This window comes from Anopheles nili, chromosome X, assembly GCF_943737925.1.
Source record: "Anopheles nili chromosome X, idAnoNiliSN_F5_01, whole genome shotgun sequence".
Taxonomy (NCBI): domain Eukaryota; kingdom Metazoa; phylum Arthropoda; class Insecta; order Diptera; family Culicidae; genus Anopheles; species Anopheles nili.
Genome location: NC_071293.1, coordinates 11,963,853 through 12,104,819, shown reverse-complemented (window position 1 = coordinate 12,104,819; position 140,967 = coordinate 11,963,853). Strand labels below are relative to the sequence as shown.

Here is a 140,967-nt window from a genome sequence, read left to right as displayed (position 1 = left end):
GAGTTCCGGCGCGTTTGCCGACAGGTACGGTCCTCTCACCTACACCGACACCTTGTAGCGGGGCTGATTGCAAGTTTTCCGCGCGGTTCGTCAGTTGTTCTGCAAACTCTGGATGCGCTTCTCTTTTGCATGCGACATGCCCTCTGTAGGCAAACGAGTACAAGATTCTCCCTCGTGGAAGCGATCGCGTGTGGCGCATTTCCAACACGCATTCCCAGCTCGTATCTTTACGGGAACGCCAAGGGTCCAAAATTACCTACCAACGTCCATACAAAACGTCAAGTCAGTAGGAACTGATCCTTTCTGTGTATATACATTTAACAACTCCATACTAGTTACGGTTACTACACACACGGGAATCACAGGGTCCTTGGCGGGTGGGGGCGGCACCTCCCTCCCATGCCCGCACCATCCATGTAGAAACGGAAAACCAAAAAATCGAACATAATGCACATGCCCGATCGAGCAAGCTAATGTCCTTGGCTCGGGCGGTCTACAGAAAACGAAAATACTGCCAGCTGTAATGGAGCAGCTTGTTTTGTGGTGTGGTACAATAATTCCTGTCCTGTTCTGTTCCTCATTCACCGGAAACGGTAGTTAATAACCTAAGTAACTCTGCTCACTAGACGACAGACCCGGCTGTCGGTGTCGCATAAACAAAACAACAATCACATGACAGCTGTCAACTGATAACGAACGGTACAGATAACAATTGGTGACCGCGGTCACAATGCAGCGTAGTAGCTGCTTTCTTCTTTCGGCCTTTCGGTTCGGCTGTTCCAGCCTCTACTGTCACTCTACCCCGGGTGTACTCGCTTGCCGCTAGTGTGGAGGCGTTGCCCTGGCGACTTATGGTTCCGTTGCCGTCAGCTGGGGATGTAGCTTACGACTGCCGGTGCGTATCCCAGATCCAGCGGCGAAAGTACACCGGCGTCCTCCAGATCCACTAGCTCTCCGACCGGTCGTGGTCGGGATCTCGATAGATCCACCGGAAGTTACTGGAGCAACCGGTGTCGCTGGTGCCGAAGGTCCTGCGGGAAGAGCTGGTGGGTTGGTGACGCGTTGGTGCAACGTACCACCCTCGGGACCACCTTGAACCAACCCTCCAAGCCGCCCAACAGGCCGCGAACGGTGGTGATAGTGGTGACTACTGCTGCAGTAGTGCCGATGGTGGCGATAGTGATGATGCTGGTGATGATGCCCGGCCCGGCCATGTTGGCCCGATACAGGGCGATTGTTACGACGCTGATAACCGTTATCGAACACGCTACAGTTCTGCAACGATAGAGCCCCCTCCCCCCCGGCAAAGGGAAGAAGATGGGAAGCGGTTGGTCAGTGGCCTTTTTTGTTGGTGGGTGGGAAACGCAAAAGAAAACGCTTGGCGGGGAAAAAAAACCCGCAAAATAAACATCAAACAGCGCTACTTACGGACGACGACGAGGCCACGATCGCAGCCATGTGGCACTGTGCGAGAGGGACGGTGTGGAATGGAAAGAAAATGAAAGAAAGAGAAAGAGACAAGATGTGAGCTGGGTGAGTGAAGTAAGCGAAGGCGAGAAAGAAAGAGAAGGTGAGAGAATAAAAAAAAGACGAGAACGCAAAGAGAAGAACAAAAAATAACAAATCGGTGGCAAAACAACAACACGAAAACAAGTCAATATTTGACAGATCAAGCGTCAGCCGTACGTCTCGTGATTGTGATTCGCCCGTTCAAAACGGTGCCAGCTTTTTCTTGCCAAGCTCCTTCGCTTTCCCTCTTTTTCCTACCGGAAAAACCAACCTACCTTTTCCCAGCCACCCCTCAGCGGTGGAAAACTCGCTTTCCCACCAAGCAGATCAGCGCAGCCGGGAGCCGGCTATTTCCTCATTTATGCTGGTTTTGCTTTGAAATCTTTTTGTTGACTGGGAAAGCATCGAGGCAAGGGAGAGCGTGGGCACCGCCTAACGGAAGCGGTGAGTTTTTCTCCCCGCCGAAGCTCACCCCGGTTCCATTTGCATATCCCTCGTGCGGAAAAGCGTTCCAATCAGCCGGGATGTTTTCACTTTCCACCAAGCGGATGGGCATTTTCCAATAACGGCCCGTCAAGGGTGGGTTTGAGTGTATCGCTTGCTAGCAATTACCTGCTTCTACACGTAGAAAAACGCAGATCATTATACAAAACGCAAGGGTTTTGCGGAATTTTCACGAGCAGGCAGGACTTTAACCAAACAGTCCGCGGCCTTTCACTATAGGTCTATGGGAACGCGAGTGGAAAAGCGCCTTGGTGATCGATTCGATGCCATTCCATCCTTACCCAACTTGGGGGGGAAAAGGAAAAACGCGGGTTGGGAAAACAAACCCTCTCACACGTGGGGATGTATGACACAGTGCCGAATGCGAGCGCGTCGTCATCCAAACTTTGCACTCTCAATATTTATTGCGCGCCCGTTGGCGGATCAGAAGGAGGAGGAGGAGGAAGAGGAGAAAGGAGGAAGGGGTGGGGGAAAGCGGTTGCCACGCGGGAAAAACTCCGATGCGGAAAATCGGCATCGGTCAAACGGGAAATCCTAGCACGAGGGCGCCCTTCGTTAACAAGTATCTTAATGAAACTTTTTTTGTGTGCTCCTTGCCGTTCCTCTGCTCCAACGGCGTTCCGGAAGTAGCTGCATCTCCTCCCAGTCTCCCTTCTTTCCCTTCTCCTACTCCTTCCGCCACACACACACACCCTTCCCTGCCTCACCCACCGGTATTTATGCTCTCCATTTCGTTATCTAATCTTCCAGGAAAGTTGTTTATTGCGATCGTTGAGTCGAGTCGAGACGAAAATGGGCCGTAGCCTGGCGGGATCGAAGCACAGCCACGAACAATAGTGTGGCACTCACCCTCTCTCACCAAACTCTCATTCCTTCTCACTCGCACGGCTCGGGGGTGGCTCTTGGAGCGCGCGTTTCAATTTAGACGTGAAGTTGAAATTTGTTGTCGTCGTTAAGGCCATTAGGCGCTGGAGCAGAAAGTACGCCCATGGCTGTGATGAGTGGGAAGGGGGGCGGGGGGGGGATTGGTTAGCTGGGGTTGAGGAGGAGGGAGTTGAGTGAAGGAACGCACGGCTAGGGTGGAAGGTGACAAGCTACACGCCGAGAGAGCCACGAAAGGTCCTCCGAAGGGCTGCTTAGGCACCTCAACCAATGAATGGTGATGGTGGCAAGTGAAGGAAGGGTGGTAGGGGTAAGTGAAATTCTCTCTCTCTCTCTCTCGTACACACACACACACGCTCACGCATCGAAACTCCATCCGAAGTGCGTAACTCTCGTCGTTGCCACTTGTCGATGGTGGCCAAGACGTCTGACATGCTTTTAGGGCACGTCCTTCATCCCAGGTTAGCCGGCGTAAGGTAAACCAGCAGACGGGGCTGTCGTGGGAAGGACGAGTGAGAGAGACAGAGAGAGAAAGAAAAAATTGGCCCGAAAAAGTACACCAAAAAGCATGGTAACTAATAATGGAAAGAAGCACAGAAATCAATTTGTACAATGCACAAGCCATTCCTTCTGCCTTGCATGGGCCTTTCTCGTGGGGAATGGGAGGAAACACTGGGAGGAGGAGAGAGCGCCATTTTGTTGCGTCTAGCGGTTGTGCTTTCAACCTTGTGCCAGTGCGCCACCGTATTCATAAGCGTCATGACTCGTCAAAATGGGCACTCGCAAAATCCGTCAACCGCCCGTTCGGTGGATCGCGGCAGTGAGGGTGGTACAGTGCGAGGGGGAGAGGGAGTGAATAAATACGAAGCCCCCAAAAAGGGGGCGCGCATACACCAGCTCGAATGGGGGGGGGGGAATTGAAAAAGGAAGAGAAAAAAAAACATTTGGGAACAAAAAAAGTTCGTACGCACGCGACAGCCCAAACCACGGAAAGGCGGCATCGTTCTTGGCGTGATTCTTGCTCCACTACAAGGAGGGGAAGTGGTGAGAAGGAAGGAGAGAGGGTTGAGGAGGCTGTGAAGGGGGAGGAGGAGGGAGGGGGCAGTGGCGAAGGTTCAATAGCCGCCACGAAAGGGCCAGCACCGACCGGGTGTTCGATGGAGGAAATGAAAGGAAAATATTTTCCCAAAAACAGAACGCGACGCAAGCGAAGTGACGCGTGCGGCCCGAGTTTGGTGGAAAGCAGGCCAGAAAAGGGCACCAGTAGTGGGGTAAGAGGGGCAGCTATGTCCCCACCAACAGGGCAAGGGCTTAAGTGTCTTCCAATGAGACCAATTTCGGCGCACCGAAAGAAGGATTCCACGTAAAGATAAGATTAGTTATGCGAGCGATCCTGCTCGCAAAAGGAGCCCTCAGTTTGGCAGAAGTTCGGCCCTAATGGGTCGGTGGAGAAGGGTGGGTGCCAAATTAGCCCTACCCCCCCCCCCCCCCCCACCAATCAAATCGTCCGGCAAATGAGTCCTGCCCCCAGAGCCCGGTTTCGGTCGCATACGAATGGCATTCATATCATCTGCATGACTCACCAAGGACGCTGTGAAGGAGTGAAAGACACGTTCACGCACTCGATGGTGGCTCTTTTCAAGGGCAGCAAGGAGGGGAGGGGGGGGGTGTGTATTATTTCGCCAGCCTCTCACCCTTCACGCAAGTATAACTCCCGGGGACAATGGCCAATCGGACGCGACTCGAAAAAGGAGCTACGATCGTCCTTCGGGGGTGCATGCTGGGCGGGGTGAGGGTGAGGAAACAAAAGAATAAGTCCCCCCCCCCGCGGGTCCTGGGGAAGGGCTGCGCGGGTGACAACATCAACATCCGCAACAAAAGGGGGAACGAAATAAAAATAGGCAAAAATAGTTTAGTTCGGGCGAGCATTAAGTCGCCGTCACGGATGCTGCTTGGGGAACGTCGACGTTTATGATGGTGGGAGGGAGGGGGGGGGTTAAGTTCATCCGATTTCAACCCCCATTTTTTCCCCTCCCATTCGCAACCTTCCACACTGACAACATTATCGTATCGGTTGCTGCAGGATGGCGGCGACATTCGCCAGCCCGACGGACGCGTTGCTTAATCTTTAACCCGCTTTAATGCCAGGCCCACTCGAGGTAATGTGATTTTGCAGTAACAAGATTGCAGCCCTTATTGATTGGGTTTTCTCCTGTGCCTCCCCATTCGGTTCGGTTTTCCGGTAGCCGGTGGTCGAACTGCGACCGCACGGATTGCGTTAAAACTTGCTTAATATTTCATCCTCCTTCGAGGGAAGCCATCCAGGGTGGTGGGATTTACGGGGCGCAAAAAAAAGCAGCATGGGGGGAAAATGGATTTTTTTATTTACCAGCTGCTCGTCGAAGGCGCTCGTGGGAGGAGAGAGAGAGAAAAAAAAACACCAGTTTCCCTATAAGTACGTGCGAACCATTAACGCAGCCTGGCGCAAGCTTTGCCGGCCTTGATGGATGATAAAGACCGTTCGTGGCACATAAATTAAAATGGATGCCACCGGCGGCCATTGGGTTGGGGTGAGTAGGATCGGAAACAAGGCCGGTTGCGATTAAAAGCGGTACCATCGTTCGGTGCAGCTTAGGCTGGTGTCGGAAGGTGTGTTTGAAGTGGCTCGGTTGTCGGTTTAATTTCGCATACCCTTACATGCGAACAGGAAGCCTAATGATGGGCCATTTACAACCGTGCATGCGGCAAATGTCATCTTCCGCACAGGCGAGTTGTTGGTGTTTTGCGTGAGGGGGATGATTTTTCTTTTCAACCAAGCGTCAACCAGCTCTTAAATAGCAGCTCACTGGACGAAAGGAGAACCGCTTAGATGAAGGTGATCGATGTTTTAATATTTTAATGCAAAACAAAACGGCACAGGGCTGCTGGATAGATCACCTGTAGCCACCCGGTGCATACATTTTTAAATAGTAACACCGATGGAGGCGCCCAGTACTTCTCGGTTAAATGGATGGAGGCGCCTGGTGTTTCATTGGCATGAGATGGAGCCGGCTGGTGTTTTATAGCAATGCGGTGAAAGCGCCCAGTGCTTCATCGAAATGTGCTTTATACCAATGCGATGGAGACGCCTGGTGTTTCCATCACCACGCGATGGAGGCGCCCGGTGCTTCATCGCAATCGGATGGAGGCGCCCGGTGTTTCATTCCACGTGCCACCGTACATTAAAACTAGATACAAAAAAATGGCTGGAACGAAATCAAAGCTGTACGTGGAGGACAGAGACAGACACACCATGTATTATGTATGCAGATTCATTGCGGCCCGAGAGGCAACAGATGGGGAATGGTAGAGGCGTGAGAAGAGGAAGAGAAGGGGCCGTTTACGTACCTTCTAGGTTCAGTACTAGATACACTTGTAGCGCGCTCGGTGCTGCTCGAAGCCGCGCTCTACTAATTACACCGTCGGCGAACAGATATACAACAAACAAGCCCCTGATTTGCCTTCTCTCTCTCTCTCTCTCTCTCTCTCTCTCCCTCTCGTTCTCTCTTTCTCTCTCTCTCTCTCTTTCGTTTTCCTTATAGCCATGTGGTCTAGCATTCCGTTGATCGTCGGCTTCGAGTGATTCCGGTTTTCATCTGGGCGGTCCACTTACCGGGCCGTGCTGTTTTTCCTCGTCCACCTTCCTCTCTCTTTTCCTCTCTTGGTCGCTCTTTCGCTCAAACAAATACAAACTCACTGAAGAGGGTAGTTCGACGTTCGGAAGGCAGGGTGGCAATGGGCAGAATAAGTGGCTTCGCGCTTGTTCTTGCTTCAAGCGCCCTTCGAAGATGTTCTCCCTCTCCCCGTCACCTGCCCAGAAACCCCTGCGACCTTTACCATCCCCCCCCCCTCCCCACTCTCGCCCCTCTTCCTCTACAGCACTCACCCTTCCCACACACTTGGGGGTAGCGAGTTTGAGATCGGTGATTTTCGAAAGTTGAGCGATATGGCGTTATTATGAATATGATTTCCGGGCCCTCCCTCACCCGTTCCCCATTCCTTTACCACCTCCCATCTGTCTCTCTCTCTCTCTCTCTCTCTCTCTTGCGCGCGCGCTCTCTCGTTCTCTCTGTTTCGTGTGCTCAGTCTCTCTCAGTCTGTGGCTCTGCATGTCTCGGGCAGAGCGGCGCCGAAGAAGCGGAAAGCGCATGCTGCTTGTTGACGGTTTCCGGTTGAGGCGGAACTAAATGTACGTCTGCTCGCACGAGTTCTGCCGCACCTGCTGGATCCCGTGCAGCGAACAGGTCGAGTAGCATCGTCTCGAGGCGAATCTCTGAAAGTAAAAGTAGCGGATCGATAGCGTTTGACAAAAGCGTGAAAGCGCGCAGAGCGACTCCTGGCGTTGTGTGTTTTTTTTTATTCTCGTGTCTTCTTCTTCTTCTTTTTCATCCGGAACAGCACACGTGGAGCGGGTGGTGAGTGAGCTTTTCTTTTACGGAGCACACCTTTTTCTTTCCGCCACTCGTTGGGTTTCGGGGCGGGTTTTGCAGGCAGGACACAACGGTTAGCTTAAAACTTGCACGGTTTGTTTTTTTTTTGTTTACGATACAAAACAACGAAGGAGTAACAATGACAGAGACAGAGAGAAAGAGTGAGTTTGTGGGTGAGAGAGAAAGAGCGACATACACATGTAAAGTGGTAGGAATCAGCCAAAGAGAGACAGAGTAAAGGGAGAAAAAAAACACAGGCGCATATTTAGACACAACACGTAAATATCAAAATTCAAATGCAAGAGAAACATTAGACAACTGTTTTGCTTGGTGGGATTAACAACACGGCAACACGGAAAGGTGGTAGAGCATAATGCGGGTGGATGTAGACATTATTCAGGACGAGTTCTTGTGGTTAGAAGAAACAACCGGAACATGTGTTTGATGAGCGGTAACATTTAAAATGATCACTTGCTATTTAGCGCTTCACGTGAAGTAAGAGAATACACAACGAGACGTCACAAAAAAAGAAAAGAGCGAACACATTCAGGACAGGCTGGATACGTGTAATTGCAAAATCAAATTAAAGAAAAACATGGCGCTCCTTGCGAAAAGTAATGGCCGATGGGTTATTTATAAACCTTGCGCGACCGAGCGTGCTTGCGTTTGATAATTGATAATTTAATTTAAAAAACCCATTAAAAAGCTATTAAACGTATCGCAATGAGCAGAAATGGCGATAGGGAAACCCGTCGGTGGCGTGGGTCGAGCGCTTCAGGCAGGATAAGCAGGAAGTGAAACTATTTAAGTGCGCACTTAACGGGCACACATCAAACAATTCCACGTACTGCGTGAAAATGATGCAATAAATATTATTATGCACGTAAACGACATTGGCACTTGTTTTTACTAGGAATTGAAGCTTGTTTTTTTTCTGTTGGTTTGACGTGACGAAACGTGCGTTTTGATTTCACACATCCTGAACCGGAACGCACGTGGCAAGGACAATTAGCGGTGCGAGATCAAATTTGCTGCCCCGACAGGGCCGCAGTAAAGTGAATTTTATGGATTTTCCCCGTCCAGCTGGCAAGTGTTGGGAAGTTTTGGTGGGGTAATAAAATTCCCCCCCCCCCAAAAGTTGCCGAGGCGGGAAATAATAAAACTCAGGCCAACAACAACCACAGGAAAAAAAAAAGATGCATATTTATTATGCCTTTTCCTTCGCTTGGCGCGACCGCATGACCGCACGGGTGCGATTATTTCCAGCTATTAATAATTGAAAATTTCCACTCCAGCTGGCTCCGCACCGGTGAGGATTCGGTCTAATCCCGGTGTGCACCGGGAAAACTTTTCCCCATGCGTGAGCGCGCGCGTGTGTGTGTGTGGCACACATTTTCGCATGCACCGGAGCGCTCGAGCGGTAATTCAATTCGATGCCACTCAGTGGGCTGTGGTTTTACGATTCGAGCTTAGCTCGAGACGGCCTCCGACACCTCTCATCCCCTGTTATCCTGCAGCCCATGCCCACCTCCTCGCGCCCTCCCTGCGCTCTAAACAACCGAGTTTTGTCAGCCCGAGCCGCAGATAGTGCGCCGTAACGGATTGCATCGCCGGAAAACTCGTCCTGTGAATCATGAGGAATCGTGGGGAAAGCGAGCGAAGCTGATGGGCAACCAGAAGTGGGTGGTGGGTGGAAAAGCTCTGTGCACTGTGTGTGCTTTGTGTAGCTTTTTTTTTGCTCTATCTCGCGCGCTATTTTCAACCAACCATGTGCGTGCGGTTGAGTCGACAAAAACAGGAAATATATAAAAAAAAAACATTCCTCAAGCTGCGCTTTCGGCCATAACCCTTTCAAACTTTCCACTTCTCTTCCCCAGTATCCCACAGAACATCGGTTTTATTGCCGCGTGTGCATTGTGATTTTTTTACGACACTATAAAACCACTGCGCAGTTAAATTACTTCTCGGATAACACAATTTACGAGCGCTGGTGTAAACTTATGTGCGACTGTTCAATAAGCGTGCTATTGCAGACGTTCACGCATCGCTTGACATTTGCACGCGTCATGCGATCGAGGGTCGTTCCGCTCGCTTTTCTCGCGACGAATGGTATTATAGTTGGCCAAAGTTGCGTCATGTAAATTTTACTCCTTTTCTTTTTTTTTTTGGTTTTTTGCTTTTGATTTGTTTCCCACTTCCCGAGCAACGCACTCTTTCATTTGCTGCATATGCTAACGATTCGATTCGTTCGATAGTGATTTGGTGAGCGAACTAAGTTTGCATTCCCGAAAAATCGCGTGTTCTTGAAGGGCCGATATATGTCGCCTGCCGGATCGGCGTGCGTCAACGTGCACACCAATTTTGGGTTTTCAAATAATCGAGCATTTTCACCCCCCCTTCAAAACCGTACCCATCAAAAACACGAAACAAAGAAAGCCAAAACAGCCGGTGCTCCACTTGACGATGGAGGTAATTTATTTTCCCAGAACGCAGAAACCGTAACCCACCGTCTCGTCTCGGGCAAAGCCCGTAAGTGTATAATGGAGTATTAATTTATCGTGGGTTTCGTAACGGCGGAAAGCGTCGCGTACGTGTGGCGCGTGTCGATGCACTCGCACGAATTGCATACCTTGCGGCACATCGGGGGAAAATGGGGCGAATCGCTTCCTAATTGGAATCGCTACGGTTTTGGTGTTTGCAGCGTGTGCCCGGTTGGGAGGTGCGAGCGTTGCAGTGCGGAATTAATTTCCGATATCAAACCTGAATCGAACGCAACCCCGGAGGGCGAGTGCTTTCGCGAAAAGCGGATCGGTGAAATTTTGCGAAATTGCCGCTCGAGCGCGGTTCATCGTTTGGTTCCCCTTTCACGCCGCTTTTGTCTGTTAAACACCTAGGGCAGGAAATTTGACCTCGCTGGTTGATGCAACACAAGCAATGTGGGGCAGTATGTAGCTGATTGGTGGGCAAAAGCCGCTTTTTTGTTAAGCAATCTGATACGATTGAGGAGTTGTTAGTTAGCGATGGGTAACAAACGCAGCGAATTTCCCAAAAAACGATTACACCTGTTAGTAGGGATTTTACACCAATGTTTAAAGGAGTGTTGGTGGTGTTTAAATGGAAGGATGTTTTGAGCTCCTTTTGCACAAAAAGATCGTGTTGAAAGCTGCACACACCGGAAGCATGCTGGTATTTTTAGAACCAGCTCGCGTATGCCTGTCAAACGACGAGATACTGTGGCCCACAAGTAGGTGGATTATCGTGTGCCAATTCACAGCAAAAAATAGGGAAGGTTTGAGCCAGAGGTAAAATAAAAACCCCACCCTTCGCAAGGCAAACTTATACCGCAACCGGAGAGTGGCTGGGAAAGCAAACACCGCCGCAGGGTGAAAATGCGACGCTCCAATCGATCGACAGCCCAACAAAATAACCGACAGTGTTTTTGACTGATCTAATTTAAATCCGGCACATTTCGATTTACTTTCCGACGCACGAGGTGGCAAAAATTCACCATCCATCCACGGTGCGCCGAGAACGCCAGGTACGGTTAGCCGGATGCAGGAGAAAGATGAGCTGGAGGGGAAAGGGGTGGGAGAAAGAGTGGTGGACGTGGGAGGCAATGAATAAATAGATAGCAAATAGAGGAAGCCAAATGCAAAAAATAAACAACCGCCTGTCAGATGCGTCAAATGCGTGTCAGATTTCGTGCGAAATCCTCGATCGTTTCTGACAGTTGACAATTGGATTGCACGTGGTAGCAGATAAAAAGGGGTAGTAAGGACTACTACCCCATCCACGTGGCTTAGCCCTTCGTGGTAACCCCACCGGAACCACTATGCCTGCATCGCCTTACCGCTTTTTTCCCGCATTCTTTTCCACCCGATTTTCCTCGCATCGCGGGAATTTATTAAACGCTCAGCCCGACGTCGGTTCGATTGGGGAGTTTTCTTTGCATTCGATTTCGACCCCACCATGGGCGGGAGAGACGTGCGAAAATGAAGACAAGTTTTTTGCGGGAGGCTTGCGAGAGGTTTTGCTGATTTTTCCTCCATCACGTGCGCGACGCTCGGAATCTGCGAGGCAGCCATTCAGGGGACGCATTTCTCGCATTTTGTGCCCGCGTTTCGAACGCTCGACATCCTACAGCATACCACTATGCGTATTAGCATAATATTAAATTCCCACCCAAGTGAGGATTTTCCCAGCCCTCCCTCAGCCACCCCGGAACCACGGAAGGTCACATGTGTCACGCGGTTCGGACGCTAACGGGTAAAAGGGAAAACCCTTTTTTGTCTTTTTGTTTTCTTCAGCAACCAAACCGGAAGCGTGCGGAGAATTGTCAAGCTGCTGCCCAGCCGAATGGGCGCGACTCATAAGCAACCGTTTAGCGACCAGCAAAGCAACCGGAAGTGGAATGCAATTCGCGCACTCACCCGCGTGGGGAATGCGAAAATTCAAACCAGGTTGCTTCCGGACTGCCACCGGCCCGGGCCCTATTGCTCCGATCGTCGGTACGGTTGGTACGGTTCGTGTGCTCATTGATCCCGCTCAACGCCCGGCTTTTTCCCGTGGGGTGGCCGGGCCAGGGAAAATACCACCGGAAGTCTTGCGTTGGCGCGCATTCAGACGCGCTCGAAAGGCACGATCGTGTGTGGATTGCGGGGAGAAGGAAGTGGGGGGGGGGATGGGTCACCCTCCGACCGGCTTCTCCTTCCTTCCTTCCCAACAACCACAATCCACGGAGTGCCGCAGTGCATTTGCATGTGCGGCCATTTTTTTTTTGTTTCACTGGGTGGCTTCCTCTCGTGGTGGCTTTTTTTTGCATTATGTGTTTCTTTTTTGCCTTCTTCTACTTGTTTTTAACCCCCACCCGGGTAGAAGCAGCTCGGAGAATTTGCTCTCTCTCTCTCCCTCCCTCTCCCTCCCACCCCCTCATCCCATTCCACCCCGCTATGCAATCTGTCAACCACCGACAGTAGATTATTCATTAGGACATAAATAAATAGTGGCTTCGAGAGGCGGCAGCGCATCCACCACCTAATCGGGGATGCAGAAAGAGACACTCTTTCAAGGTTTCGCACATGCTTTGGCACACGTACAAATTCAAACACACACACACACACACACGCACACACACACATACGCAGTGTGCGGTGGTGTGGCAGAGTCTCGTAGCGTGGTTGCTTGGCTGCGGATGCCAGCCGGCTTTGCGTTCCATCCCTGCTTCATCCCCTCTTTGACAGCCTCCCCCCCCCCCCTAACCACCCCACTCCCCCTCCCTTTGACAGGAAGAGACTTTTCACAGCGCAACATTCTGCAGCAAACCAACGCTCGTTCGGCCTTATTACTCGGTTGTGCCAAAGCGAGGAAACGACGAGTGCAAGTGCATTCAGAATTTGCACACGCAAATGAGCCCCAGTCTCCCTCCCCTCCCTCCCCCCCTCCCGCCTTAGGTTGGTGGGATGGGCGTGGGTTGTCGGTCGCGGAAAAAATAATCTCACCCATTAAATCTCTCACGGCTCATTCTGGGCCGGGTGGTGCTGGTGCTGGAGCTTCTCTCCTTCCACCTGCCGATGAGAACACATCACGAGATCATGATACGGGCTCGGTTCGCAAGCAGAAGGATAATACACTCGAGCCCTTGAAGGAGGCGCGCGGTTTGAGAGGGGAACATTAATTCCACAACAAACTGATACCTTTGCGGCATTTACGTCGATGGCGGTTTCAGCACCCATCTTGGGTTGGCACTTTTTTTTATCCACTACTGTTCTCTCTCTCTCTCTTTCTCTCTTTCTCTCGTTTTCCCCCTGCACCACCCCGTTTTCGAGTTTCTTCGCTCCTCATCCACGGGCTCGAGTGTGGCCCTTTTAGCTTCCGCCGAGGCGCAATGACAGAGGCCTGGAGTGGTCCTTGAGGGTGCAAGGAGGAAGGGTGGTATGCAACCGGCGGACGGATGCATATTTTTAGATAAGAGCCACTCACACACACACACACAGAGGCAGCCACCTGCACCGGCAGCTGCAATGGACGGTTTGGTTGTTTTCCCAACTGCTGAAGGGCCCAGAAATGGGTGCTTTGGAAGAAAGCGAGAAGGGGGTGGGGCTTTAGCGGAAGGGGTTGTGGGGGGGGAAGAAAAGGAAGGGGGAAGCCGGAGTGTCGCGCACATTATTTACGCCTCGCATTAGGCTCGCAATTGGACCGGGAGTGCAGCAGGAAGCAAATCAACAAAGCACCCGAGCTCAAGGCGATAGAGTGAGGGGACTGGAAAAGGGGAGATGGGCTGAGGTAGGGATGGGCCGGGGTAGGGAGGTCACTGAGAAGCTCCATTTTCTCGGGCAACCCGGAATCGAGCCAAGGATGCTGGGGCAGATTTAAATCCTTTTCCTTTCTTCGTCAACCTTTTTAAATCCCAGCCCAGGTTTATTTATTTACTCGCGCAAATTCGCGACGCATTGGTTTTATTTTTGCTTTTGCAACACAATGGAATCGTTTTGTTTGCCGCCGTTACTGTGGTTTTGTGGTAGGTTAGTGCAGCAGCTCAAACAGGATGTTCGAGAGCGATGGGTGAGTTTGGCTCGCGACCGATCAGACGCGAGCTTTTAGAATGATGCAATTTTTCGCGCGATATCATGTATCAATAACATGTACCAGCGCACGTCACATAATCAAGGTTAACAATGCGCAGTTGACACAAGCGTCGACGTATCAACCGTTCGGTTTTCGACGCGAGACGGCACGCTGTTCTGCCCCATCCAACCGTGGCGGATGCTGGAAAGGGAAAAAAGTTAATTTATGACATTCGTGACGAAAAGCGACACCCAAACCAAAAGACAAGCTGCCATCGCGCGCGACTTCGATGGTTATCGGTTTTTTGGTTGCATGACAGTTGCTCAGTGACTTCCGCAGTATCCGCACCGAAGCGCGCTGGTTACGGTGCCCTTTCCGAGCTTCTTTGCGTTGCGATTTTTGTGCCGCTAAGCAGGAACATTGTGCGAACAAAATGGAGGCAAAACAAAACGTGTCTAACGGAACAAGTGCAACGAGTGGTGATTTGAAGACGCTTAATGAAGATGACAGCAACACCTCACAGCTAACCCGCCCGGCAGCGGTGGTAGCGAATTATCAAACGGAAACATCACCAGAAGCCACCGCATGTTGAAGCACGTGCACGAAAGTTTAAATGTTGGAGCACGCTTGAGCAAGCCCGTTTACAGTGTACGAGCGGGAGCTTCACCGGCGTAAACATTGTTTTCTAAGTTTTGAATACAGCACACATCACGGCTAAGTAGCTTGCCACTCGAGGGCAGGTGCTTACGGCAAGCTGTTTGCAGATTGTTTTCCCTTTCTCCCTTTGTTCCCTCTTTTTTCTCTCTCTCTTTCTCTTTTGTCCCCACAAGCCAGGTCCATCATCAATCAACTCATCCATAGACGGCGGGAAAGTTTCCAACCGGTTTCCAGTTTCCCAACAGCATCAGTGGTAAATTCATAGCAACATGATAGCAAGACGCCCTCGGCAATGATGGAGGTGGATACGCAAAGAAGAAGAAGAAAAACAAACCATGAAAGAAAGCAAAACAAATCCTGTTGTTTATCGCTACTTTGCTTTGTTTTTTTGTTTGCGTGTTGCGAGTGTTTGTTTTTACGTCGTTGTCTCCTTTCGTGATGAGCCGAAGTCCTCCACCTGCGACCTAGGGGTATTGGAAAATCATACGCCAGCTCGTTAACGAACCACCCATCATTAGCCGCGATTGCGAATCGTTTGCCTTTTAAATAATGCCCCCTTTGCACGGGCAAGCTTCAACGAGGATCCCTTTTTTTTCATGCTACTCCAGCAGGAAATCAAGCTGTCCCTTCTGTTTGCAATCGGCATAGGACTCCGCGAGTGGCCCCATTCCGTAATCTGTTTTCTTTTCGTGCCCAACCCCCTTACGTGAAATGGCTAATCAATCGTCGTGCGCCATCCTTGAGCGGGTTGGGGCTTCTGATGGCGGGTTTAATCAACCGTGCCACGATGCCTCTAAGTACACCAATGGTAATGTCCTTTTTTGAGTAAAGCACACACCAATGATTGTTTTGGGTGTCCTTAGCTCACCGTACTCCCCCGGAAGGGATTGTTCTCGGGTCGTACGAATCAAAGTCAGGTAGAGCAGCAACCGGAAGGCATTTAATCAAAACTAGACACCCCACCTAGGCACCTTTCAGCGGGATATATTCTAATCGAGTCAAAACTAACTGCGAAATTTCATCCCCGAAAAGCTTCGCTGTAGCGTGTCGTTCATCATTGCCATTCGCCGTGATTGATCGCGGTTTTGCCGCGCCATTTTCCTTTCTCTCTCTCTCTCTCTCTCTCTCTCTCTCTCTCTTTCAGCTCTTGTGCCCGTTTTACCAAAGTTGACTTGGCCCCGGGGTCAGACCCTAACGTTCGCTCGGCATGCTTTCAGTCGCCACCGAAATGGGGGGTGGAAAAACTTTTTCCATTTCGAAAGCATCACCCCGCTCACCTCTTGCACCGTCTGGTTGCCCTGAATCCGGTTCGCTCAACCCTCTCGCTTCCGGCCTGCTTCCTGTTTACACACATACACGCACACACACACGTGAGAACATGCGGTAATTCTTGGCCTGGTTCGAGTGGAGGCGAAATCTTGAAGCCTTCATTCGCTTATTTTTTGGCGCTGGTTGCCCGCCACGGCTCATCCACATTTTTATCTGCTTCCTGTTGGGCCTCCTCCAGCCCTCCCCCTCTCCCCCCCCTCCTTGGCCACCCTTCCGACGGACGGTATCCGCCGGTGGGTATGCTTAATTTGATAGATAGTTTAGCAACAGTGTGGTAAAAGATATTCGCTAATATATTCCGGCTGCCATGGCGAGCTGGAAAGTTTCGCCACTCGGAGTGGTGTGAGCGAGAGTGGGTGAAAGCGAACCACAAATGAGCATGTGTGTGTACGAATGGGAGCGCGTTAGTGGGCTAATTTCCATTCGGAACTGTCAACCTGAACCTAGGGAAGGCGGACACTTTTAACCGGCGCAAACGTCAAGCGACAAAGCCTTGACAAAACCATGACAAGCCGTCTTCGGATGCCTGAAACGACACACAGACGCACACACTCACACGATAAAGGACGGGCGAGCTGTGCGGGAACAGGTGATAGTTTTTAGTTTTTCCGACTACTCGCCACCACTCCGAAAAGATCCACCCGGTTTCCGGTGGCCGGGTTGAGGTGAATAAAGGCCTTTCTCAAAACGAAACGGAAACGAAGAATAGTGAAATAAATTGCACATTTATCGTCACCCAGCCAACTTGTTCGAGTGTAACTTTGAAAAATCGTCTCTTCGTTAGCCTTACCGTCGTTTTCTCGTTGGCCATTGTTTTTTTTATTTTTCAATTTTTTTTTATTTCCGGCACAACTTCTTTATCCTCCATCGGCGTTCGCCCATTCTCGGAGTTTCTACCAACGGAGATCCTGGCGCTTCCTGATTCTCTACCAGCCAGAAAGAAGCAAAGCGGGGCTGCCAGCTAGGAAAATAAAAGCCATTTCCTGCACGTTTATACAAGATTTCATCGCCCGGACCTGAGCACCCGATAGCGGATGCCTTTTAATTGCTTTTCGCTTATTTATTCATTTCCCCTACCTCGTTGGTCCGGCGGAAAACCTTTCTTTTTCTTTCTCTTTCTCTTTCTCTCTCTCTCTCCCTCTGTTTTCCTTCGCTCTGCTAGTCTTTTAGTGCGATGGACAAACGGGGCGCTAAAAAGGGCAGAAACTAATTGCCGTTCAATTGCATCGCTGAAGCGCCCCACCGGACGGTAGGGCAAACACCGCTAACGAAAATACTCGTGCCCTTCCATGGCTCTGTATTATGTGGCCTCGCGTGCTTCTTTCTGTCACTGCTAGTACTAATGCGTCGGTCACACGGTCAACGAGTGCGAGGGCGCGACAGCACCGGAAGTGTTGGGCAAACAAACGAGCGCGTGTTTAGCGACATCTGGCGGGCGACTGGATTCGCAGCATTCTCGCAGAGTATTAGCGGACATCACACCAGCGGGCTTTCTGGGAAGCTATGTGCAAGGTTGGAAACAATGGCTGGAATGCTAGATTTGAGATGCAAACCCTAGCCACGATGGAAATTAACTCAGCAATGCGTCGGGTTGCAACAAAACACGGCGTTACTAGCAGATTGGTTAGCATTAATTAATTTAGCGAGCATAACGCAACCTCACGCAGAAAGTGGATTAATCGTAGGCAAATAGCTCTGGCGATGTTTGCAGGAATTTACTTCAATTATTGGTAATTTAATTTGCTTCTCATGGTTCTTGGCCGTTAGCTTATTACGCCATCACTTCTTCGTAACTCGCCTCAAAAACATGAATCTCAATTGGTCACTTAATTTAGTCCGTGTTTGTTTGATCCTTAATCAGTTGCATTTGCTGTTGCACGACATGCTGCAGTTATCGCAGCTTGAATAAATTTCAAAACGCACTGTTTTCTTAATCGCACCAACTATATCTTCCATGGAACGGATCCATCTCAGGATGGGAAGAAAAATACTTTACTTAGGTGTAAACGCACCATATTTTTCTAGTGAATCTTGCATTGAATTATTTATTGCGATTATTTAGAGCTTGCAGAACGATGAACGTTTATTTTTTTTTCAGAACGACAAACAGTAAAATTGTTTAAGAGTGTATTATATCTTGCTTCCCATTTTCTGAGCTTTCAGAATAATTTTATCTCTAGATAAAGTTCATAGCAACATTCAACATTATTAGATATTGTTATAGGTTTGATTGATACTGTAATTGGGACACATGTTTAAGGAATGAACATTGTTTAAATTGTGAAACTGTTAAAGTACATGAGTAATAAATATGGATATGAATGTTTAGAGATGATCTAGATTATTTAGAGGGCAAATTTACTACAATGCTAATGTGGCTACTACTGCAGTTGTGAAATATGTTTTTATACAGCTTGAATATTGAATTTCGAATTCCAAGAATACATCATCAAATGGGATATGGCGAGTATATAAACTGCCAATGATAACTATATGACTACTTCTAAAAGTGCCTCAATTCTAGCAAATTGATGGGACATATTTCGTGGAACGCAGGCTACGGACCAGGTACTTCGAGAGGAAGCCATCGTATTGCAGGAAGCAGCCTCCTCCGCTAAAATAGTCAGCGAACCATAGTTGAGCAAGGCCTCCATTGCAAATCACGTCCGATTCCTGTCAGAAGAACCTGTCACATTTGAAGAACGCAGCTAGCGATCACTGTGGAATCCGGTAGGTTTATAAACGAGTTGGAACCCATTCCAACGGTTGTTGCCGGTATTTGGTGAACTAATTGTACCTTCGTTGAGCTGGGAAAGGTGGTGGAAAGAGAATAAACATCGTTTTGCTCCACGAAACGCATTCGCACCCAGTTGGGTAGCATATCAGGAGTAATGGAACTGACCCTTTTGTGAGGCGTTCGCCGCAGGCGAGATACAACGTCTAACTAGAGCTGGATGGCCGGAATCATTGGACCTAAAATTCGTGTACTGGTAGAGACGCGACTTGTTGGTACGCAAATTTTCGGTTGTAGTACACCGCGAGCCCGATGCTTCATCGCTTAGATGTTCGTACTGTTGGAAGCGAGGATGAAACGCAGCAAGTCCGCAGGCGTACTACCGGATGATACGCTGTTGACGACCAATCCAATCCAGTAAGACATTTTACGGTGAATCACCAAACACACTGGCTGCGTTTAATGCCGAACGGTATCAATAGTATGCCGAATATCCGGTGGCGGTATTTTAATCTTTTTCGAAATGAAATAGCACATCACACTCGTCGAATCGCCTGTAGCGTCCTGCAATATGGCTAGGTCACGATTTATTCGTCGAACAACCTTCTGGTCATGGCAATGGATCTATTCAGTCATTGGTCGGTTATGTTTATACGAGGAACATACTTATACATACAATATGCTATACCATTCATGTAATTCAATGTATCCCTCATCATACCATCTTTTTACTAAACAATCCATAATATGTTCAATAATTTCGGTTACACTAGAGCTATACATTTTTAAATCGAAACTTTCAGTCTCAAGAAACAGCGCAACATACACTCTGTGGGTGTGATTTTGGTTTTGTGTAGATGTATGTTTTATGTTATGGTTAATGTCGGTTAAGAGCAGGGGTTTTATATATTTTGTTATTTCATAGTTTTTATAGTATAATCAGGTCCATTTGCTCTCTCAATTATTTTGTTGTAAATATTCATCTTAGTTTAGTACCATGTTTGTGAATAAAGATTCTAAGAAATGACATTTATATATATATATATATATATATATATATATATATATATATATATATATATATATATATATATATACATATATATATACATATATATATACATATATATATATATATATATATATATATATATATATATATATATATATATATATATATATATATATGTATATATATATATACATATATATATATATATATATATATATATATATATATATATATATATATATATATATATATATATATAAAAATATATATATATATATATATATATATATATATATATATATATATATATATATATATATATATATATGTATATATATATATATATATATATATATACATATAACTTTATATATATATATATATATATATATATATATATATATATATATATATATATATATATATATATATATATATATATATATATATATATATATATATATATATATAAATGTCATTTCTTAGAATATTTTGATCAGAATAATTCGTGATGGTAACGTCTATGTATTGATCAATTTTGATACCACTTTTGATGTACAAAAATTCTATCACTTGGCCATGAAAATTTTTGTCAATCTTCAGCTAGACTTTTCGCATGTGAAAAGAGGTTTCTAAAATTTATCACCCTTTTCAGAAGTGTTGAAAATTTTCAATCTAATTTGCTGTTCTTGAAATTTTAAAATTCGAATCACCATTTTAAAGTGATCAAATGTTTATTGAAATTTTCATTTATTGAATTTATCACAATATTATATCAATTTGATCGCTGGATTTTTATTTAATGATGTAGTAAATAATTGTAATAATAATGTTTTATATTTCAATAAATTTTATTTTTTTTCATTTTATTATCATTTTTAGGTTTAATGATAGAGCTTTCCAAAATTTGTCAGACTTATTGAAATGTTTGTAAATTGTAAACATTTGAATATATTTATAAAAAATTATATCTGAGTTTGAATCATCCATGTAAAGTAAAAAAGTGTTTATTGAATGTTTTTATTAAAAATTATCACGAGGTTATATCAATTCGACCGTTTTATTGTATAATTTTAATCTAATAGCATAGTTAATGTATGGTTTAATACTGTTTTATAGCAAAAGCATTATTATTATCAATAATTACATCATTTATTATCATTTTGACATCATCGTTGGTTTTTTTATATCATAGAGAATTTTATTATCATGTTGTTAATGTATGTATTGTTCAGTGTTTTGACTTCATAAGCCTACATTTTGTCACAGATTCTATGCTTACTAGCTCCATTCACTTCATTGGTTTATGAATTGGTTATTTTGTATATGTGTTTTCAAATTATTTCATTAGCTAACGTACTTAACAGCTCAGGCATTTGTGTCTAAAAATATCGTAAGATTTCAAATCATTTGTTTCGTAAGATCCGTATGAACTTGTTCAGTTTGGATTAGTATTTGCATGTTGGCTGAAGCATAAAATATAATTTGAAGTATATATTGTATCATGTATTTTAACTGTTTTATCTGTTATATGTATATATCATGTGCTATGTTTCTGTATTATGTTGCAATGGTTGCATATGGATCACATAGTCGAACAGGCTTTAGCGGCAGGTTATATCAGGTTTTATCACATTAAATAGCTCAGGACCGGTATTAATGTATATATAAGTGAAATTGATTTGGCTTATTGTATTAATTTATATTTCACCTACAGACGGGATAGAACTGGACGACCCATTCCGTCTGCATTTATGAGATTGTAATATGCATGAGATTGCAAAATCTCGAATCACAATAGACCATCAACAACGTTTTTGGTCTTTTGAAAGGGGTTAAAATAATTTAAAATTTCTCACCATCTAAAGCATGCCAGAATGCACATAGATGCTTTCATTTGCTTATTGGTACTTAGCAGACTTTTATGTTGTTGCTTGCATTCGCTGACCCACTTTTGCACAGCAAGAATATCACCTATCGGAGGGCACATCGTATTTGTCGCGTGATGCGATGTATGTACACAATTGTTACTACATTTGGTAGCTATTTTGTATCACAACGATTTCAGATGAAGAAGACACCAATTAAACCAGATAAATAGCCACGGTTATACCCACCAAACTACTGCATGCTACTATCTACTAACTACGCCTACCCAAAATTCTTTAAAACTGCAAAATAGTTAAGTATGCACACTAGTGCACAAATGGGCACAACACCAAAACACAACAAAGGTGTTCTTCATGAGACTCTTCTTCTTCTTCTTCTTCTTTTTCTTCTTCTATATCAATACACGAAATAGCAGGCGTGTTTGGTTCGCCTTTTGAAGTTGGAACCTAGAACGAGGAAAGAGAATGAGAGGTAGAGCATGGGTAGAGGCCGCCATGGTTAGGGATACGGCTTCTAAGAGTGGGTTGCAATTGTAGCATTGCGTACGTCATTCGCTTTAGTTAATTAATTGTAGCCATGATTTCGGCGCTTAGACGCACATCAAACGGTGATAATTAGCTCAGCTCGCGTTCCCGACCGCGGGCCATCGTCCGTCGCTGATTAATGCGAGCGAAACGCGCGATACAACAGGAATTTGCCGACACATGAGAATAATTGTGAGGCTTAGCCCCGTTCGAGGGTTTCGAGTGTTCAAACGCGCAACCAAACGCACGTGAGGCCGACAAATTAAACCCCCATGCGACGGTCGGCTCGAATGTACGGCCATTAGTAGGCCCTGGACGCTCTAGCAAATGTCACATAAACGTCATGTCTGTCGACACTCGACAAAACGTGGAACGCGAATGTCGACGTACACGCTGAGATGGGCACGTGGCAGAACGGGTTTGGGGGGCTCTTTCGAGTGCCCACCTGTTGGTGTGGGTGGTTTAAAACAAAATAGAGATAGATCCCATCCACCCTCCCTTTCTCTCCCACTCCCCCCCCCCCTCCCTTGCGTATCATCCACCCCATTGGTCACTTCCCTTGCAGCGCTATTCCACCGATGTTGCGGTCCCCAAAAGCACGTCAGCACGCGTTGGACGAGCTCGCCCGAGCGGTACCGTTGGTGCAGGCCTTTTGGGAAAGGCCTTTCTCGGATTCTGGAAGCTCACAGCACCAGTTCATGTTTTCTCATCCTGCTAACGAGTTGTGACCACGACGCCTCCGCCCGGAGGCCTGGCGACGTACACTTGAAGTTTGATGGAATTCGGAGTAGCACACGCACACCCGGGGTCGCTTTGTTTATGTGCCCCTCCCACACCCACCCACTCGCCCTCTCGCGGGGGTATGCGAGTGTGTGTGTGTGTGTGTGTGGGTGTGTGTGTTTCCCGCACGAACCGAACGAACCGCCCGTAAATCGACACAGTGTGAATGGATGAAAGGTCATTGTGATAACAAATGAGTGCAATCATCAATCATAGCGCTTCAGGCCGTTTTTTTCCCATTTGCAACCCAACAGAGGTTGCGAGGAAGGTGGGGAGCTGGTGGAAGGTGGGGGAGGGGTGGGGGAAGGGAAGGGTGGTGGCTCTTGCGTACCTCCAGGGTTCGCGTTTTCGGTTTCCAGGACGAACGGCCGTCCCTATCGTGGCCGGATGGTCTCCCAGTTCAGCCGTCCTTTTGGCTATCCTTTTGTGTGTATGGCTTTATGTGTGGGTAGGTGTGGGTGTGTGTGGATGGTTGCTTTTTTCTCCCTCAACCTCCCCTCCCCCTTCTCACCCCCGCTAGATCCTTCTCACTCCGGCAACCCGTCCTCGCAGCACCTTCTTCTAGCGGTTATTGTTGATTGGTCTGACGGGTTTTTTGTTGCGTTTTTTTTTTAACCAAACCTCGACCCCGACTCCACGACGAAGAATGAAAAGGATATGAGGTCGGAGGGAGAGCAAGGAAGCAAAGCACTAAATAAAACGCACGTACGAATACGCTCGCCGTCAGACGAAAGATGGCGTATGCTTGGGAAGCTCCCCTTTTCTCTTCCCTCCATGGTACATAGTCTGAGCCATAGTCAGGGTTCGTGGGGAGCAGAGGGTTGGAAACGGCTTATGATGGTTAACTGGACCCAAAGGATAGGGCGAGGATGCGGGGCGAGGGCTGGCAAGATGGAACTTTTTATAATGATCCACTTCGGGAGCTATTGTTGAGTCGATTGTCCTGCAGCCTCCCCAGCTGGGTGGGTGTTGATGCGTTTTTCTTTCCGTGGTTTCAGTACGTGGAAAGGAAGGTTGCGGTGGTTGGGTGAGGACGACAAACAGTCTGGGAGCGATACGGCAGGGATCACCGTCGAACATTAAAGGCCACAATCGGGAGGATGGGAATGGTCCTAGAATGGCACGTCTAAGTAAGGGAAAGTGAGACAGCAAGCAAACGTGAAAGAGTAGGACACAACGAGACAGCAAAAGAGAGAGAGAAAAAAAGAGAACGGCGAAAAACAGGAATGGAAAGATAAGGATAAAGAGTAGAAAAATAAAACAAACGACAGCAAAAATGGTAATAGAAGAAAAAATGCAAAACAGCTTTCACATCCAATCGGGAGGGCATCATAACTGTTTCTATTTGGTAGGTTTTAACCCCATTTCACCCTCCCCCCCCTCTCCCACTCCTTTCCACACCCCATATGACAGATGTCACATCTAACGTCACCCACCGAAAAAGGAAGCGCACGGAAAGGATGCAGATTGAAACGGGAAATTGATGATCGGCCTCCGAGATTGATCGGTGCGCGTAATTGTTCCGGGATGGAGCATGAAATTGGTGCCAATGGAGGTATAGAGAGAGAAGCGAATGGTAGAAGGTGATTGGCCGACATTATCGGTTCACACCCGGAATCGAACCGATTACACGCACCGTCGGCCGAATCTTGACGATGTAAAGCCCCGCGTGGGCTCGCGAGTGGCTTTCCGGGGATTTTCCTCCCAATGGAAGGGAAAGGATGCTGTGAGCAGGGTTGATGGTTGAGGGAGGTGGAATTTATATTTTCACTTTCTCCCTAAATCCCTTTCCCCACAGCCGGGATTTGGAAGGTGTTGAAGGAGGTGTTCACTCAAAAACACTCGCTAGGAACGCACATGTAGAAGCAGACTGTAGAAGCTATACGTATAGATAGAAAAATGTACTAAATATGGGAACGTTTGCGAACGGGTGGCAGGGAAAAGGACACACACACACATACACAATCACAGGCGGGCACAAGCTCCCCAAAATCACATACACACATGAGCACGCACATACACACAGTGATAGGTGAGGTGCGAATTGACTGCCGGATGCTGCTCCAGGTGCGCTAGGCTCAAATGGTGAAGGATGGCCGTCATTATTTACCTGCGATGCTTTCGAGCGCATTGTCGGCTGATACTTGCGTCTTATCTTTCTCGGACAGCAGACACACAGGATCCGCACGAACGCCCTGTAAGAAACAAAAAAAAGGGAACGGTAACGGGGAAAAAAAAAGGATTTACAGAAGAGAGAAGGGAGAGAGAAAGAGAAACCAATATCAGTAGGGTAGAGAATGTTCTGTACATATATATGTAGTTATTTATTTATCCATCGACGTGTCGATGGAGTGATGGAGTACGAAGGTCCAATTGAGCGCCGGTTCATCTACTCCTCTTTTAGAGCCGCCTGTTTGAGGCGTTTATCGAGCCAGGATTTTTTTTTGTTCCTTCCAACCATCCTCCATATATGTACGTGTATATAGCCTGCAAAATATGTACGCCTCCATGCGGACCGTCACCTTCTGCCCTATCCCTAGCAAAAGCCCACCGGAAGGGGCTGGAGAAGTTTGCATCGGTCGCCATTATTGCCGGCGGCACTAGTTTTTATTACATCCGGCTGGCTCGGTGGCCGTCGACTGTGGGCACTTATCGCGCTTTATCTCGCGCACTCGTAAACAATTTTACGGGTGCTGCCCTACCGTCGCCCTTCACGGGAAAAGGGAGCGCACAATAAAAAAAAAAGGGAAACGCGAAACAGCGCCATCAAAACGGTTAATTACGCGCGATCGTTGCGACGTATTTTTGTTTTTGTTCATTCTGAACGAAATACAAACAAGCAAAATATGGCCTCTATTCCGGTTTTTGGAGGTTTAGGGCTTGTTTACAATGTTGCGGCCCTTTTTCGAGCGCAACCGCGCACGATTGTGGTGCTTTTTATTGTTACAAGAAACCATAAACGCATGCAGAACATTGTCTAGCGCAATTTGGCGCTTGATCCAAATAACTACTTGACGTTTGCTTGACAGCTGGAAGGGTACAATTAAACCACGCGTTGCTGGTGTATTTATAGTTTTCCCACAACTGCATTCGCATGCCAGGAGGGGTCAGACTGCACGTCTACGAGCTGAACTCAACGCAGCGTAAATAATGTATCGGCTGCCATTCGCTAACCGATCGATGAAAGACGCACTACTGTACGACCATCAAAATGATGCGCTTATGGATCTCTCATCGCTCAAGATGCCAAAACGGGGGTTGTTCTTGCCCCTTTGTGCACCGATGAAGACCTCAGCAACACACAGAAGAAAACTCGACCCATCTGAGGACAATTAGGGACGCAAAAAAAAGGCATCAAGCTTTCGTTAGCGATGAACTGTCTAATCCCCTCCACGTGGTCCAGACCCTGCTTGACATGTGTAGGACATGAATAAATTACGATTGCGCCATCAAGCGGGCCAAGAAAACCCGGTAAACGGTTCTCGTGGAATCGACTCCCGTGCTACGATTGATTAATTTTTCCATCACCACCGAGGGAGGTCCAACCCCGGACGTAGTCCCATTCCGGGGCATGATTGATGGCACCGTTCTGCGCTGCGTGCGAATGGCGTCTTGTCGAATGCTCTATATTTCATAACCCACCTCCACCAGGGTGGTCCACACTCGTCGCCCTTCGGTGTGGGGTAAAAATATCTTCATCGATGCGAGCATAGTTTGCCACTTCCGCAACGAATTAAACTTGATTTCCTTCTTCCGGCGGGCTCCCAACACCCGGCACGGCACGCTCGGTGGCGGCAGCTGCTCCCGTACTGCTGCGGGTGCTCAACGTTGTATTTTATTGCGGTTCCGAGCGCGTGTGTGCATGAGCGCTTAATGCTTGAAGGATGAGTACGTGACATATCCTTTAATTGCTCCCGGGAACCGCACGCCCGCAAATTGCGATAGTATGGCCGGTCCTGGCCGGCTCTCGCTCAACTCCGCCGCACGGTGGAAAGTTTGCCAACAGGGATTTTATTTTAGCCGGAGCTTTTATGGTATTTTAGCGCTTATTTATTTCCTTCCACAACCGTTCCTTCGTAGCCGCCAGCTGCGGGCCATTGCAGCACTCTCCATTTGCGCTAACCATCATCCTAGCGGTGGGATCTGTCACGTCAGGTCGACATTGGTCGACAAAATCGATGCCTCGATCGATGTCGCCGCCGTCTGTCGCATGTAAAATTCAAACCACTCGCTCGATCGCTTCGCGCTTTTCTCGACAAGCACATCAGCACGCTTGTCTGAGTTGCACCGAGTGGAGGAAAAAGGCTTTCCACGCCAAACCACCACACACGGAGATGATCGATTGTTCGCTTGCACCGATGTTCGGGCTGTTGGTGCACTTATTGGAGTGCACGCACCGTGACCCGTGAGCCGCTCTGAAACGGTGTGCGGTCCTCGGATGACCCGGTTGTTGGTGAGAGTGTTGGGATTTGTTTGCGTTGCCACCATCGGCACTCCTACAGACGAACCCCGCTGTCAGGATATGCGATGCCACGGCGGTGGGATGCTTGTCGCCGGTGAAAATTTAATTCCAACCTAGTACGGGGGAGGAGCGATAACATTCCCTCGTAGTGGCGATCCGCGCCCGAGAATAATTAATTTTTAAACCTGCGTCAAGTAGCACCTTCGTGGTGGCCACTCCCGGGAAAGAGCGCCACTCTGCGTTGGTAAACATTGTCCAATCGACACCCGTGCATCGTTTATGCGCGCTTTGCAGCGCTGTTTTTGTTGTGTGCGAGCATCGAACAAGACAATAACCCCATCGCGCGATGGGATCTCTACTAGGAATAACTATAAGGCAATCAGTGTCGGGTTCCAGCGGCACCGATAAAGTTCCTTTGAAAAGGGCTTGGGTAATTTGAGTCATTAGTGTCTCTTTGAAATGTCAACTCGAGTACATTGTCAAGTGCTTTAGTGCACATGTCAAACCGAGTACACTAGCTGTCATTCAAAGCTCGTTTACTGGGTCGATAAATATGTTTAATACATCTTAATATTTCGAATTTTGTGTGACTTCATTAGCAGACTTACAATGTAAGCAGTTAAGGCCTGCAGATCAAATGCAACTTAGACGAAAGTCATATTCTATTTGCTCATTTTATGCAAAACGGAAAAAATAAACGTCAGTAGGGAAAAGCGGCTCAATACCAACCTGCGAAAGTCTCTGCTCCAGCAGGCATAAATCACCGGATTCATGCTGGAGTTGATCCACCCGAGCCAGGTGACGACGGCCGACACGATCTCCTCATGGGCGATGCAGTGTATGCAGAAGCCAGACAGCAGGTTGACGACGAAGAAAGGCAACCAGCACACGATGAACACCCCCATCACGATGCCAAGAGTCTTAGCCGCCTTCTTCTCCTTGGCGAATTTGGCCAGCTTGCGTGACAGTGAGAAGTTCTTCCCCATGTGTGTCCGGTGGCGTCCACCGAGCCCGTTGTTCTGCAACGCCGAGAGTGGCTCGTCGTCTGGATCCTCGGGCGTGGAGTTGGCCGTATGCTGCTGTGGTTGCGTTTGCTGCTGCAGCGGTTGCTGCTGACTGTTGAGCGATGTCGGTTGCTGGGAAGACAGCAGTTGTTGCGTGGGTGTTTGCTGTTGGTCTTGCAGTTGCTGCTGCTGTTGCTGCTGTTGCTGCTGTTGCTGTTGTTGTTGGTCGGTGGCCACCAGCCGAGGGTGGTTTGGTCGCTCTCGTGTCGTTCCACCTCGGTGTATCCGGAGTGTGAGCTGAAGTTCACCAGACGCCATCAAGACCTGCTTGGTGCCGAGTTTGAGCGATCGCGTCTGTATAGCTGCCGCTCGGTAGATGCGGCAGTACGTGAAAACCATCACCAACAGGGGCAGGTAGAACGAGATGGTCGACGAGAACACCAGATAGCCAAGGTGTTCGGTGAATGTGCACTTGAACGGTGGCATATCGGCTTCACGGACCGCTCGCCACCACACGATGGCCGGGAAGCTGATCGCGCTGGAGCAGATCCAAACCGCCGCAATTAGAGCCGCGGCCTTCCGACGTGTCATCTTCATTGGATACGAGAACGGGTCCGTGATGGCCCAGTACCTGTCTAGCGAGATCACGCACAGGTTCAGGATCGAGGCGGTGCTGAACAGTACGTCGAGTGACCGCCAGATGTCACACCAGTCGGTGCCAAAGAACCAGGTGTTCTGCAAGACCTCGTACAAAGCGGAGAACGGCATCACAACCAACCCAACCAAACAGTCCGCCACCGCCAAACTGGTGACGAAGTAGTTGGTCGCCGTGTGCAGATACCGCTCACGAATGACAGCCAGTATGACGAGTGAGTTGCCAAATACAGTCGCGAACGAGAACAGGAACAGAAACGCCAGCAGACCGGCCCGGTCGTTCGGCAGCGATTCCAGGTAGTTGGAGAAGTTCGGCTCGGTCACGCAGCAGTTCGCTGGTAGCGTCACCGTCCCGGTACCATCCGAGACATTGTAGTACGTCAGGTTCGACAGGCCAATCAGTTGCGACAACTCCCAGACCAGCTCGCTGGCATTACTCATCATGCAAGGCTGCTGTACGTCCGGTGCGGTGGGTGACTCTGCGGGTGAAGAAAAAGGATGTTGAGAACGGCCTCATCACCCACACCTGAGCTACCAAACGGACACGTACCGTGCGAGTCAGTCGTTGGTATCGTGTTTCCTCACTTGCACGGATTCGATCCAGCCGGCCCCTTTTGCGCTCACTGTCGAGGCTGCGGAGATGCTATCGTCCGTTGTGATCTCCCGCGAGCCTTGCACAACAGCGAAGAAAAAACGTGCCAAGTCATGCTGAACATTCACTAACACTGCGCATATGTACCACTGGTGTTCACTCAGTCACTCTCGCGACGCAACGCGGCTTCACTTTGACGTCCAGAGGGACTCTGGAAAGTTCCCAACAGACGTGCATCCTTCGTGGGTATGCAAACTTCGGTTCCGCAAACTAAACATTAAAAAAAGAGGCAAAACAAATGAATACACACGGTTGCACACACACTACTCTCTACGTGCACTATCGCACGTCTTCATCGCACTAACGACACCTCAACCATCGCGTGGATGCATTTCCCATGCGTCTCCACTCGGAATGATTTTCACGTACAATCCTTGCTCAGCGGGATGATCCACCCGTGCAGGTTTGACAGCTGACAACCGAAGCGACAGCAGCAGCAGGGGTTTGGATTGTTTCTCGCAGCAGCTGGCGCTTGGATTCTGAGGAAGCTCAGCTTCTCGCGAACGCCGCCAGGAAGTCGGTAAGCGCAACAGTACTGCTCCAGTCGGGCACCAATCCATCCATCCACGTACCAGGTGAGTGGGACTCGACCTCTGCAAAGCGAGAAAGCAAACGACAAAGTGAAAATGTGACGCGAACAAGAGAAAGAGAGGGATAGCAAACAAAAAAAAAGCTACCCTCGAACGCTGGCCCGTGAGTTGAGCTTTTAAATCGAATTTGTTGCCTGAATGAATTTAATAAATATGATGGTTTTATTTCGGTGAACAAACAACATAAATAAATGCCGAGCTATCGCGCGCGCGGCGGGAAGCAACAATGGACGTTTATTCGACAGCGGATAATCCCTGCATTAAATTGTGCGGTTAAGTGTGCACTCGCAGGGGTTTTAACAACAGCGTCACCGGAAAGTGTGCGTTTTTCACCTCGCCATTCGCTCGGTTGTCTCGCATCCGGAACAGGCAGCTTGACGCACTTTTAACGTATCGAACAAATCTCGATCGATGGGGGTAATTCGATAAATGCGATTGGAAACAAAAAAATAGATTAAAAGTATAAACACAGTAGAGCCATGCTTGTCCGTATTAGTGCCTGGCTGTCACTTTGGGTTTGCTCTAATGCCGTCAGCTGGACTTTGAGTTTTGAAAGGATTTTGGAGTAGGGCAAACCTTGAACTGCAGCGTCGTACCTTCGGGATGTGATTCTGAGATGGAAACAAGTTATGAAACAGCCTTCAGGTTCGAATGTATACGGAGCGTGGTGTTGTGTTTTTTGGGGGAAAATGTTTGCCGTATCTTGTTGTGGTCGTAACAGATGTACTAACATGGACTCTTTTCCCTTCGGAAATTGAAGTCTGTCCCTAACTGAACGAAGTCCAATAGCATAAGACAAATCGAAAGTGACAGCAGATATACTCCTGCTCCAGTTCCAAGTAAGCCATGGCTGGTGATGTATCTTTTAAAGCTATATTTTTTGTATGTACAACAGTACATGTAGGCTATTTAAAGTGATGAGATATATGACAAATTTAGCTTTCCAGTACGTTGTGATTTAATTCAAAATAGTTGTAATCCATTAGAAAGCCACGACTCTGGGTAAATAATTCCATAAGCTAATAAGTTGCTTGGAATAATGTTTCCCGAACACCCAATAATCGAATGCTCACGGAATAAGCAAAGTAAATAGAACTGTTGTCAAATAATGTGTCCAATTACCGCATCACCCGTCAATTTATCACCTGCGATAATTTATGATAAACTAGTTGACGTTTGCAGGACACATGTCCTCAAGGGATGCAATCAATGCGAAGCCAAACAGTGCACATAATTAAATCACGTCCGAAGAGAGAATTTGTTACATTTGCCAGCCGCCTCAAATGCGATTTCAAATATTCACACCCTCCCGGAGGAATTCGAGCCGACCCAACCTAATCATCGGCTAAATGTATGCAATGTGTTGCTTGTCCAAAAATTGGATAAATAAATTACGAGCGAAACAATAGCACGGCTCCTGGGACTCGTTCGATCGGTTGTGGCGCGTCAATCGGTGGTCTTCCTACCCCCCCCCACCCCACCCACCTCCTTCCACACTCTCCACCCTCCCCGAACCCATAACCTTAACCACAGGTTTGTGGGTTTTTTGCGCATTTTAACCGTACCGCAGTTACAAACCCACTGCCTCGATGGGAGCTGGTAGATTAAATTAAAAAATTCTTCTGATCACCGCATGGTTGGACGCTTACCCGCAGCGTTGGGTTTTCCAGCCCCAAACTACCCTCTTCCTCTGACCCGCCGCTTCCCTCTTCTCCCCCCCCGCCAGCGAAGGTGAGGGAGCCCCCGTTAGCGACGAAATCATGTTACAACTTCCCCCTGGAGCAATTTTTATGAAAACTAGTTAAAATAATCCAATAAGTAGCGGCCACCGCTCCAGTACCCTACACCGGTTGACCCAGGCAGGACTCCCGGACCGGGGAAAACCCGCCGGGTCGGCGACAAATCTGCGGTAATCTTTTTATCCGTTCGATCCGCACGCTACCGAGCGCGCCACGGGGTCACGATGAGCGGCGGTCAGCGAGAGGAAGGCAGGCAAGGACTTCCGAATCAGAAAGGGAAAAAGAAGGAGTGGTCCCTCGTCAAGGATTGCGTGTTTCGCCGGCTCACTTGGGTCAACCGATAATGATTCGCCTTCGATCGGGAACCTGTGCCAGTTCAGCTCTCGCTGGATGTGGAGGAGTTGTCGGGAAGGGCGGGAAGAGGGCTACAGGAGTGGGTGACGAGGGATTCGAGATGAGAAGGCTACTTACCATCGCAAGCCCCTGCGAGACGAAGCTGTTGCATGGTTTTTTGTCTTCACCATGAACCGTCGGCAAACATTCATCGAAAATATATTCCCACACCTGATGGGGATGCCCGTAGAGATAGAGAGAGAGAGAGAGCCCGTAGAACGCTTGCAGACGTTGCAGGCAGACTGTTTCCTTATCCCTGTCTCTATCCCTTATCCAGCCTGCTACCCAGCGGGGGCTAATTAATTTATTCTCAATAAATTCCGCGACCTACGATCAATGCGGGTGGTGAGAAAAAAAACCCCATCCTGCTACGGCAACATAATTGCATTGCATACACACGCACGCACAACCACACTAACGAATGCGAGGGTAGCCAGGGGTTGGCTGGGTTTCTGGCCACTGATATAATCTCTCCCGGGTGCCGTCGGCAAGAATAATCTATTATCTCGCCTGCAAATTGGTAATGGCCTGCACCTGCACTCTACAGGCGTACTGCTAGATGGACGCGGAAGGGGGTAGGGGGGGGGGGTAGGAGGGGGGGTGGGTGGGTAAAGGGGAAAGGGAAGACGGATGTTGTTTGGTTGGTTGCCAGCGGCGAGGGGATGATGGTCGGAAAACTCTTCGCACAACTTCGCCGTGGGTTAGGAAAATTTGCTTCGAGTGGAAACTTTCACAATCACAATCTCTCTCTCTCTCTCGCTCGCTCTCTTCGTGCCACCCCCCCCCCTCCCCCTCAGTGCAGCAAAACCGGCCCCGATTGGGTCGGTTTCCGTGGGCCGATGGCGGTTTACTCAATTGTTCCGGATGCGAGATACGAGAATTCAAATGTGGCAAAACAGTAGTTTTATCTCGCCTTGAGGTGGCCGCTCTTCCTCGCGCAGCAGTCTCAAGGGTGTGGGCGTGGGAAACCCCCCCCCCCCCCACCCTCCCACATGCCCGGTGAAAGAGAGGGAGAAGGAGCGGTGGGGGTAATTTAATTCCATTCTCTCCGCCCGAACGGTTGGCAAAGGCTCCAGGATAACGGTTTTTCCGGGCACAATCGGAACCAAGCGTGGGGAAGAGAACGAACCGAAAGAGTTTTTGGCGGTTTTTGGAGCAGCCCACCCCTCCTCAACCCTCCCGCACGGGTGAGGGTAAGGGATTGTGGTGGGGGGGAGGGGGAGGGGGGGAGGAGCCACCAACTCGCCTGTCTTAAGACAGATGTAACACGTCCCGGGGCAATATGTGACCGAGATTGGCAAAACTTTGGCCGGCAATCCGTTCCGGACTTTTTCCCATCTTCTTCCTCTTTCCACCACCCATCTCTCCCATCCCCCCCCCCCTCCCCGATGGCCCAAAATTTGATGGATCTCTTACGGCTTGGGCCCACGTAATGAGACGGTAAGGAAAGGACACCCACCAAAAAAAAGAAAGGGCAGCCGAGCTCTCATCGTTTGTCCCATGTGTGCGTCGTGATTGAGGGATTTGTGAGGGATGCACGATTCCGTGATCCCTCCCCCCCCCCCCCCCACCTCATGTCCTTTTTTCGGAAGTTCGGCTTTGGCTTTTGTTTCCCGAGCGAACCTTCTGTGGTCGGTTTCTTTTTATTCGTGCGTTCGCTGCTCGCCGAAAGACGGAAAGGACGCATTTTTATTTGATTTCGGAAAATGGAGCTCCGGAAAATGGGAAGGCAAAACTTCCGGCCACCCTCGCCCACCCTTCCGGCGTACCCGGACGGTATTGGTATTGGGAGAAACAAACAAAACATCACCCACATACGCACACTTACACACTCTTGAGGGCCTCGGAAAAGCGGAAAAGCGGGATGCTTTGGGCGCATCTCGTACCGCTAATGCCCGTGCGGCAAGGGTTCGCCCTTTTCACCGGCCGGAAAAGGGGCTTTTCGCGGTAATCGGTTTACCCGCAGCGTTTTGGATGCAGTTTTCGCTTTGATCCTCCCGAGGAAGAGTGGCTCGCGTGACAGTGCCAGTGATCTACCTGAGAAGCCAAAGCCAAAGCAAAAGAAAGAGCAACAACAAAAAAACGGGGCACACGAAAGGGCCACCCAAATGAACGCCCTTTTTTTCTTTGGTTCCAACAGGAGCAGCTCCGGGCCGAGACAAAACACCCGTTTGCTTAAGTCGCGTCCATCCGCATCGCTCTTGTTTACTCAACAAAAGCATCAAGACCGCGTCAAACGCAGCCCCAGCTCGGGGTGGAAAACTTTCCGGGAAATTTCACCCCGGCGCGGCATCGAAACTCGGAACTATCGGCCACTCAGGCTAGCGGAAATGTGTTAACCGTGGCGGAATGCATCAGGTTGAAACGGCGACCGGCAGGTTGGAAAGAGGGAACGCTCGGGAAACGCTGTTTGAAGTTTGTTAATTAAACCCTTACAGCGGTCGAAGGCAAGGTGTATTCTTTGCCTAGCTGCCGGCTGCCGACTGCCGACTGCCGGTGTGAGGCGAAAGGCGAAGAAAACAATAACTGCTCGGTTTTGCGAGAATCGCCCCATTTTCGTGAGTAATCCCTGACGGTCGGTGGTTGGGACAATGTCATTCTACGTGCTACGTTGCGGCGTTCGCTGGGCAACAGGCAACAGGCATGACAGACACATTCGCTGCAAAGTTTATCAATTAAAACTTCCATACGAAGCGCCAATGGAGGGTGAAAAATAAAGAATCCCTGCAAATATTAGCTCGCTTTAGCGCCCGACCCTGGGCCGTGGCGTGGTTTTGGCGTGGCATTTCGAGCACTGTTGCACTGCTGCAACCAATGCTTTTCTCACTGCAGTAATTTTTGCTCGCCCACAATTAACATCTTCAAAGAGGCCGCCTTCACCGGAAGCGGAAGCGGAAGCGGAAGCGAAACCAGGCTTCAGCTTCCGGACACACACGTGTACGCCGGTTCGACGCTTCGCCGGCAAGCAACTCGACTGTTCGGCTTGATATCACCCTCCTACCTTATTGCCCTCGCTCTCCCTTCCCCCCCTCCCCTCGTTCCCATCCACCACTCTCCAAACCCACCGATCCATAATCGCTCCGGCAGGTACGGGGGAAACAGCTGATAGCCGCGAGCGTCCAGGCAGCAGGCTAGGTTAATTGCCACTCGATCCATCGTCTGGCTCAAGTCCTGGGTTGCTCCCGTGCTCAGGCTCGATAATTAGTTGCAGCTTGCGGGTACCATCGCACCAGGACCCTTCGGGCCAGGAAACCTCGGGCCAGGACCAACGACCAAGGCCTCGGCGGCTCGATTGGCTCGTTCCGATTGAATGCGTCCCAGATTGAAATCGATACCGAGGAGAACCGCTCGAGGCGTGTTGGTTCTTTGGAGGAAGGAGGGGGAGGGGTGGTTTAGTGAGGATGGGGATGATGCCCCCCCCCTCCCCTGCCTCCGCAACAAAATCGATACCCCGGAAAGGATCCATCGGGGAAACCGGGAATCTCGGCGTAAAGTGAAGCGAATGGTTTCCATCGAGCCCCGGCTCAGGATCGGCTCACTCGAGCGATTACAACCCCTGCTTTTCGTCCTGCAACCACACAAACCGCTTGCACCACTGCACCGTGCCACTGAGCTGCCACCAACACCAACTCTGCTGTGAAATTGCCGTCCTCTACACGTGGCCGCAGCAACCTTCGTGAGGCCAGTCCGTGAGGTTTGGCTCGCGAAGGCTATTAATAAATGCCTAAGGGTGAATCGCGACAGAGAGCACATCCAAGAGAGAGAGAGAGAGTGTGTGTGTGTGGGTGTGGGTGTGGGTGTGTGTAGATAGTCATGCCGAACAAGGGGTAGGACCACACGTTCTAGGTAGGCAACATCAAAGCTTCTTCCGGCCGTTTGCTTCCACGTCGCTGCGTCTGACCCTCTTCCCCCTCCCCCCCCCTCCTTCACCACCCCCCCCCCCCCCCTGAAAGACCCATCGCCCATTAACGACCAGTCACCCGCGATGTGTGGGTGGAAAATTACGGCACAAATGGAGAGGAAAAAGAAAACAAGCAGTAATTTGTCATACGTAGCCGACGAAATGGGCCCCCTGGATGTGTGGTGTCAGGACCCTTTGGTAGAGGGGTGGAACTGAGGATGTGTGGAGCTGACAAGAAGACGCACTATTTGTGTCTCACCTGTGGAGAGAAAAAAAACAACACCAACACCAACAAAATGTCAACCCCCTTTCGACTGAAGCACGCCGAAGTTGAGCTTCAACCAACGCTTCTAATGTGGCAAAATAAATCACCGAAGGTGTGTGTGTGCGCGCGTGTGTGTGTTGTCCTGTCAAATTAAGACCCCCCACCCCCCTCGCCACTTTCATTGCCCCGTCCACTGACTCCTTTTGGGAGGGGGTGGAGTTCTCAAGAAGGACAATGGCCGCAGCTTTCACGCGAGCAAATGTCGCCTCGATTGCGAACTCAGCCATTTCGAATCAAGGCGGTCCCATGTCCCTTCACCACTTACACCAAAGCCAGCTCTCCCATACCCCAAAACCACCGCTGTCACCGGAAGCAGCAACGTTATCCGCGTGAGTGCAAATATGCACCATCCAGCGCCTTTCGACGGTTCGCTTGGTACGGAAAAATTATTTACCGTTGATGCCACGGGGTCTCGCTCGGTGGTCGCTTCCGAAATAATCTTCTCCTTTCGTTTCCCGTGCACGTATCTCTAACCCTAGCGCGAGCCCCTAACACCGAACGATCGTACCGTTGCTTGCTCGTGGGGTCCGGAATTAGGTCATAATCGCTTCAAAGTGCACACGGAAGGAAAAGGGATAAGGAGTATCCGGGTGGGCGCCTGTGTGGAGGAAAACGGAGCTCTCTTTGTGCCACGTGTCGGGTGTACATCAAGAGAAACGCACGTGTGTGTGTGTGTGTGTGATTTTGCATCCAGAAGAAAGGAAAGCGAGTCGGTGAAAAAAAAAATGAAGCTTGAAAAGCAGGGAATTTCTCATCAAAATGAAAGACTGCAGCAGACCTACTTGAAGTAAACAGAAAAAGAAACCCATCGGGTGCCCCTTTTCCTCCACCCCCTACCCCCTCCCACTCCCTCTCCATCACCCTGTGCGCGATGAAAAGATGCTGACGGGGGTGGAAAGTAGAAAATAAAACAACGCCACACCGCGTCAACGAACGGCACGAGGGGTGAAAAGTCGTCCCGATGCGCTTTAAAGTCGAGTGCAGGCACGGGCGAAATAGCAACAACACCAACAAAAAACAAGAAGAAGAAGAAGAAGCCACATGCCCACTCACACAAAGCTTGAAGATGAGTGTCCCTGCGTAAACTCGCGGTGCAGCGGTTTGCATGAATTTTCTCGGTTTTCCCTCTCTTTCAGCGGTTTCTTTCACCACTCGCGCATTCCAGCCCCCTTCTGGGAGCAAAACAAAACAACCACCCCCCCCCCCTTCCCCTCTGCCCTCTGCTCAGTGGGTGGTCCAATTCGAGCCGCTTCCGGTGTCACGGCAATGGCGCAAAAGACATTTCGCGGTTCGGCGCGAGCAGATCGCTTCCCGCTGGCACGAAGCTTCCAATACATGTATACATTTTCTACCTCATCAGTGTCTTCGTTTTCTTCTTGCTCTTCGGCGCATTTTCTACCCACCGCCGACGGGGTTGGCTCGGTTGGCTCTTCACCATTTTGTGGTGCGTCCTTTTGTTTCGTTTGTGGCTTCCCCACAACGGCGTTGGAGGAGGGGAAAAAAAAGGACGAAACGCCCACTAGGAGAGAGGGGGGGGGGTGAATCCCTCGTGGATGCTTTAATGATGAAAGCCAACCACCCCTGCCCAGCGTCTGCCGCTGAACCTTCCTCATACAACGCTGGTGATCGGCAACCGTCGCTGCCAGCAGCCTTGACGGGGTTCCAGCCCGATCCAGCTCATTAGACGTCACCACGAAAAACAAAAACTTTCCCTCGCGTGTGACGTCACCAAGCGCTTGGGCCGTCGTGCGGAGCAAATGACACCGAGCTATCGAACTTGGGTGGGGCGATTTTTCTTTAGCTTTTCTCGAACGATCGGTTCCGCATCCGTTTTCTCGAGAAGGGGGCCCATTAGCTGCAGATTCAGCAAAAGTCTGTTAGAGGCCTTTTCCAACGTGCGTGTGGTTACGTTCTGCATCAGCAAGAAGAAAAAAAAGCCGGCTAGAGTTTGGGGGGAGGGGGGATTTTCCCACCTGCCGTACCAGCTGCGGGGTGTTACCGAAAGAAAAAAAAAACACATCGAAACGAGAACCAGCATGCGTGATGATTGAACCGTTCATGGGTCTTAAAACACGCCATTTCAACCGACCGGACGTACGCTGTTACCAGCACCAGTGAAAGCGTGACATCCGGGTTCGATCCCGCCGGGACTAACACCAATCGCGCCAGGAACACAACGTGACGCGTGGACCGGCACTTTATCTGATTAGATGTGTGATTATCAGTTATTTTTTTTTTGTTGGTTTTTTTGTCGTCGTTGCTTCCAGTTCGAGATTTTACGCAGCGTGTTTTTTCTTCTCCTTCTTCGTCTTGTTGTTACTGCGAAAACTCACGCACGATTCCCTACCCCTCCGCCTAAGGACAAAGGAGACAATGTGGCCTGAACCGGAATAACGCCACCGCCGGAAGCGTTTAATGACAAATAACGCCGCGGACGGCACAAACGAGGTGGCGCCTAACGGTATGCAAAACGCACGGCAGCGTGCAAGCGTCGCTAGCATCCGTCATGCCCGTCCGGAAAGGTCGCTTGCCTCGGGGCCTGCTAGCCTCCGGTCACATTCTAATCCATTCCATTTATATGCTCCCCTCTCCCTTACTTTCCTCCCCCCCCCCCTCCCTCGCCCTCCTTAACCCCGTGGGCTCGGCACGCATTCGCTCCCTTTTTCGAGGTCGCCTTCGAATGGGGATTTTCTTTGGTTCGCTTTCCGGCTCACTGCACCGTCCTGTTCATTCATGCGCGTCGGTGTGCGGGGTCAGGATGGCCACTCCACCCCCCCCCCCCCTTCCATGGGCAAAACCAGCCCGGGGAGTAACGAGTTCCTCGGGGAAAATTTAATAAATGAGGTTATAAATAAACAGACGCAGAGCGCGCGCGCGCGCGCACGCTGTGAGTTGCGGTGGCAGAGACTGGCCGTGCTCAATCGGTGGATGAGCCCGGTACCCGAGAGGATTACATTCGTCAGAGGATAATGTTGATTTCGTGGCTAGCCGTAGGTTATTCGTTACTCCCGTCACAGCCGCCCTGTGGGCCCCCTTTTTTTTGTAAGTTAACTCTCACCCAGCCACCGCCGATGGCGTGGTGCGCCATTTTCACTGGGATTCTGGGTCTTATTTCGCTCAATAAAAACCGTTCGCCACCGATTTCCTCCACTTGCGGTGGAATTCGGCTTCCCAGCGCGAGTTCGCCACTCTTCTGGATGGGTGAGAACAGATTACGTGCAGTGTGCCTACATTTAGGCGCCGGATGAGGGGATGAAAAATTCCTCCCATGGCTGTGGGCAAGATTAAGAAGCCACCAAACAGGCCACACACACACACACACACACACACGCATAAACATCACAGTCAAGAGTCCATTACGGAAAAGCGCGCTCGTGAGGGAAAAGTTGGCCGATTCGAACCGATCCGGCCTGTAAATGACGCAACCTGAAAAGGCTACTCGGGCCCGAACGGGGCGAAGCTAATTAAGAGTTAGCATTATTTGACCATTTTTCCAGCCCCGTTACAGCTGCACTGGCAGGTGCTGCAAGCCGGTGCAGTGCAGCGTTACAAACCGAACGGCAGGAGAAATTAAATTTCCAAAACAAAATCCAAACAACAAAAAAACGTAGAAAAAAAAACACGCTGTGCAAAACGTGCTTGCAAGCGAACGCTGGCCCGATGTTTGATTGTTCTTGCCGGTATTGCTGGCCACCGGCGCGGGGGGGGGGGGGGGTTTTCCAGTGCGCTTTTCCACCAACCGTCCGGTTGGGACGTCGAAAAGGAGCAAGAACGCAAAAAAAAATAGCTCCACGTCAAGATAAACGGAAAGCTTGCTCGATCCTCGCAACAGCTTGGGCTTGGCTCTTGGCTGGTGCTCGGGCTCTTGGACCCGTTTGTTTGCACGAAATTCGAAAACCAACATGTTTTCCCGTCCCCGTTCTTTCTCCTCCCACTCCCTCCACCCGGCATTGGTCGCGTCCCCTGAAAAAGGGACTCGTTTGCATGAATCTGCATTTCCATATCGTCCCTTCGGGTGGCAAAACGAAGAGCAAACGGGTGCTCTGGGGCTACGGCGTGTATGCACAAATGATTTGGTATACATCACTTCCACCCTTTACACTCGCTTCCTCTTCAATCGAAGGGCACCTCCCTAGGCAACCCCTTCGGCGGGGGAATTTTCCAACGTGCGAACCGTGGAACGGCTCCGGGCCCGATTGTGTATTCTAAGTTTGGATTTGCTTCGGTTTGTTTCACATTCCTTCCCTTCGCTGGGCCGCAGGATGAAACCTGACGTCTTGCCGTCTGCGCACACACACACACACACGTGGTTTCCCAAACCGTAGTCAGGCCCCTTGGCAAATTCGTTTTTAAATCATCCCAATCAGAGAGACGAAATTAAATCGAATTTCTCATTGCGGGCTCTCCCGGGAGCGTGAGCATGAAAGAACGCAAAACAAGAAGCAAAAAGGGGCTAGAGAGAGAGAGAGAGAGAGAGAGAGAGAGAGGAGGGGGGAGGGTTGAAAAGCTAGTAGACATGAAGAGGAAGAAGCACCACCTAAAACAAATCTCCTCGAAACTCCTCTATCCTGAAGGGCCGCGAGACGGCGTGCTTTTCCGGCCGAACCGGTTTCCCTACCAACTACCATGGCTTCGCAATTCGTCTGCACCTCTACCCCGCTGCTTCTCCCTCCCCCTCCCCCTCTTCTCCTCTCTTCATCCTACGCAAGCTCCGGAAAAGCGGGCGACCGTTCACGTCATAAAACAAATTTTCGAAGCTCTCTTATTCAGTGGTTTACACTCGACCGGTTTTACATTCCATTTAGTTTTGCTTACAAATTTTATTGCCCGGCTTACGCCACCCGAGTTCACCGGGTAGAGAGGTGTGGAAAGCGGGCGTGGGGGGGGGGGGAGGGGGTGGCTGGGAAACCACACGAAAGAACGAAACCGTGGGACCGGCCACCCAGGCTGGGGTGTGGAAAATCTCGGCCCCGAATATATTGAATAATTTGTCACTTTTGCCCGGTGACCGAGAGCCCTGCGTTGGGGTTTGGTGGTGGTAGAGTGACCAGAGTGAGGGAGAGGGAGGGAGGGAAGAGAGAGAAGTTAAACCCAAACTCACACACACACACACACAAACACACACGCGCATCGGCTTTGGCAGGCTAGCGTGACGGGCGAAGAAAGGAAAAAGCGCGTCGCGCTTCAAAAGCGACAAATTTCCCTTTCCTTTTTGTTTCAGGGCGTGCGAAGGGTGAATGCCCTACCCATTCACCCCTCCCCGCCTTGGTCGTATCGGCTAGATTGGCTGCAGCGTGAGCATATCACCGTGGTATGCGTGCAACCCTCCTTCGGGCCATCATAACGCGATTGCCAAACTCCCCGCTCGATAGTAAATTATGTGTAATGCCCAATAGCTCATTTTAACTTCTGCCAGTGACTCATGAGGAAAGAAGAGAGGGGGGATGGGGGGAAATCGAAGAAGGAGAGAAGGAAGAGGAGCAGTAGTCGGACGTTGGCGTTTGACAGCTTTATCGCCCAACTCGAATCGCGACAAACTATGCGCGCTCCTACGGTTTTCCCTGGATGTGGGGGGGAGCGATGGGGAGGGGGGGGGGGAGAGAGAGAGGTAATTGTTACAGGAAGGGCACTGAGGGAAAGAAAGAACGCAGGAATCAAGCACTAAACCAAAAAATAGGCGGCACATCCGATAGCGAAACGCGTCAAACGAACCCGAACCCAAACAAGGTTTTGGGCGAATTTGTTTTTCCCGCTCACAGGCGTTTTTCCGCTCCTGCTTTAAACGCTTGCCTTTGGGCGAGATTTTCATCTTTTTTTTATGGGATCGCTTCCGGCCCGGATTCGATTGCTTTGTTTTTTTTTGTTTTTGCGGATTGGCAGCCGATTAAACGGCTCTACGCATGGAGCTGTAGCGAAATCGTAATGGATTGGCGAAAAGCGAACCGGTAGGGGGCTGAACGCTTATCGGGAAAGTTTGGGAAATCAAAAGTAAACCCGTGTGGGACCGTGATAAAGTTTGCAAACGACAGACCCAATGGGAATGCTTCAAGCATAAAAGAAGTTAAGCAAGAAGCATGTAACATAAAAGCAATATATCAAAGAAAATAAAACAGAAGAGAATATAAGTGCAAAATGATACCATCAAAATTAAAAATCCAATCGTAACAAAATAGAGCATAAACCTTTGCACAAAATATAAATGGAACTGAAAAATATGATAAAAACTGAATATAATGCGACTAACAACAAAACAAAGCGAGCAAATGAATGAAAAAGAAAAACAGATAACATCGCATTAAATCAGACAGTTTCAGACGCAAAAAGAAAATCAAAAAATAAAGAAGCACCAGAAATTGATAGAAAACTTTCGACAAAGTTCTCCACTCATAGCGAAGAAAAAAAAAAGAAAGAAGAAAAGCGAGCAAAAAATCCCACACGGGAAAACTTTCACCCTGAAAAAGCAGGACACTCTGCCGAAGTGCCAAACATCGGCACGTTCCAAATGGCAAACTATCGCGCGACAACGGACGGCAAAGAAACATCTCGCCCTTAAACATCGCGCGAACATTCCGCAACAACCAGCAGCCAGCCGTGCGGGCGCCCTCCACCGCGAGCTAGTAATGGGAAAACTGTCGGAAAATCGAGCCGAAAGCGATGCGCCACCGCCACGGAAACCCTTCGGGTTTTCCCAACCGATCAAAGGCTTAAGCTCGTGCCGCTTTAAGGCGCTCGATGGGGTGAGGCGGGGGTAGGCGACATAAATCATGGTGGTTTTGTGGGTGAAGCGGGGAAGAGAGGGGGTAGTGGGGGCCGCAAGGAGGCTAGAAAAGTTTCCACCCTTTAAGCGAACCAAAGGGAACGTGGAAAAAGAAAAACGTGAGGCAGCGCATCCTTGGCTGGCGCTTTGTGGGCTGGTTAAAGAAAATGCAGAGAGCTTCCACCCCCCACTCCCTCTCTTTCTCACCCTTCTTCCAGTTCCATTGGTTTTCCCACTCCACCCCCAGCTTCGTTTCCCCGGTAGGGCCGCTGGGAAACGCAGCGACTCAAACGGGCGATTATTTAATTATCATTATATTTTTAGCTAAATCTGCTCCCCCGAAAGGCCCTGCTACCCTCCCTCCCCCGCTCATTCCTTCTCCCACCGACTTCCATCCTCCCCTTTCCAACATGGAAGCCCGTCGGGGTCGATGCTTCGTTCACCTGGGCGTGCGATTCCGCCCCAAACCCTACGCGTAAGGGAGGAAAAACACCCCGCGAAGGGGCAGGGCTAAAGGCCAGAAGGAGGGGAAGCGAGGAGGTGGTTCGCCCCGTTTCATGTCGATAATCAATTGAGTGTGAACCTGTTCATCAGCCACCAAGCGGCGGCGGCAGCTGCCGGCAGTTACATACAAAATTATGCTGCCTTTCATCTTTAAATATAGTCGCTTTTCCCGTCCGACCTGCGAGCCCTTCCGTGCCTGTTTCTATGTAAGTTTGTGTGTGCTTGGCGTTTCGTTCTTTTGCCGCACGGGGTTTGGTGTTTAAAATAGCCCCCCCCCCCCCTCCCGCAGACTCCTTATGTAAGCCGTTCACGGTCCAGCGGCCGGAAGGACCTAGAAGCGGTGCGTCCGCGTTACCGCTCCACACAAATTACCATCGTTATTTATTCATTGAGCAATTTTGCCAAATAACAATAGAGCACGGAGCGTGCGGTTGGCGGCAAGGGTGCAAGGATCCGGAACAAGCGAGCCAAAAAAAAAAACAGAAAAGAATAAGAGAATAGATACAGAGGGCCCATCGGTTGGGATGTTAGCGCTGATGTACTTCGTTTTACTTCTGTTTTTTTTTCCCCTTCTTCTGCCTTCGTCTACTTCTGCTAAGCCGCCATCTTGTTGGTGTGTGTGTGTGTGTGTGTGGGTTTTATTTGTTCGTAAAACCTGACCTCGATTACCGAAACCCTTCCCATGGTTGTCCTTTCGCCGCCCGCCGAGATCCGGTGGTGGGATTAGATCGAACTAGCGGCGCCGTGATTGAGCAGAAATAAAAACGCTAACAGTACGCTGGTTTCGAAGAAAGAGCCGCATTATACGAGACACATAAAAAATAGGAAGAAGTCGCGATGGGGAGATGGATTCACCCCCTTCAATTGATTTCGGTGCCACGAGGGAGTTGAGTTCTCTTTTTATCATCATTAGGAAGAATTCGTAAGTGGCCTTCTCATACCCTCTCGGTTTTTTCCGTCTACTAATACACTCCCACGGGAAGAAGTCGTACTTCAGTAAGGGATCTCCTCTGCGTGGGATTCGGGGATTGCGAAAGAAACCGTAACAAATACACAAACACAACACAAAAAAGCTTACGCAGATTTGTGGGAAGGGCACACGCATTTGCCATCAACTGGGATTCGAACTCGAGTAACGCTTCAACACTCTCTTTCCTCCTTTCAGTCGTCGTCGTATTAAAACGCCGTCACACTTTACCCGCTCGGCCACGGAGCCACCAGATGCGGTGATGGTGTTAAGTGTGTATAAAAAGCATGCTCTCGACCCTCGATCGCGCACATCGTATCAATCGTTGGGCAAATCAAACATACTGACAACAAGACGGATCATCCCGCCGGTTCGGTGTTTGGTCAGACCGGCGTAGGTGCGCATTAGCCGGTGTTTGATCAATGCCGCGTTCGGGCACGGGATCGATACCCCGAACGCGGGAACCTAAACCTAATCGCGCCGATTGCGTACCCGGACGCCAACGCAACATCAATCACAATCAAGAAGCCGGCGGGTAAACGACGAGGGCATGGTTTGGCAAAAAAAAAGAAGGGCCCCCACGGAAGGGCAGGCTTTTCCCGGCGTGCAGAACCACCAGCGAGGGTCAATTTCATTTTCGCAGGCCACTCACCGCCGTGGTCCTCGCTGACAGGCATTACACGCGCGATCAATTAGAAAGGAAACTCACACCGGGAGGGGTTTTAATGGGCGAAGCCTCGGCTTCGTTACTGTCCGATCCAATTGATTGAATTTCGGCCTGCTCCGTGGTATGGGATCGAAGTGATGAAATGGCCACCGGGGGAGCGCGGAAAAATCTCACATAATAGCGAATAATAATTAATGGGATGAAAACCGGCCGCTGGATGCATCCGCGATGATGCATTCGCGGAAGCCATTAAAGCGTTCCCCGGGACGCTAAATTAGTCATACATTAAATTATTGGCCAGGTGCGGTGATTGGGTTTACGTTTTAATTTCCAGGCTCAGCGCACCATCAATATTCATTTCACCGGAGGCACCCATCCCGGATGCACTTTTGCCAGGGAATACAGCGCTAAAAAAAAAGCGACCAACACCCAACAAACTTCCAGCCAAACCAGCCAACAATCGGGGCCATTATTTATGTGACATTTCGCTCGATTCGTGCTGGAAAATTCGCTTTCCTTCTGCCGGGTGATGGGGAAAGATGCCACCGTGGCACCGGTCAGTAGGTGGGGAATAAGTGAACTCATTATGGGTGCGCCACGATTCGCGCGTACCCGTTGGCTTTCGAGCACTTGGGCCCGGAAATGTGACTGACCCGCTGACGGCCGAAAAAGCGCTCCCCGGAATAGTTTTCCTCGAGGCGTGCACACAAATATAAAGCCCTCTTGCTTCTCAGCCTACCCATGCCGGAGGGTTTTAACCTCGCTAAACCACTCACGTCACGTTCTGCTATCGTCCCAGGCCACTCGAGCAACCGGCATTGGTCTAAATGTATGCAATGACCTAGCACTGCTCGAACGCAAAGTACTCTGCTCGGCCACGTTCGCTTAAAGTTTTCACTCTGTGCCTGTTTTTCCTTTCCCATCTATTTTTTTTTTGTTTTTTCTACTTTCTTCTGCAACGTCACAGAAATTCGCTGACGGTGCACGATGGGAAATTGCGCGATGGATGATTGTCAAAAACAGAAAATATTAATTTTACATCAGTACCAGCAAGATTACGGCGGATAAATTTGACGTAGCATTTCCCCGCCAGGTTCGTGTCTAAGAGCACTTGCACAACAAAAAAACAAGAAGCTGCAAATATATAAAACAACTGAATTGTTTCTTTGCGTCCTCGAAGAAGTGTGAACATTGACACAAACCCCGCACTAACGTGGGGCCATCTTTGCGTGGGTGTTCCTTTTCTTTTTACCATTTCAAAGTTCGTAAACAAAGCGATGATTGAAATAGAATTTTCTGAAGCTCAATAGAATGTTCTTTTTTTTTCTTTCTTGAGTATCCTCCCCTCAATCACGTGCCAGTCGTGTCCTAGTCGCATTCGCTAATAGATGCGTGCTGGAGTGAATGCCAATATTCGCTACTTCAAGCAACGTCCAGGCTGCATCATGACCGTTCGAACGGAGAATTTGAACAGAAGCAAACTGGCGACGACTTACTGAGCGCTTCACTTCACCAAACGCCAAACGGATGGGACGATTGGGCGATTTGTTAGCGACGCACACTGCTAGCTGGAGCCGGCTACTTCAGCTCAAGCACAGATTGTTCAGCAAACATGCCCCCAGTGCTCCAGCGGATGGCGCAAAAACTTCCGCTTCGAAAGATTGGCGGGCCGGTCAATTATGATTGAATTCGCCCCGTAATCGGAAGCAAAAGTTTTCTCCATTCATCCGCATTGATTCGCTGGCGTTAGTATTGAACGCGGCGAAGTAGACCGAGGCGGCACGCTTAATGAGAGGAATAATTTATGTCTCTCAATTGCGAGCCGCGCTTCAGCGAGGCAACGCAGTAGGGTTCGGGAGTTTGGGATGAACGCGCCCTCTTTCTGTATTAAATATTCCACGCGTGTCCTGATCCGGGTACTTTTTACAAAAGATAGCCCGAGAAGAAGCACGCCTTCACAAGCGATACGAATCGAGGGGTTGAGATTTGTTACCCCTAAAAGTCATAAGTGCTTAGCTGGCTGTGTGTGTGTTTGTTCTTCTCCCACGCTCTCTCTCTCTCTCTCTCTCGCTTCAGCTAAGGATCAACTGGTCGGAGCCAATTAGCGCAAAAACCAATTCAATTACAATGCACAAGCAACTTATTCAATCATTGGATAAAATTGGCTCCAAACGGCGAATAAAACACGCGTCCGATCCCTCCCAAGTCGCTTCTTCCGTTTTGCTGCCTGTTCGAGGCTTGTTCGAGGCTTGTTTGAGGCTTGTTCGAAGCCACCACCGCAAGATGCAAGCAGGATCCGCGCTCTCGGGTGCGCTTTAGGGAGCGTTAATTAAAGACAGATTGTACGCCGACTGTGCCGTGTGTACTGCTCGGTTTTGGTTCGTTACGTGCAAAATGGAAATGTTTAGATGGAGATAAATTTACCGCCCTGCCCCCGGAGCGGTAGGCGAATAGTTTTTCGTGTCGTCAACGCCATCACAATCACAGAGCGAACGGGGCGAGCTAACCGAAAAGGAAGCGAAAGTTAATTGGATCTAAACGAAACGGGTGAATGTGCGAACTTCCTGAGATACGGATCGAGAAGGCGTGGACACCCAAGCCGGGATAAGTGAAAAGGAGTCTCATCCACACACACACACACATACACAAGGATGTAGGCACCAAAAAGGATATACCCGGTGTGACCCGTTTTGCCGCAGTATCGTGTGATCGAATAGCCTCTCCACTTAATACTCTGGAGAACGACGGTGAAAGCTGATGCAAGAAAAAAAAAAAGAAATGAACACCCCACTCGAACCGGCGATAGGTGGAACTACTTACTTTCCAGTTGGAGTCGCTCGGAAAAAGGCGCTACGTGGCGAGGGAGTTCTTTTTCGAGTTCTTTTTTTATTTTGCCTCCACAAAAACTTTCATTTCTTTGCTAAAACGAATAGCCAAACCCTCTCCGGGCTGGTTGCAGAGTGGCGTCGGATTGAATCTGGAGACTGCCACCGAAAGTTGAATAGACTTCTCGCAGTGTGTCTCGAAAGTGCTTCAAACGTGCCCATAAAGAAAGCGCCCGTGCGATGGAACCAGAGATCTTGATTATATACGGGCAACGCTGATCAGAACACTTCCGGACATTGTGCACAATTTTTGGAATTCGTAAAAGACACCAAGCGAGTTGAGCTTGCATGAGCTAAACGATGAAGATCACCAAGGGTTTTTTGGACTTCCGCTTAGTTCTGCCAAACAAACGTGAATAGATGGCCGGGACCAAAAGGGATTTCACTCGAACGTTTGTGTTCGTGACCAATTCCAAATCCCACTGTGTCTAGGTGGTCCAGATCAACCTCCATACGGCAAGAAGGAGACAAACTGGCGCTGGGAACCAAAGCCCAGAGGGAATTTGCGAGCGTGTCCTTGAGCGGATTGTGCCTCTTCAACTCCACTCAAAAGCAAAACGCGTTCCAGTGCCGCCGGTCGCCGAATCGACGGCTGGTGTCAAAACGAAAGTTTTTCCGCACATTTCGGGATGTTTCGTCCGCTTTTTCCCGCGCACTTTTTCCGCGCTTTTCCCCAAAATTTATGCTTCCGGTGCGGCCTCGGCGTGCCCGGATTTCAGGGTCACTTGCATTAGTTACGATGTCGCGCAGTTTTGTCGGGCTCTCGCGCTCCACACCGGAAGCCCCTTCGTACTGTCTGGTAGTGCAGCGGGCGCAGTGCAGCGATTTTTCGCCCGGAAAGCCCGCTCAAGGCAAGCGCAGGCCCGTAATTTATGCTGGCCTAAAAAAAAATCCTCCACCAGTTCCGCTGACAGGCATGCAAATGTGAAACATAAACTTCCGCTTACGCCACGTCCGGTCAGGGAAAGGGCGAAAGGTGCCCTTTAGCGTGGCTTCCGGCTTCCGGAATCCGGCGATGCTGGGGATTGTGTTGTGGTTTAGGACGTGCCTTACAGGCCCCATCAGGGTGGCGAAATTGGAAAGTATCAGTCGCGGGCAGGTTAGTGGGTTATGTTACATATTTCCTTCCATCCGCTACAAAATGGCGTCCAAAGTGAGCAAAAACACCCTTGGGCCAGTTCAGGCAGCCATTTCTGGACGATGGTGACGCTTTCCAAATTCCAAAACTCGTGAGCATGCAGTTTCACGCCCCAACAACTGGCCGCTGGCTACTAATCGTCCTTAAATGAGCTCATCCCACCCGCTTTCGTTCATTTGATATTCATTCGCACCGCGACACCGGCGAACCGTTGCGAGTCTAATTAATTGCGAGTAAGTTTTCGGTTACGAGCCGCCGAACATTTCCCACCGCGCGGGAAAATACCTCCCCGTGCAGGACGCGACGGCGTAATGAAAACATTTCACACTCGCACGCCCTCCCGACGGTGACACTGGTAATTTATTGCCAATTTTCCGCCACTCAGCGTGCGCCATCGCGAACCACGGGCTGGAAGATTTTCCCGGAAAACCTAACTACTGCGAAGCGCACGACTGACGCTCGGGTTGCCGAGCCATTGCGGGTGAAATTCGGAACATTCGGGCAGCTGCAAGTCTGGACGGGTGAAAGAAAAAACGGCGTGGATATTTTTTTTTTGCGTTACTTTTCGTGTTACATTTTATTTCAATCCCACCGCTGAAGTAGAGCGATTGGAATGGATTGCTTTTTTCCCTCTTTTTCTCGTGATTCGGTTCCCGCACACTATTGCCCGAGCGCGCCATCCCTTCTAATCATAGAACATGGCTTACATTAACCGCAAATCGGCACGCGTGACCGATTTGGACCCGCTCGTGGTCGTTATCATAAATTTGTGGATATACTTCTGGCGGAGTGGGTCACCTAAAAAGGTCCGATTTACCTGCTCAACCGAAGAAGGGCTTCGTAGCGCAGATGGCTCGACGTAAGGGATCCGTTTTTACTCATCCGGGAGAGAGTTCGAATCCTCCCTCTCTTCACAAAGGTGCTTTTTCGTTTTTATCTCTCGATCGTCAACACGCACAAGCTTAATGATTATTATGTGCTTTGCAAATTAGATCTGATTTACGAACGAAAAAAAAAACACAATACTTTCCAACACCTGTTTTGGTAATCAAAACGTAATAAACCTCAATTAAGCCAAAAATAAACAAGTTTATTGTAGAGAGCAACAAGTTTTAGCCACTCCGATGTAATTAAAATGATAGAAAAGACTCCCTTTGAATCGCCCTTACAACGCCTCAGATAAGTCCATCTCGACTACACCAACTGGCTCGTATCCCTGAGAAAAGAAAGCAATAGCAATATAAGAAGGATGTGTTACGTTCAAGAAAGTAATAGACTCTCCGCTGTATACGCTTCCTTATCTCTTCCTTTTTTCGATCAGAGATTTTACTACATAAATAATCCCGGGAAAAAATCCGCGCAAGAAAAACGATGCCAACCAGTTGCTCCTAGCCTTCCCTTCCTTCTTCTCTCTTCTCCCCGTTTTCCCACCGACGGTTCATCCCGGATTTCCGCTCAAGCCCTCCGAAAGCCGCGGTGACAGCTGTCAAAGCTGTGTGTGCATGCTAATGGGACGGGATCGCTCCCTGGCTTCTTTCGATGCCGAGGGGCCCAAGCGCCCTCTGATGGCGGAAATCCATTTACGATCTCGTTCCGGTGTTTTTCCTTCCACCTCCCTCTACTGCTATTTACTTAAGCCCGCCGTCCGCCCGGGTTTTCCTCAGCCCTGCGAGCGGGCGCAAAAGGTACACTACGCGATTTAAACCTGCACCGAGGGCGACTTCCGCCCGTGCAATGGCGACGTTCGATTAATTTATTGCTTTCTGCTCAAGTGCATCCCGAAAATGAGGGGAGATCGAAAAATGGAAGAGCTGGGTTGGGGGGGGGCGTTGGTGGAAAAAAAAAAAGGAAAATACCGAGAACCTTTGGCGAATTGGCTGCAAGCTCGGAGAAAAGACGGCAATTACCGGCCCGGTGCCGGGTTCGGGCCAGCGCTGATTGAATCTTGCGGCCAGATCGGGCTCTTGGTCAACGGAAACCTTCCCTCCTCTCATTCCCTCCTCCTCATTCGGAAGCCCGACGCCCATTTTCCCGCAAGCCCCCAGTCGCCAGTCAACCAGAACCGACGCGAGGTAATCGAATCGGGCGCCATAAAATACGGAAACAATGGGAATAGTATTTCATTTTCTTCTCCCAACCCCCAAACTCACTTCTAACTTTTCCATCCCCATCCCATTCCTGGGCAAAAAGTGGATTCGAAGGGCTATTTCCATCAGGGGAGGTCCCGCTCCAGGAAACCGGAAACCGGACCCAGAACCGAATCCGGATCGGTCCCGGTGCGCCAGTGGGAATGACACTTGACCCGTCCTTTCCCCTCCAACCCCCCCCCCCCCCGCCTCTCCCTGCCATGAAGCTTTTCCCCGAAGCGTCGCATCCAAATTGATTGATTAAGCGCTTGGTCGAGTGAGAGAAATCGGTTAGTATTTATGGACACTATTTTGTGGCCGCACGCCGACACAGCCCCAGGGAGGGGAGAGAGTTGAATCAGGGTTGGCAGAAGGGTGGAAGCATCCTGGCCCCTCCCGAAGGGGTGCTTCCACCATGTATGTGTGTGTGATTGGAATGCCAAATGAATCGGTGCGTTGAAATCGTGCATTTCAACAGACATCGCTCCCTTGGCGATACCCGAGTGCGGGGTGGGGGGGGGGGGGCAGGAGCGGGAAGGGACTGCCGGGAAAAACTACGATACCCTCACCCATCTACCCCCTCTTCTCTCGTTCACTGCTTCAAATCCACATTTGTGTACTACGACGGAATGAGTAATCAACTATGGGGGATTTTGTTGGCCAGTTGCTCAATTGGCGAATCCTTTTTGGAGTGTGGACGGTGTGGAAGGAGGCTGATGAAGAGGGTGAGTGTGAGATGGTGAAGAAATTGGGATCACTTGCAGTCGCGTCCACCAGAGGGTCAATGGAGAATGCTTTTAGATCAAAATCGTGCTCCCAAGCCCACAGAAACAGCAAAACGGTAGAAAGTGAAGGAAATGGAAAAAATAAAAAAAATCAACCACACACACACACACACACGCACTTACGAAGCTGAACCCCAGAGGGTTGGGGGGAAAACTAGCCCGAGCGTGGCGCGTTTGCCCGTGCCATTAGATTATCGAACAAGACGGTGACGGTGGCGAAGGGAGGCGAAGAAAATCCATGGACTTTTCCACGTTTTTCCACCGATAACGGGGCCCCGGATCGGGATTATGAGTATTTCAGTGTTTTCCTCCCCGAGCAGGGCCAACATCCCACCCATCAAGACTCAGGATCCTTTCATTCAACGGTTTTTGTTTCTCCTCCAGCAGGATAATGTAGTTTCTATCTTTTTTCACTTTGTTTCACCTTTTTCTTTTTCTTCTACTTCCCACCACCCCTAGTGGGGTGAGTGTAAGGGTTGCAACCCACCGTCTGGTGTGAAGGGGTGCTGCTCAGTTTTCTTAGGGCAAATGTTGCGAAAAATCGGATCCATCTTTGAAGAGGCGAGAAAAAAAACGGTAAATGGCCAAGCGCACGGAGTAAATAAATAAAACTTGCTACAAACTTTCCCACCCACTCGCAACCCTACACACGTTCTATCTTCCTTGCAACAACCCAAAAGGGCGATCCCTTTTTGCGGGGCCCGCATTATTAACATTCCACGCCGTTCGCGCTTCGAGCATCATTGAGCAATCAAAAGCCCGGTTCGTGCATCCTGGTGTGGAAACAGAGAGTTATCCCCTACTTCGCTTTTCATTTCCCTCACTACGGTGTCCTTGCTGCGGCTCGCAGAAAAACTAAAACACCCCGGGTAAAGCCGAGACGGTGGGAAAAAAGTGCATCCAGCAGATTTGAGACGCTGATTTTAATCCTTCTCATCTTTGCGTTGGGATATGGCTGGAGTGGGCGATATTGGTGATTTTTCCTAAGCCCTGCGAATCGCCTTCGATTTCCGCCCACCACCCTGACCCCCGTTTACGCACGGGTGCGAAATTCATTAACCACGAACCATCAGGTCAAGGCGGGAGCAGATGCAGGAGGCGGGAAAAGCCAAGCACCAATTTTTATCCCTTTTTCCTCTCTTTTTTTTATTCATTTTTCACTGACTGGCGGCGCTTCGGGACCATCGACGGGATAATTACGTTTCTTTGATAACCAGTGCGGCGAGGAGCGACTCGGAAAGGTTGCAAGGACTTCTTGCTGGAGCGTCCAGCAGCACTAGAGCGTGGTAATAGATTTTTTAAAACAGCTCCTTGAGAGGGGCAAATGAACGAGCTGCTAGAGGGGGTGCGAGATAAGAAAAAACCACGTAGAAATAATTATGATCGTAACTATAATAAAAAGCTAATTTGTTTACGAGCAACAGATAATGGAAATGAAACATTTGATGAGAGTGAAGGAGCTCATATATTATGAGTTCATGAGACAAACTTATAAAGCTGGAATTTGTGAAAAACGATGCATTAAATTAAACAAAAAAGTTTGATTGTGATATAATTTAAATAAAGATAATGATACGAAAGAAAAAAAAACACAATATTGTTGTAAAAATTTCAAAATTGTATTTGCTCATTTATTACGATTAAGAATACGAAAAATAATCAAACTACATAAAAGTGGTCGTAACTTTTATTTATTAAGAACAAATAATGAAAAGAACACATTTGCTGAAAACGAAACGACACACATATTATCCGTAAATGAAATTAACTTATAAAAAACGACGCATAAACTCTTGTAAACCTAATTTTAATAATCACAAGAGTATAATCTTAATAATCAGTATATTGCAATCCAATAAGCTTGATAATAACAAGCGATTCAAATAAAAATTTAAATTAATAATTTCAATACGATGTACGCTAAATGGAATAAAATACACTAATATTAACATTTTTCATTAGATTATCTCATTAGATGATCCTTAAACACTGAACAAAATCAATCAAAACCATCCCATATATTGACAAATAAAACACTAAAAGCTCTCACAGTCAATGATGTTATTAGATCTGTTGTAACTGCAAATTCATTTAAAACACATTAGTAGGTGGACATCGTTTGAGATTATTATCTAAAGAAACTTTTCTAACCGTTGGCAAAATGAATGGATTTTTCAACAGCAAAAAAAGCAAGTACAATCCAATAACTGACTTATCGGAAACACAAATCCCCAATCTGGATACGTGATGGCCGGAACCGTCGATCCTGATTTGGGTTCGGAATTTCTAATTTCGAGTGCACACAAAAGGAAATCATTTATCTGGTAGAAGCGAAAAAAAAAATAAAAATGCAATTCGAAAGCGCACACGTACCAGAAAGCTCAGGTCCGGCGGTCACCTGCGAGTGCCCTTCGTGGTACGATTATCGCAGAACCGCTGGGTCGGAAAAACGAGTGCAAAACTACACGCCTGACTTATCAAAACGTCATTAAAGCAGCGAAATGCAACCCACCGAACAGAGAACCGTGCCACGCGGAGAAGGGTTGCTTTTGGTCGGTGATTTTTTATTTTTTTATTTCCACGAACCCTTCAAATCCTGACCCTGAAAAGGGACTGGCAAGTATCGATTACGTGCCCCCATACGTGAGCCTTTTGAGGTGGACGCTTTATGTGAGATGTGAGAGGAGGCTATGGGAAAAAAAACATAAAACCCAAAGCAACAACAAAATGGCCCGCCGGGCGATCGGTGGCACCGAGATCCGGGTGCGCTCTCAAGCTCAGCTTCAAAAAGAACCCGCGGACCTTCCCTAAGTGGGGGTTGAAAAATAGGGGTTGAAACTTACGCTGCACCGTGTTGCGCCGCTGGAAAAACGTCAGGCTGGAATCGTGCTTCGGAGGGAAAATGGCGAAAAACACCCAGCCAGGGAATGTGCCACGGAACGTGCGCCACCGGAACTATTTGAATGAAGCCCCGAACTGTGCGGTGTGGTTGAGTTTTTTTTCCGTTACACACTTTTTATGTTTGCTTCCCTCCGTCGAGCTTTTATTCACACTCCTTCCGGAAGGAAATGGTAAGGTTTCGAGGGATGAGAAAAAAACGTACGAATCGAAAAACAAAACTGAAATTAACAACAAGAAAAAAAAACGGCAAACAACGAGCGGGTTTAAACTCCACACCGAAGTCGGAAGTTTAGTGAAGAATTTGTGGAACTTTTCACCTTCTCCCTTCGAGAAAAAAAGGAAAAAAAGCGCGAATTCCGGTTCATCGCATCGACAAATATCTTCACCTTCAGCACTTGCAAACACGCACGTTTACCCCGCGTCCTTAAGCGCACTCGCGCACACCAACGCACTCACGCGCACACGTCGCTCCCTTAATCGTCCTTGCAGTTCGGTTGCAGCTGCAGACGGGAATAATCATCAACCCACAAACACGAAACAACCAGATGCACACGCGAACGCCCACACACAGCACACGCCAGGTTCCGCACATGTCCTGGCTCAGTTTCTAGGATGCAGGCAACTTACAGACCGGCCCTTGTGACCGTCATTTCCCCATGTCCTGGGAAGTGCATTTGAGTGTCGATTTTTTGTTTTTGATTGATCAGAATCCGCAATTTGGGGCAGACCGGACACCGGAAATGGGGTTGATAGAGCCGGCAAACGTGTCCCGATCGCGCCAGGATGCTGGCGATCGTCACAGGACACGCACACGCACACTCACACGCAATGTGGCACACCAAATCAAACGACACTGGATCTGCACGAGGCGTTCGCCCGCACGCGACGTGAAACGTTCGCCGTTTCGAAGGCTGCCCTTATTTGTCGTTTCGCGTGTCCTGACGGCGCGCGTTCTGCCAGAGAACTGCCGCCAAAAATGGCCAACAGCGACCGGTGGCTGATGCGTGACCGTTATCCTGGATGCTCGTGTTCAGTGTTCATCCTGCTCGGGTTGCATGCTTCTCGTCGGGTAGTGTTCATGCGTCGGATGGTGTGTTCATGCAGGTGAGTTCATGCGGGCTGAATGGGGGAGAGCATACTGTGCGACGTCGGGTCCTGCAACAGGGCGAAAGGTGTCCTGGTGGGTGGTGAGCTTGACCTTGCCCTTCGCCAGGACGCCAGCTGATAGACGGAACGCCAAATCCAGGAGCCAGCGTTCGTCAGGAGATTGAATGTTGCATCAGCTTCACCAGAAAGGAAACGACAACCCGATGATGTCCTGGCAGCTAATATCTACGGAGTTTGAAATGGCCTCTCACCTCGAACGCAGCTGTTAAGTGCCGCAGTACAGCAAACTAATCGTCGTTAAGTCGGCGAACCGCCAGCTATCCGTCAAAAAATTGCGGCCGTTAAAGGATAACGGATTACATCTTTCGTGCTCACGACTTATCAGGATGTGCTCGATGTATTTGAATGCTATGCAAAAAACAACCCATCGATGCCTCGCAGGACTGCCCAAGGAGCCCACGCAAAGGTTCGGATGTAGTAGAAGCATGAAATAACGAAACATACAACACGTTTTAGCCATTAGATTTGTTTTTTATACAACTCTTAAACGCCATCGGATAAGAATAATTGTAAAGTGTGTGAAACAATCGCATTTGGGAAATGTGGAGAACCGCAAGAAACTTTTTGTTGCATTTTTTTTTGCTCTTTTCTGTATCCCTACATCAGCTAGGACCTGCGTCTAACGGCCTTAGATGTGTGTGTAGTGTTTTTCCTTCATTTTTTGTTGTTGTTGTATCGAGTGCACTGCATAGATTGCCAAATGCGCATTCGACGAGATTATTACCTTTTTTCCGCCGAATGCTCCCATTCCATTGGCTGCTTTTCTTTTCTCATTCAACTATCCCTACAGTCAAGGCTGCACAATCCTTTCGTCTTTCGGTTTCCGGTGTTTCCCCAAATTGATGTTCTCTGTCCAGCCACCTTAAGCTGTTCTGCTTTTTTGTTTCGCTCTTATTCCTCGATATCTTGTTTCGCTTTCCCTAGCTCGCGCTAACAACTGGGTGCCCTAATTCCTGGACCGAATCTGGCCTGGCTGCTTCTAAATGCATGTTTTATTTGCTTTTTCTTTTGCTGCTTGCAGTCGTGTTTGTGTGTGTATGTGTGTTGTAAAAAGGCCGGATGCAGCTATGCAACTGTGCTGGGCACGAGGAGCGCGAGAGCCTACAGTCTAGTTATTTTCTTTTCCTTTTTCTTCTTTTATTTGCTTAATCGTACGCAAATGTACGCAGGACACCTGCTACGGTTCAGGGTGCGCTGGGTCATCGTTAATCGTTATATTGGGTGAGGTGGATGGGGAAAAGGTTTGGAAGAGAGTGCCTGGTTGAGGCAAAGAGACGAAATCAACTAACGTGCGATTGTAGGCGAGTGCCTGAAGGAAGTAGTTCGTTCGCTTGCTCATCCGGAATTGCAACCACGCTATCGTTTTCGGTTATCGAATCCATCCACACATACTGGGTCAAAGTTTCTTCAAAGTCTCAGCATCTTTCTCTTGAACGTGGCTTGCGTCACCTTCGAACAAAATCCATTTTTTGGAAGCGTAAGTGAGTGCTGGCACTATAAATGGCTTCTTTAGCTCCAGCTTTAACTACCGCTGTGATGGTCGTTAATCGTTACAATCGGGTGAGATGGGTAAGGAAGAGTGCCCAATTTCGGCTAAAAACGAAATCAACTAATGTGCGATTGTAGGTAATTGCCTGAAGGAAGTAAAATTCGTTTACCAAACATTAAATACACTTAACCCATTCGTGCAAATACGGAACACCCGTACACGGATGTTTGTGGTGAGGATGTGAAAGGATGACCTGCAGAAGGTCGAGCCGGAGAAGGAGAATTGAGCTGTAAAGAGACAGATAATCCAGCCAACAAGCCAGAGGACGACCTCCTACAGAAGATTCTCACACTCCCGCTCATATTACATCAACTATCAGAGATAGCACGGAGCCTACACAGCAGCCATCCTCGAGATGGCGACGGTTGAGACACTACAGTCAACTCTCGCGGAACGTAAGAGGTGATGTCCGCAAAATGGTGAAACCAGCCGAGGCTAACGACATTCTACTTGAAATCAACAAGCCACATATCACTCCATTTTTGTGTTACGACACCAGCAGTTGATGTCTCGCGACCAAGACGAAACTCCTGGTGAGCAAACGAAATGGTAATCTCGGTCTACGCTTGTCAGATATCTATTCTACGATCGAGTGGCTGGTTTACCTTTACATCGGTTGTTTAAAATTCTATTGAAATATTACACTGCCCTTAAGGCTCTTCAAAATTGTATTTTTATGTTCACAAAGCATTAGAGAAATATATAGAGACAAAATCTATTGCATAGTTAGTCGCCTGTAGTAGAGTAAACCGCGAGAGTTGACTGCAGCCAGCTGACACAATGGAGCTGGCGCTTTTTAAAAGCATAAAAAAGGCATCTCTTATCGCAACTTCATAAGCCCCAAAAGACATCGGACAGTCTCGAGGGGTCGGTTAACCTTTTTTTACGTTTTTTAAGCTTCAACTGCTGCGCCTACCTACCTACCGGATATTGCACAATTATGGACGAAATCTCGAAGATTTTCACGAATGGGTTATTAAATAAATTAAAGATCGCAATAGCAAAACAAACATCCTGAGGTAAAGAACTCCTTGATTGATGCGCAAAATCGCGAACGCAAACGACCGATTTTAGGCGTATTGAGTTATCCTACCGGTCCTGTCGGCACGCACGGAATTGTTCTCACAGCCAACACTGGCTGTTCCAAGGACGACGCAGTCTACGCAGAAGGTTTACCGTGGCGAGCAACCAGCAATCGAACTGTGTTTGCTGCGCCGGAAATTACCTTCCAAGAGATCGTGTAGCAGCGTCGGCTCTTGGCCAGAGTAGCCCTGAGACACACCCGATGAGCAGATGAACAGAGAACAATACCAGGTGGGGTGTTGGTCGTACTTGTAGGCTCTTCCAACACCTTCACAAACCCGTGATCTAACCATTATCCTCTTACGTGCCGGTATTTTTACCTTAATACACAAGGCTCCAGGCACGCAGGAAACGTATACATATACTTAGAGACGAACGCACACGCACACGAGGCGGAAAATGCAGGCCTTGGCGTGGCCTATGCAGAATCGACGGGTGAACATTTTGGGTACCCTTCCGCTAGCCGTAACTTGGTGCTCCAATGGTCTCAGAAGAACACTGATGTTCTTCGCTTATCTTGCTGATCAGATCATTTTCATCTGCCAATCCAGAATCGGCCACACCTGCATGTTCGCACGCGAGTGTGTGCGCGTGTGTGTGTGTGTCTACAACGACAAAAATACAGAAAATGTGAAAGTCAAAGGACAAACAACGTCCAAGAGACGACAACGACAATGAGAGTAAAAGGAATCTCCGCGATTCTGCTAACAGCAGCTAACGTGTGAGTGTGAGGGGAAAGATACAAGGATAGCAGAAGAAAAAGGATGGAACGGATGATGGCGGATAGCGGATCAAGCGGATCAGTGCGCGAGAACCTCGGGAAATTAAAATATGCGCTCGTAGAACAGCAGATACGCCTGCACCTTCAGCACGCACTCCTCCGTTACCTCGCGCACGCTGCTATCCGACACGTAGTACCATTTACCGGGTGGTGACGTCACATCCGGAAGGGGTTCAACCGGTTTGGTTGCATACCCAACCGCACCCTCCAGCTCGTCCCCGTCATCCGGGCCCTTCCGAGCGGGTGCATCCCGCCGATCGGCACCGTCGCGCAGGTGCACACCCATCCGCAACGCCTGCTCTTTGGCCATCTCCTGCTCCGACTTGCAGTCCAGCTCGTCCTTGGTACCCTGCGGGATGAACTTCCATCGCTCGTCGTCGGTGCCGAACGGGGCACGCACCTTCACGTACGCAACGTAGTGACCCCCGTGCATGGAGCCAGAGTGTTCGACGAGCCCGTACAGCGCGTACAGGATCTTCTTCTGACCCGGCCGGATGTGCGAGGCGCGCTTCACCTTCGAGCCACAGAACGGCGCGATATCGAGCACGAACGGGAACGAGACGAGCTTGTTCAGCTTCTTGAACACACCCCGCAGCCCGACCTGGAAGCGCTTCAGGTGCAGAATCAGCACGGCCGGTGGTTGCGAGATGAGGAACTGCTTCGTCGCGTTCGTGTTGACCGATTTGCCGCCTTTCCCGTTCACACGCTCGGTGCACGCCTCGCAGCACACCTTGTTGTTGCCCGTCATCAGCTCGACGGCGGTGAAGTTGTTCAGGCAGGATTGCACCGAGTACTCACCATCTTCGCATTGGTAGCGTGGTGCGATGGTGTTGCTCCAGTCGGCATGGCTGTAGGTGCGTTGGCGTGCACGTCTCGGTTCACCGGTGGTCGCTGGTCCGGTCGTCGTTCCGATCGTTCCGGTCGCTCGTCTACCTACCGTGTCCTCGTCGGATTCACTGCTGCCTGCAGTTCCACCCGAAAGCTGGCGAGTCACGTGGGCGGCCCGTTGCGCGCTGATACTAACCGCACAAACACCGTCTGGTTCCTTGTTTAGATTCTCCGGTGTGTCATCCAGCTTCTCGGGTAGCGAGCGCGACTGGTTACCGTTCTGGTCGACGGTTGCGACTGGTCCACCGCCACCGCCACGTGACAGCGGATCGTCCGTCACGTCGTTATCCTCGACATCAGCATCGGACGGTTCGTTCGAGTCATCCGACGATTCATCCGGCTGGTCGTCGGTTAGCGGCACCATGTTCGCCATCGGCTCGCCCGGTTCATCGCTCGTCTTCTCGCTCGCGGCCAACAACCCAATACCGGCCCCGGTTCCACCGACCGACGAGAGGTTGATGCGGTTCTTCTGATGCTTCGCAATACGCTTGGCTTTCTTCTCGCGCTCGCGCTCCTTCTTGCTGGGCGATTTGGTCGGCAGGCCGGTGTTCGTACCGATCGGTGTCACCGTCGCTCCCGGTCCGCTTCCATCCGGTTCCGGGCTGCTACGGCGGCGCACCGGAGGCTGCGGTTTCTCCACGCACACCGGCAGCGAGATGTCGAGGAAGTACTCGTGCTGCGACGACGTGTGATGGCAATCCTGGCAGGTCAGCGTCGATACGAGCGACCCACGGAACACCTGCTCGGGTCGGAACACCCACTGGGCGATCTGCTTGCCGTAGAACTTCACCAGCGCCAGCTGCTTCGGGTCCAGCTGATGTTGGCTCTTGCGTTTGTCCATCCCGAGCCGGTACAGGATGAACGACTGGTACCGGCGCAGATCGTCGGTTCGCACACTCTCCAGCAGATGGCGCAGCAGCTCGTGCGAATCGTGCTGATCGCCGCCATCAAACTGCGGCCACTTGGACGTCAGCTCCTGCAGCAACCGGTTCGGTGACAACACACCGTGTGCGTTCGCGGACAGATCCGTCAGCAGCTCAGCTAGCGCCTCCGTCAGACTGCGCCACCCATCCAGGACACCATCGATGGGTGGAACCACCAGATCGGTCCCATCCGGAAGATCCAGCACGCCGCCGGGGATGTACACCCGCTCGTTCGCGAACGCCGACTGCTTCAGGATAGGCAGGAGGTAGGGTGTTCGAGCCAGGCACTGCAGCACGGCGTTGAAGAAGCACGTGTTGCCAAGGTTCGACAGACCGCGGACACGTGGCAGTACATCCGGTGAGCCAGGTGTCGGTTGCCCATAACGTGCTACGTCTCCGAGCGGAATCGCCCCGGGGGGTTTGGTGGTACCCGGTGGGGGTTTACCCGACCCTTGCCCAGCATCCCCATCCCCGGCGGCCGGTTTGCGGTCGTTCGTTTGATCGTTGTCGTTCATTTTGGCCGCATCCGGCACGTCGAACGAGTTGTTGGTCGCAGGCGTTGATTGCAGCACGTCGATCATCATTTTGCGCACGGATTCGGTTGTGATCTGTAGCTGTGCGTCCGTGGCGTCGAGTGGGAGGTCAGAGGCGCGTACCTTGTTCACCTCCCGCTTGACGCACTCTACCACCTCCAGCAGTTTCGGTTTCGCGTATGGATCAACCGGCAGGTTGCAGGAGTAGCACCAAACATCGAACGTGGTTGTGTTCATCGCCAGCGCGTGCATGTCAGATCGTGGTACCTGGAAGAGGACCAAAAAAAGCTCACAAACGGTCGCAAACTCGAACGTGGACCCCGCTGACCACCTACCGCGTAGTGTTGCAGGGCGTGCTGGTTGTGTTTCCGGCCACACAGATGCGAACCACACTTCAAACACAACCAGAGCGTCGTGTCACCGACTTCGTTCGGTTCCTTCGTGGGTAGTTGAAGCAGATAGTCAAAAGTCGGCTCATCCCCGCACTTGCCACACTTCTGCCGGCACCACGTCTCGTTGGCCTTGATCTGTTTGCGTATGGTGTTCAGGTCGATCGACTTCTGTATGTGTGTGCACACCTCACCACCGTTCATCTTGGTTGAGGCCAGTGTTTCGTCGTTCGATTCCGTCGAGGACGCTCCGCCATCGCCTCTGTAGTCGCTGCGCTGCCGCTTCCCCATAACAATGCGCCTCTTTCGGACCGCAGTTCGGGCAGTGCTAGAGAATTGAAGAAAGAGAAAGAAGAAACATAGGGAGGGAGAAATTATTGACGCACTCCCGGCTCTTGTATGAGTCACGGTGCCGCAAGTTCAAGCTCCTGGAGCTGGTCTTTTTTGCACGATTTTAAGAAACACTTGCTGCCCTAAAAGTGTGCAAGTATCCACTGCATGCCTGAAAGCAGATAATCCCTCTTGCGTTATCCCTTGCTAGGACGCAGCAGACCACCTCCAATGACGCAATTACTTCGAACCGTGTACGCTTTGCGAAAGGAAATATCACTCCCTAGTTGTTGTTTTTCACCTGCCTCACTGCCTAGTTTTCCGACGAGTACGATGGAAATGGAATAGCAGTGGGAAGGAAACAAGGGTGTCGTTATACAGTTTGAGTCTACACGCTCTTCTTCTTGTTCGCTCTGCTTGGGGTATTATACGATGGGTTGCGTCGCGGGAATTGCCCCCGGCTGGGTTGGCCTTTTCGCGCAACTAACAACGGTCAATGGCAATTTTTGCATGTGCCCTAACGGTTGCGGACATTCGGACATTCACCCAGCTTGCAGCCGCACCGCACAAGGGCAAAAGTGTATTGAACCACGCCATAGTGGCTGCGGAACGTCTGACCTAACCTAGAAAAAATTTCACAGCAACGCACACAATGAGTGCCGAGATTGGGCTAGGCGTACAATTCCGCTGCACAGCACTTCCTCCGATGATTTATGTTCGATTTTTATAACAAAAATATAGGTAAAACTACGTTTTCTCAAAAATCTCCGCGGGGTTCCACGGCGCTAAGGCGTGGGAGGGGGGGGGGGAGGGCGCCAGTATTGGAACGTTTGGTGGTGTTACCGATGTTGAGAAGGAAAGGCACTACACCTAACAAAGCTTGACCACGGCACTAGCAGCTCATCACTTGGGACACGAAAACACATTTGGCCACATTGGGCCAGTAGATGAGCAAATGAAACTAACCACACAGTTATAGATCCGGGCAGCGTGAATTGACTCCAAACTTCGTTACGACTACGCAAATCGGAGGAAAACTTCCGGTGGAGAAACCTAATGAATTCTTCCTCTTCTTCTGGTTGTTGTTGCGCGAGGTTAGGCCATTTCTCCCGAGGGCCCCACCACAGTGTCGTGATGAAATTGAACGGATTTCAACCCTTTGATGGTAAAATGTGTCCACGAAGGCGTGCTACGGCACAATTTGATGAATGCGATTTCGTTAATTTTCTGAGGCGCATATGTTTCGTTATTCAAGTAAAGATAAAAAATTGAATTTGTTTTTTAAATTTATTTTTCTTAATTTGCCAGGTCTTTTGAAAGCCTTATGGTAACTGTACTTTTTGACAGTTTTATGCTCCATTTACAATATAAGGACTAAAAACTGAAATAAACTTTTCACGGTTAGTTTTGCTGCAAACGTTTAGTTATATATTACCATAAAACGTTTAGTTTATTTATTGCCATAAAACGTTTAGTTTATATATTCCCCTAAAACGATTAGTTTATATATTACCATAATTAAATGGCAATTGAAATGATGCTTATATATTTAGCTACAGCTGTTTAATTTTAAGTTTGATTAATTGAACATGAATTTAAAAAGCAAAATGCTTATGATGCCATTTAATACATTGCTAATATCACAATGTTGAATAAATAGCTATTATGGAGATTTATTTTATGAAAAATATGTGAAATAAAAATGCTTTTTATAATTTAACTACTTGAATGTTCTGTATATCCCTCATAAATGTGATTTAGTCATGTTGAAACAAATCTTATTCCGAAGTTAAAACCGTGTTGCCAGATATTCATATTTGCTCATTAAATTAAATACATATAATGTTCACATAGAAAGCCTAGCTGTCATTACGACAGTTTGAATTATTTTCCTCTCTCAGCTGATTGGAAAAAATAAATATTTATCGATTTATTGAAAGAGCTTACGAATAAAACTATTTTTCCCAGTCTTTTCCTAGTTTTATTGTCGTTGTGATTGAGTACAAGTAAATCTACAATCCGATTACGATAGGTAAAGTAAACAATCATATATTCCGTATCTTATCTTAGATTCCATATAGTATATGTTTGAAAGCAAAAATTAAGGCAAATGAAACTATAATGCATCATCTTATTAGTGTCAATCGTGCAGATTTTACATTACTTATGGCATAAATTTCAAGTATTGAAAATAGTTCGAGTTTTTTATAACAGTTCTCACCTGGCTTTGATCGAATTGCAACGGTGACTCGATTTGTGTTACGGCCACGACTGACAGCTAGGCGACTGCAATTTGTTTTTCGATACGAAAACGTCAAACAGGGCAGCAAGAAGTCCTCCGGGAGGAAAAATACAATTTTGCACAAATTCCTCTATCTTTTCATCGCAACACCGCATTGGTAGCAGATAAATTGAGTAAGTGCAAGGAATATCGTTTCTCTGGTTCTGCGCTCTTCGGTGCCGGTCACAAATTGCGCCGTATCGCCAAAATAAGCATATGAAATTATGTAATTTTTCTCTGCTTTCGCCTGCTTTGACAGCAGCGGCTCCGAAGTCCGGGTGTTGAAATATCGATAGTTTGCCAATGTAACTTTACCGCTTTTCCCATTCCAGTAAAATGCTGCGAGTACCAGTAACGCGGGCCCTTGCCCTCGGGGCACGGTACCCAGCTCAGACGCTAGTACGCACGTCGGCCACAACACCGGCAAAAGCACCGGAAAAGATTGAAGTTTTCGTCGACGATCAACCCGTGATGGTGGAACCGGGCACTACCGTCCTGCAGGTAAATCGCTAGCCGCCCTCGCGCGTACGCCACTATCAACACACGTACTGATAGTACTGGTTTTTCTGTATCCGCTTTCCCTTACAAGGCCGCCGCTCAAGTCGGTGTCGAGATTCCACGCTTCTGCTACCACGAGCGCCTGGCAGTGGCGGGCAATTGCCGCATGTGCTTGGTCGAGGTGGAGAAATCCCCGAAACCGGTCGCAGCCTGCGCCATGCCGGTCATGAAGGGCTGGCGCATCAAGACAAATTCGGAAATGACGCGTAAAGCGCGCGAGGGCGTCATGGAGTTCCTGCTCATGAACCACCCGCTCGATTGCCCCATTTGCGATCAGGGAGGTGAGTGTGATCTACAGGATCAGGCGATGGCATTCGGTTCCGACCGGTCCCGCTTCACCGACATCCACCATACCGGCAAGCGAGCGGTCGAGGACAAGGACATCGGTCCGCTGATCAAGACCATCATGACTCGATGCATCCACTGCACGCGCTGCATCCGGTTCGCGTCCGAGGTGGCCGGCGTCGATGATCTCGGCACGACAGGCCGCGGTAACGACATGCAGATCGGCACCTACGTGGAGAAGTTCTTCCTCTCCGAGCTATCTGGCAACGTGATTGATCTGTGCCCGGTTGGCGCACTCACCAACAAGCCGTACAGCTTTGTCGCACGTCCATGGGAGATTCGCAAGATCGAATCGATCGATGTGCTGGATGCCATCGGCAGCAACATCGTCGTGAGCACGCGTACCGGCGAGGTACTGCGCATTCTGCCGCGCGAAAACGACGAAATTAACGAGGAGTGGCTGTCGGACAAGTCACGTTTCGCGTGCGATGGATTGAAGCGCCAACGGTTGATCGCACCAATGTTGCGCAATCCCAATGGCGAGCTGGAACCGGTCGAGTGGGAATCGGCTTTGATTACAATCGCGCAAGCTCTACGAGGCGCTCCGAAAGGAAAGGTAGCCGCCGTCGCTGGAGGACTTGTTGATGCGGAATCGCTGCTCGCGTTGAAAGACCTGCTGAACCGGCTTGGGTCGGAGACGCTCTGCACAGAGCAGAAGTTCCCAACTGACGGTTCCGGTACGGACTTCCGCTCCAGCTATCTGCTGAATTCATCGATTGCCGCATGTGAGGAGGCCGATCTGGTGCTGCTCGTCGGCACAAACCCTCGCTACGAAGCTCCCCTGCTGAATACCCGCCTGCGTAAGGGATTTATCCATAATGAACAGAACATTGCGCTGATTGGACCGAAAGTTAATCTTTCCTACGATTATGAAGTGAGTATTGGCTTGCTAAGCTGAGGCTGCTAGTTGATGCTATCCCTGTTTTTACTATCCCTGTTTGTTCGATCAGCATCTGGGAAGCGATACCTCGTTGATCCGCGACATCGCTAACGGTCATCATCCGTTCTCCAAGAAGCTGAAGGAGGCTAAGAAACCACTCATCATCGTCGGAGCGAACCAGCTGGCTCGCAAGGATGGTTCATCATTCCTAACCGCGTTGCACGTATTTGCTAACTCTCTGTCGCCGGCAGACGTAAGTTCCGTTGGATGTCAGCTTCGGGTTGGATTGGATTAGACTAAACTCTCATATGTTTTCTTTGCAGAAAAACTGGAAGGTGTGGAACGTACTGCAAACGAACGCAGCTCAAACAGCAGCATTGGACGTCGGCTATACGCCAGGAGTTGATGCTGCCCACGAGCTACAACCGAAAGTACTGTTTTTGCTCGGTGCTGATGCCGGCGTTGTCGACAAGGAGAAGCTTCCCAAGGACTGCTTCATCGTGTACCAGGGTCACCACGGTGATGCTGGCGCACAGATGGCCCATGCCATCCTGCCTGGTGCGGCTTACACCGAGAAGCAGGGCACATACGTCAACACCGAAGGACGTGCTCAGCAGACGCTGGTGGCTGTAACGCCGCCCGGTTTGGCTCGCGAGGACTGGAAGATTCTTCGCGCCCTGTCTGAAGTGGCCGGAACTCCGCTTCCATACGACACGCTGGACGAACTGCGCACCCGAATGGAGGACGTCGCGCCACATCTCGTCCGCTACGGTCGTCTAGAGGCGTCTAACTTCTTCGCCATCGCCGACGCGCTGCTCAAGAACGCGTCCGTGCACTTCGACAGCGGAAAGGTGGACGTGGGACAGAAGAAGCTGGCCGACTTCTTCATGACCGATCCGATCACACGAGCTTCGCCCACGATGGCGAAGTGTGTGATGGCAGCGAACAAGCAGCCGCAGGTCAACTAAGTTTACGATTTCGTGGCATGTTCTGCTCGGATTTTAGCCCTCCGGACGTGATTGCCGATGGAGGAGGAGCACTTTTTGGAGATATGGCGTGTGTTTCGGGAAAGCCGGCTGTGCAGCGGAGGCGGCAGGAACGATTACCATTGAAATTTACCGTATTGAGCGAAATCGACCCTTGTAATATAGTCAACGTTGGTTGCTAATCTAACATTTCAATAAACGTTCTTTCAAGTACGTTAAAAATTACCTAAGACCGTGTTATAACATTCGTGAGGTATAAAGCGTAATATAAATGCCGTAAGCAATACTCTTCTTTATGTTCTCAAATAGGTTTTATTCCCTTAGGCTTTTGGGAATTTAAGAAATGATATAACCTATGCATTACGTGGTACCACTCAGGACAATTTAATTTATTACATAAAATAATTACAGGCCTTGATGTACATGGTTGTTGTATGCATGCCTCTGGGCGGTTTATACATATATGCCTAATACGATCATCGTAACAAAACAAATCTCACACGCAGTAACGGTAAACCTATGTTAGTTAAGCTGAAGAAACATTGAAAATAAACTTTAAATGTTGAATCCCATGTCACGCATACACTGTTTATGCTTCTCTATCAGCTCACTACAGTTCTCTTCTCCGTGCTCCATAATGCTGAAAGGTCAGAGCAAGATATTCGTTAAAATAATAAATGTTATATAATATTCGAACATTTACCATGCATCACGAGCTTTTTTAGTTTCCGGGCAAGCGCAGCATGCTTTGCATTTGGGCTTCTCCTTAGGAACGTCTTTTGAGGGATCCACTGAGGCAGCGAGAACACTGGGGGTGAAGCTAACCGAGTTACCCATGTTTCGGAGGCTCAATTTAAGGATACGTAATTTGAGGAATATTTCTGGCGCGCAGACCTGGAAAAGAGCGTGTTGTAAATTAGAAGTATAAAATCACTTTGAAGCACAACGATAGGGTAGTTTACTAACCTTTTAAAGCGATTATTATTGGTTAAGAATCGTGATAGCTAATGAGTTTTTAAACACAGTAATTTCACAATGCAAGTAAATGGATTTCTACGCGGAATGCATGTACATTAATACTCTTTTCTAGCTATGAAAATTGACATTGACGGTCACAAGATGACTAAGAAGGGATAAAGAAAACAACCGGCGCTAGAGGATATTGTTCAAGCTGGCTTCAGTTGAAGCTTTAGCTGTTGTGATGTGTTTAATTGAGTATTAAAAGTAAAAATAATTATTAAATAAAATCGATGTTAGGAACAATCTATAAGGGTGTTTTAAAATTATAATACGTTACTTATTTTTTTTCTAGCTTTTTACTCACTGTTTGTGCCCACCAAATGTGTATCTTTGAACTGTAATAACTAAACGGATTTGTTTTGGTGTTTATCTTGACATGCTTGCAAGATGTTATTCTTAAAAATCTCGGCATGTGCTCGTTCGTTTTAAAATGTTACGAGGTATTTTACTATCAACCAAATTGAGATGCACCAATCAATTTACGTTGCTGAGAAATATAAAATTACACAGCAGTCAACCAAGTGATCTATTAAAATCCCTTGCAACTCAATCGGGCGATGAAATTGATACCAAATGGCGAGAGAAGATTTTGTACAGTTCGTACATCGAAAACAGTGCCCTGAAAATGGGATACAAGCAAAACAAAATTATAGAATCGAAAATTAAGCATCATGAAAAGAATAGCATAAAGAAAGCTTCGCAAGTTCAACCGTTTTCGATGGCTTTGAAACAAATGCACAATGTCGAGTATAGCGAATTATATGGCGATGAAAATGCGGAAGTGATCGATGACATCGATCCGTCTCGATCAGTATACCAAATGCCATACAAAGAGCTTAGCCTTGCGGTGGAAAGAACTAAAGGTTCAGAAGCGGAACAAGACCGGAAACTGACGACTGGTGCATGGATGTCAGATTATGAATATTACGATGAGGATGAGCAAGATGAGACCACCTCATTCTATGGTACGCCCGATCCAAAAGAACCCGCCTCGAAAATTCCTTGTGGAGGTTGCGGAGCTTTGCTGCACTGCATAGAGCCAAGCATCCCAGGATATTTACCCAGTCAGCTGTTCAAACGAAAATCCAAGGAGCAGTTGATGGTGAGTGTTTGTGATCGTACCACCCATTAATACTCTACAAATCTTACATTAATAGCTAAATGGTTTTGCATATCTCCAAATAGACCAGTATTTGCCAACGATGCCATTTTTTGAAAAATTATAACATAGCAGTAAATGTAATGGTTTCTGCTAATGACTACATCGAAATGTTATCGTCAATCAAGGACAAAAAAGCCTTAGCGTTGTTGCTGGTGGATGTCTTGGATTTCCCATGCTCAATATGGCCCGGACTTTCGGAAATTTTGGGACCCCACAGGCCAGTCATCGTCGTCGGCAATAAGGTGGATCTCATACCGCAGGATTGCCCTGGTTATCTCGAAAACGTAAGAAACAGCTTGACCAAGAGCATAATAGAGTCGGGTTTTACGAGAAATAATATCAAACACGTGTCGCTCATATCCGCCAGTACTGGGTATGGTGTGGAAGAGCTTATCACTAAAATTCACAACATTTGGGGCAGAAAGGGTGACGTGTACCTGGTCGGATGCACGAACGTGGGGAAAAGCACACTGTTTAACACGTTGCTTCGCTCCGATCTGTGCAAGGTGCAGGCGATGGATTTAGTCCAGCGGGCAACGGCTAGTCCTTGGCCGGGTACAACGATTCGCATGCTCAAATTTCCCATCCTACGTCCGTCGGATTTTCGTCTTTTCCAACGCACGCAACGGCTGCTGCAGATGCGCAACGAGCAACGTGCAAACCAGCAGCTTCGTCGGGAGCAAGCGAAGACATCCGGTAACGTTAAGTATGCTACACTGTTAGGCCATATCGGACGCACCTTCGAGAAGGAGAAACACGAATCGATGGATCACTTTTCTGTGGCGCAGCGAACGGAAGCCCAAACCCCGATACTCACGCTGAATGAAAATAACGAGAAGTACATCAACAGCAAATGGTGCTACGATACGCCTGGCGTAGTTCAGCCAGATCAGATACTCGATCTTCTCACCACGGAGGAGATTCTGTTAACCACACCGAAACAAATGATTCGACCCAGAACGTACCTGATGAAGAAAGGAATGACAATCTTTCTGGCCGGACTTGGTCGGTTGGATTACGTTGACGGTCCGGAATCTGTTCGCGTCATTTTGTACGCATCGCTCGCCCTTCCGACGCTCATTTGCGAAACAACGGAGGCAGCTGCATTGTATAAGGAGCTACTTGGCACACAGTTGCTTGGCGTGCCGTTTGGGAGCAGCGAACGAATAGAGAAGTTTCCTCCGCTCGAACCCGGACCGGACATAATCGTGCAGGGCACGATGGAAAAGCACCAAACAGTCTGCGATATATTGGTGTCCTCAGCCGGTTGGTTCGGCATCAATTTACCGAAGCATAGTGAAGCTGTTTTTCGCGCCTGGACCCCTAATAAAAGGGGTCTACACGTGCGTCAACCGCCACTGCTCCCCAACGGGATGGCTTTGCGAGGGAAACGCATCCGGGGATCGTTAGCTTACCGTACGGGAGTAGCATTCAAAACAAAGTGATCGTTATACAGTTAAACAGTGAAGTGGGTGGCTAGCGCTATGTAATAAAAAGACTATTTAAACACTTTATTACCGTATTTTTCTTTACACAATTCAACAGTGCTGTAAACGTACAGAAGCCGTCGTTCGAGTGCGATATAATGATCTTTGGTTAGTAACGGATTCAACAGATCTAGCTTATTCAATTCTTCGAGAGTTTCCGTTAGGGCTCCTCCTGAAAATAGTAACAATCTTTCCCACGTGGTGCGTCGAATGCTGCAAGGCATCGATTGATGAATATGTAAGCCATCACGTGTCCCTAGAGCGTCCGTGTGCCCTTATTATACTTACAAGCAACATTGATATACTGGTGCAAGAATATCCAAATGATCCACAAATGGGTTTCCGAATCCTTTCCCATTATCAAGTAGTAACAAACGTTCTTCTCGCGTCTCGTAGTGATGCCGGTCACCATTTTGTATCAGAAAGTCGAATATCGCTGCATCTATAAGGTCCAGCAAAACTTCGAATTGTAGCTTTTTTCGCACCAACGAGCAGTAGTTGTCATTCTTTTCCCATTCGGCTTTGAGGTCGACGTTGTACGTACGTTGCCACGGAGATCTGTACTTAACTATTTTTCCCGGTATAGTGTAGAGCACGGCCCCTTCAAGCATACCGGTCTTTAGATCGTCGCACACTACTTCATCGGGTTTACAATAGTGGCAAGAACCGTATGCACACTGCTGACCGTTGATCACTGAAAGAATTAGAGAAAGAACAATCAAGTTAGAGCATTGCATTAGTTGAGGGAGTTTATGCACGCGATTCTGTGCCTACCTGGCATTGTTTTGCGAAGCTCTTCATCTGCAAGCAGATAGTTGTCCCGCAGCGAGATTTTACGCCCGGTCGCGATCGGTGTGTAGCGTAGGTTTAAAATTGCAGCGAGATGGAAGCTTACGATTTCAGAGTTATGTCTATCCTTGCCCGAGTACACCGTGCCATTGATAACATCTTCCCGCTGATACCAGCTCGGTTTGAACAGCACGTACTGTGACCCAACTAGCTCCAGCACCAGCTTGAGTTGCGTTCCTCGACGCGAGTTTTTAATGCTACGAATGGGCTCCGTTCGTATGGCATTTATGATTCCACCGACAGTTTTGTCCTTGAGTGGAAACACTTCGTTCGCCCTGGACCACTGTAATAGAGGATAGATTATTAGAAAATCGCTACGGAATGCGAATACGACGTTACATACCGAATTCGCCGTCCTAAACACGCTGCTGATATTGTACGCCTTTGGCAAGAAGCAGCTGACGAGATCGTGCTTAATAGGGACATATTTAGGATTCCTGTTCCGAAACACCGGCTTTAGGGTCTCGGATTTTCGCACTATAGCGTTTTGTACTGAGAGAGCTTTGTTCACGTCACTACTGTTCTGGAAGGGTTTTGCACGACCCGCCTGATTAGAGCTCGCGCTGCGGTCTGCCGCGCCGATATCATCTTTCGGTGCGGTTGATTGTAGATTGTGAATGAGGTACACATTTAAACTGTAATAAACCACCAGGGATAAACATAACAGGCACAGTATATTGTAAAAACTACTCTTTGTCATCTGACTTTCATTTAATTCTGCAAATTTCTAGCTTAGAAGATGCGTCCAACACAGTTGCTGTCTGTATTATGTTTACCAACAAATCAGCTGTCAAATGTTACACTTTTCACAGCAGTGCCCTTTTCTTCAAATATTTCACGCTCACAAATTTGATCGCATTTTCATTGCCGAAGATTTGTGTACTTCATCTTTTTCGGAATATTTATCACAACGCGGTATGATCAGAATGGGAACAGCAGTTTTTAATGGTACAGGTTTATTCGTCTGATCGGTTTAAATTTAGTCTCCCTCTGCGATAGATCTCCATAAAACGACTAAAATACGTGAAACTAATGACAGAAAATCTTAAAGTAAAAGGCATTTGAATATTGTCTCGAGAGTGCGTTTTCTAAAAAAATGGCTCGCTTCTTCACACACTTTCGCGGTTTTCGAACTGCTTATTATACTGTACAAACACCTCCCCGATTTGCTTCTTCGATGCGATTCGAATGCACTTCCGCTGGTCCGCATCGGGACAGCGCAACTTGGCAAACCGCTCCCCATACGGATCGTTGGCCAAATAGTTGCTAATGCTTCGACCGAAGCGCAGGTTCGGTTCGATAGCCCGCAGCACGTGTATCTTGCTGTCACTGCGCGTGAACAGCTCCAGCAGGTTCCCCATCGTGCCGTTACCGGCGTGTTGCGTGGAGTTGGTTGATAGCAGATTCACGATGTCCCGGTCGGTGCGAGCGATCGGTAGCACATGCTCGAGCTGCTTCCGGATCTGCACGTAATCGTTGCTATAGAAGGACACCACATCGTAGTTGGCCCGATCGAAGTAACCGCTGCTCTGACCGACGTCGCAGTTCTCGCACGGTTTGCACAGACCGGTCCACTCGCAAGGGTACATCATGAAACCGATCGGGCTGAACACCTGGAATCCCTGAATCGTGTTCATGCGCACGCGGTTGAGGAAGTCGGGCCGAAAGGAGGCCGCGTTCGAGCACACCATGACCAGACTCTCGAGGCCAATCTTCCGCAAGGCCAGATCAGCCGCGGCGAAGGACATCCGCCCGTGTGGCCCATAAAGCGAGCTGTAGTAGCGATCATTTTCATCAAACTTGGCGCTCACCTCCGGTGGTAGTCTGATCGACACCCAGGCCACCCGGGAACCATCCTGCTTGTGCTTTTCCGTAAGCGCGAGTGCGATGTTCTTCAGCGGAAGAAACACATCCTCGTCGCCCTTGCTGGGTGTTTCGGCACGGTAGAAGAATATGAGCATCAGGAACGTGTTGTCCTGACTGTCCATGCAGGTTTTCTCGTAGCGTTCGAGAAACTGCTCCGATTCCAGCACCTGATGCTCGAAGATGGGCAACAGTATGGCCACCCGGGTGCTCTCCGTGACGTACGGTGAGGGGACGATTTCGATCAAACTGATCGGCTTGATCACCTCGAAGCTTTTCGTTATCACGCTCTTTACCTTCCGATCGTAGAAGTTGAGCAGCAACCGGTATTCCATGCCCCGCACGGCATCGAACCGTTTGTAAGCGGTGTGAATACCCCGGTACTCCATGTGAGGATGACTACGAGTGGCTTCCAGAATGGTTTTATTCAGTACATTCCGCATATCCTCCTCGTCTACGGACGATAGCCGCTGCACGTTCACCTCCGAATTCCACATGAACGAATGCGTTGTGTTGAGCGCAATCCATGTGATGACATCGTGGCGCGATTCCGGTGGGCTCGTTTTTGGCACACCCAGCGGCCACCGGACCTCCAGTATATCGTTCGACAGCGTACCATTCGAAATCTGCATCGCTTCTTCCTGCAGCGCTCGCTTCACGTCGTTGTTACGCTCCAGATGGATGCGGGAAAAGTACGCATGCAGCAGATAGAAATCATCCGCCGTCGTAATGGGGTACACCGTCGACGCATCGTTGAACTGCTGCTCCTTCGCGATCAGGTGGAAATCGCGATAGATTTTGTAGCTGTTCAAGCGGTAGCTCGTGATGTCGATACCCTGCCAGGATCCGTGGCAGGCGTTGATCTTCGTGGAGTACTTCACGCAGCGGCCAATGTTGGTGCTGTGATCGTTGGACTCGGAATTGCGTACGCACCAGTCCAGATTGGCTCGAATCTTGCGTATAGCTCCACTGCTCAGAATGATACCTGCGTGAAAATCACAGTACTCGCGCCGATCATCTGGACCCTCGGGTTCGTTTCCACCGCTGGGGGTCTCATCTAGCGGCGTGCCCATGTACACGTCGAGTGTGATGCTGAGATGCTCCAACTGCTGCCGGAGCGTGCGCGCGTTGATGTACGTCGTGTCCGTCTGCAGCAGAAAGTAGTCGTACTCATCCAGGTAGTTGTCTGCAATATACTTAAGCATGTGAAACGGCCGCAACGTTGGCCGCGTGTCCGTAAACCCGACTATATTCTTCAGATCAAAGTTGGTCTTCACGTTGTCGGCGTGGATAAAAAATTTAATCTTGTTCACAAGGTGAGCACTGGTGCGGTTGATGGCAGTGGCGAGGCTGTCAATGTTTGTCGTCGTCGTCAGCACTCCGACGAACAGCTTCTCCCGGATGCCGAGCTCGGAGTAGTAGTATCGGGGCCGGACAATGTTCTTCACCACCTTCTTCGCGATCATCGGCTTCTGATCCAGGTTGAGCTGGGGCTCGAACTCACCGCCATGCTCGAGCGCGAGCAATCTGTCCGTGTGTTCCGCCGCCTCCGGGCATTCCGTAACATCCGCGGAGAGATCTTTCGGCGAGTAGTAGCTGCATACAAAACCACACAAGATGCCAAATAGCAAATAGTGTGTACGGTTGAGGTTGATGCTGGCTCCCATGATTCGGGTTTGATCTGCTTCGCGTCTATGGCACTAATGGCACAAATCAGCCATCAATCATGGCTGCAGGAATGCTGAACGATAAATGAAATTCGACGCCGACTTCGACTGCAACAAACAGATAAAAATAAATCTTCGAACTGCGGAAATGACACGAATGACGGAAATGACAGAAGGTGCAGCCGCATGCGGGTGTTGGTGCGTGAAGACGCATTGATGCTGCCGTTGTATGGGTTCAGTAGACGATAAAAGCGCGTAACTGACAACTTGTCAATGAAACCCCATGCAATCGTTCGTTTTAAACGACCAAAATGAGCCTACAGTTATTTCGCAGTTGAATAATACCGAATTTGACTACTTTTTGTATTATAAAATGTTACAATATGTTTAAAATCTATGCAGTTTGTATGAGTATTCTCTCTAGGATTTACACAGCTTCATTATTCATTTCATTCATAGATTTCGCGTGCTTCATTGCAACACTCAAAATCAGGCAGTTTAATGCTGATTCATTTTAATATATTAATCATATTAGGCCTTCCTGGACTACAAACATGCAGTATTTAGTACTCTAGCAATTTCTTTGAGTGCTTTTAAGCCTCTTATGCTTTATTCCTATTCTCTTATTCGACTCAATCTGTTCTTTTGAAGCAATTTTTAATTTATAACTATATCTTTCAATTTAAATCTCATCCAATTTCAAATGTTTGCAGGAAACCCATAATGCATTTTTTGCTGATTATACATTCTTTTAAAATACCTTTCTCTAACAGAAACGCACCACGCGAGGTCTAACTAATAAGGATCGCAAAAGTTCGTCATATGAAAACCAGGCATCACACTTGTGATGCGTCTACAAGGAGTTTTCAGCAATGCGTGTCCAAGGGCCCGGTTCCATTAAAATAATGGGTATGATTATTTGATCAAAGTTTATGTATTACACCGTATTGAGCCCGGGAGAAGTGCACTCGGGGGGATTGAAACCACCCCAAAAAGCACATATTTATATACGATACACGTCATGCTTTTGTTTCCTAGCCCCCGGCGTTTGTTTGCTCAGTGCGAAAATTTAATCCATTTCAATTCCAAACCCAGATTGCGATTGTCCCCTTGGGGGCAGATCCAAAAACTCAAATGGGCTGCGAATACAATGAACATGCAAACAACCTCCGGGCTAATCTGCTCGTAAACAATTTCACATGCAATCGCCAACAAATGCCGCGTTGCCGTCGGGAATGTAACGCAATTGTACTTGACTGCTTTCTGTTACATTGTGTTTGCATGCACCTATGCGCGGTGTTTGCAGAAAATAATTGAATTACTTGAAAATTAGCCTACTGCGGTGGTTAAAAAAATACTGACCAGTTACAGAACAGCGGAACCTGCAACTGAACATTCTGACCCTGCAAAGCCAGCAGATATTGGTAAACATTAATTTGTTACCTATATCTCCTCGATCGTTAGTTTCATACCGTATGTAGTACCACGAAATGAGTATTGCGTCCATGTGGTGTCCCTGTCAGAAAATCGTACTTTTTTATAAAATACCTTTCAAACGAGACGCTCCAGTAATGTGTCACGTTGCGGTGTAATTTAAATGGTATTACCATTAACCTTAGTGGAAACCCGAGGGTTAATCTAGAACACCATTTTGGGCACTTATGCGGAAGTACTTATATGGAACTTAGAGGCGAATGTAGCCACGCCGACTCAAAGTCTCTATAAAAATACACAAAAAAAAACTTATATGGAACAACGTAAAAGTTGTTGTCCACGCTGCTGTTGCAGTGCAATCTTTTCTGTCTATTGCATCAGCGTCCAGCATAGCACCCTTTTAGAATTCTATGAAGATTCGTACGTGACATTAGTTTCGTCAGTCATCTAAAAAGGCTAGATCTCAAGCGTGACTCATGATTTCGTTAACTCTAGGACACTTTTGCCTCGCACTCGCATGCCATTTTGCGTCTTGGTCCAGTTTCGAAATGCAGTATTGCACTTAGCCTCAAGAAACTTCTTTATGCTACCACCACGGACGCAATTGTACATTAGATCCTAAGCTCAGCAAGCGTAGTAAATGTGCAAGAACCCGCATGCAAGGACCCTATGAGAAGATGCTTTCTCAGCTACGACCGCATCAAAAGCACATTTTAATAGAATTCCAAGAAAAAAAAGTCCCGCTAAAAGGACTCACTGGCGCCTTTTTGGAGTGGTTCCGTATATCACGTATCGACAATGAAAGCGTAACTGCTCTATCAGCGGCCAGCAATAAGTAATGAATTTCGCAGATTAAACTTGCTGTGTGCTTCCGCCAAAAGGAAGCATGAGTCAGAGGTCCTGCTGTGGCAAGTCGCGCTGGTTTGCGGTGCGTGCTGCATCATCGGCAAAAGGATGCAATGGGTACGTCATTATGCAACGCGGTCGCTTTTAACTTTCCACCAGCGCTAGTGAGGTGAGCGCCCAGGGGAGGCGTGAGCAAAGCGAGAAGGATAGGGGTATGCACCCGCACGCAGGCATACATAATTACAGGTCATTTGAACTTCCGCTAATGCCTACCCAGCTGTGCGCTTTGATTCTGGCTTACAACACAAGAACGGTGAAAAACCACGGTACTGACAACCCCATCTTACATCTAACAGGGATGTGCAGGATGCTAGGTGAAGGGAGGGAGGTGGGTGGAGGAGAAGAAGCAGCATTTGTTGTGCCGCACGCTGGCAATGTTCTACTTTTTCCGCCTCTCGACGTTACGAACAAACGCGCCGGATGGCGTCCCGGAAGGCATCGGTTCTGGGTGATGCAAACTTTCACCACCAGGATCGGAAAAGGATACACGCACGCCAGCCGAGTGCTAACTGCCCACGACTGCCCACCGTAGCTCGTGACCCTCGTGAGTGTGGGGCGCAGATGAATGAGAGGTGCACGTGTGCCTTCGCTTTGCCGCATGGGTTGGCCGCAGCCTACCGAGCAAGAGCGAGAGTGAGAGCGAGCGTGAAATCAGGAACGGCCGTGATAGAAGCTGTAAGCGAGTAGATCGCCGCTCCCCGAAGCGAACCCGAGCGTAATCACGCGCGAGTGAGTGCGTGAGTCCTTCGCCTAAAGCCCTGGCGGGAGTGTGGGATGAGCCCATTATATAACACCTAACCCAACTTCACGGTGGCTCGTGTCCTTGCTCGCCCAGCTCGCCATTCGCACAAATACGTCCCAGCACAAACCCGATCCCATCCTTCCCCCTTCGAGGGGCCCCAGCTCGCGCAGGAACCGGACCCGGAACCGGAAGGGCAACACGGCAGGCAGGAAGCAAACGAAGAGAAAAAGAATAAAAAAGAAAAACTCGCGCGCTTTGTTTCCCGGCTCGCGGCGGTGACCCACGGATGGCCACGCGCCACCAAGCTGACACCGAGCGATCGCACAACCGTCACTCACCGTGCGGAGGCTGGCGTAATTGCGCGCGAGTGACAGCGCTCGCGTGCCGAAAGCGTGCCCGCGCGCGCTTCCAACTGTCATCACTCACGAGCACGTGCTCGTGCGCAAGCGCGCGCGCCAACTCGCCGTTTCACGTTTCGCCCATTTGCGATGGTACGATGGTACGCTTTTGGTTCCCGGGTTCTACCCGGCCGACCGTTTTGTCCTGTCGTCCTGGTTCGCGAGGCTCCCACCTCGGTCGGTTGGCTGAGTGGTGGTTCCCCCCTTTTTTTTCTTCTTGTTTTTGGGGGGAGGGGGGGGGGCACGGACTCCGAACCACCGTGGGACGCCACCGGGATCTGCGTGCTCATATTTAGGTACCATCACGGGGCTGGCGCTAGTTGTTGGCTAACGCTCGGCGACGTTGCATGTGCTGCGCTCTGCGAACGTCCGGTCAAGAGCGAAACAGTGGTAAACCATCCCTCCAAGTGGACCGTGTGCGTGTGTGTGTGTGTGCGTGCGTGCGTGTGCGAGTGTGCGGGGGTGTCTCTGTGTATCGGAACCGGCTAGGTTTAGGATAGGGAAGGGCCTCCACACGGGCCCACGGTAGGTCACTCAAGAACGCGAACGGTGTCCCGACATGCCCGAGGACGAGGTGTTAGCTAGGACGAGTCGCCTGTTAACGTGTCGTTTTGTTCGTGAGGGTAGCTTTCTTTTTCCGCTTCCTTCAATCGGAGGGTTGCGCTTTGTGGTCCATCATCTCGTGGTGGTCTACAGTGCGCGCCAAACTCACGCTTCTTCTGGTCTTGGTCACACAGATGCCGACACTTTCTTTTTTTCTTCGCTTCTTTTGGGTGTCTATTTCAAGCCACGCAAAACCGCTAGCCGTTTCGGTTGGTGGCTTTTGAGGCGACACATCCTTGGCGACGTGCTGGCTACCGGGCTCGGGGTGATTTTGTGTCTCCGTCGCCTTCGCTGGCGACACGTTTCGTTCTTACTTTCTTCTCGCCCGTGTGTGTGTGTGTGTGTGTTTTTTTGGTTCACTCTCTCTCTCTCTCTTTCTCTTTCTCTCTTTCTCTCTCTCCGTCACTAACGGGTCGGCCAGTGTTTAGCTAACCGTGCGACGCACCTCAGCAACCAACCTGTCAATCAGCATTCTACCATCCCATAACCTAACGACGAGCCAACCGATATTGTCGATGCCGTCCTCACCGACCGTAGCCATCGCTGGCCGGCCCTAGGTACCAGTGGACATCCGCCATTTCAGCTCACCTCGCGCAACCCCTTCCAGGGCTTATCCTTTTGCCTTGCGTGCACGCGATCCCTGCGAAGGAGTCGAGCTCCAAACGAGCCAAACGAGAGCGAGAAAGCAAGGCGAAAAAAAAAAAACAAAATACGAACTAGAAGCGCGGGAAGCGCGAAGTGCGTGTTGTTTACCGTGCGTGTGTGAGTGTGTGCGTGTGAGTGAGGTTCCTGTTTTTTTTTTGCGTCATATCTTCCCCTTCCAAACTACCCCCAAAAATGTCCTCAAGGGTGGGTGATCGTTCAGTCGTTTTTTGTTTCTTCTGAAGGCAAAATTGAACCACTGGCCACAGACCAGGCCTCGTTTGGCCAGGTTTGCCCGCCTCCCCCCCCCCCATCCCCCCCCTCTCATGAGCCCTTCACTCTCGCCTCCTCCCCTGTGAGGTGTCCTGGCGAGCATGCGTTCGTGCGTGTCGGTGTGGGTATGGGTTGAGTGCCTCGGTATGTGGGTGAGTATGGTTGGGTTGTGCGTTTGGAAGATGGTTACATAAGGGCCGCTACCGCTTGGCGTGCGGAAAAACCTGCCTTTCGGGGCCCGGCGTGTCGTGTCCCGGGGAAAACAACCTCCCGTTACGGGTCACCGGATGGCGAGCTCGACTCCCACACACACACACACACACAGCCACACACGCACACTACCCCAATCCCTGAAGGGGGGCGTACTGGATCCTGTTGCTTTTTTGGAAAAAAATAAAATAAAAAAAAAAATAGTCCCATGCCCTCTCGCGGCCTGGCGGAAAAGCGCCCGGAGTTTCCCCGGGAAACCATCGGAAGCGCACGGTGGAATCGAATCAGGACCTCACACTTTTTTTTTTTTATTCTCTCGTCCTTTCCTTTGCCACCCACATTGTGTGCTTACACAACCTGCCCCGAAGGCGGTTGGTTGTAAATCCGTCTCTGCCAGCGTTTATTGCACCTTCGCGCAACCCCACGCGGGTGGACGAAGAGAAGAAAAAAAAATGCGGCAAACATTGAAGCCGAGTGGGGATAAAAATAGATTTATCAACGAGAAAAAAAATTACACCCACACACAGAGAAGAAAAGCACGAAATAAGCCAAAAAAGAACGGAAAAGCACCACCCACGCCTGATTCGCTCACGGTGGAAAGCGCCGCAGCCTCATCTAACCACCGTTACGCGGATGGAAATCGGGGCAAGACCACCGATTTGGTTGGTCGTAATTATGCAACAGGCAGCGCCTGTGAGAGAATCCTACCCGCCGACGGTGCAGAAAAGCGCTCCGGCACGCAAACTTTAAAGCCCACCCGGCAATGTTTCAGCCCGCCTCTGGGCGGGTCAGTAGGGAGGGAGATATGGAGCGAAAAAAGGAGCACCATTCGCGAACACCAAAAGTCAGATTTTTGTGCATCACTTCCTGATGGCCAGTTTTGGGGTTTTTGTGGTTAGTGTTTTGTTGTCTGTGAGATTGCGAGACGCTTCGTTTTTGGGGAGGAGGTTTTGCTCATCAATCAAACCTCGGCTCTCCACCGGTTCGTGTCCCCGTTTGTCGTTAATCCTTTTTTCCAGTGGAAAACCCCGGCGACAACCCGTCAGTTTGCAACCGCGCCTTTCGGGGCGGGTTTGGCGCTTGTTTAATATTTATTAAAACAAGCCACTGCCCGTTGTCCTGCTGGCGAGCTGGGGACGGCAAAAGTTTCGGGATGAACGCGCTCGCACGGCCGATGTCACCGCGGTATTGCGGTGTTGTTGCGGAGGATAGGGAGGCAACCTGTTTGAAACACCTTCGGCGCGTGGCCCATCCCGGAATGGGCACACTTCATAAATAATGTCCATGGTTCATGGGCTGAATGCAAAAACCGAGCCGAGAGAGAGAGAGAGAGAGAGAGATCGACGTGTCGGCTTTCCGGTGCTTGGGGTTTCGTACAAGTGTGGTTAACTTCCTTCACCAGCTTCTTCATATTCTACCTGGAACCCACGCTCGAACCGAGTGAGCACGTGAGCGTGGGAAGTCCCCCGGGGAGATGAGGGAAGAAAGCAACCGGCACGCAACACCGCCGCTGTCAGTAACGTCATCGAGCGGTGCGTGTCGAAACCATCGTCTGTTCGAGGTCTTATACGATGCGCGTGATAGAGCTTCCAAAGAGAAGGGACTAACGGGCGGAATTCCGCTCGCACGGCCTGTCGATAATGGGTTCCATCGTCCCGTAGGCTTCGGAGGGCTTCAGGATAAGGCGTGGTTCCACGATGTCACCACCGTAGTCCGGTTCCTGTGCATTCTGAGTGGTGCCGAGGGAGCACACGTTGCGGATTGCCATTAAAATGTGGGTTCTCGCGATAACTCCACGCGAACGCCACCCGACCGGAAGGATAGAGGAGGTACTTCAAAGCCTCTCGCCCGCTGCCAGCCACAGGGCCCGCTATAAAAGGGTGTACTACTCTCGGGCACTGAATGTTTTATGCCATCCCAGTGCGGCGAGATCCAAATTAAACTTTGCCGAGCGTACGCAACCCTCCGGCCGGTTGCTCTGCTTGCCAACTTTGGTGATGGAGCGTGGCTTGCCAACTTTGTGGCCAATGGGAAAAGCGACGACGACCAACGATAGGGGTCGGGGTGGTACGCTTCACCGTACGCATTATGCTTAACACGCCAACACGCTGTTTTGCGTCGCATTTAAAGCCGGAACTTGGCATCGTCCTGGCGCGTAATGGTACGCAACCTTCGCACGCAAGAACCTGCCAGTGTGGTTTCGTCAAGCCGTCAGGTTAAGCGTTCGATCGCTTTCTCCGATTGCGTCCGGTTAACCCGCCAAAGTGCTCCTTCGGGCTCAACAGTTGCAGAGATGGGAGAAGTGGTTCAATTTTAGCTGTGATTCATCTGGGCCCCTTCCCACATACCGGAAGCGGAAAACGGGCCCCACTTCCTAAAGGACGCTTAGCACGGCATGGTTCTTGGGTGGTTTGGCTTTTCTTGTTTTTTTTTCATTTGACACCCAAAATTTGGACGCACGCAGGTGCGCGCCTATCGATCTCCGTTCCGGTTGAACGATTGGATCCTGACCAGTGGTTCTTTTGAACCTATATTTTTGGCTCACTCTGGATACCGGAACCATCGGTCAAAACACACTCAACCCCCGCTCCCGGCCCCCATCCCACAAGGACCTCCGTAAATTGGTTCGTTAAAAATGGCCGTTGTGTGCACTCAGGTCGGTGTTAAGCCCGGATCTGAAAGTCAACTTCACTGACTATCCGAGCGGGCCCGACCAGCTACCGGAAGCTACCGTCGCTTATCAGATCGACGCAATCCATCGCAATGTTCAGTGGGTCCTTCCGGGGGCACAATGCGTAGAAGGATCTTGATTCCACCTCCAGAAACCCAACCCCGAGTGGAGGTGCGCCTGGCATGCCGAGCGCGTTTCGAACGGAAACATTAGCAATTTATCACGTAGCGTTATGCCTTCCGCCATTGACCGGGAATGTAGCGGTGATGGCTCTTCCAAACCCCCTTTGTACCAGGTGTGCGTCTCACATTCCACGCCGCAATGGTTTAGAATTAATAAACGAATTCGCCACCACTTCACGGGGCACCGTCGCATCGAGCCGATTATTGCTGTTCGGTTAATTACCGTATCGCCGCACCTTTGTGGGGGCTCCAGTGACATTGGGGAGAAAGGGGAGGGGGGGGGTATTCGTTTGTTTGTGTGTGCTGACCGAAGCGCTGTTCGGTGGCGTTTGCTACACGTGTATTTCGCACCGTTCGGGTAGCGAAACAAAAAAGAAGCTTATTGGTAGCGCGTTAATGGGTTGACATTTCGTTAACGTGTGCCCAATCCCTCGTGCCCCACAAGCCGGTGTCACCAATAACCGTCGTGTGTGTGTGTGTGTGTTCTTTTTTTTCTTTTCCCCATTTCCAGATGATGCCTAAATAAGTAGAGTTACCTCATCAACCAAAACGATAAGCGATTAGTGTTAACCGAACAAACCGTGATAGCAGCTGTAGGGTAAAGAGAAACGATACACACAAAAAGAAAACAACACATACACACACATACACACACACACACCAAGGCAACGTAGAAACAAAACGAAAAGAACACAAAACAAACACACACACACACACACACACACACACACATTAGAGTGAGGGTCGTGGTGTGTGGAAATCAGTGCTGTGCTTACATTTAGACGACGAAAACGCCAGCAGGTGCCAAAATCCTGCCAACTCCCACCGGGCATCGCTGATCGCAGTCCCCGTGCTGCGAGAACCGCTTTGCCAACGTCCAGCTTCCCGAGGGCAGCCCGCGAACACCCAGGACCCGCCAGCCAGGACCTTCGGCTTGTGGCAGCGCCTCCACAATGGGGAAGAAAAACTCCAAACTAAAACAAGACACCATCGATCGCCTGACGACAGCAACCTACTGTGAGTACGCCGCTTCAAGTGTGTGTGCCTATGTGTGTGTGCGCGTGTGTGTGCGTGTGTCTGTGGTGTGGTTGACAAACGCAGCTTCCCAAATTTCCGCCCACGCTCAGGTGCGCTCAGGATGCTCCCAAATACGCTTCCCCATCTCACGGATGTACTCGCACGCGGTGACATTAGCGTTAGCAGCTCGTTGAACGCTCGTAAAACGCCGGACAGGGCTTATGCAGGGCTTAACGCGGCTTGAAGCCTCGTGGCGCTTTATCCCTTTTTAGACGCGTTGGCCCAACATTCCAGCGTACCCCACCAGGGGGGTTTTTGATGGCAATATTTATTAACATGGTGTCAAGTGTCGGCTCGGAAAGCTTTTAGCGGGAGGCAGTTATCCTGGGCGCAAGGATAACGTTTGCGTGCGTACGAGCGGAACAGCGCGCGAAACCTGCTGGTGGCCGTTGTTCTTAACGGTCATGAAGTCGAAACTGAGCCGCTACCGCAGAGTGTCGCGTTTCAAGGAAAATTCCTTCGCCCGCTGTAGAACCGATCTAGGGTGATAGAGCAAGCATGCAAGCAAGCAAGCAAGAGGGAAAAAAAAAGCCTGACACAAAGCGTGAGTGCCCATTAATTCAATTCGTTAGCGCATCTTCGAATTAAAATGGCCGCTCGTGACGGCTACCCTGTCACCCGACCCTAGCTGAAATGGGGTGGGTTGAGGTTCTGCTCCTTGGCATAAACATGCGCCCCTCGTGCCAACAAGACGTCCGACGCAAACGGGCGTATGTTTATTTGCAATTACGTGCATCGTTTCGCGTCTGTTGAAGGTGAAAGTAAAGTTCATTGCAAGACCGCATTATCTCACGGCGTAGCGCCCGGATCTGAGAATAACTTTCACCAGCCCTTTTTTTTTGCCAAAGTTTGCGCTGACGGCCGCTATCTGCTGGGAGTGCCATTTTTCACAAAGTTGAACTTCTCGCCGGTTAGAATAATAAACACTTTTGTCTTATAGCGAAGCGTCGAGCCAGTTGGTAGACGAAGGAAGGGGAGGGGGCAATTGATCACCTTTTCCAACAGTGTTCTGGGCACGGACAAAAAAATAACCGAACAGACACACATACACGCCGCGAGCGCTCAGCCACACGAAGGAGCGTAAAAATAATCATGCTCGAAGCTGAGTGCATGGCAACAACTGTCAAAACACTCCGTGTACTTGATGAGTGGCCCCGGTCGGTGGAGGTACTAATGTATAGGGCTCACGGCACGCTGTTTCGTGGATTTGGGTGAGGTTGGTGGCTACAGACGGAACCCCTCAGCTACCCTGCCAACCGGGGGTGGTATTTTATTAATGAGACTCCAGAAACATCCCACCCTCGGGTCGGACTACTAACCCCAAAAAAAAAAAAGAAAGAAGGAAAGAAAACAGAAACAAGTAGAGCAAAAGCGAGCCAGTATCTAAGCTATATAATCTTTCGCCCGATGTCGGTCGATGCTTTCCGAAAACGGGGCACCGTTTAAGGCTTCGGAAGGCCACCAGCGCAAACAACCGTCTGACCTCGATTTCCATCATCCGGAGTTCTGCAACAAGATTTACAATCAACCGCTCCCTTTCGGTTGGGGTTTCGTCACAAAACAGGAGCATTGAGATGGCGGGAAGAGTCTTTGGAGTGCCCGAGCACTTCACACCGAGCGTTCGCCCTTCCGTGAAGTGTTTATTGAATGGATGACGGGAATGGAGAAATATTTATTCATTTGCCTTCGTCTGGCGCTTCCAGCGACCCTGAGCACTCTCGTGGGCCCTGGTGCGGCTGGGTCACGACCAGACCGCGAAGCAACAGGAGTTGGAGAACTCCTCCAGCGCGCGAAGGACTCGACCAACCTTTGCCAGGCGCACAGGTTCGGATCTCCGCGGCAAAGGATGTGTTTTCTTGGCTCAAGATTTGGCTCCTTAAACCTCCACACAAGGGGAGGGTGCGCCTCGCTGCAGCTGGCAGCTGGGAGCATTCCGAGGCATCCTTTTTGCGGAAAGTTTGGTGACTTTCTTATGTCATCATGGCGCCTCAAGGACTAGAGCTGTGCCATAAAACTTATGAGGGATTCCGCCGAGCGCTCGGAGGTCTCCTCTTTCCTCGAGGGGTGTTTCCGTTTTTGTTCTTTTTTTTTCACCTCCTTTTATGCATTTCTTTGTGTCGCTTTCCATCAACCAGCCCCCCCCCCCCCTTCTACTCCGTACCGCCCGTCTCCTTCCGTCAACCATGACTTCCGCCCGAAGGTATCGAAACGAATTCGACCGTGAAAGGATTCACCGCAACGATGCGGCCCCACACGCTCCTTGTGATTGAACTGTCATCGTTCCGCCGCTGCTGGGGAAAATCGTTAATGAAGACGAGAAAACTTTGGCTTTCAGCCACGCAATCCGGGTGGGGGGTGGTGCGTATTTTCCGCGCCACCCGCATGACGCATCCGTGCGGCGATTTGTATTCTAAGGAAAAAGCGCGTTTCCCAGCGAGGTGGCTGGCCGCCTTTGTGTTCAGCCAACCCATCAGCTCATCGTCTTCTGCCGGGAACGCGCCAGGGTAGAAATTGTGCGCAATAAATACCGGGCTGGAAAGCGTGGCTGATCCATTTATTGCCAACCAGCTGCATGGCCGCAGCTCTGGTTCCAGCTGTGAGCATAACTGACGAGCCGCCACCGGGCGAGAATGTGAAGGTTTTTTTTTTGTTTTTTAATGCGGTTTTATTATTTTTAAATGTCCACCCGGGGACGCGCAAACATGTTTACGCGTCCGCTTTTCCGGTTGGCTCGAAAAAACCTCGCGCGAACCAATTGGTTCCGGTTTATAGCGGGATGGTTGCGAACCCCTTTTTTTCGCGCGCGCGAATCCTTGGCCCTTTCCGATACGTGCCGGTTACAAGGAGGTGGTTCTTTGTTCTCGCTGGTGGTATATTAAAAACTGCAATTACGGACAGCTCGTTGGAGGACAATTTCATAAAGTATATTGACCAATTTAGAGCCAACACTCGCACACCAGAGGCGTAAGGACGCAGCGCCCAAGCTAGGAACACGATTCTCGTGGCGCTCGTTTGCGTCATGGGTTTCGTAATTAATTGGTGTATCTAATGGGAGGCGAAACAAAAAAAAATGGGGAAAATAATCCCTCTCCATCGCCACCCAAAACCGAACAAGGGCATGCTTTACACCGCTCTGAAGCAAGCGTAAACTTTATAGAACTGTTTTATCGCTCATTACAACCCACGCCGCCATCATCATTAAGTTAATAATCGTGACGCTCATGTTGAACAAGTCACAACCGACGCGTTTTGCCCCCTTGCCGAGGGTTGCGAGAACTTTTCCGAAAAAAGTATTCGAACCGCGGCCCTGTACTTCCTGGCGGCCATATTGGCTAATTACTCTCTCTTGCTCTTCTCCCCACCGATCAATCACGTGTACGGCGTAATATATCCTTCCTCCCGCCAGTCGAATATCCTTGCACGCGTTATGCTTGCGAGAGCTAAAGACGCCTCGCAGCTTATAAACCTGAAGGATCTTATCGCGATACCGGATGAGGCCGGGGTTTGAAATGCGAACGGAATAAATTGTGGCGGCCATCGCGTGCCGGCAAGGGGAGGGAACTCGAAGTTTCGGGCTTTTTTTATGCTCTTTCTTACGCTCCACCGAAAGGCACACTATCGTGCGGAAATCTCGAGTTTGATTGGAAAATCCTCCACAACGCGGGAAGAGGGAAAAGCACGCAGTTACGCCCGGCACCGCCTATCAACACCAAGGACAGCTGTCCATGAATAGAATAGTTGATGGTGGGCGGATCTTGAACCGCGGATTTCCCACGGCACGGAGCGTACGGTAATCCACAAGGTACGGTTCGGTTTGGATCGATAGCGCTGTTTAAAGCTGGCTCTCGATGCATCTTTCATAAGGCCGAGTGTACATTGAAATTCAAATCATTCCGAGCCGTTCTGGGTTCTCACCCTCACTCGGTGTCGCTTGGCTGCCCTGTCTGTGCGGTGGGTAGCTACAGCTCAACCCCCCTCCCCCCCAACCCTCCTCCACCTCTCCCCAAACAACCCCCAAGTGGACTAGTGGCCATCCTGCACGCCAGTCATGTTTCACTTTAAATTGCAGCCCCAATTGTGGCGCACGAGAGTGTAGCGTGGAGAAATCGCTCGCTCTTTGTAAACGCATCCGAATCCGCCCCCAAAATCCTGCCACGGACGGGCGTGATCCTTTTGCATTTCGGTCGTGTACTGCTGAAAAGGCTGTTTCGGCGAGACATGCGTCACGGCAAAGTGCTTTGCAATTCTCGACACGCCAGGTTACGTTGTCCGTACACGCCGACCGGAGCCGTTGGAGCACATTTGATGGTGACATAATTTGACAATTCTCATGTCATATTATCGCAAAGTATCCAAGTGACGAGTAGTGAGTGTACCGTTATGTTAGAATGCTTCCCCCGAAGCTAGATCCTCTGAAAGAAAGGTTAAAAGCATGCTCCTTTGTACAAGTATCCATCCTGCTTAACGCATCATTAAGATTCATCCATTAGGATCCTTGCCGTTCGTCATCACACCCGGGTATGTTTGTGCGTGCAATAACATCCATGCGTTTCGTGCTTCCGTTTCCTAAACAGTTACAGAGAAAGAAATACGGCAATGGCATAAAGGATTTTTGAAGGACTGTCCGAACGGGCTACTAACAGAGCAGGTGAGCCACCCAACCGTAACTGATGTCCTTTTTGCGCTCACTAACCATTACCTTCACCAACCGTTTCGCAGGGTTTCATCAAAATATACAAACAATTCTTCCCCCAGGGTGACCCCAGCAAATTCGCCTCGCTTGTGTTCAGAGTTTTCGATGAAAACAACGTAAGTATCGGCCCATAAGGGCATGCTTTGGGGCACCGGCAAGGGCAGGCCATACGTTTTTTTTTCAACTGCAAACGCGAATTATTGCACGGCACGCAGACACCCGCGTGGTTGGGCACGTCTCCGGATGCCACCTGTTCGCTGACGGCGTGTCAGCGAGTCGTTCAGCCGCAGGTCCTACGAAACAGGGCATTAGAAAGGGTCCTGCGAGTGCTACGCGTGCAACAGGTGACGGTGGTAGTAATAAATGTACTGCTAGCTGGTAGGCGCGTGGGTTGATTGACAACTGGCGGCACATATTCGCGCACTGTTTGCTCGGAACGATCGCGAAATTATGCAGTTTATGTATCGGCACCGGGACTTGCCGTTCCGGCGAGCCTCCCGGCGTGACTTTCGCAAATGAAACTAATTCACAAATCTAATTACGATTCCGTTTCGTGACCGCCGCGCGTGGTCGACGACACCGTCGGCACGGGCAGGGGTTCCGGAAAACCCCTTGGAAAACTCCTTAGAAAAGCACCCTCCCTCGCGTACAAACGATCGGGCATCAACAAGTTCATTTTTGCTCACGCAAAGTAGGAAACACGCAAAGGCTGGCCCGGTCGTGATGCTTGCTGCGACATGGATTTTTAGTGCCCGTACCCTCGTACCTGACAAACAACCAAGCGCCATTGTGGAGGCCACCCTCCGAATGGTCTGAGTGGTCTTTTTATTCGTAAGCAGCAGTTCGGGTGCGCGCTGCATGCAACATGTACGCCAAGTGGAATGCCGAGGTAGTCGCCCTTTCGCCCTGAGTTTGTTGAAGTTGCTATTTTGACGCGAGGGAAACGACTCCAACATGACTGTTGGGATGATTGCTGAGACAGCACGGACCTTTTGAGGGAGGTGGAGAAGGATTATCTGATTTTCGGAGAGCGCTGTTGTGCTTCTTCGTGTTCTGTTTTGTTTCGAAGTTGATTGAAATAATTATCGATTAGCTCGAGGGAACCTTGCTCGAGTTGGCATTATTTCTTGGCGTGCGGTGTGGAATCTGATTTAGAAAACCCCGATCAGATAGCGTCTGGCAGAAGGGTGGCTTTATTTGCCACCATTCGGTAATATGCGTGTGCTTTTTAAACCCCTCCAACAGGATGGTTCCATAGAATTCGAAGAGTTCATCAGAGCACTCTCCATCACATCGAGGGGTAACCTGGACGAGAAGCTGCATTGTAAGTACATTCGTTTTTTCTCTCGTTTAGCGTCGCAACAACTCCGACACCTGACATAACTCCTCTCGCTTTGCAGGGGCATTCCGGCTGTACGACGTCGACAATGATGGTTTCATAACGCGAGACGAGATGTACAACATTGTCGACGCGATCTACCAGATGGTGGTAAGTGTCCCGTGGCTGGTACGCCATTACGCTGCAACAATGCATTAACTAACGAGCCTACACGTCCTCTTCACAGGGCCAGCAGCCGCAAACCGAGGACGAAAACACCCCCCAAAAGCGGGTGGACAAGATCTTCGATCAGATGGACAAAAACCACGACGACCGGCTGACGCTGGAGGAGTTCCGTGAAGGTAGCAAGGCGGACCCGAGGATCGTACAGGCGCTCAGTTTAGGTGGCGATTAACCGAACGATGAACCGCGGGATGACGAGCAACCCCCGCAGCGATCGTACTGCTACGACGCGAAGCACAACATCGAGATCAACCGCAGCAACGCGTTATTCGTCCTTATTTGAGCCTGGGTGTGGTTATGTTTGCTTGTGACGTGCGCGAGCTCGCTTTTCGTTTCGAGCCATTTTTGGAGAGGAATGTGGGGGGAGGGAAGAAGGGAGGGGGGGTGGAGGTAGGGGGAGATCGTTTACGTCTGGCAGTGAGTAGCCGCGTCAGGGTGACAGCTACGGCCGTCGAAAGGTACGGACAAGGAGGCGACATCCCATCTCGCTCGTGGCAGGCCACTAATGTGTTTGGGGGGTGCTTTCTTGTTTTCACTCATTTATACGCGCATTCCGAACTGTCAGAATGCGAACCGAATAGTGACAGTACCGCTCGAGTGACAGTCGGGGGAGTACATCGACGAATAGCTCCCGGCTCCGCACGTTTATACGCTCAAAGTCGTTCAACATTGGTTAGCCGTTCCTAGCTTTCGCCATTTGAAGGAAGAAAGTGAGAGAGACAGAAATAGAGAGGGAGCGGTAGGGAAAGAGTACAGAAAGAGCCCACCCCCACACACCCACACACCCACACATCCAAACACATACGCCATCTTACCATCGTATTCAATTTCCTGTGTGGCATCTTTTTGCCGATTTCGCACGGGCAAAGAAAGGACATCTCACACCATCCCTCACATAAACATACACACGCAGACATCCCCGTCAGTACACAATCGTTGCGCGAAGCGAAAGCCCGTATTATGGCATAATGTGAAAACAATCGTTACAAAACTAACTAGTTACCAATCACCGTAAATAACAACCCCACACGCACCCACACTCGTACACGCAAAAATATGGTTCGCTTGCTTCGGGAGGAAGACATGCTTAATCCAATTCTGATTGTTCGTTAAACTCGTGTTCTCCTGCTCACTTCTAGTGAAGGTACGTAGTGGAATCATATTTGGGCTCGCATAGCTGAGATAACTAGCAAACACTTATAATAAGCTACTTTACTAACATACTTGGGTAGAGGCCTGGACGGAAGGAGCGTGAAGAAGAGGAAAGCATAATATCGAGCAGGGCATGCAGGGGAAGAAAGAAGGAGGAAAACAAAATAAGCAGAATAACATAGAGGAAAAAAAACCACTGAGACACTAAAACGAAGGCAATCAAAATAATGCCATCATTGCAAACTTAATCAAATATACCTACTAGGAGCTTTTTCGAGTTTTTTGATATTGGGAAGGCAAGCCATGTTCGCCGGTTGAGTAAATCGATTCTGTTGACTGATTTTGAGCACCGAGTATTATTCATCCGTACGAGAAAGTAAAAATTTAACACGACTGTGGTTGCATTGCGTGACATTCAGAAGATAGATAAATGAAAACGAAACGAATCGCAAAAAAAAAAGTTATCCAGAAGCACACCAGCGCACAAACACACACAAATACACACTTACATAGTAGCGAGTAAAACCGTCAGAAGCGAGCCGAAGGTTTTTGGGTTTTTGGGACTGATTATTTCCGGGCAGGATATACACCGTTTGTAACCGTTACCGTTCTTAGTCAAGCAACCAAAGCAACCAGAAAAGCAAATTAACGAAGAAAAAATAGGAAGAGAGGAGGTAAAAACGAAAACCCATCACGGTGGGGTGGGGGAAAACGAGCAAATAAAGAACATGACAAAAATGAACAGACACACGTGAAAAACGCACACGTGGAGGAAGTGGCGAAAAAAAAAAATGAAATAAATATTTACATGATAATGGCAACTATTTACACCAAGCAAAAAAATAAGATGATGATGAAGAAGAAAAACGAAATGAAGAAGTACAGATACACAAACAAACCATAGGGACAAGGACATGGCACGCGTGTGTGTTGGGGCGGCATGAACGTAATTTTGATTTTTTTTACAAGCTTTCCCGTTTTTGTCTTGCCCGTCGCATGCGACAAACACACATAGGCAATAGCTCATCTTTGCCCCCACTCCCACCCAAACCCATCGACACACGTGGTAAGGCGCTTGAATGGAGGCGCCCAGTACGCCACCCGATTACGGTCATCTTTTGGGTTTACTGTTTTTTTTTTAATCGCGATGCGTTTTTACGAGAACAACACAGAAAAAAAACAACAAAAAACATTATTGCCAAAGCAAAAGGTTTGTAAGATCTAGTATGGTATCGATTATTGAAGCAGACTTACTAACTCTACCGCAAGCAGACAAATAGACTTTGTTACAAAAACCAGAAATAATAATATTAACATTAATATTAATAACAATATGAGTCAACACGCATCGCTAGAATGCGTCAGTGATGAGGCACTGTATAAAGAATGGCGGCTTACACTGGTTTACAGAGTTAATGAAGTAACAAAAAAGGGAAAATGAACACGACGAAAGTACGGAAGAGAAGTGAGTAAAAAACAATTCAACCTGTTATGCATATTTGATACTACCAGTAAAACGGATCTAATCTACTGTTATTAGAAATATTATTAGAGGAAAAGTTAAGCAAAACAAAACAAAACAAACAAACAAAAACTAACGCAAACGAGGCACGTTTTATCTTAATATTATTGAAATGAAGCAATCAAGGCATGGAGGAATACAAAACAATGGAATGGACAACATACATAACACACATACATGACACCACACGCACACAGCCACACACGAAAGAACACGCACACGCAGCCATCAAAACAAACCAAATGCATTTAAGCTCAGGATGGCCACCAGGCGAGGTGAGGCTCGCGATTTCCTTCGGGCAAATCCCTCACCACACCCGGCCAGGTCAATCCAGTGCAGGAGTGAGACAAGACAATTGGATAATAATATTCTAGCCCGATGTGTGGTAGTGCGAAGCGCATGATAAGCAATATAATATTGAGCTCCACGGCACGGCATGTTTCGTTTTGGGCGTTTGTTAACGCGTGTGTGGGCGTGCGCGCGTGTATGTGTTTTGTTGTTTCCTGACGTTTAATCCCGCCGGTGACCGCGGGCTACCGGAAGCAGCTCCCGTTTATACTCCCACGCAGCTGAGACAACTGGAAAATGAGGAGAGAGCGAGCGAGCTAAAAAGGCACAGGAAGGAAAATAACTGAAAGCTAAACCCAAGCACCGTACCCGCTCCACGGCCTGCGTTTGCGAGCCCAAAACGTTTCTAATATCCCGCTAGCTGCTCATAAATATAAATATATATAAACCATTTGCCGAACGCTTACTTGGAGAAAGCCCCACCGTCACTGGGTCGCGTAGCGAATGGACGGAGGGGCGTCGTGCTAAAATGCAATAATTTACAAATTGGCTGATGAAACAGGCATGGCGGCACTGAGGAGCGAAGTGATAGAGTGAGTGAGAGATGGTTGGCGGAAGGAGCACTGGTAGGAGCAAAGCGAGGAGTAGAGAGAGAGAGAGAGAGAGAGAGAGAGAGAATAGCAGTAATCGTAGAAGAAATAACATGCAATAAACACCAAAAACCAAAGCAAAGCAACATAATAATATTTGATGAGAGGCAGCATTCGTTCTTGGCTTATAAACGGGATATATCGAGGCGGTCGCAGTTGTCTATATTTAATCCGTGCGGGGCAAGCGCACACCTTAACGTTAATCACAATGAAGTAAAGAAACAAGCAGACAAACAGAAGACACACAAACACACTCAAAACCACAAAAGAAAAATGTAATATCTACTACAAAGCTTTGAAGCCCGGTAAAAGCACGGTAGGAAGATGCAATCAGGTGACAACACGTAATCCAACCCATCTAGTAGCTGCAGAAACTAAAAAGTAAATAGATACAAGTGAAGCCCGCACCACAGGAAACGAAATGGAAAAGAACGAAACAATAGTCGTCACGCAAGAGAAAATCTGCTGCAGGCAATGTCAAACGAAAGTCAAAACCGAACATTAACGGAAGTTTCGCACGAAAGGATTCTAGCGCTCCCGGATCATTACTATGGGCGCCGGTATGGCTAGTGGAAAGCAGAGATTACACACATTACCAACTAGCACACGCACACATACACACGGACAAACAGCCCGCTGTACAGAACGCGCGGAGAAAGGATCACCGCGTACATTCTTGCAAATGACACTCATATGACAGATTGGGAGAAGCAGATAAACGAAACAGACACCTGCTTAGCGGAAGAAGCGGTAAGGGGGAAAAACGTATTTTACAAGACATGACCCGGAATGAGGCTGTTACTACAATCATTGCAATGCAAGCGTCCAGGGTTTGTGAGGATTTTGAACGGGGGAGACTGCAGCGAGCGTTGTTTTCTTTTCCCTCTCCATTTTTGCGGTGTTTTGGTTTTTCGTCGTCGTCGTTGTTGTTGTTGTTGTTGTACGAAAACGCTTGTCCAAGGAGGACGGCAGGCGGAAAACAAAAACCCTTTTCCCACCCGATGGAGGCGCCTGGTGCCGCGTGTGAGTGGGGTAGGTTAGGGTGTATTCTTGAATGGACGCTTGATAATTTAAGCAATAAAGGGTAAAATAGTAATTAAACAATGATCGTGCAGCAGAAAACGAAGAATTAATAGAAGCAAACAAAACACCCTCCCAGTCACACATACACACTGACACACATAAACGCCAGTACGCATTCATGCAATCAGAACAATTTAGCAAACCCCCTTTGGCAGTGCCCGACCCCGTGGAGGAGGATGATCGCAGTTTGACAGCTGTCACAAAATCGTGTTGGGGGCAGGCCTGGCGCCGTTGAATCGAATATTTGCCACACTAGCAGCATGTTAATCATTGTAGAACCGCTTCTCGGCAGCACGCAGCGTTCGTTGTCGCTTTTCTGTCGGCCAGCAGCACCTATTCTCAGCCTCAGACCTTTACTTGCATCTTGCGGGACAGGCACAGGCCCCTTCTCGCAATGGTTGATGAACATGTACTCTCTCTAAAGACTGGTTTTGAGTGTTATCCGCGTAAGCTGGCCCAGCTCGGATGCGATCACGCGTCTTACTATGACTTTACAAGCACACCGATGGACTCGTAGGAAATGGGTAGGGGGAGGGAAAAACCAGGACCGCAGTACGGAAAGGGAAGTGACGGACCTCTCACACATGTTATGCCTTGCTCTTGCTCTGCTACCTGTTAGCTGTTTTTATTTTCTTAGCCCTACCCCTACATTAGTTCCTTTAAAGCTCTTGTCCCCAAAGTAATGTTGTGTGAATCTTAAAATAGATCAAATGCATTATCTCCGAAAGAAGTTGTTGAATGCAGAATTGAAAAATAAATCGCGACATCATGTTCTCCAGAAGTTATATGCTGCTACGTGCGGATGTAGACAGGATTAGACGGAGAAAAAGGCCATTCTAAGCAAGCCCTCTCGTCGATAGAGACAAGCTATGGTGAGGTGTTAGGGCTAATCTAGCAGTGCGTTTGGCTCCACACCCATAGCAGAGTGTGACAAAACGCAAATTATGGTGATACAAAGAGCAGCAACCCATTTTCCTAACATTTCAACACTTTCCTTTGGCTTACCAAAAACACAATCTAGCCATTTCCCCCTTGATCCAAGGAGCCACGCACAATCGCAGTCCCCCACACTCTGCATCTCATGTTGCAACATAAAAAACACACACTTACATACGCATAAAGGTATATTATACGAATATATTTATCTAACATGATGATAGAGCAATCCGCCAAGCCATAGAAGGAAGAGGTGTTGTCCGTCGCAACCCATAGACACTCTAGGTGAGCCGCAACGTGCGTGACATTGGTAAGCTAGTCAAGTGTTCGCTAACTCTTTTTGCATTACCCTACTGCTGCATTAAATTGAATGTTCGGGATGTTATACAAGCGAAGAAATAACCAACCACTATTCGAAAATCATTACTATTCTGAATGAAAATATCTGCTTCATTAAGGCCTAACAAATAAAAAGTGTATTTTAAACAACGTTCCGGTTGTGTTGGCTTTTTTCTTCCTCTCGGCCTCCGTTGATATCCACTAAGTGCATGGACATTTTAGTTCGTCGGGGTGTACAGATGCCAGAGTGTTTGATTTCAGAGTATAGTAATTTTTCACGTAAAAATCGTGCGTCAACAAGCGGGAAAAAAAACACATACTGTTGCTGATATTTGAAGGCAATATTAAGATTCTGTTTATTATACTTCTTCCACGGATCTTCCGCACGGTGCCGTTCCGGATTTTGTTTTCTTCTTTAAATGCTGATACCGCTATTGATTACATAACACCCTACTACCACCACCCTTCTGCCTCGTCTGGTGCTTAAGGGTTAAGAGAGTTACACTTACTGGTGCTTATATTCTTCTGAAGCCTGTTCCCGTACCCTGCCAGTTGGAAAATCATACTCAAGTTACTCACACGATAATTGGTTGGCTCGCCTGGTCGTCGATAGTGAATCGATGCGTGGATAATTGCACAATACTTACGGGAACCATCAACTCCTCTCATGGCTGCCCCTTTCCGTTTGCGTACTAAATAAATCGATCCCTTCTAACACTGCAAGTGAGCTCAACAATCGCAGTTTGCTTCTCCGCTGTGTGAGTGTTTTTTCGTGTTTGCTCATATATGTATATATATATTATTATAAGTTTCCTATGCTAATAGTTTGTTTGTTTGTTTTCTCCGGTTAACTACATTCGTGCATTCTGTTTTAAGGTTTCTTGGGTTTTTTTGCATACTGCAATTACACATCGCTAGCAATTGGTATATTTATGCTAAGTGGCTATAACATAGATTTAAAATATTCTAGTCACTAATGCTTGCATGAGCGCTTTGCTTCTGCCCCGTCCCGGTTCCCATTACAAAAACTTGTATCAATTGTTATCGCTGCGGTTGGCCTTACGTAATATTAATTTCGGGATGTTTTACTCCTTGAAAAGCGCTCCTGCATCTGCTCTGTCACACATCGCTATGTTTTCCATTAAATCAACTCGCTTGTGTTGGATTCCCGTCTTGGTTTGATTATTGTGTTGGTTAAATTGTGTTGTGTGCCCTAATTAAATGATTTCCAAGCCATAAATATAGCTTGTGCTGGATTTCAACCGCATCCGTTAGCTAATGGCGACACTAACACGTGAAAGCCATTGATTTGATGTTTCCACCAAGCGTTACATGCCGGAAGATATCTGGTTTAAGTTGTTTCTGGTTAATACAAGGGTCCAGCATACTTATCGTTAAAAAACATCCCCTCACGCGTGGTATGACAACATCCTGTACCCTTCGTGGTATGACAATCACGCATTTAATTTTATTTAATTATATTGATAATTACTTCACTCTCCGGGCGCATCCAAGAAAATAGCGGAACGAAAATCGAGATTGACGAGCTGGCTGGTACAGTACAGATCACTTCCATCCGAGGGCAAAATAACATACGATCACGTTCCAAAAACGGATGGAGTTTTGCATGATTATTCAATTTGTTTAATTTATTCATACTGCTTTTGTTGTTGTTTTGTTTTATACAAGAACATGTTAGGGTGAACTGTTTGTTAGTTTTCTTCATTTCGTAGACACTTAAACTATGAGGTTGCTGCTCGTGCCGCCGTCTAGCGCACGCGAATTGAACCGGGAACTCATCTTTCGGCGAGCATGAAAAATCGCCATACTAGTCCTGTGGCATTTACTTTGGATTGCGTATACGGCGTAGGTTAAGTTTAAAAAAAACCATTCTTACTTCATTTATTATATCCTGACACGTTCTCAGTTTTAAAATAATATAAGTAGCTTAAACGGAAATGAAAAGCTTTACGTATGAAGGGCGATATTACAAGATGATTTCTTTTTCTTCTTTATGCTGTATGGTGGAAAACCACACGCGCAGTCAATGGATTGATCTAAAAGTAAAGACGATTTCTCGCATTCCAAGTGCTCTTATATCCGATGCTTAATTAGGCTTGAGTTTAGTTAGGTGCATTGATAAATAAGGACAAAAAAAGGAACCCTACTCATACCTCATACACCTCTAGCGAGCCAAACACGATGTACAATTCGTTACACTTCATTACTTGGAGCAGGCAATCAAACCAGCAAAGGAAGTTTTCTGTAGTGCAGGAGCTTTCACGTCCTGATGTCATCGCGTTTGCCCGATTAATGTGCAAAATGCTGCTCAAGTTGTTCGGTGTGTTATCTTGTTCTGAAGCCATGCAGAAACAGTTTCTCGAAATTGAAACTTCGCTCATTGTACTTCCAAATACTTTCTGATTTAGCTTCAATTTCTAGCTCACGACATGATTTTTTTTCTTTATCATAAACCTTAACGATAACAGTTCCTCCCGGTCGGTGAATGTCCCCTACACGTCGCTAGACCGGTAACATACCCCGAAACTCAGCGATTTAATCGAACGGGCAATGGAATGACAAAGTCGCATGAAACTAATACGCTACCAGAATGGGAGGACACGAGAACTGGATGTAATTTTTGTTTTAAGCGGCCACTAATTATTCTACTATGCCTGTCGCAAAGAATATGCGGTTTTTTGTTTTATTATTATTTTTAACCTTCAATCACCTCACCTACAGCTGAAATGTAACGCTAAAAGATACATCACCGCATGTGCAACCGGCTCCGTAAATATTAAACGACAAAAAGGGAAAATACTGCGATTTGATTGTAACGAGAAGAGGGTTTTCATGGAGACATGAGCAACCACGATGCCTGAGAAACGACGCCCCTTTCCAGTGATCAAGCTCGTTCACGCGACACCTGCGCCAGAATTGAACACGCTACCCAGTAGGCCATGGAGCCCGATATGAATATGTGTATGTTCAAAGAGTGTAAGAGATTAACCGGGCTTCTTCGGTGCACTTACTAGTCAGAAAAGTTCCATCGTGCCACATTTCACTACAATTTTTGCCTTTACATAATCCAAAGAGTCTATAACCGATAGCAAAATTAAAACATTTACAGGCATTTCGCTCAGAAGAAGCCATTTATATAGACATAACAGTTTCTGCGGCAATCCTCGATATGCTACCCATCGATGAGAACCCGTGGATCTGAAATACACGAAAAAGATTTGACGACGCGAAAAGTTCGATTTATGATATTTTTTCCAATATACCATTGATCGTATAAATTCCGTTTATAGATTCATATTTCATACACTGCTTTTGGGCATCATAAATACGTTAACTGTCACGGCTGAGAAAATTCTGTCGATGGAGCTTACTATACAAGTATTATAGCTGATAGATTAATTTAAAGAATACCAAAAACATTCCATTGATAAGAAGTGCTAACGCAAACCTATTTCAAGTAATGTTCAATCAGATTGAACCAAGCGCATTGCTGGACAATACAACTGTTTGAATACAATTTACGCTCGCGTAATAGATTATCATTTTCAAACCCCGAAGACCGTCGTGGCCTGAGCTAAAAATTCATCAGTTACGGATGCGCGCCATGGAAACCATCGTGCCGTTTTGACAAAAAAGATATCGGAGAACAAAGTCCCACAAATATCACGCCATCTGAAAAAAAAAGAAATGTTGCTTTCCGTTCTTCATAACGGATCCAAACATCGCGTCGAATTCAGCAGCCTAGCCAATGGATTAATGGTTCATCGTTTCATCAAACCCGGCGCAGTTTTTGCAGGAACCAGACTGAAGAGACAAGAAAAATAACGTTACCATGAAAAACAAAGAAAGCATTACGAGAAAGCGCACAGGTCGAAAATCCTCTAGCTACATCCTTTAACGGCAAAATAAACAGAGCCATTTTTTTACCTAGCAAGCAGCTGGTTCAAAATAATTCATCAAAATGTTGCCTCAGTGCAACACAATCGTAATGCAACGTTGTTACATTACAATGGATCAACCACGCGAAACAAACGCGTGCTCAAGCAAGAACGCACATATCCTAGCGCGGCCGTGCTACTGAAAGTGAATTCTACTGGTGCCTGTTAACTTCAGCGACGCCATACTCAGTCGCCAAGGATGAGTAGTGATGAAGGGGGTCGCAATTATAGGAAACGGAATCCCCGGGATAGGGGGGAACCGATGTTGCTCGTCGCTACCAAATATTTCCTATTTGAGCTTTAAAGTTCGAATCGATTATCGCTAGATAGTGGAAACGAATTTTGGGCGCACCGCGCACGCGTTGCCGCTCTATCGTGCGAATTGTTCTTAGTAGAATACGAAATCCTCCTCCCATCCGTTATTCCTTCGCTTATCTCCATCTCACGCTCTCTCGCTCGCTCTCTCTCTCTCTCTCTCCTTCTCTCTTTCTCTTTTGCGTCTCAATACCCTACCCACCCGTTCAGTTCGCTTATTATCTTCTCTATGTACAAGCTCTAGATGCTTGCAGATTAATTATGAGAGCCTAACGAGGCGAAAGCTGCGAAATCATTCCGTATGGAACATCCCTTCAACATATACGGTACGTACACACGTGACACACACACACACGCACACGTAGACGCAGTGTCCGAGCAGCGTCGGTGAGGGATGGCAATCATCCATCTGCATCCGAACTGCATCAGATTCTGCTACGCCTTGGCCAAGGTCCGTGAAGAAGAAAAGACACCACCAGGACGAAGCCTCTCGTGAGGGTTGGTCTAGAAGTACTCTTCAGCGCTATCTCTAGGAGGAACCATTCAGTAACGCATCCTTGCCGCTCTTTTCAGTAGTGACCTGAACACCGGTGGGCCCTCTCGAGCTGCCACCACCGGTCCCGCCGGTTCCACCGGTCACGGTGGCATTAACCTTGCTCGTTACCGTCGCATTTCCAGTACTCTGTGGCGTATTCTGAGAGGATAGTTGCTGCTGCGATGTCTGCTGCTGCGACTGTTGTTGCTGCTGTTGCGTTTGCTGTTGCGGTTGTTGCTGCGTTTGCTTGTGTTTTCCACCGCCAGTACCTACACCACCGCGACCACCTCGATGGCGTGTGTTTGGTTCACGCTGTCCTTTCGGACCGGAAGTAGCGACCGGGCCACCGGTGCCGGTAGCGGTTGCATTGGCTGTTCCACTGGTGCCGTTAGTATTCGGTACGGTCGTTCCGGTGGTACCTTGCGATTGGGACTGTGCGGGAGGTATATGTGACTGTTGCGAGTGCTGTTTGGTACCACCGGAGCTGGGAGCACCGTTACCGGCACCGTCGTGCTGATTACCGGATGGAACCGCACTGGCAGCCACGTTGTTCGTGTTGTTCTGCTTGCTGTTACCCGTCTGGGCGTTTCCGTTCGCTGTAATGCATCAAAAGACGCAAAATTAGCCTTCATTTCACAGAAGCAAGGATCGAACAGAAAACGTAATATAAATATGCAACAACAAAAAAATGCGAATATAAGCCGAAACAAAATGAGGCGAGCTATTACTATGAAAAGCGAAACCCATCGGGTGCTGGCGTATAACAGGCCATACCTTTTTGAGTCGGATTTTTCGATCGCCGTCGGCTGCGTTGTTGTGCCCCATCGTTCGATGAATTGCTCTCCGCTAAAAGAAAACACGTAAAACAAACGAAATCCAGCCACACATTAACACACCACCCGTGGCAATCCACCGCTCGACTCACCACGTTCCGCATTGCTGCGCTCGTAGCCATCCTCGATCCAGCAGGACGACCAGGAAGCATCACAGGCGTTGCGTTGCGCTGGCTCACGACTGCTGGTGCTAGTGTCTTCCGGACCAGCCGTACCGATCTGCTGGGAAGCTTGCTGCGGTTGCTGCTGTTGCGACGATGCCTGCGATTGCTGTTGAGTGGCGTTTTGCTGATGGTGGGATTGCGGCTTGTTTCGTTCGTTGCGTTTTCCGCTCGATTGACCGCTGGTTCCTACACTGGCGGACGCGTTGCCATTGCTGCCACTTCCGGTGGCACCACCGCTGGATGCTGTGGTGGTTCGCTTTTCGCTGTACCCTCTGTTGGTGCGATTGTTGCGAGAATCCATATAGCTGTTGCCACCTCGCTGATCCCGATCATTTCTTGGCGCAAAATCGTCCTCGTTGTCTGTAACGCGACGGGCTGGTGGTTTGTTTGAGGAAAGAGGACGTTAAAAACACATTCCAATACGTGTTCAGCGAGGAGACGATATGAGCTACACGCACCAGAATAGCGTTGATTAGTGCCTCGTCCGCCACGGCCACCACGACCACGCATTCCACCACGGTTCGAACGAGATCCATCCGGATCGTTGTTGTACGTGCGATCCGAACGACGATTCATAGAGAAGCTCTGCATAGAGCCCATGCCCGAACCCTGAATCGCTCGCAGCTGCTGGTCGATTTCTAGCTTCTCCTGACGCAACTGTTCTACCTCCTGGAAAAAAGCAACGAACGACAAACCATAATGACAACAAGGCTCAGCCGTAATGGGGACTGTGGGGACTCTTACCTTCAAGTGCACTAGATGATACTCCAACAGAACTTTGGCATTCGCTATCGATTCCACGGTGCCGACAAACACGAACGGTACCTGGCCCTCTTCGCGCGGTATGCTCGGCTCCGGTTCGTTGTCACCCTCGATCTAGAAAGGACCGACACATTCAGTGGAAGGTGGCAGGTTTTGCGAACAATCATATCCCACGGCTTACCTTAACGCGCACGACACCACTTTTGTCAACGATTTCTTGGATGATTCGCCCATTCTTTCCGATTACCTTTCCGACCAAGTTTCGAGGTACTTGCAGCGATTCCTCGCTGTACTCCAGCATGGAGCGAGCTTTCTTTACGGCTTCACTGGTCTGGAAATGTGTGAGAATAAATAGATGCTGCTGCTCGTAACACTTTGAGGCGCTACTCACCTCTCCGGAAATTTTGAAGGTACAAGTGTTTTCCTCAAGCTCAATGTTGAGCACACCGTCCAGCTTCCGGGCGGTTTGGATGTTGCCACCGTGCGCTCCTATCGCTAGCCCCATCAAATCTTCCCGCACCTTGAACTCGTCTGTGAATCTGTTTCAACACGCCATCGAGAACGAAACAATGCAAACATCGTCTATCAAGTAGGGGTTTGGCTCTTTCAAAGTTAGTATAATGCTCCGCTTAGTTATACAAACGCATAACATAAAGAAAAGCGAACTATTTTAATGTTACACGTAAATGCAACACACGGGATTACAATAAATTTACTAAATAAAAGTAAGTTAACGGAAAAGTGTGCCTCATAACGTTCGATATCTTTGCTTCCACTACACTCGCACACGTAAATCCTCATTCTGCGTTCACAGGACAGCGCACCATTTTCGTAAAGATGTTTCACTACTGTAAGCATGCAGTATTATTCTTCTTGCTGGCGAGACAATTTGTTAAAAAGCAACGAAATTCTCACGGCATGCTAATTGTGTCACTTTACAAGTGAATAATATACATTACGATTGATCACCGAAATGTAATTTCATCACCGAAATGTAATGAACTAACTTAAAAATATAATTTTTAATTCATTTTAAAACAAGATGTACGTACAGTAATACCATTTCGACTACTTCGGTGTATAATAGATAAATAAACCAAAGAAGAAAAAAAGCATTCACAGAATAGATAATAAAAACGCTACCTACTCTTAAAAAGAGAGTACATGAGCAACACATCAAGTTAAATTATGCACTTGGAAAATGGTGAAATACAAAAATAAGGCTATTTGAGTTTACTTATCGCCAGGTTACACATTTTGCATGGTTTACCTTTCACTCATTGATTGTCCAATAAACGCAGATATTCTCTGATTGTTATTAAAATTTCTGGAAGCAAAGAAATGTAAGATAGAGAGGTTTGAACTTTATTCGCATGACCACGAGCCCCTTGTAACTCTTTGAATGTTTAAAACATACTCGAATAATTAAAGCAATCTTTACTTACAGTCATTCTTAAAAGCATGGTAAAGTTTTTGTAATCGTAAAATTAAAACGATTTGTTTATACAATGCGTTAATTTTCGTTTTTTAGTAACTGTAAAATTATTTATTCCAGCTGATAGCTTATAATCGTATCAGATACCCTCAATAAATACCCCAAAAATTTGTCCAATATCACATCTTGATGCAAAGAAAGAACCCAAGCCTAGAAACTTGAGTGCAACTGTATGAACAATGCTAGTTAATCACCATCACCAGCATCATACTTTTTGCACACATTTCCAAACAGATCTGCACAATTTTAAAAGAAAAAAAACATTGCGACGTAACCCAAAAATATTATAGAGATTTTCGGTATGCATTCGCCCATCTCATCACGAACCGTGAATACTGCCTTCGATTATACAACATTGAACGACAAAAAAAAAACACATATTTACCCTCCAGAATTCTGCAATTTTGTGGACTCTAATTGCCGAGCGGCCTCTTCAGTTCGTTTCAGTAGCATTACCTACAAAACAAAATTCGCAACGTTAGTTACAAATGCGTACGTCCACTTACTCGTTCTCCGGAAGCAAATGCCAGACTCGAGTTTACTTTTTGATTAAGATTACGAAAGTGCATTTCCTGAATCATAGTCGCTCGTCGCTGGGTCCCGTCGCTTCGCGAGATGACGCGTAAAACACCGCGATCCGGCACGTACCGGCAAACGGCCGCCTGTATGGTCTTCTGGAACTCCTTGTGAACACCTTCAATTTTGGCGCTACAAAGAAAAACGGCAAACATACACGCGACAGTTAGCGGGATGGGGACAGGTGGAAGGGCTAAGCAGAAAGAAAACACTCACTACTCCCGCACTTCCTCCGGCACCTCGATCTCGAACCGGTGGAAGGTTTTCTCGTTGATAGGAGGATTCGGATTAATCGCTCGGATCCGATCGGTGTTGACGATTTCCGTGTAACTGTGATCCCAACCGAGGTACTCGACGACGAGAAATTCGCCCTTCATCATCTAGAAGTTTGATAGAGGAGTGTTTCCGGTGTGATTTGTTTTTTCTTTTTTGGTTTGTTTTCTCCACCGCAAATTCTGTTGATTGCGATCCGGTCTGCCATGTGTCCGCCTAAAGTGTGCCCTGCCTTACCTTTATTGACGCCCGCCACCAGCCGCAGGCTTCATTTTCTTGCGAGCGGGAAAACACCTCGACCTCCATGCGCTCGACGAACACGTCGTAGCTCTCGCTGGGTGGTAATCGTACTTGATTGAAGTGGAATTTTGACTCCTCCTGCCAGCTGTAACGATGGTTCGCGGTATCGTGGAAATTTTTGCGTTTAGTGGCGTGGCTTTTCGTGCCTCTCGGGTGGGGGCGCGTGCGAGACACGGTGTGGTTGGGGTGGAGGGGAGGGAGGAGGAGGAGAACAAAAAAATCAATCAACTTGCCACTTCCCCCTGCATACTCACTCGTTTTCGAACTCCACCATGACTCCATCGTCGAACACGTCGGTGACGATACCCTAAGATCGCAAGCAGAAAATGTAGTAATGAGCACCATATTTCGTACTGGCCGCGATTAATCGACTTTCGAACGGGGGCACCAACGCGGCATTTTCTCGGTGAGCATATTTGCACAACGATGCATGGAAGGCATCAAAGTCAAGCACCTTCAGAAGGCGATGACCCCGGCTTGACGGAGGATGTCCCCGTGTGAAAAAGGATAACCATCGGCGTCTAGCGAGGATCAGGCAAGTCTTATCGAGTCGGCGTGGGACTGATAACATCCCGCGATAGCCGCACGATGGGACATGGGAAAATGGATGCGGCAAAGGGCAAAAAAAGAAATAACACACACACACACACACGCGCGCACACCCGTCTGGCGCGACCCTTGTCGGCCTCGACCTTCCGGTGCACCAAGCGCACGGTTGTTGGGTGGAAAATTGCACTGCCACCAGCGGAAAATGCGCTCCTCTCCCATGGCCACTTTGCGTCGCAGCAAACGCCCTCTCAGTGGCAGTGGCACACGCGACCCCAGAAGGCCCCGAACTCCTAGAATACTCGAGACAAGGCGCGATGCAAGCGAGCAAGCGAGAGCACCGCACGGCGAAAGAAAGAGAGAGCGAGAGGGACGGGCAGAGGTTATTGTCCCTTCAGCTGCCGCCGGTGCGTTGTGACGATAATGCTCGCCAGGCGTGTGCTAGCAGCCCTGCGAGCGGGATGGAAACCTTCGAATCCGATATCCGACGGAAGCCGGCCACACCGCGGAACACCTTTCCCGGTCCAAGCCTCGGCTCGGTCACGGGAAATCGCAACCACGGTGCAATGGCGCGGCTGGGGCGCCGCAGCGACGACTCAACCGAGAACCCACCGAGTGTTCTTTTTTCTGAGAACGAGCTGACGCGTTGGTTGGCTTTAGTTACATAAAAAAATACTAGCGATTTGAGGGCAAAACACGCGATAATAACCTTATAATGGGCACCATTGTCACCGCATACTTCTACCGCAAGTTCGTCCATTTTGAATTTACTATGAATATAACTTCTTCCTCTCTACTTTTGCGAAGCAGAACACGACCACCTATCCCGAGGATAATTTCTTTATTGGCTCTTTCACTTCTTCTTTTTCTTCCTGCTGGTTGGGTTGTATCCTCCTATGAAACCTACACAGGTATCATACTCCGAGCTCGCTTCCTCTTTTGCGTTTATGGGAGTTATTACAAAGAAATTTTGCTTTCTGAACCTTCGCTAGCGGAAGCCTGACTTAAGCGGACACTTCCGAATAGCTCCTTTAGTCAGAAAAGAGTTTAATTCCAATTTTATAGTTACAAATCAACAAAAGCCTGTGCCAACCAAAAAATACCGCCCAAGCACTCGCACACATACACGCGATTTGACATGGCTAACGTCACTTTGAATCGGTGTTTCTGTCAATGCCGCATCCGTTAAACAGCATGGAAATGCGCAAATTACGCAATGTATCTTTTTTCTCCGAATTTTTTATTTAAAAAATTATGACAGTATAGATTTACTATTAACTTTTATTTTATATGCATTAAACATATCAAAGCCATTAACATGTGCTAACTTTTGGAAAAAAAAAGACGCATGGCTATCTTAGTTGCTTTGTCGTTGATTTGTTCCGGTCCATGACATTTTTCGGAATATTTTGTGTATTTTACAATAAAATGGTATTAAAATTCAAAATTTTTTAACAAAAAAAATCACTTTAGACGGAAAACATTTATCATTGGCAGGAAACGCCTACGGATCGTGGGAAAACTGTTCACTGGCATGTACTATAGCTAAGGGTTGAAATACTCAGTCAATAACGCTATTGTATAAATACATAACCAGTCCACATTATTTCAAAGTCAATTTATTTTTTACAATAATTTTAATTTGCATGAACAATTCCCGATACAAAATAGTTAACCTCTTTGAAAAATTCAGTCAATAAAAAATGATATTTAATCCCAGGGATGGCGAACGTGATAATTTGACAGGGTCAACAACGCTTCAAAAACACTTAAGTTTGTCGGAAATTTGAATATTTTCAAGCACTGTCCGACAATCTCGCTTGCATATAATTTAGTAAGTAGTAAGTAGTTTAATGGATAAAAACACGAAATTATGAATGCGGGTTGATCTTTAATAAATGAAGAAACCTGAAAATATATTATGTTTATTATTGGTAGCGTAATACGAGTCTTGTTAATAATACGCAAGAATATCCTTGGGTTTGCTCACATTAATTATTTAATTCTACATTTCATATATTTTACATTAAAGCTATATCACGGTTCATAAGATATTCGTTAATAATATGGTAAATCTTTATTAAACACATAAGACAAATAATTATATAAATACTTTAAGTAAGACTAATGAACTCATTGTTTGACTGGTTTTTCAATTTTCTCAACCATTCGCCCATATTTCGATGCAAACTCTTTGTTTCTATATTTGCGTTGCTACATGGACCCAAAATAATTTTTTCTTTGCTAGGAAAAAGTTTTAAAACATTGTACATACTAGAGCATACGACTATAGTCTCATAAGGAAAGACTTTCCTGACACGGCCAAGCGCACGCGCTGTGTATGCCAAGGTTTAATTTTTTGAACATTTACAATACAACTACTAGGCATGAATGTTTTGAAGTGCTACAATTGATATCATGTTAGATATTTTTTAAATCCTTGTATAAAATTGGAAATACAATGCCCAATAGGTTATTTCAATCTAGGTCTAGCTTGGTTGTAACGGAAAATTTTATTTTTCTTACTCCAAGCCAAGTCGAGTAGAGTATTTAAATTTATATGTTTTAACTGCCATTGGTGCATATTGCAACATACTGTAACTGCCTGCAGGTGATTAAAACTAATAGTTTTGATGAAATGTTGATGTTAACAGCCAAACGTTTATAATTCATTAAATATGTTCTTATTTGAGGTTGATAAACGCTTTGTAACCCGGACTATTATTTCATAAAACATACATAAAAACATAAGGATCTTTTTACTGAATAAAAAAAAGTATGCCTCATAAATTCTGTGCAGGGAATCTAACCTGCAATCCAGCGAGCGTACCGTACGGAATATCGCAGAGAGGGATTTAAAAATAAACCGAGAGGTACATATCGGTTACGCTCCTCTCGCCGATATGTTTCTCGAATGGTTGGCTACCCGAACTAATCCCAACCCTCCCGAATCCTTCAACCACCCGCGCGATGCTAGCATGCACGAAACCACATTATGCTCCAATATGGGCACCATTGTGCCGTCGCATAACATTATCAGGTGCACGATCTGCTAAGAACCTTCTTGTGAATCCCATTATCTAGTTGCTGGGAAGCATCCACACCCGAGTGTTCTCGCTCGGAGCGGCGAGTGGTGTTAGTCGTGGCGTACTCTTCACAGTGCGCCCGTGAGTGAATGTGAACGTGAGGTGGCGTGAAAAAAAAGTGAACTTACCAGTCGCTAATCGACTTTCCGCGAGTGGGCCAGTCATCATCCTTCCACTGTACGGTTGCGGGCCGTTATCGGTGCTCCAACGGGGCCAGTGGTCGAGTAGTGGAGACCACATATAACCGAGTGCCCGCACCAGTAGTGGCCATTGCTGCGTGAACCGGCTCCGGCAGACGAGTGTCCTTAGACGGGTTTCCTTCGGTGCTAACGGCAACGGTGTGTGATTTTTCAAACAATTTACCTGCGCGATCCTCGTTTGTAACGTGCGTGTGTGAAAACGATACGTTGAAAACTTCTTGTGAACATGAATAGTTTCATCTTGACCCATCTCTTTGGTGAGTTTGAAAGCTGTTTTGTTGCATTTTGCTTCATGTCAAAGTCATACTTCTGCTCAGCGGAAGTTGGCAGCATCACCTGCTCATCCATCAGGATCAACCACGCGGCGGATGATTGTGACTGAAAGGTTCTGCGATCAATTCCCGAAAGTTCTTCTATACATCCATCTCTCATCCACAATTTAAATATTGTACCCTATTTGTGCCATGGGTGATGGGTTTAATCATGGTTTGTCCTCAAATAATTTGTGCCACAGTCAGAGGGTTTGAACTTGACCACACTGAAAGTATTGCTCTATTGGCCACCTGCCAATTTACCAGCATTCCATATTGATTCAACTCTTCTCGATTTAATGGTAAATCACAATAAACAATACTTCAAAGGGTTCAAAGAAGGAACTTCAATCAGTTCAAAGGTGGAACTTCAAAGAGATGGTTTAAAAATAAAGTGCTCGGGTGACATTGCTTTTTTAAGATTTAATCTATCACAACGTGTTTGTTGGAAAACATTCAATGAGGTTGGAATCCCTATTCATTTTTGATTGATAGATTTATATATGCTTCATTTACTTATTGAAATTGTACTGTCTACAGATAAATTGTTTAAAAAATCTCTATGATAAACAATTAATATGATCAATAAGCTATTCATTGCATTTTACAGTACCATAATATTTATCACATCACTCATAGCTTGACCCACACTTATGGCTTTTGGTAAAAATTTGTTTAAGATTTATTTGAATGTTACTTTGCACATGCATGATATTCGAATTCGAATGGTATTCGACTAATTTCCAAGCATTCCCATACCTTAACAATCATTTGATCATCTTTTAGTTTTTGTACGGTACAGAGAATAATGTAGACCTTTTCAAAACCCATTCTGTGAATGTTTTGTCGATTTATGAATTTTATTAAAAACTGTTAGACCTTGGCTAGATGTCGATAAACTGTAATTTGATGTTATTTTTCTCGAAATAAAGCTCTGGAAGGATCCATTCGACCAGACACGTCGCCAATACACCTTCGTACGCATCTCTTAACCCCCCAAGAACCAATATCAATCATCCGTGAACATTTCATTCCCTCTTCCTGGAGATAAGTTGGGTGACAAGTTATAGTGGCATGTTCAAATACCCAATACTCACGCTGTTCCAGCTAATTAAAGCATTACAACCCGTGACGATTCGGTTGGTTTATATCGAGATTTGAACTCGTGACCACCGTTGGAACAGTGTGAGTAGGGAAGTTTATCGCACCAACTAAAACTAAAAGAGCTTCCCGCGGCCATTTTCCCCTTACTACGCATTAGCGCACCTTAGCTGATGGATGCGAACAGGCGGCACCCGCGCAAAGAAGTTCGCGCCTCACAATGCGTAAGGTTCCACGTTAAGGCTTGCGCGAAGGGCTTGCAAAACACACTATTAGCAACGGTCCGAAAGCCGAGGACCGCTGTGTGCGATGGCCCTTCGGGGGATCCGTCACCGTAAACAAAATATCTAATTATTAGACGTCAATGAAATTATCAGCCCGTTGCGACACCGGAGTCACCGTTTTGTCGTCGTTGTCAGCCATGTTTTGCGCGTACCATCAAATGCATCCATCTTTGCCCGAGGAGCCGATCGGTCGGTAAATCACCTGACCGGTTGCGCGCTGTTCCCGACCAAATCGCCCAACTAATTGGTGTCAGCTCAATAGTGATGGATTGGCTTATGGAAATTGATAAGGGCTACCCGTAAAGGTACGGTAGGCCACGCGCCACTTCCTGAACCTCGCTTTTGTTCGTGGTTCGGAGAATGGTGTTGGGTAGCTAGCTGGATAAACCAGGCGTCCCGTTTACGCTTATCAAGGAGCAATGAGTAAGCTGGAAGTGGGGAGATGGTCGGATTGGGGGAGAAAAAAAAGTGCTCCACAGATGATAAGCCAATCCTTGGGAGCTAGCATTGGTAAAAATAGCCCTGAAGGTGCGAGTCATGACGAATTGCTTTATTCTCAGCCATTGGCAGGTGGAGCAGGAAGTGCCAGCCTCTATCTCATCGCCGTAATATATGGCGCACCCCCCCGATTGGTTGACCATGATGTCCTGAAACTGGTCCACTATTTGGACAACACCTGTCACTCAACGTGACGTCTACTCGGGACGCAAATGAGTGTCCTACGCCTGCGATCGATGTGTCTTGTGTTTCTGCGCGCCACGCGCGTGCTCGCCTTACGTGAACTAGACTCCGTTTCTTTTCTCCTTTTTTTTGCCGCCACGATCTGTCACTTGATCCAATTGAGCCGAATTTCCGCCAACTCCATGATCCGTGACCGTGACCGAGGCAATCCCGTTGGCGGGCGCTGAACGCAGGGATCTGTTAATCGTCTACAATGGGGTCCCGAAATTGTGCGCCACAAACTCCCGAAAGAGAATGCGACGACAAATTGGATATTTACGCAGATGGGTGAACGGGTGCTCCCGATTAAAGCGCATGCAAAAGACCTTATTATGAACACGAAGCCAATGAGGGTATTTCAAAATAGCCTCCTGGAGATTAGCCCGTATCATGCGGACGTATAATTTGGACGAGCTATTTGTTCGTAAATAGAGATGATTAGTAGCGCCTAAGCTCCCGCGAATTTGAATCTCATTTTGTGACCTTCAAGTAATCGTTAGTGTTAAATGCATGAAACCAACCGGAAGGAATCGCAATTGTTTCCAAGACATCCAGGACGCAACCAGTGATGGCGGGTGGTTGAATTGGAGAAGGTTTCAGTTCCGCGTGCCACAGCCCACAATTGACCTAGAACCAGGCTTATCCAGAGCGTACTTGAGTGAATAATGAACATACTTGAATGATGCAGTCGAACGCGTGGCTCTCAAAGCTACTTGTGGCATCAAACAGGTTACGTGAGCTAGAGGGGACATGTTTCCTTAAAATGTAACGACAGTTTTACCTACTGTTACAGCTTTTCGGCTTCTTGGGGATGAAAATTTCCCAACACGAGATGATAGAACACGCTGCACATTGGCCTTGATACTAACTATTTTCTTCTCTTTTTCTCTCTCTCTCTCTCTCTTTCTCTCGTCTGTTCTATTGACCTCACTATCTCTCTCCATGACTCTTCAGCGCTGTTCCTGCTCGTCAGCGGTCGACCTGATGATGAGTGGCATTATCCTACCCCGGGTTCGAATGGCATTATCAGCGGTAAGTAGCGAAAAAAAAATAATAAGAGCAGCAATCTTCCCTTCCCCCCCTCTCTACCACCACCTACTCCCTCCCCCCGCACCAGCCTCTATCTCCCACCCCACCTGCCAGCCAGTTGTTTATCTTCGCTTCCTTATGCGATTATGCAAATAATCTATGCTTTCCGATACGGGGCCACGACCGCGGAGGCGCTGATACTGCTGGCGGTGGTTCCGGCGCTGCATCCCATATTCAGCTGCACGAGCACACTGATTGGGGACCCCTGCAACACCGGGGACCAGCACCGGCACCGAAGGGCCAGCGTGTCCGACCCAATTTGCGCCGATCGTGCAACAAACCGCACCGCCATAGATCACCGATGGTCGGAGCGTGGTGCAAATTATGTCATTTTCCGATATTAAAACTCCCCCCTCGTGCCATACCGGTTGCACCCGGTGTTGCTGTGATGCGACAAAATACTGCTGATAAACCAAAAAAAAAAGGTATACTAGCCCTTACAACGCACGTCATTCGACCAGACGGCTGCGCTTCCTGGACCAATTCGGCTAATCGATTGCCGTACGCAATGGGCGGTGAAGCGAAATGCATGATACCTAGATTCTAGATGATGAGTCGTCGAATCAGGCTCTGACTGCGACGTAGTACAGATTTGTTCGATTGATTAGACCAGACTGCTTTTTATTGCACTTAGTATCGAAAGCGTCAGCGCTGTTATTACGCAACGATTTTTTGGTCTTAACGTTTCACTTCTGCACTGCACTTACGCGCTGTCGGTGCTATCACACTTCCGATCTACTGTCCACTAGCTGTCTACTAGCTGTCACACACGTCAGGTGACAGGTGGCTAGGTTCTTAAATTGATTCGCAAGCAATGGTCGCGATTAGGTAGATGACCGGTTGGCAATCCATCTGTGCAAACCAGAATTACCAGACACGACAGGTCAATGTATTCGATGATGGAAATGATGACCCAGCGCTCTACAGCTAGCCAATAAAAAGAGTCTCGCGCAAGGTTGGGGCTGTAAAGCCGTATCCGTATGTCGTGCACTTTTAGCGCGGGCATCAAATCAATTAGTCCCAAACCCCCGGGGGCGGGACCATTGTTTGGTCGTTATTATTACTGTGATTTTGAAAATATTATTACCATAAATCATATTTTTACGAGCAGGGCAATTGGCGGCGCTGCGAGTGCATGATAAACCGAAGCTCCGTCTGATAATGGGCCGCGGAAGGTCGTGTCAAATTAAAATTGTTTGAAAACTTATCACGTTGTGCACACACACGGACCACGGACGGTGCTTATCGAACTCGTGAGTGAGGGTAGGAGGGGGGGGGTAAGGACAGCAGAGGAAAGTGCGGCCAGCGCCAGAGCAATGACCATTTGGCCCCTGTGCAGGCTTGCACCACTTGATAGTGAGCTGCACATCGCGCCACTTCAGGAGCCAATTAACACGGTCAGGCCTTGGAACCTAAGACCTGACCGATGAAGCTGTACTGAGCTCACCTCGGCACCTCAGCTTCCGGGGGCTAGAACGCTCCACGTCAGGATAGTGACAGCTACTGAGATGGTTGGGTACGGTCGCCATCATGACGCCATGGTATCCGTCATGGTGGGGGAAAACGAACAAAAAAAAGAATAAATTGCGCAAACTTCTGCCGAAGGTCAAACCGATTGCATCAGGAGATGGAATTTTGGGTGCTGGTTGCGGGTTTTTTTTACATTTCTCTCTTGCTTCCCTTGTTCTAACTCTGCTCATTTACTTTCGCGCGGTGTCTTACATCGTGCATCGCGTCAATCAGGACCCCGACCGGGGGTGTTATTTTTGGTGTAATACTGTGCCATTTTTTTTTGTCCTCCCCTCTACTCTTCGTGTCGCACGGTTTTTTTTGGGGTATTTTCACTTTCGGACGGCAGTAATTGACATGGACTCGCCACCGGCCCCTGTGGAGTGAGAGAAAATCAAGCGTAGCATGACACCATGCGCTGGTGGCTAAGAAAAAGGAAAAATAATAAAAATAAACAAAGCTCCCAACACCGCAATTTGCAAGGATGCCGCTTGGGGCTAAATGGGCAAACCCCGTGGGGAGAGGAACGTCGAGAATACGTGTCGGGTTCGATTCCATCGAAAGAAGGCTGCTAAAGATGGGAATTATTTTTGGAAACTGTGATTGTTGCTTCCGTTCGATGCCGGGGTTCGATGTCCTCCGAGAAGCGTTGTTGCATGCGTACTCATTCTGTCACCCTCCGTCACACACATTCACACACCTGTTTCTGTCCCTTTTGCAGAGCCGGAAACGTGGGGCGGACAGTGTGACAATGGTCGACGACAATCCCCCATTGATCTGACACCGGAGGCCGCTGTACGAGGCGAATTCGCGCCATTCGTCTTCAGCAACTACATGCTACCGATCAAGCAGGCTCAGCTTGTCAACACCGGACATTCGGTGCAGGTGAACAACCGCGACCCGTCAGTGATGGTACAGGGTGGAGGACTAGGTGCTCGTTTCGTGCTCGATCAGATGCACTTCCACTGGGGCTCAGAACACACGATCAGTGGCGTCAGATATGGTCTAGAGCTACATCTGGTGCATCATGACTCGCGCTACCAAACACTGGATGAAGCTGTTCAAGCCCGAAACGGAGTTGCTGTGCTTGGTGTCCTGTTCCACGTGGCCGCTCAGCCGAACATGCACGTTGCGACTATCCTCGAGACAGCGGCCGATATTCAAAATGAGGCAGGGATGACAGCACCACTGCGAGGTAAGCTTTCACCGTACAACCTGTTGCCGGTGAACAGGACTGCATTCTTCCGCTACGAGGGCTCACTGACGACGCCGGCTTGTGCCGAATCTGTCATCTGGACGGTGTTCACCGACAGCGTTGGTGTGTCGCTGGAACAGGTGGAGCAGTTCAAAGTGATCCACGACCAGAGTGGTCGGGAGCTGGTCAACAACTTCCGGTCGGTGCAGCCGCTTAACGCGCGTGCACTTGTATATGCCACCGAATGGAACCAGAAGTCGGCCAATGGTTCTGCAGGGTCGCTCCGACCTATGATGGTGGCGTTGCTGGTCACGATGGCGGCCATGTTGCTACGCTAACAGGGCACACGTGGCCCAGCACCACGTGCTTACACTCTGCAACAGAACAGGATGCATCACGCTAGTCTGCGTTCGCAAGGCCATGCCCTGAGCTATAAACACATACTCAATAGACGGGGGTTGCCTGAAAGGCATTAGTAGCTCAACCAACAGGACTTGCAATAGAGAATCCCGATCGAAACGGGTACGTTGCATCAGCGAAGCATTATCGTTAACCTAGAATAAGAAACCTGTGTACCGCGTTAATGTTCTACGTGCAATAAACTTAGTCAAATTGCTGTAGGTTTATTAAAAAGGATTGCTACCGAGATGAAACATATGATTATGTCAATAAATCTTACCAATCAAGGATGTGCTTTATGTTTGAAGGAAAACCCATGGTCAAAGCTCAAAAGACAATTTACTTTATTGACCCAATTGTCGCTTGGTCTATTTTGGTACTTCAATGAGAGTATGTTTCTAAATGAAGAAGCAAATGAAAAGCAATTATCATGAAATCGATGATAACACAATTAGATTAGCGGTTAGATTAGCGTTATCATAACCAGCTACTGTACTGGTATATAACGTCCTGTATTTGGACACTTTTTGATTTCAGGTTCGTAACTTCCTGCAGATAGAGCAGCGTTCAAAACAAACATTTATCACTAAGTCGGTGGAGTTCGTTATCTTCAAATATGATTGATGAGCTATGTTATCCGAATCAATTCAAAACTGGCAATACTCTCACAGTGCGAGGGTGATCATTGAAGGTTTATGGGGATGGGTTAGTTTTTGTGCTAATTGTGCGTGTTCCAGAGAAGTCCGACAAATTTATTTTGTGGAGTCATTCCGCTGTTTTTAACCCCTTCACAGTTTTGCCTGAGCATATTGAGCGTGCATCCTTTTTTTTCCTTTATTCTTCCTTGTGCGCTGTTATTTCTTAACTTTTAATGAGCATGCATAGATTCTCCATGAATATATGTGTTGGGATTTTTTACTTTGTGGGTTAAATGGTAATAATTTTATTATTGATTACAATTATTTGATGGAACGGAATTCTCAACAGCCATAGATTAAGGGAAATTATAGAATTAGAATGAATTAATTATATAGTTAAGAACTAGAAAATTAATTTTAAGAACGATACGATTAGGTAATTTAAGAACAATACGGCAGTAAAATAAAAAAAATTTTTTGAAAAATAAAACTTTTTGAACTAAAGTGACTCAAGTGCAAACTTTGTTGTTTGTGCAGTAGCAAATACGGTAAAAATCTACTAAAAAAAACCAGATATTATTATATAACTCTGAATAAAATTGGAATGGAATTTAAATTATGTTATAATACAAAAAAAGAGTTGATTGATATTGAAAACAGCCAAGTAGTTTTAAAGTAATTTTCTAAAACACTGAACCAATTATCTTTTTTTTGCATAAAATCTCAACAGAAAGCATTACAAACTTTTCATTTTATGAATTTTAGAGCACTTTTTTTCCAAAACACAGATAAAAACGGGTGACAATTTTTTTATTTTTTTTAATCGAAAAACTGTGAATGTGTTAATTTATGAGGGCATAGAATTTTATGTGTCTTTTTACTCAAATGCCGTTTACTAGAAACTGAGCACTGAGTTGAGACCGATAATCAAAACATGCATACCTTCAATATTTAACGGCGGTGACCATGTGGTTTTCGAAAAATTGCGAGATTTTAATCAGCAATTCAGCACATCCGCTATAGCATATTTGCTATATGAAAATTTCACTAATAACCGGGAGGGAACTTTCTACTGTAACGAAATAAAATTTACATCATATGGCTTTTCTTCATATGAAAGATAAAAAAACACTGTTATAAATGAAAATAAATCAAAAATAATGTAAAACGATCGAATGAAATAAGCATAGGAATGTTCAGCAACGTTTCTAAATTATTTAAAGATAGGGACACAAAACATAACAAAGTTAGTTGTCATCTTTTTGAAGTTACTAATGTCATAGCGCTTTAGGTTGTGTGTTCGCGCGATTGCTCCGGTTTTCATCGTTTCAATTACGGGTTTTTAAGTTGAGCAGCGAAGATTTGAATGCCGTTCACGTTATTTTTCACATAACATAGCAAGAACTTTTTGTCTTACCACACCAAACTTTGCAAATTTACATAAATAAGCTTTTTGTGTCGACATTCAGCATTCAACAACATACAAGAAGGCTGCTTGTTTGGTTTTGGTTCGGTTGTTTGCTGTGAGGGTTAATTCAACGAAATGGATTTAGCATCGAATGATTATAGCAAACGGAGTAGCATTGTTGGCCATATTGCTCCGCATCAAATCTCTGCTGTACGCTGGTTACCGCGAAGAAGCAATGATGAACTCTACTTCGTAACTGGCAGTTTGGCAGAAACGGTGAACAGTGTCATTCTATGGTACTTTTCGGTTGACAAAAATAGTGAAGATGGCCTGCAGCTTGTCCCAAAATCACTCGCCGAGTTCTCTGTTTCAAACGATGTTGTCGGTATTGAAATGCTGGATAGCAACAACGTGGTCTGCGCTACATCTGATGGCAAGTATAACTTTCTCTGCCCGAAACGAACCGAGGCTCATGAACATTAATCGATTTCTCTTTTCAGGCATAATCAGTGTGTTGGATGTTAATGAAGAAGATATACTTGCGTACAGATTAATGGAAAAATGCAGCTTAAAGGATCTGCACGGAACTAATGCCTTTGGTTCTGCCTGTTCCGGCATTTCAGCTTACAAACAAATCGTTGCAACCGCAGGCGAAGACGGCTACGTGAACATAGTGGCCGCTGATGTTGGCGAAATAGTGCATACGATAAAAGATCCGAACAATTCAAGCATTCGTTGCGTTTCGCTGGTTCATACCAATATCGTTGTTGCCGGGCGTCAGAGTGGGTTCTTGGATTGCTATGACACCAGACAAGGAGGAAACAATCCAGTAATTTACATCGATACAAAATACGAAGAAGATCAAGATTTAAATACTCCAACGTGCTTGAATTTGTCTCCCAATCTAAATGTAAATATAGATATTGTGTGGTGATGTATTAGTAGATTGTACTTTTTCTAATGTTCCAGGTTACTTGCGGTTTGGAGTGTGGTACCATATTGCTGTGGGACATGCGAAATCCAAGTAATACCACAGCGATGGACGGAGGACATACTAGTATGCTGAACGAAATACGATTTGCACCGGAAAGAGGAAACCTGATGGTCTCTGCAGATACTAAAGGAAAAATTATGCAATGGGGAATACAGAATAGAATACAGCGTCTGATGGAATCCAAGTCCATCAATTCGATTGATGTGGACCTCACCCACATAATTGCTGGCGGAGATAGCGAAATGTTATTTATGATAGAATTATATCGTGAAAATTAAATGATATGTTCTTTCTTATTGCCCCTTTGTTTTCATTCAGCTAAAGCTCGTTTTAATTGTCGTTCTCTTATTTTAATGAAATATAAAGTTTTATACATTTTCTTCCATTTTATGAAAATTTATGTTACAATTTATCAGAAATCTTGTCCGAAATTATCTCCGAATCTTTCAATATAATTTTTAAGCTCTGCTGATATAAGCGCTGGTTTATGGACTTTAACTTCTGTATTTCGAGTTCCAATGCTTGCACGTTCTTTTCTTTATCACCTGCGCTAACAACTGACGCAGTGTGGGATGTAACATGAATATTTGAGCTTTCTTCAAGTGCTTGTTTCGTAACCGAAAACTCCATGCTCAGTTTTTCTCTGTCTTGTCGAGAAATGGTTACCTTTTGGAATGGGGGAAACGGAACGTTAATCACACGCGAAGGATCAAACATCGGCTTGGGAGTGATGAGAAAGAACGCATTTGTTATAGGACCCTTATGCGGCAAAACCTTAAGCTGCTGTCGTGTTTTAACGTGCCATACAATGACCACCTCGTCTGCTCCACCCGAAAGTAACGTTTCGTTATCCATAGACATCGATAAGCAGTTGACTGCCTTCTTGTGTCCGTTAAAGACGCCCTTCTTAAGCTGATCTTGCTGCAGATGAACTTCCTTTGATCGCGGAGCCGATTGTAGATTGCAGGTGTATATCAACCCCTTCTTATCGCCGACAAACAATTCTGTCTCCAGAGCGTTGAGCGTCAAGGTGGACAGGGCCACGGGAAAGACCACGTTCAGCAGCATCCTGCCTGTTGCCAGTTCGTATAGCTTGCACGACCGATCGAGGGAACTCACGGCAACTATCGCCTTCATGCCACCCTTACCAACGAACAGATCGGAAACTGGCAGAGTGCAATCCGCAAACTCGTACAGCATCTTGTTCTCCTTTTGCTGCACTGTTCGTCCTAAGCTCCAGACGACGACACGACAATCGTCAGCCGCTGTCACGAAATGCGAGCTATCGTCCGTGAACTTGACCACTGCGATCTTCCCAAAGTGATGTGCCACCGATGCCATATTGGCACCCGTCGCAAGGTTATACACGTTGAACGCGTGTGCATGAGACACCACGCAGTAATTTCCATCAGGTGATACGGCCATGGCTCCTGGCGCGGATGGCAGCATGTACTTTACGCTAGCTGGCTCCTGCCGGTTGATTGGCCACATGGTCAGCATTGGTTTGGTGAGGTTTCCCGCAAGGATGTATTGATTGTTGATATTGTGCAGGCAGTTGGACGCTGGAGGGCCGCCATTTCGGTAGGACATTAATTGCGTGCCGGTACGGACATCCCACACGCAGCAGCTCCAATGCTGCGCTGCCGTATCACTCGTGATAGCAATTTCCACGCAATCAGTCATTGCTTGATCTTTACAAATCCTTCTTTTTGTTCTTTTAGTAATACTCGATTGAAAAATGTTTTTTTGACGATGGATACCCACGAGATAAACAAACAATTACCCTCTATTTTAGTCTGAGATTTATATTGAAATTATAAATACTTGACACGATTTGATAAAGATTAAGAGAAAAGATGAAAAATATTACTATTTTAGCAATATCTGAACAACTGGCCTAACATAGGAACGGGTATAGAAAAAAAACACGCGGTACGATGCCAAATTCTGTGGTTACCCGCATTTCCCCGTGCTAAGGCTGAACGATATGCAGCCGCACAAGGTTGTTTACTTCGGATAAGCTTCTGTCAAAAAATTGTTTTTGAATTTTACTCCATTCAAATGTCAAATAGATCATTCGCTGTAAGTTGCCCAAGATGACTACATTGCGTTTTCGTAGCACAGTTCTGAATGCTGTTTTTCATTAAAAAGTGCTTTTTAAAAATTGCAAAATTCTTGTCTTTCATACTCTGGCATATTTCCATTGCTGTATTGACTAAATTCAAATGAAAATAATACATGTGCTGTGTAAACTTTGAGCCAATGCGACAGCGAGGAATCGCTGGATGAGTTTCTTGAGCACGAACTAGTGTGCTGGCTGAACGAGGACAAGCCGATCTGTGCGGAGGTAGCGACCCTGCGGCCAGAGCTGTACGGTGAGCTGAACCATTTGTTTAACGTGGTGAACGAAGCCGACAACCGCTGCGTGGAAGAGATTCTGCACGAGGCCGAGCTGTTGATGGAGGACGCCACAGGACTTGACCGGCCGCATTTGCCATTCCAGTGGAACGAACCGCTGCCGGAGTTAGACGCTGGCCAGCGAAAAGATTCGAATCGGTACCGGACCATCGACAAGCGCCTGCAGACAGTAAGCCTATTTTACATGTTACAGAACTTAAGGCTAAGTTAGATGTTAAGAATTTAGAAACAACAAAACTCTTCCCACTTGCCAAGGCATGTCGATCGTAAAAGTAGCGCGTTTATTGTTAACTTGATGGAGCCGTTGGGGTATCATAATTTCGCCACCTCCTGTGCGATTATGTCGACGAATTTAACGGCTTCCTCACCCGTGGGTTTGATTTGATTGGCAGGCAACACGAACCCGTACCGGCCAGTATCACGTAGCTCAACCGTGTACGCGTATTTAATGTTTAACGCACCACGTGTCCAATCATCCGAACCGCCAGCGGCCGGATAGAGCGTGCTACCGGATGGTCCTACCGTGTACCGTGAGCCACCACTCTGCAACATTTCCTGTAATTAATCGAAAACAAATCAGCATTGAGAGGATAAAATATTATGTCGTAATGCGCTTCTTGGGATGGTTAGACAAGCTTATTAGGTTATGAAAGGATTAAGCATGGATTAAGGTTGAAATCTCCACCTAACTTAGTTTAACATTCAAATGTTATGTGTTGTTTAAGTCCGATTTCGGTATATCATGTGGCAGTTATTAAGTAAATAATAACAAGGGAATGTGGTAGACATTGAACGTACCTCAGCAGCCGCATCGCCCACACGCCGCAAATCGGCATGATCCGGTGGTACAACCCGGTCATATCCCCACGGGTAGAGTATGTACTGCCCATAGCTGTGGAACGTAAGAAATCCACGCCAATCTGCCGTGGACGATTGCATAAACTGACTGACGGCTTTCGTTTCCGGCTCCTAGAAAGGTCCCGATCCGGCAAAGATCTCCGAACACGGTTGCTTCGACGTGCCCTGGCCACCACACTTGTACCCGTAATTCCGGTTCAGATCAACCCCGGCACACGGACCCTACTGCAAACTGCCACGATTTTTTATTTTATTGATCATGCCACATTACCAGGGTGTGAATCGTCGCTAGGTGAAGGGAAGCAAGGTGTATTATAGGTTATGTTTCTGTACACGCCGATGATGACGACCGTAAGAAGTTATGTTAAGGTTTTTTTTGTGTCCCTCCCCACTATTTTTTTTAATTGTTCTTTCATGGTTATTTCCAAACGTTACGTGACACGTGCGCTGGAAAGTTGTGCAAGGTGCTTAACTTCAGTCCGCGTGATGACACCTCCTCCAGCAAGGATGCGGATGGGTACGTCCGAACCAAGCAAGGACATTCTCCGCTACAACGGATACGTGTCCTTGCGCCAGCTGAGCTTGGGCCTACCGTGACATTGATCGATCAACCGCCTGCAATCAAAAAGAACGCCAAACCCCAGCCGGAACCACCGACCAACCCAACCGGACGTCGGATCAATCTCACGGACGTCGGACAACTCGAGCTGAAGATCACCGTTCTGGAGGACCGACTAAAGGACACCGAAGAGCGCTATCAGAGCAAGCGGTTGCAATACGATACGCTGTCCCAGGTGCACAGGACATTGCGCGATAGCTACACCACGCTGCAGGAGGAGAACAAAATGATGCAGTTTGACATACGCCACCTGACCAGCTCTGCTGACGTGCTGAGGTAGGTTTAAGGTGATTTGGGGGGGGGGGGGGATGGGTTAGGGGTTTACAAGGACATCCTACTCACGGGCTTGTATTGCTTTTGCACAGATCCGAGCTGCAGTCGGCCCGGTGTGATCGGGATTCCGCCATCGAACTGCAGAAGCTCCTACAAACCGGGCTGGACGAATCGCGCAAAGACCACAAAAAGCTGCAGGATGGCAGCAAGAAGGATTCAAAAATCATACAGGACCTGCAGCGACAGTGCCGCGAGATGGAGCGAATCATGATGCGCAAAAATCCGGACTCCATATCGGCGCTGATAGGTAGGATGCGGTGTGGTTCCGTTTTTTATGTGCCGAGACTAAACCAAACCGAGCCTTCCGTTGCAGTTGCCAGTAAATCACCGACGAAGACATCGCCCTCGTCCGATCCGATAGCACCTCGTCGAAGAACCGATAGCACCTCGTCCACCTTCCGAGTGCTAGAACAACGCATCGCCCAGCTGGAAGCGGATGCCCGGAAACAGGAACAAGGGCAAGGTACATTGCCCGACGTGCAGGCCCACTTTCATTCGGTGCAGGCGAAATATGAAACATACATCGCGAATCTCGAGATGCACGTGCTCAGCCTGCGGGAGATCAACACGAAGCTAAACGAAAAGATCATACGCCAGAAGGAGGAACTGGCCAGCATCGGTAGCCATGCGGTTACCAACGGGACACCACCGCCGGACGACGTGTCTGAGCGGACACGCAAGAGGGATCCTGTTAAAATGCGCTCTATTTTAGTCCAAACGGATCCGGCCCGTGGCGAACCGGTGACCACGGTGCGATCCGCACCGAACGCCAAGCGGGCTCAGGCGCAAAGCAAGGAGGACGCCCATCTGCTGGCCACAATCCGTGGCATGCGCGTTGACCTGGCGATCAAGGAGAAGGCCGTGCAACGGCTAACGCGTGAGGTTGAGGAGTGTAAGAAAACGATCAAGAAGCTGCAGAAGAAGAAGGACCCGGGCAAAGGCGATGTCCCAAGGTTATACACGTCGAATGCGTGTGCATGAGCCACCACGCAGTAATTTCCGTCAGGTGATACGACCATGGCTCCTGGCGCGGATGGCAGCATGTACTTTACGCTAGCTGGCTCCTGCCGGTTGATTGGCCACATGGTCAGCATTGGTTTGGTGAGGTTTCCCGCAAGGATGTATTGACGCAGCAGCTCCAATGCTGCGCTGCCGTATCCCTCGTGATAGCAATTTCCACGCAATCAGTCATTGCTTGATCTTTACAAATTCTTTCTTTTTGTTCTTTTAGTAATACGCGATTGAAAAATGTTTTTTTGACGATGGATACCCACGAGATAAACGAATAATTACCCTCTATTTTAGTCTGAGATTTTTATTGAAATTATAAATACTTGACACGATTTGATAAAGATTAAGAGAAAAGATGGAAAATATTACTATTTTAGCAATATCTGAACAACTGGCCTAACATAGAAACGGGTATAGAAAAAAACACGTGGTACGATGCCAAATAAGGATACTGGGGTTTTTAATTTGTATGCTATGTTGTGGGTTATCTTGTTGTTACTTCTTATGTGTATACCAATTCCACATCCATTTGAGTTCTTTGAGTTTTCTTTGCTCCCATCAGTATAGATATTTGTTACTGATGAGTAACTTTCTATTGCCTGTAATGTTAGTTATTTTAATTGTGATAGGCTGAGATCTTCCTCTTTTCTGGCTATACCAGAGTTATGGAAAACGATAGCTCGATTCAGATAAAAAATAATTTTATTTATTTTTCTCGGTTTGGACAACACGTCCGTCCTAGCTGAACCTCACTATCGAACTCAACTTGGTGTGTCTCTGATCTTCGTTTATATGGAAGTCTTGATAAGGTTTGATCGCGTTCGATACTGTCTGTTCTTAGAACTTCCGCTCGCGATAGCCCTAACATCCGTGGGGTGCGTACGTTGCTGATGAGACAGTCTCGTCGTCTTCCGTTGGGGTGCACTCGATATTGACCATGATGGCTTCCATTGGGGTGCACACGATCTTGACTCTCTTGAATTCAATATTGCTGAAGGGAAACTCTCTAGTCTGAAGTGTCTTCTAAAGGTTTCGATATAGATCACTTCACGATCTCGGTGTTGCTAACTCTCGGAATATATGTATTGATGTTAGGGTGCAGATTAGAATTTACTTGTTCATTGAAGTCCACTGTGGCGATCGGCTGGAATAGCTCTATGTGCTCTATGACGATTTTCTCCTCAGCGGTTAGGGTGCCTGTTTGTCTTTGGTTTTGTAAATTCATAAGACAGGCCTTGTTGGGCTTGGAATGGGCTATGGATTTTGCGAGTTGTTTTGCAGTAAGAAATCTGCACCTGGTGTGGAATGGGATTTCAGCCGCTATAGCATACAGGGTGTTGATGGGAGTGCTACTCGTGCATCCCGTGACCCTTCTTACGGACTGGTTTAGAGTTGTATGTAGAGCATTTAGTCGTGTTTTGTTTGCGTTCAAACAGAGTCCGCTACCATATTCCAGGCTGCCTCTTACAATAGCTCTGTGACAAAGGGGATGAGGGAAAAATGCAGGCCCGGCTCAACACGGACTCCCTAAAGGACGCTAAAGTCCAACAGGCATTCGAATCCGCTTTAGGTGAGTCTCTATTACCAGCAAATCCATACAACACTACGAGCGAACGGTGGAGCGCTCTAAAAACAAAGATATTGAACTGTGCAAAATCCACACTACCACCACGTCGGGGCAACACCAAATCTGGCTGGTTCGACGACGAATGTAGACTTGTGACGGAACGTAAGAACTGCGCATACCGAGCAATGCAGCAGCGGCATACAACGCGGGCATGCGCAGAGAATTACATACGGCTCAGACGAGAAGAAAAAAGAGTACACCGCACCAAGAAACATCAGTGGGAAGAACAACGAGTGCAGGAGCTCCAAGGAATCAGAGTGCGATACGGCCCAGGAAAAAAGTTTTACCAAGAGATAGCAGGTCATCGAAAAACCTTTATACCTAAGGTGACCTGTTGTCGAAATAAGGATGGAAATCTGGTCAGCTACCAGCCAGAGGTCCTCTCGCGATGGGCTCAGTATTTTGATGAATTACTAAATGATCAGTTCAACGAACAGCTAGAGGCTCCACTAGCGGATGACATCATGCTACTGCCACCTAGCATGGACGAAACCCGAAAAGCAATCCGTCGGTTGAAGAATAATAAAGCACCCGGCACCGACGGAATATCAGCCGAACTGATCAAAAACGGAGGTGCAGCACTTGAACGCGAAATTCATTAAATAATTACTGTGGTGTGGGATAGTGAATCGATGCTTTGTGATTGGAGTCTTGGTATCATCTATCCCATATACAAGAAAGGAGACAGGTTACTCTTACAGGGGTATTACGGTGTTGAATATCGCCTATAAGATCTTCTCCTTAGTCTTGCAAGAGAGACTTGTCCCATTCGTAGAAGAGATAGTGGGAAACTATCAGAGGGGATTCCGAAAAGGAAAATCAACCGCTGACCAGATCTTCACCATGCGGCAGATCTTGGAGAAGATGGTGGAGCAACAGCTCCAATCTTTCCATCTCTTCAAAGACTTTAAAGCCGCATACGACAGCATAGCCAGGATAAAACTTTACGACGCAATGAGTTCTTTTGGAATCCCGGCCAAGCTTACCAGGCTTGTTAAAATGACCATGACCAACGTCACATGCCAGGTGATGGTGGATGGAAAACTCTCAAGGCCCTTTGCTACCACCAAGGGTCTGCGCCAGGGCGATGGGCTTGCCTGTCTCCTTTTCAACCTGGCGCTAGAGAGGGCCATCCGAGACTCAGGAGTGGAAACCTCGGGGACCATCTTCTACAAGTCAATCCAGATTCTGGCATACGCTGATGACATAGACATCATTGGTTTGCGGCTCTCCTATGTAGCAGAGGCTTACAAACGGATTGAGGAGGCGGCTGAGAACCTCGGTTTGGAGATTAACGAGGCAAAAACCAAATTGATGGTGGCACCGTCAGCGGCCCTGCTAACAAATACTAATGCGAGTCTATGCAGGGGTGACGTACAGATAGCTGAGCGAACCTTTGAAATCGTCCAAAACTTCACCTATCTTGGGTCAAAAGTCAGCACCAACAGTAGCATAGAATTTGAATTACGTGCAAGAGTGCTGGCAGCCAACCGGTCATACTACATCCTGAGGAAACTTCTCCACTCAAAATACCTGTCGCGACGGCTGAAGCTTGAACTGTATAAAACACTCATAGTTGCAGTACTCACATACGCCTCTGAGACATGGACTTTGTCCAAAGCTGACGAAACCCTCTTAGCCGCGTTCGAGAGAAAGATGCTCAGAAGGATTTTTGGCTCTGTATGTGTGGAAGGACAATGGAGGAGCCGATACAACGACAAGCTCTACGAACTGTACGATAGCCTCACTGTCGTACAGCGAATTAGACTCTCCAGGCTCCGGTGGGCTGGTCATGTCATTAAAATGGTACCGGACGACCCAGCCCGTAAAGTCCTTTTAGGCTGCCCACATGGACAGAGGAGGCGTGGTAGGCCCAAACTGAGATGGAGTGATGGCGTAGATGCGTCCGCCAAAAAGGCCGGGATCAACGATTTGCAGACGACGGCGCTCGACCGCGAGCGGTTCCGGTTTCTCCTGGAGCAGGCCAAAACCGCCAAGCGGTTGTAGCGCCTGATATGTATATATATATATATATATATATATATATATATATATATATATATATATATATATATATATATATATATATAAATATATATATGTATATATATATATATGTATATATATGTATATATATAAATATATATATATGTATATATATATATATATATATATATATATATATATATATATATACATATATATGTATATATGTATATATCTGTATATATATATATATATATATATATATATATATATATATATATATTATTATAAATTTATATATATATAAATATATATATATATATATATATATATATATATATATATATATATATATATATATATATATATATATATATATATATATATATATATATATATATAGATTTATATAAATATAAATTTATATATATATATATATATATATATATATATATATATATATATATATATATATATATATATATATATATATATATATATATATATATATATATATATATATATATATATATATATATATATATATATATATTAATGTTGAATTTATTATAATTAACGTGGTTTCTACTGATTCGTTTCGCAAGAAACTTGGTACATAGGTCGATGAATGGGTTATCATTCAGGGATTTGATTTTTCTGAACCTCCCAAGCGTTAGCCTCTCATAGAACCGAAATTCGCGAATATTCATTGAAACATGCAAATGACGCCCAATTTTCCCATATAACCCCCCCCCCCCACTCCTTAAAATTAAACATTAAACGCTTAAAACTGTAAATGGCGTCAAATCTGGCTGAAATTTGGCAAGCATATTTTGTTTTAATATTTGGCAAATGTGTTCAAAGGTTCAACTAAACCGGCTAAGCAAAAAGTGGGGTCCCATACAAGCCCCCAACGGTGGAGCGGGCGCGATCAAAAAGGCAATAAATCTCACCATCTTCGATTGTTGCAATTCATATATTCATATATATACAGAAAACATGTTAGTTTTAATTTTCGAAAATTCACTTCTGTACAAACTCTGGTTGTTGAGATATAAAGCACAAAAGTCAAGAAAGTTCGAAATGCTTTAAAAATGACGTCCTAATGGTACTTCTTTCGATTCCCGAATTATTTTTTGTCATAAAAATATGTTAAAAGTGTCATTTGTATGGATTTTTCTCTTTCTTTTTTTTCGTTAGTCAAAATTTGCTTTTGATCGTTCTAAAAATGAGATTTTTTAGCAAAATTTGTCCACAAAAATGGAAAAAAACTAACGTTTTCAGCTTTGGTAAGGAATTAAAAAAAACCCTTCAAAAGTTATATTTCCATATAAGATATTTGTTCATCCTTAGGTTCTTAACTATTGACATTTGACTATTTTCCATCCAACCAAATCCAGCCTCACTGGCCACAAGCTTTTTTTTTTGTTATTAGATTTAGGGGTATTAGATTAGGGGTGGAGGCGCCTAGTGGGTGGCTAACATGAAATATTCTTAAATACAAATTATGAAATCTTTAGGGTCTAGAATAGGTATCATATCTCAATGAGCCTTTTTTTTTATCTTAAAATGTTTAAATGATTTCGCATACTACAAATTCACCAGGATAATTAAGCAAATCTTTGAAAATAAGTGGTATCTTAAATTTCTTATTATTTTGTCCCAAAAGGAGCAACATTTTTCACCTTTATTATCAACAAGGTAAACGTTGCGACTCTCAAAATAAAAAAAAAAAACGCACCAATAGTTTGTTCTAGTACAGGTTTACATACTTACAAAAAAATAAATACAAAATAAATTGCAAGCAAACCATAGACCTTGACAAACTTAAGTGTTTCGATCAGCATCGTACAATCTGTTATTAGAGCTTTTCATACAGCTGGTATGAAAATCAAGTTAAAGGGCATAAGTATTAGCTACTGCAGATGCAGGAGATATAATGTTACATTCTTCTGTTCCACTTGGTTATTTGTAAGAAGAAGCAATAGAGACACGTCAATACTGTATTAAGGTTGACAGGACTGGCCATTCACGAAAATTATTAGACGAAAAAATATTTTAGATGATAAATTTTGGAATTAAACTATTCGACAAGTAACACCTTTTTCTTATTTTTCATTTTTTTTTAAATTTGTATTGTTTAATACAAAAATACCAAAATTAAAACGCAAAATTAATAAAAAATTTAAAACCGCTTAAAATGTACCTTTTTTTTTCAATAAATAAAAGTTTTAAATGGTTTTGAAACTTTTAAAGTACTTTATGAGTAGCAAGGTTTAAATTTCACTTTAATTAAATTACTTTTAACATGACTTCTTAAATTGATTACCTTGTAATTCTCGAAAAAATGATAAAGCAGCGTGCCCAGTGACAACATCTAGAAGTCTAAAGCTGAAAAGCACAAATTATGTGTGAACAAACTATTTTCAGCATGATTTAAGCCAAATTTTTACATATTTCTATGGAAATATATGTTATGATCGCGGTTTGTCCGGAGCCGCCTCAACGTCGATAATATTCGATCAAAAATACAAATGACGGCCGAAATATCCGCAATTCGGGAAATAAGTTTCTTTTATCTTTTTGGAGCAGAAACTAAAGCTTCAGTAATTCCGTAGAAAAAACGGGCATCTTCTATACCAGTCACTACCCCTATTATGAAACAATATGTAGGTCTGTTAATGGCTAAACAAAACTCAAATAATGACTAATTTGTCTGAACATGTTTTAAAAATCTGATTGTAAAATGCTAAACCCTCCTGCCCCCTGCAAGGTTGGACAAAAGGAGGGGGTCTCCCATATATTCCCTCTCACGGTAATTGAAAATCATAGAAAATATAAATGACATCTGATTTGACCAAAATATTGCATATGCGTTTCTTAAAACTCACTAGGCAATATATGATGAAGTATAAGTTTCCAGGTTTGGTGAATCTTTTCGTCATGAAATATTCAATTCGGAGTACAAATGTCGAAATCATCTGAAATATTATTACCTTATTCCATGAGTTTCAAAATTTTAGTTTTACAAGCGAGGACCAAATAGTAGTCCATCCACTTTAACCAAACACAGAAAAATAATTCGGACAAAGCAAAAAAGCTTGGTCCGGATGATTTTAGGTGAGGATGATTCTTTTTACATAAAATTTAAAAAATCAAAGCTCCCATACAATCTCTTTCTATAAGAGTATTGAAAAATATGGTCAAACAAAGAAATCATATCTTACAAAAAACTTACAAAAGTCCGATGGGAAACAAACTTGTGGGAGGGCATACAATACCTATTCGGAATATTGAAAAAAAAAATGCCCAAAATAACAATCGTCTAATTTTACTACAACTTTTCATGTACGACGTAACACAGTCCATCCAAGAAGTAACAAAGTATCAGATTCTCCAATGCGGAAATGGAGGGATGCAACCCAATTTTTTTGGAATGTTCTAATATGGCTCTGCGATACAAACGTTTTTTGTTAATTTTTTTTAACGAGTGACTATTACATTATGGACGGTAAAGGAATTGCTGTTTTCAGAATAAAAGAAATTCACAACAATGCAAAGACGTCAGTTTCCTGTATCTTTTCTCTCTTCAACTATTTATCTAGATACGAAACAGTTAGCAACACCGAGATCGTTATGTGATCTATATCGAGACCGGAACAAGACACTTCAGACTAGACAGTTTCCCTTCAGCAATATTGAATTCAAGAGAGTTGTGATGAACGGAAACGGAAGCCATCAGAGAGTCAATATCGTGTGCACCCCATCGGAAGACGACGAGACTGTCTCATCAGCAACGTACGCACTCCAACGCGATGTTCGGATAAGTCACATGACGATCGTACGCACCCCACGGATGTTAGGGCTATCGCGAGCGGAAGTTCTAAGAACAGACAGGATCGAACGTGATCAAACCTTATCAAGACTTCCATATAAACGAAGATCAGAGACACACCAAGTTGAGTTCGATAGTGAGGTTCAGCTAGGACGAACGTGTTGTCCAAACCGAGAAAAATAAATAAAATTAATTTTTATCTGAATCGAGCTATTGTTTTCCATAACTGGCGCCCGAATAGGGACCCTTCAGGGTAAAGTCAACGGTTCGCGTTAGAAGTAAAAGATCGAGTGGTAAAATCAGTGAAAATAACGTGTAATCAGTGTTTGAAAATGAGAAGTGAGTAAATCATTTTCTACCGTCACCGGATCGCTACAAGCAGACATCAACCAGCGACCTAAGTCACCTGGACAGCTAATCACTCGCTTCAGGAAAAAAGGGACAACCGCAGTTGCACTGGAAAGGAACGGCGCATTTTACAAAGGACACCATGAAGGGTTTGGCTACAACCATATTACTGTAAGTAATAAATTCAAAAGTAGCATCAACATATTACTGTAAGTAATAAAATTTGTGAGTAAGAAGAAACGGTAAAAGTGTTTTGAGGAATAATAGTGTTTTGAAAAATAAGAGTGTTGAAAAAGAAGAAAGTGTTCTGAAAAGCTTTTTGACCCACACTAAAAAAAGGACATACGTATCCTTAATAATCGTACAGTTATTCTTTTAAGCTGGAAAATATTATTTCTCATTTCAAAAACTTAAAAATTAAAAAGGACAGAAGTTTAGAAAGTGTCTCAGCCAGTACATCATCAACAAACTATGAAGATCCTCCGATATTTTTCGCAGACACGAACGGAGTACCCATTATTACAACCTCATTCGAAAAAAATTCGGACACTGTGAAGGATTTACCAACTTTCACAGGAGATCATAGGGAACTTAATTGCTGGATAGAAGATGCAGAAAGCCTAGTACGGCTATATCAAACAAATTCTAGCTTTCCTTTGGCCCAACAGAATAAATATCATATGGTCCATACGGAGGAAAGTTAGAAATGAAGCTAACGACGCAATAGTAGCATCTGACGTTGGAATCAATTGGTTCCATATAAAAACAACTCTGCTCACATATTACGGAGAGCAACGAGATCTAGAAAGGTTAGACTATCAACTAATGAGCTCTAAACAAAAGGGACGATCACTGGAGATATACTATGATGAGGTTAACGGAACATTGTCGCTCATCGCGAATCAAGGGAAATTGGATGACAGATTCAGTCATCCCGAAGCTATCAAACCACTACTTGAAACGTACAATCGAAAGGCCATCGATGCGTTTACAAGAGGTTTGAATGGAGACCTAAGTAAATTCATCCAAAATTCGAGCCAAAATCTCTGGCATGACAAACATATGCCAAAATCTCTGGTTTAATATGGAAGCAAGACAAACCCACCAAGAGTATCGCAATGATGGAGGTATGAATCAAAACGCAGAGCTTAATTATTTAGGCTAAAGTCCTCCTTGCCATATTTTCTTTTTTCATGGTAATCGAAAAGAGCCATTACAAATTTTAATTGATACAGGTTAAAATAAGAATGTCATTCATTCTAAATATGCGAGAATTTCGCATCAAATTGAAAAACCATTTTTTGTTTCATCAGTGGGAGGAGACATAAAGATAGAAAAGTATTCTCAGGCAAAATTTTTTGCGCCTTATTCGGATATAAATGTGATTTTTTTCCACTTAAATGGACTTAAGACATTTGATGCGATAATTAACCATGACACATTAACAGAATTAAAAGCAGTAATAGACACTGCTGCACAAAAACTAATCATTTACAAAAGAAGAGTAATACCTTTAAAATTGCATACTTTCCCAGAAATTAACAAAATACGAATTCGGGATGAACATCTATGTTCTAAAGAAAAGGAAAAATTATACTCGCTACTTGATAAATTTCAAGATCTTTTTCAGCCACCAGACAAAAAACTACCTTTTACTACGAAGATTGAAGCAACTTTTCGGACAACGGACAACGAACCGGTATATGGTAAAAGTTATCTTTAATCCTTAAAAAATGAAGTGGATAAACAAATTAACAAAATGTTAAATGATGGTATTATTAGACCATCACGTTCACTTTATAATTCACCCATATGGGTCGTACCGAAAAAGGTTGACTCTTCGCAAGAAAAAAAGTACAGATTGGTCATTGATTACAGGAAAATAAATTCGAAAACAATTAGTGACAAGTATCCTATTCCAGATACGTCAGCTGTGCTTGCAAATTTGGGACAAAATAATTTTTTTACTACTTTGGATTTAGCATCGGGATTTTATCAGATTCCATTAGCTACCAAAGATATTGAAAATACGGCATTTTCAGTTAATAACGGAAAATATGAATTTTTAAGACTCCCATTCGGATTAAAAAATGCACCATCGATTTTTCAAAGAGTCATGGATGACGTTCTTCGTGAACACATTGGAAAAATATGTCATGTCTATATAAATGACATAATTATATTTGGAAAGACAATCGAAGAACATCTAACTAATTTTTTTTCCTTTATTGGGACGGACAAGCCGTATGGACGACTCTACGTGAGCCGCCGATGTAATATACAAAGGACATTTACTCCCTTTCTTTGCCTTATCCCGGGCATACTCGGTTAACATCTGACTAATATTAAAATAATTTTTGAAACATTGAGAGAAGCAAATTTTAAAATTCAGCCAAATAATCGGAATTTTTAAAACCAGAAGTCGAATTTTTGGGATTTATTGTTTCTAAAAATGGTCTTAAACTCAACATAAAGAATATTGAATGTATCCAAAAAATATCCCGAGCCAACAAATGTAAAAGAACTTCGTGCATTTCTTGGACTTTCAGGATATTATAGAAGATTTGTTAAGAATTATGCAACAATCGTAAAACCCTTAACAAAACTCTTAAGAGGAGAGGATGGCCATCGCCAAATAACAAAATCTCAATCAAAAAATTATCCAGTTAAATTCGACGACGAAGCAAAGAGATCATTCCAAATTCTTAAAGACGTTTTATCTTCAAAGGATGTACTAGCATATCCAGATTTTGAGAAAGAATTCCTTTTAACCACTGACGCTTCAGATAAAGCTATTGGAGCAGTTTTGTCACAAAGATTTGATGATGGAGAAAGACCCATCACGTTTATTTCAAGAACACTATCGAAAACTGAAGAAAATTACGCGACTAACGAAAAAGAGATGTTAGGTATCGTATGGGCATTGCAGTCCCTAAGAAATTATATTTACGGAGCAAATCTAAAAATTTTTACTGATCACCAACCATTAACATTTGCTATCTCACCAAAAAATAATAACGCAAAGCTAAAGAGATGGAAAGCGTTTATTGAAGCACATGATTATGAAATGAACTATAAACCTGGTAAATCAAATATAGTTGCAGATGCATTATCGAGAGTGCAAATTAATTCACTAACACCTACTCAGCACTCTGCAGAAAAAATGATGATAGTCATTATATACTAGCAACAGAAGCTCCAATAATCGTTTTCAAAAATCAATTAATTTTTAGATTGAACAATGCTTCAAATTACGAGCACAATACACCGTTCAATGGATTTCATAGACACACATTTGATGAACCAGAATTTACTAAGCCGTTTCTGACGGCAAAAATGAAAGAATTTCTAAATCCCAATTTAAGAAATGGTATATTATGCAGTGAACAAACCATAGGAATAATTCAAGAAATTTTTAAGGATTTGTATAATCCTAAGACAATGAATATTCGATTTACTAAGAAAATTGTAGAAGATTTGAAAGAAGAGGAAACGCAATTAGAAAAAATAAAACAGATTCATAATTTCGCTCATAGAAACGCGAAAGAAGATTCTCTACAATTTATTAAAAAAATTTACTTTCCGAGTATGCGAAAGGTAATACAGAATTTCATTAAAACTTGCGAAATTTGTGCTACCCAAAAACATGATCGAAATTCTCAAAAATTTATCCAAGTGAAAACACCAATTCCTACATATCCTGGTGAAATTGTGCACATAGATATTTTCGCGTGCAATGCACACTTTTTATTTATTTCATCATTAGATAAATTTTCTAAATATTTGAAAATACTACCAATTAAATCTAAATCAATAACAGATATAAAAGAAGTACTAATACAATTGATGTATAATTGGGATTTACCAAGCATGATAGTGTCAGATAATGAAAGCACATTTAACTCAAATGTAATCAAGCAATCAATCCTAAATCTTGGAATAAAAATTTTTAAGACACCTGTGAACAGGTCGGAATCAAATGGACAAATCGAAAGATGCTATTCTACTATACGAGAATTGTCAAGATGTATTAAAGCATTAAAACCAAATACATCCATTCAGGCGCTTATACAAGAGGCAGCGTATAAATACAATAATTCGATACACAGTGTAATTAAAAATACTCCAAAAATTATATATTCAGGAGAAATTTGTGAAAACTCATCATTCAAAGAGAGAGTTAGGCAAAGAGAAGAAATTGATAAACAAATTTTAAATATACATCAAGAGTATCAGGAAAAGATTATTGACAAAAAATATCAAGATTACGAACTAGATTCTACTGCTTATGAGAAAGGTAAACCAAACAATAAACGTGACTGTAAGTTTAAATTGATAAGAATCAAGGAGAATCATCCTACATTTGTAATCGATTCAAGCAATAGAAAGATACACAAAGTTAATTTGAGGAAAAATCGTTAAAAAGCTATACTGATTATTTCATTTCAGACTTGCCATACATGTATCACAACAATCAGACATTGGAGAACTAAATATATACGATTTAAATAGAAGTCCTCTCGCTGTTATTCCATTAGGGAAAGCATATTTGATTGAAGGATATTTAAGAGTAGTTTATCCATTTGAAATTTATAAAATCAAAGAAATCATAAGTAGTAATAACGAAAACGTTATGATGAATATCAATACTAGCCCGTATGAAAGGTTTGTTAAATACAAAGTACAAAGGCTACAGGAAACATTAGAAAAAATTAACCCTATCGCGCACAGGCATAAGAGGTGGGGCGCAATAGGCACGGCATGGAAATGGATTGCTGGAAACCCAGACGCTGAAGATCTACGTATTATAAACGGCTCACTTAATTCTCTCATTGCTGAAAATAACCGTCAGTTACTGATTAATTATCAGATTAATCAAAGAATTCAAGAAGTAACCGATATTGCAAATAAGGTTCTTGAAATGGAAAGTACACATCTTATGGAACAAGCATTCTTGATACATCATATGTTAGTGATGTTAAATTTCGATTCATTACAAAATCACCTAGAAACGATAGAGGAAGCAATCATATCTGCAAGAAATGGCATTCCAAACAGTAAACTTCTATCGCTTGAAGATCTTAAACAAATGGCTCAATTTCTTTCAAGCCATAATATTATCGTATCATCAATTGAAGAAATGCTCGCCAAATCAACGGCTCAAGTAATTTTAAATTCAACACATATAGTATACATGTTGAAGTATCCTCATCAAATGCCATATACGTATGAGTATAACTATATTGATTCTATTATAAACAATGATAAGAGAATCTTGCTACAACGTAATTACATAATTAAAAACAATACACATATTTATGAAACGATGCAACAATCCAAAGAAGAAGAAACAGGCACATATATTTGCGAAGGTATCGACATGCAACCTCCTAACAATCTTTTACAAGGACAACATTCTAATTGCACATACGAAAAAGTTTATGCCAACGGAATCATTAAACGCATAAACTCTGAAAAAATACTGATAAATGATGCAATGGTAGAAGTATCTTCTAACTGCAGTGAGGCAAGTCAATCACTAAAAGGTTCATTCCTCATTCAGTTCGGAAAATGCAACATATACATTAATGGCGAAGAATATTCGAATTTCGAAACAATCATGACAACAAAAACATTAAAATCAACTGTAGGATTGATGGCCGACGAAATTGAATTCGTCGACATACCGCCAACTACGTATTTACAAAACGTCACCTCAGAGCATCGAAAGAAACTAAATTTTATAAGTTTGCAAAATGAATCCTTGACTTTTAAGATAAATTTATTTGGTTCCATTGGAGGAATAATACTATTACCTATAATACTTGTTGCCATGGTACGATATATGCCACGCGAATACAAGTACACCGCGAATCGAAACATTCACTAATATCCCAAACTCGTTCCAGACATTTAAACATACTTTGAGGACAAAGTAATTTAAGAGGAGAGGAGTTAGCAACACCGAGATCGTGAAGTGATCTATATCGAAACCTTTAGAAGACACTTCAGACTAGACAGTTTCCCTTCAGCAATATTGAATTCAAGAGAGTCAAGATCGTGTGCACCCCAATGGAAGCCATCATGGTCAATATCGAGTGCACCCCAACGGAAGACAACGAGACTGTCTCATCAGCAACGTACGCACTCCAACGCCATGTCCGGATAAGTCACATGACGATCGTACGCACCCCACGGATGTTAGGGCTATCGCGAGCGGAAGTTCTAAGAACAGACAGGATCGAACGCGATCAAACCTTATCAAGACTTCCATATAAACGAAGATCAGAGACACACCGAGTTGAGTTCGATAGTGAGGTTCAGCTAGGACGGACGTGTTGTCCAAACCGAGAAAAATAAATAAAATTATTTTTTATCTCAATCGAGCTGTCGTTTTCCATAACTCATGTTCGAAAACATTACGCTCTGAAATCCATATTTAAATTTATTTCACCAACCACATTTCCAACGTATCTCAACATAATTTAAAAGTGAATCTTATTGAATAAGGGCATAGCGTTATGTACAACAATATGTTGAAAAATATTTTAGACTTTTAAATTTTGACATGCGTGGAGTGAAGAAGAGTTGAGTTTCTTATTGCAGTTTAGTGTCTAAATAAACGGTAGAAGAGAGAAAAATTGCAGGAAACTGAACTGTTTGTTGACGTCTTTACATTTTTGTGAATTTCTTTTATTCTGGAAATGGAAATTCCTTTCCCGTCCATAATGTAAAAATCACTCGTTAGAAAGAATAAACAAAAACATTTGTATCGATGAGCGATTTTTGAACATTCCAATAAATAAGGGTTACATACCGCTGTTTCCACATTGGAGAATATGATATTTTGATACTTGTTGCATAGCCTGTGTTAAGGCGTACATGAAAAGTTGTTGTTAAATTAGACGATATTTGGCATTTTTTATTCCAATTTTCTGAATAGGTATTGTATGCCAAGCACCAATTTGCTTCCACCCGGGAGAGCTGCAACGTCACCATTCTAATTTTCCAGTAAATATGGACATTTTAAGGAATTTGCCTCATTTCATTTAAATCGGACATGATTACTATGCTTGACCATATTTTCCAATACTCTAATAGAAAGAGCTCGTATAGGAGCTCTTGTTTTTTAAATTTTGTGTAAAATGAATCATCCTCACCTAAAATCATCCGGACCAAGCTTTATTGCTATGACCGAATTATTTTCTTTGTGATACCGACAGGAGGTTTTTTGGAAACCTCCCTTTGTTTCGCACTGGCGTAAATGAGTTTTCGTCACACTATGAATAGGAAGAAGCATTTGTACCGTGTTTCAATCGAATTGGAAGCCATATGTATTTTTCTATAACTTTTCTGTGTTTGGTAGAGGGAGAGGGTTATCTGCTTGTAGAACTGGAATTTTGAAAGTCTTTGTATTAAGTGATCAAATTTTAGTTGATTTCGACGACATATGTACTTCACAGTGATATTTTATGATGAAAAGATATACCAAACCGGGAAACTTATACTTCATCACATATTGTATAGAGAATTTTAAGAAATGCATACGCAATATTTAGGTTAAATCAATGTCATTTGTATTCAACGATTTTCAATTACTGTGAAAGGGAATGTATTTAAGACCCCCTTCTCTTTTATCCTCTGAGGGGGCAGGAGGGTTAGGCTTTTTACAAACAGATTTATAAAAACATGTTCAGACAAATTGGTCATCGTTTGAATTTTGTATAGCCATTAACAGACCTACATATTGTTTCATAATAAGGGCAGCGAATGGTATAGACGATGCCCGTTTTTTTTCGGGTTAACTGAAGCTTTAGTTTCTGCTCAAAAAGT

The 140,967-nt window shown here is 46.8% G+C and overlaps 13 protein-coding genes and 1 long non-coding RNA gene across 15 annotated transcripts; 6 read left to right on the top strand and 8 right to left on the bottom strand.

Moving 5' to 3' along the window:
* Positions 1–1,173: 1,173 nt before the first annotated feature.
* Positions 1,174–6,596, bottom strand: LOC128729262 (uncharacterized). Its single transcript, XR_008411064.1, has 3 exons — positions 6,283–6,596; positions 1,429–1,464; positions 1,174–1,275 (listed from the first exon to the last, which is right to left on the bottom strand). It is a non-coding gene; the product is annotated as an uncharacterized LOC128729262 (long non-coding RNA).
* A 510-nt stretch (positions 6,597–7,106) lies between these two features.
* LOC128729261 (dopamine receptor 2) lies at positions 7,107–29,418 on the bottom strand. The gene is made up of 3 exons (XM_053822928.1): positions 28,046–29,418; positions 24,965–25,049; positions 7,107–7,207 (listed from the first exon to the last, which is right to left on the bottom strand). The coding sequence occupies exons 1-3, from the start codon at positions 29,416–29,418 to the stop codon at positions 7,118–7,120; spliced, it is 1,548 nt and encodes a 515-aa protein (XP_053678903.1). The 3' UTR covers positions 7,107–7,117.
* Positions 29,419–59,703: 30,285 nt separating this feature from the next.
* Positions 59,704–62,908, bottom strand: LOC128728695 (ubiquitin carboxyl-terminal hydrolase 45). The gene is made up of 2 exons (XM_053822330.1): positions 62,564–62,908; positions 59,704–62,495 (listed from the first exon to the last, which is right to left on the bottom strand). Exons 1-2 carry the CDS (start codon positions 62,906–62,908, stop codon positions 59,928–59,930), a joined length of 2,913 nt encoding a protein of 970 aa, XP_053678305.1. The 3' UTR covers positions 59,704–59,927.
* A 2,360-nt stretch (positions 62,909–65,268) lies between these two features.
* LOC128728276 (NADH-ubiquinone oxidoreductase 75 kDa subunit, mitochondrial) lies at positions 65,269–68,216 on the top strand. Its single transcript, XM_053821896.1, has 5 exons — positions 65,269–65,362; positions 65,561–65,729; positions 65,818–67,005; positions 67,082–67,264; positions 67,335–68,216. The coding sequence occupies exons 2-5, from the start codon at positions 65,565–65,567 to the stop codon at positions 67,977–67,979; spliced, it is 2,181 nt and encodes a 726-aa protein (XP_053677871.1). The 5' UTR covers positions 65,269–65,362; positions 65,561–65,564; the 3' UTR covers positions 67,980–68,216.
* A 141-nt stretch (positions 68,217–68,357) lies between these two features.
* LOC128728872 (cytochrome c oxidase copper chaperone) lies at positions 68,358–69,075 on the bottom strand. Its single transcript, XM_053822522.1, has 3 exons — positions 68,964–69,075; positions 68,701–68,891; positions 68,358–68,637 (listed from the first exon to the last, which is right to left on the bottom strand). Exons 2-3 carry the CDS (start codon positions 68,832–68,834, stop codon positions 68,553–68,555), a joined length of 219 nt encoding a protein of 72 aa, XP_053678497.1. The 5' UTR covers positions 68,835–68,891; positions 68,964–69,075; the 3' UTR covers positions 68,358–68,552.
* A 372-nt stretch (positions 69,076–69,447) lies between these two features.
* Positions 69,448–71,624, top strand: LOC128728984 (nitric oxide-associated protein 1). The gene is made up of 2 exons (XM_053822634.1): positions 69,448–70,119; positions 70,203–71,624. The coding sequence occupies exons 1-2, from the start codon at positions 69,448–69,450 to the stop codon at positions 71,622–71,624; spliced, it is 2,094 nt and encodes a 697-aa protein (XP_053678609.1).
* A 53-nt stretch (positions 71,625–71,677) lies between these two features.
* On the bottom strand, positions 71,678–73,215 carry LOC128729131 (glycosaminoglycan xylosylkinase homolog). The gene is made up of 4 exons (XM_053822781.1): positions 72,859–73,215; positions 72,441–72,798; positions 71,955–72,360; positions 71,678–71,879 (listed from the first exon to the last, which is right to left on the bottom strand). The coding sequence occupies exons 1-4, from the start codon at positions 73,213–73,215 to the stop codon at positions 71,678–71,680; spliced, it is 1,323 nt and encodes a 440-aa protein (XP_053678756.1).
* Positions 73,216–73,436: 221 nt separating this feature from the next.
* On the bottom strand, positions 73,437–76,045 carry LOC128729104 (chondroitin sulfate synthase 2). Its single transcript, XM_053822753.1, has one exon. The coding sequence runs from the start codon at positions 76,043–76,045 to the stop codon at positions 73,625–73,627; it is 2,421 nt and encodes an 806-aa protein (XP_053678728.1). The 3' UTR covers positions 73,437–73,624.
* Positions 76,046–85,059: 9,014 nt separating this feature from the next.
* LOC128728572 (frequenin-1) lies at positions 85,060–91,784 on the top strand. Of its 2 annotated transcripts, none has more exons than XM_053822199.1 (6): positions 85,060–85,123; positions 89,758–89,831; positions 89,903–89,992; positions 91,122–91,200; positions 91,277–91,365; positions 91,442–91,784. In XM_053822199.1, the coding sequence occupies exons 1-6, from the start codon at positions 85,060–85,062 to the stop codon at positions 91,607–91,609; spliced, it is 564 nt and encodes a 187-aa protein (XP_053678174.1). In that variant the 3' UTR covers positions 91,610–91,784. The 2 variants fall into 2 exon arrangements, with proteins under 2 accessions (XP_053678174.1, XP_053678175.1); XM_053822200.1 differs by having other exon boundaries at positions 91,277–91,383; positions 91,451–91,784.
* A 10,669-nt stretch (positions 91,785–102,453) lies between these two features.
* LOC128728423 (fragile X messenger ribonucleoprotein 1 homolog) lies at positions 102,454–107,986 on the bottom strand (the record flags this gene model as incomplete). The annotated part of the gene is made up of 14 exons (XM_053822048.1): positions 107,875–107,986; positions 106,874–106,926; positions 106,557–106,704; positions 106,263–106,426; positions 106,013–106,178; positions 105,856–105,926; positions 105,246–105,302; positions 104,367–104,514; positions 104,157–104,306; positions 103,958–104,089; positions 103,672–103,882; positions 103,145–103,588; positions 102,982–103,062; positions 102,454–102,812 (listed from the first exon to the last, which is right to left on the bottom strand). Coding segments are annotated over exons 1-14 (2,235 nt in total), but the record flags the coding sequence as incomplete, so codon positions are not given.
* A 2,588-nt stretch (positions 107,987–110,574) lies between these two features.
* LOC128728716 (putative carbonic anhydrase 3) lies at positions 110,575–117,355 on the top strand. The gene is made up of 3 exons (XM_053822353.1): positions 110,575–110,708; positions 113,822–113,899; positions 116,187–117,355. The coding sequence occupies exons 1-3, from the start codon at positions 110,678–110,680 to the stop codon at positions 116,996–116,998; spliced, it is 921 nt and encodes a 306-aa protein (XP_053678328.1). The 5' UTR covers positions 110,575–110,677; the 3' UTR covers positions 116,999–117,355.
* Positions 117,356–119,240: 1,885 nt separating this feature from the next.
* On the top strand, positions 119,241–120,377 carry LOC128728983 (nucleoporin Nup43). The gene is made up of 3 exons (XM_053822633.1): positions 119,241–119,542; positions 119,574–120,015; positions 120,075–120,377. Exons 1-3 carry the CDS (start codon positions 119,241–119,243, stop codon positions 120,375–120,377), a joined length of 1,047 nt encoding a protein of 348 aa, XP_053678608.1.
* A 117-nt stretch (positions 120,378–120,494) lies between these two features.
* On the bottom strand, positions 120,495–121,782 carry LOC128729107 (WD repeat-containing protein 18). Its single transcript, XM_053822757.1, has one exon. It carries the CDS (start codon positions 121,780–121,782, stop codon positions 120,502–120,504), a length of 1,281 nt encoding a protein of 426 aa, XP_053678732.1. The 3' UTR covers positions 120,495–120,501.
* Positions 121,783–122,229: 447 nt separating this feature from the next.
* On the top strand, positions 122,230–125,308 carry LOC128728982 (uncharacterized). Its single transcript, XM_053822632.1, has 5 exons — positions 122,230–122,249; positions 122,359–122,686; positions 123,831–124,270; positions 124,360–124,574; positions 124,641–125,308. The coding sequence occupies exons 1-5, from the start codon at positions 122,230–122,232 to the stop codon at positions 125,306–125,308; spliced, it is 1,671 nt and encodes a 556-aa protein (XP_053678607.1).
* Positions 125,309–140,967: the final 15,659 nt, after the last annotated feature.

Excerpts from the sequence above, each read along its gene's own strand:
- LOC128729261 (XM_053822928.1), bottom strand. The coding sequence starts at position 29,418 with ATGATGAGTAATGCCAGCGAGCTGGTCTGGGAGTTGTCGCAACTGATT. Across the intron at positions 25,050-28,045 it reads TGGAGCAGAGACTTTCGCAG|GGCGTTCGTGCGGATCCTGT; the intron begins GTTGGTATTGAG and ends TGTTTCTTACAG. Across the intron at positions 7,208-24,964 it reads TGCGCTCGAAAGCATCGCAG|AGATTCGCCTCGAGACGATG; the intron begins GTAAATAATGAC and ends TTTTACTTTCAG.
- LOC128728695 (XM_053822330.1), bottom strand. The coding sequence starts at position 62,908 with ATGGGGAAGCGGCAGCGCAGCGACTACAGAGGCGATGGCGGAGCGTCC. Across the intron at positions 62,496-62,563 it reads ACGCCCTGCAACACTACGCG|GTACCACGATCTGACATGCA; the intron begins GTAGGTGGTCAG and ends GTCCTCTTCCAG.
- LOC128728276 (XM_053821896.1), top strand. The coding sequence starts at position 65,565 with ATGCTGCGAGTACCAGTAACGCGGGCCCTTGCCCTCGGGGCACGGTAC. Across the intron at positions 65,730-65,817 it reads CGGGCACTACCGTCCTGCAG|GCCGCCGCTCAAGTCGGTGT; the intron begins GTAAATCGCTAG and ends TTCCCTTACAAG. Across the intron at positions 67,006-67,081 it reads ATCTTTCCTACGATTATGAA|CATCTGGGAAGCGATACCTC; the intron begins GTGAGTATTGGC and ends TTGTTCGATCAG.
- LOC128728872 (XM_053822522.1), bottom strand. The coding sequence starts at position 68,834 with ATGGGTAACTCGGTTAGCTTCACCCCCAGTGTTCTCGCTGCCTCAGTG. Across the intron at positions 68,638-68,700 it reads AAAAAAGCTCGTGATGCATG|CATTATGGAGCACGGAGAAG; the intron begins GTAAATGTTCGA and ends CTGACCTTTCAG.
- LOC128728984 (XM_053822634.1), top strand. The coding sequence starts at position 69,448 with ATGTTACGAGGTATTTTACTATCAACCAAATTGAGATGCACCAATCAA. Across the intron at positions 70,120-70,202 it reads AATCCAAGGAGCAGTTGATG|ACCAGTATTTGCCAACGATG; the intron begins GTGAGTGTTTGT and ends ATCTCCAAATAG.
- LOC128729131 (XM_053822781.1), bottom strand. The coding sequence starts at position 73,215 with ATGACAAAGAGTAGTTTTTACAATATACTGTGCCTGTTATGTTTATCC. Across the intron at positions 72,361-72,440 it reads GCTTCGCAAAACAATGCCAG|TGATCAACGGTCAGCAGTGT; the intron begins GTAGGCACAGAA and ends TAATTCTTTCAG. Across the intron at positions 71,880-71,954 it reads CCAGTATATCAATGTTGCTT|CATTCGACGCACCACGTGGG; the intron begins GTAAGTATAATA and ends GATGCCTTGCAG.
- LOC128729104 (XM_053822753.1), bottom strand. The coding sequence starts at position 76,045 with ATGGGAGCCAGCATCAACCTCAACCGTACACACTATTTGCTATTTGGC.
- LOC128728572 (XM_053822200.1), top strand. The coding sequence starts at position 85,060 with ATGGGGAAGAAAAACTCCAAACTAAAACAAGACACCATCGATCGCCTG. Across the intron at positions 91,201-91,276 it reads CCTGGACGAGAAGCTGCATT|GGGCATTCCGGCTGTACGAC; the intron begins GTAAGTACATTC and ends CTCGCTTTGCAG. Across the intron at positions 91,384-91,450 it reads TGGTAAGTGTCCCGTGGCTG|CCGCAAACCGAGGACGAAAA; the intron begins GTACGCCATTAC and ends CAGGGCCAGCAG.
- LOC128728716 (XM_053822353.1), top strand. The coding sequence starts at position 110,678 with ATGAATAGTTTCATCTTGACCCATCTCTTTG. Across the intron at positions 110,709-113,821 it reads CATCTTGACCCATCTCTTTG|CGCTGTTCCTGCTCGTCAGC; the intron begins GTGAGTTTGAAA and ends ATGACTCTTCAG. Across the intron at positions 113,900-116,186 it reads TTCGAATGGCATTATCAGCG|AGCCGGAAACGTGGGGCGGA; the intron begins GTAAGTAGCGAA and ends TCCCTTTTGCAG.
- LOC128728983 (XM_053822633.1), top strand. The coding sequence starts at position 119,241 with ATGGATTTAGCATCGAATGATTATAGCAAACGGAGTAGCATTGTTGGC. Across the intron at positions 119,543-119,573 it reads TGCGCTACATCTGATGGCAA|GCTCATGAACATTAATCGAT; the intron begins GTATAACTTTCT and ends AAACGAACCGAG. Across the intron at positions 120,016-120,074 it reads ATTTGTCTCCCAATCTAAAT|GTTACTTGCGGTTTGGAGTG; the intron begins GTAAATATAGAT and ends CTAATGTTCCAG.
- LOC128729107 (XM_053822757.1), bottom strand. The coding sequence starts at position 121,782 with ATGACTGATTGCGTGGAAATTGCTATCACGAGTGATACGGCAGCGCAG.
- LOC128728982 (XM_053822632.1), top strand. The coding sequence starts at position 122,230 with ATGCTGTTTTTCATTAAAAA. Across the intron at positions 122,250-122,358 it reads ATGCTGTTTTTCATTAAAAA|CCAATGCGACAGCGAGGAAT; the intron begins GTGCTTTTTAAA and ends GTAAACTTTGAG. Across the intron at positions 124,271-124,359 it reads AGCTCTGCTGACGTGCTGAG|ATCCGAGCTGCAGTCGGCCC; the intron begins GTAGGTTTAAGG and ends GCTTTTGCACAG.